This window comes from Cetorhinus maximus, chromosome 11 (assembly GCF_964194155.1).
Source record: "Cetorhinus maximus chromosome 11, sCetMax3.hap1.1, whole genome shotgun sequence".
In the NCBI taxonomy this organism is placed as follows: domain Eukaryota; kingdom Metazoa; phylum Chordata; class Chondrichthyes; order Lamniformes; family Cetorhinidae; genus Cetorhinus; species Cetorhinus maximus.
Window position 1 is genome coordinate 31135065 of NC_135889.1, and position 114495 is coordinate 31249559.

Genomic DNA, 114495 nt, shown 5'->3' on the forward strand with positions numbered 1-114495 from the left:
CTACGGAATGCCGCCGGGGGGGTGAAGGGAAGATGTGCTGGTGGTGGCATCATGCTGGAGTTGGCAGAAATAGCGGAGGATGATCCTTTGAATGCGGAGGCTGGTGGGGTGATAAGTGAGGACAAGGGGGACCCTATCATGTTTCTGGGAGGGAGGAGAAGGCGTGAGGGCGGATGCACGGGAGATGGGCTGGACACGGTCGAGGGCCCTGTCAACTACCGTGGGTGGAAAACCTTGGTTAAGGAAGAAGGAGGACATGTCAGAGGAACTGTTTTTGAAGGTAGCATCATCAGAACAGATGCGACGGAGGCGAAGGAACTGAGAGAATGGGATGGAGTCCTTACAGGAAGCGGGGTGTGAGGAGCTGTAGTCAAGGTAGCTGTGGGAGTCGGTAGGCTTGTAATGGATATTGGTGGACAGTCTATCACCAGAAATTGAGACAGAGAGGTCAAGGGAAGGGAAGTGTCAGAGATGGACCATGTGAAAATGATGGAGGGGTGGAGATTGGAAGCAAAATTAATAGATTTTTCCAGGTCCCAACGAGAGCATGAAGCAGCACCGAAGTAATCATTGATGTACCGGAGAAAGAGTTGTGGGAGGGGGCCGGAGTAGGACTGGAACAAGGAACGTTCCACATACCCCATAAAGAGACAGGCATAGCTGGGGCCCATGCGGGTACCCATAGCCACACCTTTTATTTGGAGGAAGTGAGAGGAGTTAAAGGAGAAATTGTTCAGTGTGAGAACAAGTTCAGCCAGACGGAGGAGAGTAGTGGTGGATGGGGAAAAACCCAACCACTGCACTAGTTGCTCCTTGTTCATGTCTTGTTAAGCAAAATGCTGATGGCTTGGCAACAAATGGATAGATAATATAAATTTAGGACCAAATAAGTTTTTATTTACACAAGGGACTAGGTCAGCACAACCAAGAAAAAATACAAAGAATCATTGTAGTTACACGATACATCAGATATGGATTTTTTTAATGCAATCAACAACTGCAAAACAACAAAATCTATACAGCATTCCTGCAGAACTTCTTTCAACAAGTGCAACCATAAGACCTGAAGGACCTTGAGGAGGAAAAAGTATGAGTAAAAAAAAAGCTGCTATTAATCTTGCAAAATTAAGGCAAAATACATTTGCACTGGAGATGTACCTTAACTGCACCTCGGTGGCAAATGCTGTCCAACGAATTATGAAACTCTCCAAATTACGGAGATGGCTAATTGCCACAAGTGAAATTTATAAGGACAAGCAACATTCATATTTTGAGCAAAAGGCCTCAGCATTTTGGAATAGGTGCTTACTAAAGCAATGGAATCTGCAACTACTGCTCATAATCTCATCCCACATCGTGGCTCAGAAAATTGCTAAAGCAAAATAAATCACATCGAATTACTGAGGAGCTGATAATGCCTTGTGTCATTGAAATTATAAGGAAAATGTTTGAAGAGCAGAAGGCCAAGGAACTGAAAAAAATACCAATGTCAGATGACTCTGTCAAATGACAGATTGATTTAATGTCAGAAGACATAGGCTTGCAATGCATTGATCGGCTGCACAGCAATGACTTTGCTATTCAATTTGATGAATCCATATAATTTTCAAAATATTCAATTTACTTCTCTATGTTAGGTATATGTGGTATAAAGAAATAAGAGATGACTTTCTGTTTTGCAAAGAGCTCAAAACAACAATACATTTAGTTCTTATATTCAAGGAAAAAAAACTGACTTTGACATAACAAAACCACTGCTTTTCAATGCTAAATTATAATGCTTATTTTCCATAACTCATGACAGAATAACTTGCTACACAAGTGGGTTATAAATTTATTTAGTGAGAATATTAAAGCTAAACTGCCACCCTCTGTCCCATCAAAACTATTAGGGAAGCTTATTGACATTTCATCAGATAACTCCCTCAGAACCAAGGTTGGTAAAATGCCCTTGGAGACTTTTTGGTGTGAATGCTCCGATGAATTCAGCTGTACTTTTTTTCTGCAGCACTGAAAGCGTTGGGCTCAAGTAGCACAACCTTCTTATACAAAGCTGAATTTTAAGCAATGACATCAATGGAAAGGTGGTGGTGAGCCAAGATAAACACTGACCATGACATGTATGTGCGCTGAATGAAGGTACCTCTATGTCTTGCCAGAATTTTTGCTCAGCACAGCAGCAATTTCACATTATTATGTGCTCAATTGTATAATCAATTTTCACACAGAAAAAACTACTGGTCACCAAGCATCCCTTGAATTTTTATAACAGACATACGAACAAGGAGCAGGAGGGCCCGCTCTGCCATTCAATAAGATCATGGCTGATCTGATCGTAACCACAAATTTGCAACCCACAAACCCCCAATAATCTATCATCTCCTTGCCCCCTTGCTTACCAAGAATCCATCCACCTCTGCCTTAAAAATATTCACTCTGCTTTCACCGCCTTTTCAGGAAGAGAGTTCCAAAGACTCACAACCCTTAAAAGAAAAAAAAATCACCTCATCTCTTTTATAAATGGGCGACCACTTATTTTTAAACAGTGACCCCGAGTTCTACATACTCCCACAAGAGGAAACATCCTCTCCATATCCACCCTGCCAAGACCCCTGAGGATCTTGTATGTTTCAATCGAGTTGAGTGGTGCGTCAGAAACAAAAAGGTTGAGAACCCCTGCTCTCCGAGATACAATGCCAAAATATAATGGGAGGCTATCTGCACGATACAACGGCGAGCGCTACCCACACACGTTCATACGTTATATTTAAAAGGAATAGATATTACGCAGGTACGGCCTATCCCGTTCATTCCTTTTCCTGTCAGGGGTGTTTGACATGTAACTTCTTCACAGTTAAACTATGGAGTACAAAATGCACTCCCAACAAAATCTGCCTCAGTAATAACAGAGCTTTCACTGCTTCTTGGGCTCAGAGCCGCGGGGACTAAGGCAAACAGGAAGCAAGCCCGGAGCTCGAGCTACCAACCACCACCCGACACTTTCCACCGACTCGCGACTCCATTCGATGTGGTGCCTCCCCATTGGACAGGGCATCTGGGATCCCGCCTGATTGGACGGTGCCGCAGTCACGTGATGAGACCGGTTTGGAACTGTCACTGCCCGATGAGAGCGGCTGCAGCGGAGAGGAGGTGAATTAATCTCTGCATCGACATTGCTTTCCACAGGTGAGGGATATCCCTAACCCAAGCTAGCGACTTTTCTGCGCTCGTTTTTGGTGCCGTGTCATTTGGAAACGATGTCATTTAAAGTAGCTCGAAACTTCAGGAGATGAACTGATTCCTTTGTGGCAGCAGGAGGAAGCATTGTTGTTGATGCCCAGAAGATTCCTTATTTTGCTGATGATTCATTCGGGTTCTTAAGTTAAACGACCTTCGGTGATTTGACCTTGACTTTTTTGCTGAATGTTGTGATTGAGTTCCTCTCTCTCGGTGTCCGGTTGGATCCCCAGTCAATGAATTTTAGTGTTTTCCGTCACTCCCGAGGGCTCACGTAGCATTGTAATACGAGGAGGAAGGGAATGTTTCATTGGTGCAAAGTGCAAGATCCGTGAAACGAGTGGCGACGGGAAAAGAGACGCCTGTATTGAAAATACTGTAATTGGACAAAGAATAATGTGGGTTTGTTTTCCCACACTATTAGCGTGATTGCTTTTGCACTTTTGTCCGTTGGCCTGCTACTTAGCTATTTAAGTAGAAACGCAAGGAATCAAGCATTCAGCCCTTCAAGCCATTGATTCAGATCATGACTAATTTTCTACCTGTCACATCATGCGCTCTCTCCCTTATCCCTTAATTCCTTTATTGCCCGAAAAGCTATCGATCTGTATCTTGAGTATACTCAATGTTTGAACATCCACAGCTCTGGTAGAGAATTCCAAAGATTCACAACCCTTTAAAGAAATTTCTCCTCACCACCATCCTAAATGGCTCCTGATACTGAGATTGTGACCCGAGTTCTAGATTCCCAGAAGTAGACTGGACAGAGCCCACCTCATGGCAGGGGAAATTGTAGGGGCTGCAAAAGGTGTAGGCAACTCCCTGGCTCTTCCTGTCTCATATTTCCTAATATCAGCTGATAATTCAGACAGCTTTTTTTTTTGCATGTGGCTTCAAGATGAACATGTCACAAATGACAGGATGCAGACTGCAGCAATGTAATAGATTAAATGGAAGATACTAAGGCAGATCTGCATTAAAATCATAAAAAGGTGTGAATGTTTAGTACTTTAATATGAAAGGTGTTCGGAAGTTGTAAAGCCAGCTTTTGGAGTTCAGAAGACTGAAAAACCAGTTCCAGGTGTAAATTCAACCATGCTAAATTCTTTGGCTTTATAATGAACTTAAACTGTTGAAATTTGAGATCTGATTTGTCAAGGATGATCTTAAAAGGGCAGCACAGCATCTAGATTAAGTGATTAACACAGATTTGTGTCCATGTATGCTGCTTTTAGTAGAAAAAATACTTTAAATGGACTCTTTTGTCATCAGTGGCTATTTTTTTCTGCAGAAACTAAAAAAGATGTCAAGCAAAAAGATCCAAGTTGGTTCTGTGGTGGAAATGAAAGGGGATGAGATGACCAGAGTTATATGGGAACTGATCAAAGAGAAGCTCCTCTTCCCCTATATGGAGATAGACCTACACAGGTTGTAACTTAAGGAATATTAAAAACATGTGGCTTTTATTAATTGAACTTTTTTTATTTGTTCTACAAAAAGAAGTGAATAAAATTTTATGTTGAACATAATATTTTCTATTCTCCCATATTTACATTTGGAACTTAATTAAAATTAACATTATAGTTGTATTTTTAATTAATTTTTTTCTGTTGCTATTTCATAAAACAAGGAATGCTGATTGGTACATGATTCACTGACTGAGCGAAGTACTTGAGTTAATGTATAGAACTAAAACTTGAAAAATTGCTGAATCACTGAGTTACTGAAAATTCTTACTGATGCAGTATTTTTCCAAAGGAGTTTTGAAAATAAAGGAGTTTTTCAATAAATGTTAAACTTTATCATGTTAACCTTTTTGAGCATGTTTTGAGTATTTTGAAGTGTTTTCAGAACTCCCTGAGTATGTGCAAGATAATATGAAGTACTGGATATATATACTTAAATAAAAGATTGTTTTCTTAATTTTCCTGAGAGAGGTGAATGCTGCTGAGTACTAGTTGCCTTGAAACTATTGACAAGCCTTTTTGTATGAGACATGCCAGATGGTATTTTCAGAAACTGTTACATTTGTTATTACAGCTGAGCCTCATTCTTACTGTCCCCCGATGTCCACATACAGCACACTTCTCATAGGGGTTACAGGAAAGGAACCAATAGTGGGTCATGGCTGATGAGTGTCTTTCCATAATTTTGCTACAATAAGGCTAATTGTGATGTCTGTTCCTTTCCACAACCATACCATACTGCCCTGGTTGACATTTGCTAACTCCATACAAACTAAAAATCAAACGTGAGTATTTCTAGCCCTGTGCCACATCAGTTGACCTGATAGGTGCATCAAATGATTAACTGATGAGTAGAAAGGTTTATAATTTCCCTACAAGTAAATGACTTCCATTAATCGGTAAACCTAGCCTGTGTTTCATACGAAAGTTTAACAAATATGTGTTAGTGATTCTTTGCAGTTGTTGGACTACATAAAAAAATTATAATGATGATGCACACTCACTTTGGAAATTCAGAAAATAAAATTGAAACAAAATAAAAAACGTCTCTTTTTATAATAGAAATTTGTCACCAGCATGTAGACTGTTGGTAATTTGAGTTTTTGGGATTACTGTGTACTTTTGAGAATTTATATTTAACCTACTGTCTCTTTGAACTGAATCACTAATGAAAATAAGAGGAGAGTAAAATTTGTAAGGTTGAACAGCTAGCCAGCTGGTTAAGATGGAATTAAATTAGGATCCTTGGTATGTGTTTATTCCGCTTGAATTTTTCAGCTCAGCTAAGGTAACAAGATATATAGTAGAAATATTTGTAATGTGCTATTTTGGTATATGTTTCTTTTACTTTGAGTGCTTATTGCCATAGTAAAGTACAGCGTGGAAAATAATGTTCTAATCTCAATTAATTTGACTTTTTGGGAAATCAGAAAATGATAAAAGATTATGTAACCCAGTGTTGCCTTTAAATGTTGTAGGAATTGTGGTTAGACAAATCTCTGGAAATTTGTTCTGTTTCTGCTCTTGAATCATGTTTGCTTTTTTTTGAATAGGGAGATGGAGGAATAGTATTTTCTGTGGAAGTTGGTGTATGGTATAAGTTCTTCTTTTGCTTGCAGGAAGAAAATGATTTGGAGTAATAGGTTTGGAGCATTAAGTTTTTTTACAATCTCTTTTTTTTATTTTAATATTTTTTGTTTTTTTATAAATTACTTTCATCCCACCATGTTGTCATTATTCTTTCAAGTAAAAAGAGAGGAAAGGCAAAGGGAGCATTCTCAATGTCAATTGCACTTTTCTTGTCAATTTTTTAAAATAAAGAATAAGATTGCCAATATTGGCTAATAATTTAGTGTTTTGATAACCTCTGGCTCACTCTGCAGGATGGTTTAAGCATGGATGACCATGGAACAGAATGGAGGCAGTGCAGAAGGTTACCATGGATGAATTGTAGCTCATTTGATTAGTGCTCCACCATCGAGCTAGAAGACTCAAAAGTTCAAGTCCTGCTTCAGGACTTGATGTCATGAAAATTCCTTCCATAGACTTGATAGTCAGCCTGTGAATTCTTCTACCACTTGCTCATTATCCCAAAGGGAAAAGCATGTGAAAATATGCAAAAGAAACAAGAAGGCTTCCATAACTTATATTGAGTTGGGATACAAGCAGAGGCCTGAAATGGCATATCTCTGTGGGAAGATGATAGCTCATGTCTCATTAGATAAGAGGTGCAGTCTCCATTTATATAAAAATAAGCAGATGAAAAGGTATTTTGTGTGTAGTGAGTAGGATAACCTGTGTCTGACAGTGGAAAAATAAAATGACTGTTCTTGATAGGAGAAAGCAAATGGGGCATATTTGAAGCTGAATGTGCAAGAAAGTGAAAACTGCAGAAACTGCTTTTGTGGTCTTACAGAGTGAATGGTCACTGGATGTTCAGAGGCAGCCTTGCAGGAGACTAGCAGAAGCTCAGTTAGTAAATTTCATACTTGTTCGAGGAAAGGAATAAATACTTTTACATGTAATGGCTGATTAACTAGAAGAAAAGTAAAGTAATGGGAATTTTAAAATAAACAGACTAAATTCCTGGTTTCAGGGGTTTTTTCCCTCCTGTTTCCACATACAAAAAATTCCTGGAAACGTTTTGCCCTATGGGAGTTTTTTTTAGCTGTGTAGTATAAACAAAACTAATATTTAAAATTAATTGATAATTTAATGTTGAAACATGGAAGTTGGTGAAGCATCTTCTCTGGAACATAATTGTGGATCGAAAATGAGAATTTCCCTTTAGATTTCCCTTTTAGTTTTAATTTTATGGATTAACTTCAAAACTCAGTCTGAACCAGAAACTGCAGTCACTTGAATGAACGCAGAAGTGCTTTTTCATAAATTCGTAACTGTCCTGAATGTGTTTTATTAAAGCAGTAATAATCTTTAATCCTGTGCACTTTTAAATAAGAAGCACAGAAAAATTATTTTGAAAAATGTTAACATCAATATCAAATATGTCTCAAACAGATTTTTTTAAAAAAGAGTCATGAATTAACTTTTTTTTTTCATTTAAGTTACGACTTGGGAATTGAGAACCGTGATGCTACAAATGATCAAGTGACCATCGATGCTGCTGAAGCTATTAAAAAATATAATGTAGGAATAAAATGTGCCACCATTACTCCTGATGAGAGCAGAGTGAAGGAATTCAAGCTAAAGAAAATGTGGAAATCTCCCAACGGGACCATCCGCAACATACTTGGTGGCACAGTATTTCGCGAAGCGATCATCTGTGAGAACATTCCTAGGCTGGTATCTGGCTGGATCAAGCCAATTATCATTGGACGTCATGCATATGGTGACCAAGTAAGATGAAATAACAATCTTGTTATAGTGCTTTTAAATTTCACTCTAAAAGAACTTTGTCCCAGTAAGTTATTTTGATAGTCTTTGATAAAGGAAAAATCTTTGAAGCTAATTTTGTATGTTTTTTAAGACCTTGTTGCCCTTAACTGCATATATATTCATTGTTACCTGGGTTAGTGTTTTGAACATTGTTAGCTGAAGAATGTGCAGCATTTGCTCCAGCATTTCCACCAAAGCCTTGTAACAAGCGATTGAAAACAGACCCAAAAGTTTTTTCTCTTCATTCATTTCCTTTTCTGGGATATCTACATTAAAATTTCTTCAAGGAGCCATTCAGCTTTCTAGTGGCCAGAAAGCATGATGGCCCTTACTTCTAGTGTCAATATGTTATGCAACAACATCAGGGTGTCACAAAAAGTACCTTTTGGGTTCTGAAGCTTTGACAGCAATACCATCTCATTAACTGACCTGGAACTAAAATTGTGATAACTGTCAATGACATTTTGGTAAAGTAATTGGAGTGTCAGTTTGATCGTAACCAAAATGGATCACGTTAATTTGAAAAACCTTGAATTTAACGTTTTTATTTCAAATATAGATGAGTACAGATATCATTCCTACACTGACATTAGCATGTTGCTGTAATTACTCACATTTATACTTGAACATAACTACTCAAATGTGAGTTTCCAATCTCCACTGTAAATAGGTCTGCTACCAGTAAACTTTTCTCTTTTTCTTTTTTGGCTTGGCAATAAATTTAACCTGGATAGGACATAGACCAGATCATACATGGAATAATGGATTTAATCCTAGTTTCTCGGTACAGGACACTTGTCTCCCTTGATTTGTATGGAGGAGGGGTTACTTACTTGTCCATGGAAATATGCCATTTTGATTCTTTGCTAGCTGGAGCTGCTGTGATAACCTAGGTTATGGGCACATTTCATATACCTTCATTGGTTAACCAAAAACACAATGCTTTGGGCCAGCATAGATGTAAATCTGGAGGTGACCAATATAAAACTCAATGCTTTTATTGCATTGGATACCTTCAAATTGACAACTGGGCTACTCTGAAACACTGTCTTATGGGTTAATCAATGAAACCATGATGGCAGCCAATATGATATTTTTCAAAAGGAAAGAAATTCTAATTTTCTCATGAAAAGGCTGATAAGACATATGTGTTAAAATATATTCCCATCTTAAATGAAAAGAGCAGAAAGGATGCTTCATATTGAAAGCACTCCTCATTCCCTTTCCCATCCTCACTTTCCATGTGTTGTCCTTTTTCTTTGTGTGTATGATCATTGTAATATTTCAGAAAATACAATATTTTGGATAACCCTTAATATACAACTTCCAATATCTCCTTTATAAATCATTTATAAGCATGTGCTTTCTTTGTACAAAAACAGAAATACCTGGAAAAACTCAGCAGGTCTGGCAGCATCGCCGGAGAAGAGCAAAGTTGACGTTTCGAGTCTTCATGGAAGGGTCATGAGGACTCAAAACGTCAACTTTGCTCTTCTCCGCCGATGCTGCCAGACCTGCTGAGTTTTTCCAGGTATTTCTGTTTTTGTTTTGGATTTCCAGCATCCGCAGTTTTTTTGTCTTTATCTCTGTGCTTTCTTTGTTTTTACTTTTGATGGCGTGGAATGGGTAACTGTCCCTTCCCCCTGTCCATGCTCAGGGAATAGGGATACTAGTGCAAAGATAGCAAAAATGGAAATACATTACCTGCCAAGTTTTACATTTATGAAAAATTCATTTGAAATGAAGAGCAAAATTCACCTGATGGTGCATTCTTATCTACCACTTGTATCTTTTGGTAAAGCATGGACTGGCACAATTTAATGGTAGTTTTAAACTTTGAGTTGCAGCAAACACTGATACTTACGCAGAATCTGCAAACAATGTTGCAACAGCATACATGTGATCCTGGTGTGCCAAAAGAATCATGAAAGCAAATGTGAACTTTGCTTTGCAAAGCAATTTTGTATATTGTGCAATCAAATTGGAGATGAGGAGGACAACAAGTCCAATGATTGATGTCAGTTTTATATAAATAGTGTGAATCCTAATCCTTATGCAAGCCTCATTTCAACAGATCTTACATATTATTTTAAATTATGCACAACTTTTAGTTTAATTGACATCTGATTATTACTTAGAAGAAATACTCATACTTAAAATGTTTTTCCCATTTTGATCTTTTTCACTGATTTTCCCAATAGGTTGCATCATCCTGTACTTCCCTTGTGCACTTTATTTTCTCTCTGTTTCCTTATTTCTCCATTGTGCCATTTTCCTTTTACTGGTTCTGCATCTTTTCTTCTCATACCTTTCTTGGCTCATTTCTTCCTCATTTGTTTTTCTTTTTCGTCATCCTCAGAGTATAATTTACTGTCCCTGAGGTAAGATTGGAGGTCATATTTGCATAAGCGACACTTAACATGCACAAGCCTCTGAAGGGTGTAATGCATAATGCAGCATGCCTGTGAGATCAGTATTGAGAGGCATTCTAGAAGGAAAAGACCAAATAAATTTATAAGTTCTTATCCAAACTTATAGTACAAAGATTGTGGACTGAATTTTGCAGCAAGGTCGGAGGTCCCACTGCTAGGACTGGAAGCAGCTCCACTGCTGCTTGGGTTGAGGAGGGCTAAAGACTGGAATTCTGTGATGGCTGGCAATTAACTCTGGGGGTAGAGGAGGCATCGCTGGAAGTAGTGACACCATATTTAAAAGGTTGCGAGCATTCACTGAGATTGATGCGACCAAAAAGAAGCCTTAGTGGAAGACCTGATAAAGAAGATCTATCAAAGAATGGCAGAGGGAAGATCCCAATGATGCATCCCTGCAGATTCTCCTCCAGGCTACTCAAGTGAGGTGGAAAGTCCTCTTTATCCAGGACGGGAGGAGGAGACCTGCCCACCAGACCAAGCAAGTCTGGATGGAGATTGCAGAGGAAGTCGGCAGCCGTGGGGTGATCACTTGAACCTGGCTGCAATGCCAGCTGCAGTGCCGCAAGAGGATTAATGACATCATGTGATCAGCCAAGGTGAGTGCACCACGCATTGCTTTCCTTAGGAGCTTACATGTAGCTATGCATTTGAGGGTGAGCTTATTAGAAAAGGAATGTCAACCGAGTTGTTGAAAGAGAGGCAGGCAGCCCAGTGCCATAGGCATACCAGCATCTCAACAGAGTTGACTCCTGCACTGCCGCTTCTGAGAAGCCATTTACAGGAGGCATTCCTGTGGCACCATCATGGACAGTCAGATAGCCAACAGCATAGGTGTTGTACATGCCTTCATTGGGTGACTAGCAATGGTGCTTACAGGAGACGACTGTTCACAAAGCTAAGGGAAGGGCTAAGACTTGTGGTGGTTTCCCTTACCTTACAAACCCGACCTCCATTGAAGAGGCAGCTTTGGAACCTGGAGGCCAGCAAGGGGGCTGTTCCATCCCTGATGGTGAGACAGGAGTGGAGACACAAGAGAGCGAGTGGCCGAATGGATGAGCACAAGAAAACCTATAGTGAACATGATGTATAGTGCCCATCTATCCACCACAGGTTGGATGCGCTCAACACTTGAGTATTCTGATGGATAGGCTATTAAGGAATGTGCCTTATCCTCGAATTAGTCTCTTTCACACAGGTCAAAGACGAGCACATGGCTCCAGAGAATGGGGGACAGCTGTCCACTTCTGAGAAGCAGGAGGAATCCTCAGAGGGTGCACTGTCACTTCACTTCCCTGCACCCTCTACCAGCGCAGATACTCATGTTGGTGGATATCGGCGTGAGTAGATATGGGATCATAATCTTGTGAATCCAGCATTGGCGTGCCCAGGTAGCTGATTGAGAATGTGACAGCTGAGGCCACCTACAATGTTGAGGAGTCTGGGAGGGCCCGGTGATGCACCGCCTCAGGCTGACGACTTGTCTCTGGAGTCGTCAGCAAGGTGGCAGATGCTGGAATACAGACAGATGAGGGAACATCTGGCGGAGCCTCCAGAGGCTATGCACACCCTGACACAGATGTTGGAAGAGTCCATCCAGGCTATCAGTATCACCATGTCTCTGGCATGCCTGCGCTTGGCTTCCTCCATCAAGAGATTGGCGCCCCTTATGGAGAACCATATCTAGCAAACCACCCAGTGGATGCGGGAGGTGCATGCAGACATGCGTGCCATTGACAACTCCATGAACTTCGTGCAGCAATGGCTGGGTAAGATGTGTGGCCTCACTGTCAGGTTCATGCACTCCTCAGGTGTACAGGGAGGTATAGCTGTGCCCTGAAAGGATAGAGGAATGGCTACCTGAAGCATCAGGGGGTACCTCTCAGGGTGTTCCTGGCTGGGAAAGTAACTCCTATCTGTGACATTAGCGCCTCATTTAGCTGCGATGAAAGATGAGGCACCTGCACTTCTGGAGAAGACCTTTGATCTGCCTGGGCCCTCCAGGCCTTTGGCAGCCAGAGGATGACTGTCCAGGTCATCGAAAACCAAGGGCAGCAAGGTCAGCAGCCTGTCTCCGTTGTTTCAGCTGGCAGTGCAGGGGTGGGGGGGTGCTCAATGTAGAAGAACACATTAGAGATTTAAGAAGAGCACTTAGCTACACCCTGGGTTCAAAGGTTAATATTTTGTTAAAGCATGCTGGTGTGCAAATTTTTTGATCGCGAATAAGTGTGTGATGTGGCAACTCAAGAGGTTTCCTTGCATTCCTTGCGGACTGCTGAGACATCAGGATAGGGTATAGGGGAGATGGCTGCATAGTGGCAATGTCACTGAACTAGTAATCCAGAAGCTCAGGCTAATCCTGTGGAGACCTTGGTTCAAATTCTACCAGGGCATTTGGTGGAATTTAAATTCAAATGATTAAACATAGGAGCATAGGAGCAGCAGTAGGCCATTCAGCCCCTCGAGTCTGCTCTGCCATTCAACTAGATCATGGCTGATCTTCTACCTTGCTGCCATCTTCCCGCATTATCCCCTTATCCCTTGATGTCATTGGTATCTAAAAATCTATCGATCTCTGCTTTGAATATACTCAATGATTGAATCTCCACAACCCTCCAGGGCAGAATTCCAAAGATTTACCATCCTCTGACTGAAGAAATTCCTCCTCATCTCGGCCCAAATGGCCTACCTCTTATTCTGAGGCTGTGTCGCCTGATTCTAGACCCCCCAACCAGGGGAAACATCCTTCCTGCATCTACCCTGTTGAGCCCTGTAAGAAATTTGTACATTTCAATTAAGTCACGTTTTGTTCTTCTAAACTCTAGAGAATACAGGCCTAGTCTCCTCGATCTATCCTCATAGGACAATCCTGCCATCCCAGGGATTAGTCTGGTGTACCTTCATTGCACTCGCTCTATGGCCAGTATATGCTTCCTTAGGTAAAGAGACCAAAACTGCACACGGTACTCCAGGTGTTGTCTCACCAATGCTCTGTACAACTGCAGTAAGACTTCCTTACTCCTATACTCAAATCCCCTTGCAATAAAGCCTAATATACCATTGCATTTGAAACATTTGAAATTGAAAGCTACTCTCAATAATGGTGACCATAAAACTATCATTGATTGTCATAAAAACCTACCTGGTTCACTTAATGCCCTTTAGGGAAGGAAATTTGCCATCCATACCTGGTCTGGCCTATCTGTGACTTTAGATCTACAGCAATGTGGTTGACACTTAACTGCCCTCTGAAGTGGCCCAGCAAGCCACTCAGTTCAAGGCAACTAGGCTTGGGCAACAAATGTTGGCCTTGCCAATGATACCAACATCCCATGAAAGAATAAAAATATACCCTGGCTCCACCATGGGGTCTGATGGGCAGGACCACACTGTGTGAGGTCAATGCATTTCTCATGCTGCAATCTAACATCTTATTGGATGTGAGTAAATGCCACTGTCAATGATGGAAGTGGCAACAGGGCTGCAGAGTGCTGAAGTTTTACTTAATTACAGAGAACTGTCATTCAGGATCATGTAAAATGTGCCTTGTGTCTTGAGCCTCCCCTGTGTCTATCTCATGGCACCTTCCCAAGGTTCCTGGGGTCTGCCTTCATCATCTTACTACATTTCATCATCATTGGGGGGGGCACTGCACGATATTCCCATTGTTCAAAGCCTCTCCCCTCAATAGTGCTAGGTTGTGCAGAACACACCATACCACCATGAAATGCGAGACCATTGCTAGGCAATAATTTTGGTCTCTGCCAGATTTATCTAGGCATCTGAACCACATCGTGATAGGCACTATGGCCTGTCATTGGTCACATGAGTTGCACAGGGAAGGTTTTGCACCTCTCCTCTGCAGCAGTTCTAGGATTCTTCACAGGTGTCACTAACCATATTTCCAATGGGGTAGCACTTATCACCCAGTATCCATCCTTGAAGGCGCACCGGGAGCCTGAGAAGTATGTGAATACCTTTAGTATATAAATGTTGTTTCTGCTTCCCAGAAACTGTGCACATACCTGCAGAAACCATTTCTGGTGGTCACAAACCAGTTGTTTGAGTCAGTGGAAGCCCCTGCAGCCTGGTCAGTGGGTGCTTTGATGGTGTTGATTATACCCTGCAAAGTTGCAGGGTGGGGCGGTGCAGAACAGACCGAATCCAGCGATGGCCTTAAACCCTCTAGCCCCCTAAGCTTGACTAGCCAGAATGGTATGGAAGTGCATATTTTGGCTGGCCCTCCTGAACATCGCATTGTAAACAGAGAGATCCCACATATGTCTCCATTACATCCCTGGAATGATCCTGAGGCATAAAAAAAATCAACATTGAAGTGACCTTCAGCGTCATTAACATTGTGTGGTCATTACTTTCCATGGGACTCCATTGTGGCACACAGTACTATGATAGCCCCTCTAGAGTCTTCGGTGAGACCATTGCTCTGACATTTGAAGGTAACTGAGCCTCAGTTGATATACTTTCTGTGATGGGTAACCTCTTCTTCTGCATTTCCCACAACTCCCCCACCCCCCACAAGGCTGGCACTCATGCTGACCCATTGGATGGCTTGCCCTGCTGCCTGTGGCTACAACTCTTTCCCTTTCTGATACCCCTCTTCACTGGAGATCTCAAAGCCTGATTGAAAGAGGTCCATGGCAGTTAGATGCACTTGGTCTCTAGGGCCTTTTACCCCCTGCTTTACCCACACAAGTGCCAGCTGTGAGATGGCATTCTGACAGTATGTCCCTGCAGTTCTGGGAACTTTTTCCCTTTTCTTGATTGACAATGCCAATGCCTACACTGTTCCGTCCTTGCAGCCAAGCCATGATAGGATTCATGATGGCTGTCGACTAGAGTCAGAACTGACCACCTGCTGGCTCACCGCCTCTTTATATCTGGCAAGATGCTGAAGCTCATTGGTTCCCATGCACACTTGAAAAAATTTGGAAACCCTGGTCAAATTGAAGGCAATTGCCTTGTGTAAGAGCACGAGGTCCTCCTGTCATGCTGGCCACCTTTCACAATATCCGGTTGCGACATGAAGATATTGGCGGAATTTTAACTGTGTTGCATCTTTTCCAATGGCGGAACCAGAAGTGTGTGCCGCGTATGCTCTCTCGCTTTTTGCATTTTCCTACACGATTCTAATTAAAATTTAAAGTGCCAGAGACGTGCAGGGGAGATGTGTAATCACGCAGCAGGGGAAGTTCTTCAATGGAGAAACCCGCCGCTAGCTGACAATGCAGCAGATACGGGCAGACTATAAAGAGCCTCCTGGTCAAACTGGGAGGCTCTTCATCATGGTTACAACTTTCCTGCCCTGCTCAATCTCCATTGACATAAGACCCATTGTGAGCACAGAAGTGGGACGGGTGTTTTTCAAATTTAAATTTTACTTGCAAATATTTCACATTACATTGGTTTCACTTTATTCATGTGTGCATCATCATTATTTGTTGAGACTAGCTTACTCAGAGAGCTAAATGTATTGGCACGCCTCAAGGTTGGCATGCGTTGATAGTTACATGGAGTTTAAGGGACATTTCTTTACTGTGGAAGAAATGATGCTGTGTTTTTGTATTTACATTTGATTGAATGTTCACTGTCGTACTCGCCACTCTGTAGCTGTGGATGTGGCTGAACTTGCAGCCTCAACTGGCCCTCCCTTCTATGCATTGTAAAGGACATTGTCCGAGATCATTCTCAGTGGGGATAACTGAAATGTTGTGGGTGAACCCAAAGCCCTGTAAGGACTCTGCCAGCTAACACCCTGAGGTGGACCCACATGTGGACAGCACTGACAGTGCCCTTCAGTTTTCTCATTTTCTTTCCTTGACTGACCGTTGCCATCACGCCAACCCCCCTCCACCATACCCAGGATGCCAGGCCCTTCTCACTTCACTCCTGCATGCCCCCAACCCCATGCCACAACAACCACCCACCCCAAACACCCCTAAACACTGACTCATCCTTGCTGTTCCCGAGCCTCTATGCAAGCTGCCATTCACCTGCTCCCCCCATTTGTGCCGCAGAGTTCACAAAGGAAAATCACTGACCTCAGACACAATTATACAAAGCCAACTGTTGCATGCCAACTTTAAATGAATGTGAAATGGGTGCTATGAGATTTTCTTCCGCCACTGACTTTAATATGAAGGTAGGACGTAATTACAAAAGATTTTAATATAATGAGTATTCATGGCATGCAAATGTATTACAAGTAGGAAACTGCCACGGGACGTTGTGAGATCCAATCTGCCACAAAGACGCTGCTGAGATAATCTCTAAATTTGAACTCTCTGTCAGGAAAGTGAAATTTCGGCTGCTGCCTAATATCCGTCAAGTTTTCCGGTTTTGCAGGCCCCATAAAATAACCCCCACACTGAGTTTCCATCCTGATTCCTTCCATAGTGATAACATAAGAACATAACAAACAGGAACAGGGGTATACTATTCGGCCCCTTGAGCCTGCTCTGCCATCCAATAAGATAATGGCTGATCTGCTTATGTTTTGAATTCCACATTCCCATCTACCACTGATAACCTTTGACTCCCTTGCCTAACAGGAATTTGTCTACCTCTGCCTCAAAAATATTCAATGACCCCACCTCCACTGCCTTCTGAGGCAGAGAGTTCCAAAGTCGCACAACCCTCAGAGAAAAAAATTCTCCTCATCTCTGTCCTGAAAGGGCTACCCCTAATTTTATAACAGTGCCCCCTAGTTCTGGACTCACCCACAAGAGGAAACATTCTTTCCATCTCCACCTTGTCAAGGCAGTTCAGGATCTTGTATACTTCAATCAAGTCACCCCTCAATCTTCTAGACTCCAGTGCAGACAAGTCCAGTCTGTCCAACCTTTCCTCATAAGACAATCCACTCATTCCAGATATCAATCTAGTAAACCTCTTCTGAACCGCCTCCAATGTATTTACATCCTTCTTTAAATAAGGAGACCAAAACTGCACACAGTATTCGAAGTATAGTCTCACCAATGCCCTGTATAACTGAAGCATAACATCCTTACTCATGTGTTCAATTCCTCTCGTAATAAAGGATAGCATTCTATTAACCTTCTTAATTACTTGCTGTACCTGCATACTAACTTTTTGTGACTCATATACACCTCATGTCCTCTTCACAACATACTTTCCTACCTATCTTTGTGTCATCTGCAAATTTAGCTACCATGCCTTCACTCCCCTTAACTAAGTCATGATGTAAATTGTAAGAAGTTGAGGCCCCAGCACAGACCCTTGTGGGACTCAACTTGTCACATCCTTGCCAATCTGAAAAAGACCTATTTATGCACACTCTCTCCTTTCTTCCAGCTAGCCAATCTTCTATCCCTGCTAATATGTTACCCCCTACACCACGTGCTTTTATTTTCCATAATAACCTTTGTGGCACCTTATCAAATGCCTTCTGGAAATCCAAGTACAGTACGCCTACAGGCTCCCCTTTATCCAACGTGCATGTTACTCCTTCAAAAAACTCCAATAAATCAGTTAAACATGATTTTCCTTTCTCAAAACCATGCTGACACTTCCCGATTGCCTTGAGCCTTGTGATATCCTGACCCCTTCTGCCTCCTAGCCTATTTCCAATATGCAGGGAAAATTTTGTCCAATATTTTAGTATTAGCCAATGTAGGCAGTGTGAATGTGTGAAATACAGTTCTGTACAGATCTGTATGTCCCGATTCCACTGGTTAGTCAAATATACCTTTTCAAGTTAATTTTTAAAATACCATTGACCTGCAGGTAAGTATTCCTATCATATCATAATCCTGTTTGAGGGAAATACTTATTGAGAAATGCCACAGACAAGAGAGATCAGAAGCAAACTGCTAGAACATGGGTTCACCCAAATCTCTTATGGTAACCAATTTTTGCTGCCTTGAGAAATGGACAGTGGAAATGTACAAAAGATAATAAATATACAGAATCTGGGGAATGCACACTTGAAGGGGAAACTGCAATTGCTTAGAAATTCACAAAACTGAACAGAACATGCACATTATAAAAACTGGCTGGGTGATGATATCGGGACGTGGCATTGACGTCATTAGTACAGATGAATTTGAAGAAGCTACTAGATACATTTCTGGAAGTGATTTATTCAAAAAGTAAGATTGAAAATGCTTCTCGTCTAGAAATCATGATGAATTAAGAAAGATAAACTTCTCCCCAATATTCTCTTTGAAACAATAAGGGTAACAAGGAACTATTAACTGAATACCTTCAACCCTATGTAGAGCATAATTGCTAATTTTCTAAACAGACTTGACATGATCTTTTCAGGGCTGAAAATCATACATATAGAATTGCAGTATGCAAACAAATATCAATATTTGTATCTGCAATCGTGAGGTCACTGGTCATCTTTCAATTGGAGAGTTATTGTAGTTGGAATCAGCGAAGAAAATGTTTTCTTTTATGTCAAAAGATGGGTCAACAATGAAGATTTAAAATCGTCTTTCAAAATATTAATAGTATGCACAATTGAATTAGGATTATAAATGCTCATTTGAGTTAGGGATGATTGGAGAACACTCTTTTTGTTACTCGTTGGTAATTTTCAATCTTGATATTAGATGTGAATACATTTACACTAAAATAACAAGTGCATGCATGACTATTAGGTGATGATGGAACTGCCTTCAGCTGTGATTGCCCTCTGAATCTAAGAAATAATGGTCACCTGGGTGAGACCCCAGATGATAACTGATCGTGGGGAACTGCACTCCAACAAGGAATTAATGTCTTCTTAAGGAAGGAAAATAAACAAATACAATAAATTGAAATATAGTGCTATTTTAACTGTATCGTTACTGCTTGTAAAGAGTTTAGCTAGTTTTCTAATCTGGGTTTTTTGGCTGATGAACTTTATCATTCTAGCTCTACTGGAACTAGATTTGGTAGGAAAAAGAGATGCAGAGTATTTTTTAAGTAGGGAGAGATTGGGAAATATTGATGTCTAAAGGGACCTGAGTGTTCTTGTTCATAAGTCACTGAAAGCTAACATGCAGGTTCAACAAGCAATTAGGAAGGCAAATCATATGTTAGCCTTTATTGCATGGGGATTTGAGTACAGGAGTAAAGAGGTCTTGCTGCAGTCATATAGAGCCTTGGTGAGACCACACCTGGAGTATTGTGTGCATTTTTAGTCTCCTTGCCTAAGGAAGGATATACTGGCCATTTGGGGGTGCAACAAATGTTCACCAGACTAATTCCAGGAATGGCAGGATTGTTCCATGAGGAAAGATTGAGGAGACTGTGCCTGTGTTCCCTAGAGTTTAGAAGAAGGAAAGGTGATCTCATTGAAGTCATAAAATTCTTATAGGGCTCGACAGGGTAGATGCAGGATGGATTTTTCCTCTGGTCGGGGGGTCTAGAATCAGGGGACACAGGTTCATAATAAGAGGTAGGCCATTTAGGACTGAGGTGAGGAGGAATTTCTTCAGTCAGAGGGTGGTAAATGTTTGGAATTATCTGCCTCAGAGGGTTGCGGAGGCTCAATCATTAAGCATGTTGAAAACAGAGGTCGGTAGATTTTTAGAAGCCAATAACATTAAGGGATACGGGGATAGTGCGGGAAGATAGCGTTGAGGTAGAAGATCAGCCATTATCTAGTTAAATGGCGGAGCAGGCTTGAGGGGCCGAATGGCCTACTGCTGCTCCTATGTTCATATGTTCCTATAGTTAAACATCCTACTGAATGTGGTTTGCAGAACTTAGGGCAGAATTTTACGACAGCGGGATTTTACGTTCCCGCTGTCATCAATGGGATTTATAACGGCCCACCGCATTTTATGGTCCCATCCCCGCCGAAACGGGGCCATAAAATTCTGCCCTTAAAGTTTAAACATTGATGTTTTTGGTTCAAATTTATTCATAAATATATTTTTTGTTCATAGTACAGAGCTACAGACTTTGTTGTACCTGGTCCTGGTACAGTTGAAATTAAATACATACCCGAGCATAGTGGTGAGCCTGTCACATATGCTGTTCATAATTTTACAGGTAAGGTTTGAAGATGCGTACTTTATGAAATCTGTACTTTTACATGTTCTGCTCTGTGCATGTGAAGCGATTCTTTAAGTTGAGTAGTTTGTGTTCAATTTCAAATTTGTAGTACTGTTAATGCTTGACTTGCAAATAAGATTGAGACACATTCAGTAACACTTTTTTACATACTGGCATCAAGCAGCTTACACTGACAACACTATTTCTTGTGCGCTGCGCAGTTTTGAAAGAAACAAAATAACAAAATTAATTTCCCTCCACCCCCCGCCCTCCTACCCCACCCAGGGGTAAACCTGGTCAGGATATATGTAGCAAGCAAGAAGAAAATGTACACAACTGAGAAGAACTCATGAAATAAAATAGGTTTATTGCTAAGTCACCAGTGTCCTGGAGGAATGGAAAGAAAATTCAACACTGCTTCATGATTATAAATTGGATTCATTTTTACACTTGTAAACAGAAAAGGAGTGGGATGAAAGAGGATGTAGAAATTGAAAGATTCTTTGGACAATAGATTTAAGATCCAAAAACAGTTATGATAAACATAAAATACTACTTTTGGTATATGCGGCTTTGTAAAAATGTTACTGAAGCTGCTTTCTGTTACAGATGGGGGAGGAGTTGCTTTGGGAATGTACAACACTGACTCCTCTATTAGGGACTTCGCTCATAGCTCCTTCCAGCAAGCTCTTGCTAAAGGTTGGCCATTATACATGAGCACAAAGAATACCATTCTGAAGAGATATGATGGACGATTCAAGGACATATTCCAGGAAATCTATGAAAAGTAACTTTTTTTGAAATAACCATTTCAGAAATGTTTTTCTTTCCCTCCCTGCCACAATCGCTTCTCTCCTATTTCATTATTTTACTTGCCTGCAAGGAACCTTACTGTTTGAAACTGCTTCAGTTGCAAAAGGGGATGGGCACTTTGGGCTGAGGCTTACTAGCTCATGTCATTCCTTGATTAGTGAACAAGAAACATGATCACTATGGCAGTGGTCCATAAAGAAACCTGTGGACCAAACTGGCTAGCCCACCAACTAAAGTAAGAAACACAGTGACAGGAGACAACATTTTGGTCCTAAAAAGAGGAGGGCAGTGTAAATTTAAACACTTGGAAAGTTTGACTTTATGGTACAGTTGTTGAGGTAAGAAGGCTAATTGTACATCTTTGTTTTAGGCCATGAAAACATTTTTCTCTAACCAAGAATTGCTTTCTCTTGCAGACAGTACAAAGCACAGTTTGAGGCTAAAGGAATCTGGTATGAGCACAGACTAATTGATGATATGGTAGCTCAAGCACTAAAATCTGAGGGAGGCTTCATTTGGGCCTGTAAGAATTACGATGGTGATGTGCAATCTGATTCAATTGCACAAGGTAATTTTGCTAGTAGCAACTACATTTATCTGTGTTAGGCTATGCTTGATAATATATAGTAAACAGCTAATTCTACTGATAAATTTGTAGATTATATTGTACAGCTTAACCTAACACTTATTTATCAGAATAACTTGCAAAATGCTTGGCAAATTCAGAAGTGTTCTTGCAATTCCAGACTTCCCATTTTTCAAACGAATCCAACAATTAAAGAAATAGATTGACAATTTTGTTGGAAAATTCAAGAATTATTCAGAAAAGATTTGCCTTCAGTTCTTGTCTTTACTCAGTTGCTTTATTTGATAGAAAGTTAGAAGCTGTTACTCCAGGCCATGTTCATAGCTAATTACTTGTGTACTGAAATATGTTTTTTTTTGATTTTGTATTTTATTAGAAGATATTTTTCTAATTGTGTGCAGGATATGGCTCACTGGGAATGATGACTAGCGTATTAATTTGTCCTGATGGTAAGACAGTAGAAGCGGAGGCAGCCCATGGTACTGTGACACGTCATTATCGTATGCACCAGCAGGGCAAGGAAACCTCAACCAATCCAATTGGTAAAATTATTTTGTTTTGCCTTCCTTATACAAATTCAATTACAAGTATGGCCATCCTATTTCATTGATATATGATAATGCAGAGTCTGCAATGTATTACATGGTAGCCTCAAAGTATATTGCCTTGAAACACATTCTGGATTACATTATTTGATATTAAACCTTAATAGAAACCCACACACTCTCAATTGTGCAAGTGCAGTAGTTTATTTGATAAGGTAAGTACTAAATGGAAGAAATCATAAGAGTTACAGCAATAATTCCAAATCATTTTGTCTTAATTGAAAGATAAGTTGTGCAAATTTGGTAATGTGATATTTAGGAGATGAATTTCCATGGGAGGTCTTCCACTCTATCCACTGTAACTTCACTGGAGGAGCTGCGAAAACCCTGAAAAAAAGTGTAAACTGACGTTCTTTAGCTGAGGTTGTGGTGGACTGGTATTAAGTTTTGTGGAAATTCAATCCTATAGGCTTTTAGAAGACATCGTAAGGAGTCTTGAAATTTACAACTAAAAGTTTTTGAATGTAATAAGCTGGGTATTTTGGTTATATAAGAGGAAACAAAGGTGGTGTTTAGTAGTTTAATTTGTTTTCAGGATGTGGCAAATGCTGAAAAGGGAGCATTTATTGCCCAACACAGTTGCCCTGGGGGCATGAATAGTTAATCACATAGTGTGGGAACGGAGTCCAAACCAGGTAGAGATGACAGATCTCTACCCTGAAAGGCATTAGTGAACTAGATGGATTACTAAAAATCCAGCATGTTTCACAGGTATTTTTTCCCTGGCAACAGCCTACACGTTAGCAGATTTATTGAATTCAGTTTGATAATTTTACCATGGTAGGATTTGAACTCAGTTGCTGGTTCTTTTAACAAAACCACTACACAGTTATATAGTCAGCAGAATGCTTCAGCCAAGTATTGGGACTTTACTCCTTAATTTCAAGATCATTATTTTGGAAGCATTTAACTTCGTAGGTGACACCAAGTTTTGTGAAAAGCACAATGTTTATAAAAAGGTGTAAAATACTCGAGATCTAAATTAATCCGTTACTAAGCAGATAAGTGAATTGCAAATTATTAATTTTAAGAACTGTAAGATAATAGAAATTTTCATGTTTAGAACCATAGAAATTTATAGAAGGAGGTCATTTGTGTGTGTTATCTTTGTTGGAACAGTCCAAAACTAATTTTCCTTGCCCTGCTTCAAATATATCTAGTATTTCCTTAGAAGCTTCAATGATCTGCCTTAACAATTTTCTGTAGCAAAGCATTCCTTGCTCTCAACACCCACTAAAGAATTTTCTCCTAACCCTTCTCATGCCTTTTGTGACTACTTTAAATAGATGACTCCCAAGAAATAGCTTTTCTTTAGTCACTCTATCAAAGCCCTGTATAGTTTTATGAACAATATACTATCATCTCACCTGCCTGTTGTCACTTCAGACTTCTGACCACTTCCACATCTCCCATACAACCCACAATTCCTTTAACTCAGCCATACTCCTCCTCCTCCCTTCAACTTCTTCACAAATTTCTCATTCCTTACTGCCTGAGCTAATTTTCAAATCCCAAATACTATGTATCATCAAAGCTGCTTACCTCATGTCATCTGCTTGTGTCACTAATTAATTCTCATTGCCACTGAAATCCTTATCCATCCATTTGACGCCCCTAGATTTGATTTCTTCAACATCTTCCTTGCTGATTTTCCATCCTCTCTACATTCAAGACTCATCTGCCTGTATACTGTCTTGCAGTGATTGCCCATCGCACTTATCTATGAATTACTCTGGAACCCCCTAAAATCATATGCTTCATTTCTCTCCAGCCTATAAAATAAGGGTCCACCTTTCCCATTGTAGCACAGCATCACTTGTTTTATTTTTCCTTCCATGATCTGTGAAATACCCAAGGATATTTTTCTGTACTTAATGTGTTGCGATAATAATGCAGTTTATAACACAGTCTGTTGAATCGTAATATTTAGTTAAAATGACTTTTCTTGCGCTATGTACCAGTGTTTTTTAATGCAATATTTTTCTTCCCACCCCATTGTTTTAAGCTTCCATCTTTGCCTGGTCTCGAGGACTATCCCATAGGGCAAAGCTGGATGGTAACTCTGCACTGCAGACGTTCTGTACCTTATTAGAAGAAGTTTGTATTGAAACTATTGAGTCTGGTTTCATGACTAAGGATTTGGCTGCATGTATCAAAGGTCTACCAAAGTAAGTATAAATACTGCTCGGGGCTAACATTCTCATTCAGTTTAAAGAATCCTATCTTTTTTTTCTTGTAAATCTATTACTTATTTTCTTGATGTGACAAAGTCTATTCTGGATTGTTAATTTTCAATCACAGTACACACATGGTTAACACTATCTGCTGAATCATAAATTGGAAGAAATATTCATTATGGTCTGATATGATAGCACTAATTTGTTCCACTGGGATAAAAGGTAGTTAAATATACTAAGTTAAAGACCCCCACTACCATTTTCTGTCCCAAGCAGTGTCCTTGATAATTGATGGAACAAGTGTTCCCATTGGTGGAAGAATCCTAAAATACTGTTTAACATAGTGGTACAAACAGATCAATGGGTTTCTCAGAAACAAACCTTTCCATTTAATTCAGATATTCTGTCATTGACATCTTGTGGAGGGGGATTTGGTTAGTAAATGTACTTGTTTCGAAGATTGTAGTCAGATTTGTGAGGAATCTATGATTGTGTCGACTGCTGTTGGGTAATTCTGTGGCATTTGTAGGACTACTTTTATTTTCCTGCATTCCATTCACTGGTCAATTTGAGGACACTAGGGTTTAAACCTAGTCTGAGGACTTTGGTATTCACTACCATGAAGTCTTACAATAGAAGAAATAAGGGACCTCGGAATGAGGGTTGGTCTTGTGTTTAAGAGTGGCACAGATGATATACTTTTGTTGCTTTTGACATTAAGATTAGCACTATAAGTATCTGTATTGAGTAATGTTCTTTTACTTGTTTTATTTTCAATAAATTTGTCTAGTGATTCATTACCAAAATCACAGTCTACTTATCATTATTCTTCCTGCTGTTGAAGTCTAAGGGATCATATGATGTATATATTTGTGAGGTTATGTTAAATTTGTATAGAACACTGGTTTGGCCTCAACTGGAGTATCATGTCCAATTCTGGGAGCCACACTTCAGAAAAGATGTGAAGGCATTATAGAGAGAGTACAGTAAAGATCCACAAATGGTTCCAATGATGAGGAATTTCAGTGACGTAGATAGATTGGAGCGATTAGGATTGTTTTCCTTGGTGAAAAGGTTGAGAGGAGGTTTGATAGAGGTATAAAAAATCATGAGAGATCTGGACAGAGTGGATAGTAAAAAACTGTTCCCATTGGCGCAAGAATCGAGAACAAGAGGGCATAGAGGTAAGGTAATTGGCAAAAGAAGCAATGGAGACATGAGGAAAAACTCTTTCACGCAGCAAGTTGTCGGGATCTGGGGTGCACTGCCCGAGTGTGGTAGAAGCAGGTTTAATGGAGATATTTAAAAGGGAACTGGATTATTATCTGAAAAGAAAAGACATGCAGGGCTACAGAGAAAAAGCAGGGTAGCAGCACTATGTAAATTGCTTCATTGGAGAGCCAGCACAGACACAAAGGGCCAAATAGCCTCCTCCTGTGCTGTAACCATTTATGATTCTGTAAATTGGAATACAGAGATGATGACATTTTCTTTGACTCCTGGTCATTGCTAGATTTACCTTGATATTGGGTCGGTAAAGGCATTCTGATTCGTGGGAGACCTGAGTTTAACTAATCAGAGTGATCAATGACACTGAACCTAAAAAAATAACCAGGATAAAACATTAACATTATGTAAACATAATCTGGGAAAGCATGAAGATGGCATAGTGCCAACTTAATTCATAAATAACTTGCTTTCCCATATCTTAAGAATTAATCCCTATACATTGTTCTGTGTCAAAATTTATCACTGGTTTAAAATGCACATGAACATTTGGTACAGTACAAACACTTAAAATAGTATAAATTAAATTGTAGTCAATTTTTAATTTAAAAATCAACTGATGTCTTTTTTCAGCATGTATTCCTATAATTCTTGACTGAAATTCACTAATTTTATTTTGTTTTTGAAGAGTGCAACGCTCTGATTATCTGAACACCTTCCAATTCATGGACAAGCTTGCAGAAAATCTAAAACTGAAGCTGGTATCATCACATAAACTTTAAAATTGGCTAAGCATGCATTGTAGAAGGTACACTACAATATTAAACATGGGCTGATGAATGCATTGAATGGTAGAATGTCTCTTTAAAAAAAATTGAGGGAGTCAAATCTAGCTGTTATATTGATAAAAGAGCAATTATCTGAATGTTAAAGTTGCATTGAGGGGCATCTCTATTTAATAGATGATAAAAGTTCAAACAACTATTGTTGAGTAATAGTATTGAGCAGTTTGAAAATTTGCTGCTGGCTTTGATCATTACTTTTTACAGATTTTGTTTTTCTGTGAGATTACTTAATTAAATAATCAAGTATAATGTTTACATAATGAATTTTCATTACTTATGATGGGATGGGGTGTATATATGTAACACAACCTGCCAGAGGCACCATGTCTTTTAATGTCTACACAGAACTTATAGAAATCTGAATTTCTTCAGGTATTAATGTAATGTGTCTTTTTTCAATCCATGTTCACTGTGTACTTCAATTTTAAAGATTTAAAGGGGAAAGAAAATCTGTGGGGAATACTTGGTTCAAAGCACTCCCACATTTTAGAGCACTAGCCTTGGGAGAATTATTTCATTGAAAAAAAAATTCTTTCTAGTCATTCATTGCTAAGCAACTCTAATGATCTGAGATCGGGAGTGTAACTCAAAGAATCAGTGAAGACCGAAGGGCATTCTGGTGCTATCAGATCCTGGAAAACCCTACTAGCAAATAAAAATGCCAATTTCCAAGACAGTAGCTTAGAATCTGAGGTCAGGTCAGTGAATTCTGGAATATCGCTGGGCTAATTTTTAAATGCACAGTCACCACTTTTGAACATAAGCTACTCTATTTGCTGTCAACAAAGTGGCCCAAAAAAATCTGTTACACTTCTGCCTGGAATCTCTGCAACAATTCTCACTCTTCTCTCAGTCCATCAATGGGAACCCAATGGAATTAGTACCCTGAATCCTCTTTGAATTGAATTAAAATTCTCTTCAGACTTAAGTATCTTATATAAAATAAGGGAATGCTTTGAACAAAATATAAACTTTTTTGCTGCATCAGGCTTTACTGCCACTTTGATGACTTGAGTGTATTTTCACATTTGCAACAGTTGTGAATAATTTTCCTTATGAAACTGCTAAAAGTAATTTACTAATGTTAATAGTTCTCTCTCATTAAAACATTTATTACCCAAATAAAATTTACTTAAAAACAACCTCCAACAGTGTAAATTTATTTAACAAAGTAAAACTGCTACTTGAAGACCTTACAAAGAAGGTATTTGTCACTTTGACATGTGAACAAAAATTTTATCAATCCCCTAAACTATGTTGTATTGAAAAGCTGTACTTCAGACAGCTTTTTATTAAACTTAAAATGCACTTAATTGGGGATTAACAATGGGATCAAGGACAAGAACAATACATTTCTTGATTAAAATTCATCCTCTAAATGAAGAAATTACATTTACATCCTGCAAATTCTTTTGAACTACATGTTACAGTTGTTGTGGTAGCTATGACAAACTGACCACAGGAGGCTCAGGTACAGATTACGATCGTTTGTTTGAGCAATTGCAAGGAGAAAGCCATCTCAAGCAGCTTGAGGTAGCACTCTACCAAATCATAAGTATACAGCTTATTTATACATTACTGATCATGTACAAGAACATTGTTCAGATTCCAATCTTGTCAACATATAGGTACACACATCCCCCTACACCCAGGCAGAGCTTTCTCCCCCAATCTAAGCTTGAACCATCTGGCCTTTCCTTATCTGTTGAAGAGCACACTTAATCTATATTATTTTCATCCTCTGCTTCCAGTCCGGTTCCCAAGGCCTTTCTGTTGTTTGCAGGCCCTAAGGCTGTACAAGGTTCATCCGGTAACCTTTAACTGTTAATGTGCTTGGTAGCACTGGCTGCCTGGAGATTTTAAGTAATTCATTCCCTTTTAATAAATACTTACTGTATTTCCCCTAAATGTGCTCGGTAGCACTGGCTGCCTGGAGATTTTAAGTAATTCATTCCCTTTTAATAAATGCCTACTGTATTTCCCCTAACAGTCCCCCCTTTTGGCCCTTGACCTAGCCCAAGATAGCCAACTACAGTGATACTGTCCGTCCCTTTACGTATCGCCACCTATTGATACTGGCCAGGTATCCAGCTTTCGATCGTGCGAGACAAGCAGTGATGATCCCCAACCTTGTTGACAGTATTGCCATGCCCACGAACGTCGACACCGCAATTAACATTCTGTGAACTTAAACAGATAACCTTCCCAGTCATCATCAGTCGGTTGTTGAGATTAGTTCTGTGAATGGAATCAGTTAAGAAAACGCTTCAGTTGTGACCAGTGCTTCCAGCACCCCTTTCCCCTAAAGTCCATGCACGCGCATGTATCTCTGGTCATGATTACTTCATATGGTCCCACCCACTTGGGTGCAAACCCCGTTCGTTCTGGGTTTATCTTAACCATCAACTTGATCCCCACCTGGGGGTCTGTTGTTGCCTTTTGGATTTATCTGTTTCCATGTCCTTAATCATCTATCGGTCCCTGACTTCCTTCCTTAACTCATGCAATTCTTACTCATTTCCCTCACATAGTCTCGCACCCTTCCCTTTTAGTGGTCCTACATCTCCCCCTCCTACTATGATTCCCTTGTGTAGCTGCATTGCTCTCCTTGTCATTAGTTCCAATGGGGTGAACCCGGTGGTCCTGCTTGGGGTAGCCCTAAGGTGCATCAGAATATTGGGCAATACTGTTGCCCAGCTGTTCCCTGTCTCTTGAAATGTTTTTTTTTAAAGTTCGGTTCATACTTTCCACCATCCCCGAGGTCTGTGGGTGGGAGGGAATGTGGAATTTCTGTTTAATCCTCATAAATTTACACACTTCTTTAATGGCTCTTCCTGCGAAATAAGTTCCCTGATCTGAATCCATCTGGGTAGGCACCCCCCCCACTCCTTCCAGTCTACTATCTCCTGCTGCTGTCCCACGTCGGACCTCAATTCCTTAAGCTGTCTACACAACTCTACAATGCACCTTCTTATCCTATCTTTCAATGGTTCAGTATCTTCAATTCCAGTGGTGGCTCTCTCTGGAAGCCTCTTAACTCTGCCTGTCATCAGGGTGTTAATCCTGTGGTCTGACTTTTTGTAGCTCGCAGGCACATTAATATAGTCAGTAATATACCTATTTAGCCTTTTTCCAGCTTTCCCTTTACCTGTATCCATCTTGTGGTAAATTGTTAAGTTTTATTTCTCCTTACCCTTCAATTGCCTCAACTACAGATTCCACATAGTTTTACCTCTAAGGTTTTTTTTCCCTGACCATGATTATCCTAAGATTCTCTTGAGGTCAGTTTCTCTATTGTCTTGATCATTTTAAATGTTTCCTTACTCTTTAGGCCATATTAACTATTCCATGTCAACGGGGATCTCTGTCTCTAGATATTTGCTTGCTTATCTCCACCTGTGCGGTTCCAATGTCTTAGTTGATGGTCAGATTATCAAATTCAGTTCCCTTAAAGCAGTTTGTATATTGTGTTCTCTTTCCCTAACTCTTTCTCCTATTTTCCTCATACATTTTACACATGCAACAGCGACCATATTATCTTGTTCAGGTTGTCTGGAGAGACTTTACAGTCCAATAAAGTATTCTCATAACAGTTTTAAAATAGAAATCAGGCATTGACATGTTTTGTTTCCTTATCTTCTCAAACAACATTTTATTGTCTCAAAAGTAACCCACTAAATTGTGTCTGACCCTTTTTTTTTTAGAATTATCCCTGATTCACTAACTCGGCCAAAAATTGGATTTCTGCCAAACTTTGTCAAGGTCTTGAGCTTAACTTTATATTTTGGGAACAGACTGACAATTACAAAAAGCTTGCAGCATTTGATTTAGTGTCAATTGTTGTCAAACCTTTTAAAAATAAAAATTCCCCTTTGAGAACTTTATCGGGATCCAAACTGCAATTTTTAAAACTTTGTAAGAACTGTAATTTACACTATCAAAATTAAACTACCTCTTTCTCATGTGTGTTAATTTGTATCAAGATTAAACGTCCCATATGTTTATCGACACATTCTTTATCTTGGCTAGCATCCTAGTTATTCAAAAGTAACCTTCTAAATTACACTGTACTTTACATCTCAAGGTTGTCCCAAATTCAAATAACAGTGCTGTTGGGATGCAGATTTCCTTTCATATTTAACTCATCTCTTCAAAAGAAACCCCTTTTTATCCATTGGAACCACCTAGACTGTGTGTTTACGTCTTTTGGTTTTCCTAGAATCCTTTTGAATTTCAGGTATTTTTTTTTCCCTCAGCATTTTAGAATATCAACTCGTATAAGCTAATGTAACTTGTATGTATCAATCCCAATCAGCTTGGAAGCTGGTGATACTAGTCTGCAAGGGGGTAGTACAAAGGTTGGTTCATCTCAAACAAAGGCAATCCCTTTTATCTTTACAATACCTTCAAATTGCGATTTTTGCCAGAAATCTCAACTTGAACCTTATACTCAAAACTTTGGAATGTTTGAGTATACGTTTCGTTTAATCTAATATGGAGCTTTCGATTCTAAAGTGCTGAACTACACACACAAATGACAATTTAGGGAAGAAAACACATTAAAGCTCACATACAAATGCTTCCTTGCATACAAACACCTATATAAAAGTATGTATTTATGTTCCTATAATATTGAACTTAATGACTTAAAACTCTCATACTCTAAATGAAACTTCAAGTAGCAGTGGGGGGAATAAAGGGATCTTGGAGGCTCTACCTATAGGGACAATTAAACTGACTGAAGCTCACATTTCTTCTGCTCCTGCCTGTCACTGCTCATTAATTCCCCTAGAGGTACCCCCTTCCTCTCTCTCTCTCTCTCGCTTTCTCTTCAGCACAAACAGCTCTTGTAACTTAGATCAATTCATTTTTTAAGTTACAAAAATTCAGTAGAAGACCTTTTGGGTCCCAATCATCTTTCCACATATTCCCATTCTCTGTTGTTCCGCTATGAACCTCGTGATGGAGTCCACAGCTCCCCAGTCGAGTTCCATAGCACTTTCCTGTTGGCATTCTGTTCTTGTATTCCCGTCTGTCTCTGTGCAGTTAGTTCGCGCAGCTCTGATAACTTAATTACTTGCGGTCTACTTGTTTTCTCCAGGGGTCTGGCCTCTGCGTGGCTTCAACTATGGTTCTGTTTCAAACCGTAGCCCACCAGCGCAGCTCTGCCTCCTCTCACGGTAGTGGTCCACCCTCCCTGCGCGGCTTCGGCTCCGCTAGCCCGCCAGCATGGCTCTGTCTTCTACCTCGGCACCTCCTGACTGAGTCCTCCTCCCGATTCTTTTGATACTCGACAGGACTGTTCTCGAGTAGGCTTACTGTGCTAACTACGGATGGTAAATTAAGTATATTCACCCACTTTGCAGAGCCGTCCCGAGGATCCGATCCGGGTATCTTGCCGACTACGCCAAATTGTTGTGGTATCCTGGACAAACGAACCACAGGAGGCTCAGGTACAGGTTATGATCGTTTATTTGAGCAGTTGCAAGGAGAGAGCCACCTCAAAGCAGCTTGAGGTAGAATTCTACCAAATCACAAGTGTACAGCTTATTTATACACTACTGATCACTTACAAGAACATTGTTCAGATTCCAATCTTGTCAACATATAGGTACACAAATCCCCCTACACCCAGGCAGAGCTTTCTCCTCCAATCTAAGCTGGAACCATCTGGCCTTTCCTTATCTTTGAAGAGCACACTTAATCTATATTATTTTCATCCTCTGTCTCCAGTCTGGCTCCCAAGGCCATTCTGTTGTTAGCAGGCCCTAAGGCTGCGCAAGGCTCATCTGGTAACATTTAACTGTTAATGTGCTTGGTAGCACTGGCTACCTGGAGATTTTAAGTAATTCATTCCCTTTCAATAAATTCTTACTGTATTTCCCCTAACACAGTCTTGCCAAAAATGGAAGTGATTGGGTTTGTTAAATTTATTTTTGTAAAGTCTTATGGGAAAAGCAATAGTGTTAGAAAAAAATAAAACTTAAGTTCCCAGGTCAACCAGCTACGATTATATACATTACTTGAAGCAATCTGCACAATTACAACACAAAAAAATACTAAATGGAAAAACTCAGCAGGTCTGACAGCATCTGTGGAGAGGAAGACAGCGTTAACGTTTTGAGTCCGTATGACTCTTCATCAGAACTTGTTATAGCTCCTTAAGCTATAACATCATGGAAGTCACCCAGTTGATCCTTTTCTTCCCCCCCTCCACAATATATATACTTACTTGCCTACTGTTGGTTCATTTTGATTCATTCTGCACATAATCCTGAAAATGATTTGAGGCAAGGTGACACACCGTCAAGAACCAAATCCAAACTATAGTACTATTTAATTATGTATAGTCAACTTGCAAGTTTTCAATGGCAATCATTAGAAATTTGTTCAAAGACTTGTAAAATGATCCAGCTACAAAGCAACAATGAAGAATGCAGTCCACCATCCATTTTGAAATTCATGGCTCAGCTATTACTTATCAATATTTCAAAGATACTAGACCTGTCAATTTCACTTAAGACTTTAACGTAAATATTCAGTATTACTTGAATGCAAATTCCAATATTAAATGAGACATTGAAGAATTATGGCATTCCGCTCGGTGGTATTGTGTCCATAAAAATCAATGCTTTCTGAAAAAATATTTTCAGCAATTAAGAGGATGTCCAAAATATGTTTTTAAACAAGTACAGATTTCACACTTCAGTTGAAATATAGACATAGAAAATAGGAGCAGGAGTAGGTCATTTGGCCCTTCGAGCCTGCTCCGCCATTCAAAGGGACCATGACTGATCCTCTATCTCAATGCTGTACTCTCATGCTCTCCCCATACCCCTTGATGCCTTTAGAGTCCAGAAATCTATTTCCTTCTTAAATATATTCAGTGACCTGGCCTCCACAGCCTTCTGTGGTAGATAATTCCATAGGTTCACCACCCTCTGAGTGAAGAGGTCTCTCCTCATCTCAGTCCTAAATGGTTTACCCCTGTTCTAGACCCCCCCAGCCAGAGGAAACATCATCCCTGCATCCAGTCTGTCCATGCCTGTCAGTATTTTATACGTTTCAATGAGATCCCCTCTCATTCTCCTAAACTCCAGTGAATACAGGCCTAGTTGGCCCAATCTCTCCTCATACGACAATCCTGCCATCCCAGGAACCTTCGCTGCACTCCCTCTATGGCAAGTATATCCTTTCTTAGGTAAGGAGACCAAAACTGCACACAATACTCCAGGTGTAGTCTTGCAAGGCACTGTACAGCTGCAGTAAGACATCCTTGCTCCTGTACTTAAGTCTTCTCACAATGAAGGCCAACATACCATTTGCTGCCTTATCTGCCTGCTGAACCTGCATGCTTGCTTTCAGTGATTGGTGTACAAAGACACCCAGGTCCCTTTGTACATCAACATTTCCCAATCTATCACCAAGTGAAATAATACTCTGCCATTCTGTTTTTCCTACCACTCTTATCCACATTGTACTGCATCTGTCATGTATTTGCCCACTCACTCAACCTGCCCAAATCATCTTGAAGCCTCTTAACACCCTCCTCATCGCTCACATTCCCACCAAATTTCATGTTGTCAGCAAACTTAGAAATATTACATTTGGTTCCCTCATCCAAATCATTGATATATATTGTGAATAGCTGGGGCCCAAGCACTGATCCCTGCGGTACCCCAGTAGTCACCACCTGCCACTCCAAAAAAGACCTGTTTATTCCTACTCTGTTTCTTGTCAGCTAACCAATTCTCAATCCATGCCAACATATTAGCCCCAATCCCATGTGCTTTAATTTTGCGCACTAACCTCTTATGTGGGACTTTATCAAAAGCTTTCTGAAAATCCAAATACACCACATCCACTGGTTCTCCCTTATCTATTCTGCTAGTTATGCTCTCAAAAAACTCCAGATTTGTCAAACATGATTTCCCTTTCATAAATACATGTTGACTTTGTCTAACCCCGTTGATACTTTCTAAGTGTCCTGTTATCTCATCCTTTATAATAGACTCTAGCATTTTCCCTACTACTGATAGTAGGCTAACCGGTTTGTAATTCCGTTTTCTCCCTCTTTAAAATAGTGGGGTTATATTTGCCACCCTCCAATCTGCCAGGACTGTTTTAGAATCTACAGGATTTTTGAAGATGACAACCAATGCACCCACTATTTCCTTGGCCACCCCCTTTAGTGCCCTAGGAAGTAGATTATCAGGCCCTGGGGATTTATCAGCTTTCAGTCCCATTAATTTCTCCAACACTATTGTTTTAGTAATACTAATTCACTTCAATTCCTCCTTCTCACTAGACCCTTGCTTCTCTAGTATTTCTGGGAAGTTATTTCTGTCTTCCTCCGTAAAGACAGAACTGAAGTAGTTGTTTAATTGCTCTGCCATTTCCTTGTTCTCTATTATAAATTGTCCTGTTTCAGACTGTAAGAGACCTACATTTGTCTTCACTAATCTTTTTCTTTTTACCTACTTACAGAGGCTTTTACAGTACACTTTTATGTTCCTTGCAAGTTTACACTCATAGTCTATTTTTCCCCTCTTAATCAATCTCGCTCTGCCTTTGCTGATTTCTAAACTGTTCCCAATCCTCAGGCTTGCTGTTTTTTCTAGCAACTTTATATGACTCCTCTTTGGATCTAATACTATCCTTAAATTCTTTCATTAGCTCTGTTTGGGCTGCTTTTCCTGTTGCGTTTTTGCACCAGAAAGGAATGTCTAACTGTTGCAATGCATACATTCGTTCCTTAAATATTAGCCATTGCCTATCCCCTGTCATGCCTTTTAATGAAGTTCCCCAATCTATCTTAGCCAACTCATGCCTCATACATTTGTAGTTTCCTTTATGATTTGAGACCCTAGTTTCAGATCAGACTACTTCACTTTCCATCCTAATGAAGAATTCTATCATGTTACGGTCACTATTCCCTAAAGGACCCCACAGAACAATATTAATTAACCCCTTGTTGCACAATACCAAATCTAGGAAGCCTGTTCCCTAGTGGGTTCCTTGACATACTAGTCTAAAAAACCATGTTGTACATACTCCAGGAGTTCATCCGCCACAGTATTATTAAATTAAATTAAAGTCACCCATGATTACTATAGCACCTTTGTTACATGCATCTCTAATTTCCTGTTTAACGCCGTCCCCCCCTTATCTTATCACTACTTTTGGAGGCCTATAGACAACACCCATTAATGTTTTCCATCCCTTGTTTCTTAGTTCCACCCAGACAGATTCTACATCTAGATTTTCTGAGACAATATCCTCTCTCAGTATCGCACTGATTTCATCCTTAACTAACAATGACACCCCACCTCCTTTTCCTTTTTGCCTATCTGTCCTAAATATTGAGTACCCTTGGATATTCAGTTCCTAGCCCTGGTCATCCCATAGCCATGTCTCTGTAATCGCAATCATATTGTACCCATTTACTCCTATTCACGCTGATAATTCATCTATCTTATTGCAAATGCTTTGAGCATTCAGATACAGTGCATTTAAACTTGTTTTTAACCTTTTTTTGTACTATGGCCCTATTTGCCATTAGCCCTTGTTTCCTCTGCCGAGGAATCACCGTTGTTGGCTGAAGGAAGAAGGTAGTCTAAACATACGCAGATTACTCAGTTTCTCAGGAGGCATCGTCAGCCAAACTGGGGAATTTTTCTTCAGTTTGTGCTCAATTGTTTGCAAAATTTGAAGAAAAGCTGGAAAACAAATTTTACAAGCTTTATTCAGCCAAGTTTATTAAATACTTGATTTAAAATGGGTGTGAGCAGGTGAGAATTTATAGACTGGTTGCATGGCAGTCACGGTATTTTCTCTTTACTTATTCTGATTTAAATTAATTTGCGAGAAGTTGGAAGCAAATAGAGCTTGTATTTTAATTTAGATTCTACACCAGTTATCGTTCCTCATCTTCAATGAAGTTCTTTTATACCCACAAATTAGTTGAATTTGAAAAGAAATCAGGAGAGCTCTTGCAACTCACTGGCAAAAATTTTAATTTTAGACTGACAGAAGTACTTGGATAGGTATTGGGAAACAGGAGTGACTTGGGAGGGGTGGGGGGGAAGTGGTGAGGCAAAGGGTTTTAATGTGAGCCAGAAGAGCACTCGTGCACATGTTGGCTCCATCAGATATGCAAGTTGTTTTTTTTAAGTGGTGGTCTACAGCAGTCCCAACAATAGTGAGGACAAAAGACTGAAGTAGACATTTTCAGCCGTTAGACTGCATAAATAACTGAATGTGTTGCCATTTTTGAAAGCTGATAAATTCTTAATTTCTAGGTGCAATTTGCATCAAAACTCATCATGAGCAAAGTTTGTTTACAAATTATTTCATTCAGTCCCATTATAGTGCATGGAAATAAAAATATTATGGAAAAATAGAAAGTAGGGGGTGGGCAAATTATTTACTGTGATGTATGAAAAGTTAAGCAGTTTTCAAAGCAATAATATTCTAATCAAATGAAGGTAGTTAAGAATTTCAATTACAACAGTAATGACTTGTAATTCAAAAAATTCCTTTTAGATGAATGTTTCATAACTTTCTTATACATTGGTGTGAAACAGATCTTATGAACATAATATTGTTGTGGTGATTCAATGTATTTCCTCTAAGAATGATACAGCCATAAGAGTTTATTCAGTTTCAACTATCGCTTCACAAAACAGAAAAGCACAAAAAAAAGTATATGCTTAAAAAAATCACCACAATGAATTAAATTATATAAACTGAGTAAAGATCAATTAACAATTTTAAATAAACTGAGAGAATACACAAGTATCTAAAATAAGTGGAATTTCTCCAGTTGATACTAAATTTAAATTTATTGCATATCTGGTATGGCACTTTTAAATAAATAAGGCAGAATTGCAAAGGCATTGTAGAAATTTTTAGCTATATGGTTCCTCCTGTTCCAAAATATTTAACAATTCATAGACACCTTGTCTCTAGTTGAGTCATCCTGCCAATTGGAAATTAGGCAATAGTGCAATGGAAATGGTGGGGACTAATTAATCTCCCATTGCTGTTGTCACTATGGCAGCCACAATATTCCCTGGTTTCATTGCAAGGCAGCCAGAGCTGTTTAACAAGGCCTTGTTAATAAGTAAATCATGATCCTATAACATTTCCAGGATCTGGTTTGCATTAAGGGACAATACTGACTGGAACATGTGCCCAGTACCATCTGATGATGCAACTGAATAGCAGCCTAAATGATGAGTTTTACTGAGAATCTGGAAGTACCTAGCAGGCATGCTCCTCCAGGCCCACCAAACCAGTATGGGCCACTGCTAGGTTTTCAACCACACATCCCTCCCATTGGACCAAACACTTAACCTCCTTCATAGCAAGAGACTCCCTGATATTGCAGCTTATATTGTCAGAACTGAAAAACCACCTGCCCCAACATGCATATTTGCAGTCTGCAGCCTAATGCTCATAATGCTGGCCTTCAAAATAGACCAGGCCTCCCCCAGGACAATCTAGCAGCCATTGGCCATGTTCTGCTGCTCAGTTGCTTCCTGGATCCAATAGTTATCCTGACTAAGATGACACTTTCTGAATAGATTCATTTATAGTGTCCATGGACTTTATACTGCAATTGTATATTAATTGGTAGTTTTGAAATTAGCATTTTTACTTTGGTTTTTAAATACTTCCACCATGAAAATGACAACTCAATTTGTTCTATTGTCATTTAGATATAGATCAAACCCATGATGCATCTCTAAGATTCTCACTGGGATACAGAATTACAGACAATTTTAGATATTTTCTTGGAATAACTGAAAAGCTCTCCTGTGCCAAGTTATATAATCTACATGAACAATAACAATATCACATATGTCAATTTGAGAAATGACAAAAATACAGGAAGAAATAAGTGCTGCTTTTCTTGATCTGAAATTTTAGTTGGAAATTGAACTTATGAAATAAAGTCAGCTAAGTTTCCTTTTCCCACAGGTTTATTTGTGTATGTTTTGAACACTGCATCTTTTCTTTTTCTTTCCACTTTTAAATACAGGTGAACGCAGAAACCTTGAGTCTGTGAACTCATCCCCTCGACGCAGCTTTCTGCAAAATAAAAAATGAATTTTGCACATTAGTACATTACTGTCATGAGTTATTTTAGCATTAATAAGGATGTATTCGCATATGAAATTTCCTTTTTTTAAAAACTGTCCTGCAAAATTCAGAGGAATTACAAATCATTGATCCATTGAGCAAACCATTGACAATATAATACACCATAATCAAAAGGTAAAATGCTGAAGTTGCACTGACTGGGAGAAGACAGCCATTTATACCTAAGACCAAGTGATGCAACAGAAACTGAACTGTGTAGAATTAAATGTTACATTGGATCCCTACCCCAAAAGGATGCCATGACAATGCTATGATGCATCTCTAATTTTATGGTCAGAGCACTATACTAAACTGCACACTTCTGACTTCCTCTCTCTATTCCTTATTTCTGTTGCCGAATCAATGTAATAGCATTTTGCCCTGGCCAACCTTCCTTTCCTTAACTTACACCAAAAAAAAATGGATTAACTAGTCATTCTTCTCATTGCTGTTTGTGAGGTCTTGCTGTGTACAAATGGCTGCTACATTTGTGTATATATAGTTGTCACTGTGCCTTAAAGTAACTCACTGTTTGTGAAGTTCAAAATATTTGAGATATGACTTGCACAGACTCCCTGCCACAGTTAATTTAAATTACTCTTCAAATTCCTCTATTTCATACACAGCATCTTTGAAACCTGTAGCAGAACCTTCTTCCACCTTATTTTCCAAAATGGCCTTCCCAGATGGAACCACTTCACGTAACCTTCAAGAATTCATTTTTCAAATCAATTAAAAGAAAAAGTTGTATAGTGAATATATCCCAAAGCACTTTACCGCTAATTAAGAAGTTTTGACATGTAGTCACTGTTGTAAGGTAGGAAACATTTTGGGCAGAGTAAAGATTTCATTAACAGCAATGTTATAAGGAGCAGGTAACTTTTTAAAAGTGGTATTTGGGTTGAAGGTTAAAACGTTGGCCAAGACACTGGGAGAACTACCTGCTTTTCTTAGGATAGTGCCATGGAATCTCATGCAATTGAGATGGCAGAGGGGCCTCAGGTCAATTCAAAAAAATGGCACCTGCAACAGAGCAGCACTCCTCAATTCTGCACTCGAGCATCAAGTCCGGAGTATGTGCTATCTCGAGTGGTGCTTGAATCAACAAATTTCTGGCTCTGGGGCATAAATTTCTACCATTCTTTTCAACTCCCAGTTCCATTCCTTTATTTTCTTTCCTCTCCTATCTCAAAAGGGAAACCTATGAATGCTTTCTGTGTTAATGATTCTATTTTAATATAAATAGTTTCCAGTATTGCAGATTCATGTGGAACCTAGAAAGAAATAAAAACAAAAAACTACTGCAGATGCTGGAAATCCAAAACAAAAACAGAATTACCTGGAAAAACTCAGCAGGTCTGGCAGCATCGGCGGAGAAGAAAAAAGTTGACGTTTCGAGTCCTCATGACCCTTCAACAGAAAGGATCATGAGGACACGAAACGTCAACTCTTTTCTTCTCCGCCGATGCTGCCAGACCTGCTGAGTTTTTCCAGGTAATTTCTAGAAAGAAGTGTTGCCTGTACATCTTCAAACTTTGAAAAGGTGTCTTCCAAATTGATATTGGCAAGATCACACATTTGGATTCCATGAGAATTGAGAGAGAGAAAAATTTTCACTGATTTCTGCAGATAAGCCACCCACCATTTGTACATTTTATGAGGCAGATTTCATGATCTTGCTACAGCATTATTTGAAAGCCTGGCACTACTGTCCCATCTGGTGGTAGATATGTGCTAAATATATTGCATCATTTTTGATGCACACATGCTTTAATTTTTTTCTGAAATTATACTCAGGAGGGAACTCATACATTTGTTTATCAAAGGACTAATCCCTATTCAATGCATCCTATCTGATAGTGTAAATTCTTGACTGTTTCTAGAAACCTTCTTACAATTGGCTGTATTGGTCTTAACAGGAACATTTTTTAAATGATTAGTTAAAGGTCTCTGGGCTTAGCACAGAAAATATAAAGTTGAACCCAGCTATTCATTTTCTTAATTCCATCTCCCTTGCTTCTAAAACATTTATTCGATATTCATTAATGTACATATACTGTATGCTTCCATGGTCTTACACAACTTATTCCACAGTCAATGTTCCAGAAAAAAGTCATTTTGCCCATGATGTCTAAGTATTTTTCTCCAAACAAGACAGTCTTGGACATTCCCCATACATTTTTATTTTATTTCTTCTTTCTCAAACAACTGTCCACTTCCCTTTTAAAAGTCTATCACTATTTGGAGAAAAATATTTATCCTGACTTTTTATTTCTTAAATTCTTAATTGTAGATGTCTGATTACACGAGAGATCTAAAACCTTCTGATCTGAATGCATTTTCCCCGTCACCTGCTTTAATACCACCTGCAAAAAATAAATTTTGCTTATAATAACCCAATCCAATATATTTAATCCAAAAGATTTCTCCCATCCCATGTCATTCTTACTTCAATGGTCTTATCAACTAACACCACACTAGATGATGCCAATGTGGAAAGTTTACATGAAATATTGGCTTTTTCTCTATCAAAATAATTGCAGACTTGTGAAGGTTCTGTTCTCCAATGGTGCTTACATTTTCAGACAATACTAAAAATGCTAGATGAAATGAAATGTTTGTTAAGTAAAATGGCAATCCATTTTAGTTTAAAAAGTATGAGGTATATTTTGAAGGGGGAAGGCTGCATGATGTGTAACAGCAAAGATTTGGGCTTCAAAAGACATAAGGAACATCTCATGTGAAAAAGGTCATAATAAAAAACCCAAAGGAAGGATCTGGCTTTTATAGTATGAGATATGGAATATAAATTGCAGATGTTATTACAAATTTATATGAAACTAGTAAGATCACAGTTAAACGATTGTGCAATTTTGAGCCTCCCACCATTGGAAAGATGTTGAGGCAAGAGAGTGTGCATAGATTCACTTGGATGTACAAGGAAACAGCATAATTTTCATTAGAACAGACAAAATTGCAGGGTAGAGCTGTTTAAAATTATGAAAGGATGAGGTAGAGTGGATAGAAATAGACTTTTCCAGTAACTGAGGGGTCATGGATACAAGATTAAACAAAAGTTCAGAGCAGAAGGAAAAGAGGACTTTTTGTTTACACATAGTCTGTAAAATGCGCTTTTTTCAACCAGAGTTGAAATCTCAATGTAAAAGGATCTGAGAGATTTACAAAGACATTCCCCAAGTTTGGGCGATGAAACAATCTTTAATCTGAATTTGATCCAATACGCTATTTGAAAGAATTTGACTTTTGAAATTGCAAAAATGATTAACAAAATTAATTCACATACCTGTGGAGTGGCGGCTCTTTGTAATTTAATACTGCAGTAGTTTGCCGTTTGCCACGTAAACTGAGAAGCCCTTGTTTTCCTTCAGTGAGTTGTGACTGATGATCGAGTTTGTTAGGAATTACATTTGTCACATCTTTTAGGACTTGACATTCTTTCTTCTCTGAAAGAAATGGGAAAGAAAATCTCATTTTATGATCGCAACACAAAGGTCTATACAAATAATAAGTGTTAATGATGCAACCTAGTATAGAGAAAGAGGTTACTCACCATCACATGTAGTAGCATTTCGAATATATGCAATGGGAAATTACCTGTTATTTTACTGCAAGACAGTGTAAAGGGACAATATAAAATCCTGAAGGACATAAGCCCTTCAAGGCTATTGGCATGACATCACCCATGTGTGCACAACCACAATGCTAAATGGGTTAGATTTCGAACAGATCTAGCAACTCAAAACTGGGCATCCATAAGAGGCTGTGGGCCATCAGCAGCAGAAGACTTGTATACAACCAAAATTTGTAACCTCATGGTCCAGCATAACCCCACTCTATCATTGCCATCAAGCTGGGGGAATCAACCCCTGTTCAATGAAGATTGAAGGGGGGCATGCTCGGAGTAGCACCAGGCATATCTAAAAATGAAAGGTCAACTTGGTGAAGCTTCAACACAGGACTACTTGCATACCAAACAGCAAAAGCACTTGCGACAGGCATAAGTGATCCTGCAGCCAATGGATCAGATATAAGCTCTGCAGTCCCTATCCAGTCGTGAATATGGTGGACAATTAAACAACTCACTGGAGGAGGCGGCGGCTCCACAAACATCAGGGCAAAAGACAAGGCTGAAGCAATTGCAACAATCTTCAGTCAGATGTGCCAAGTGGATGATCCATCTCAGGCTCGTCCTGAGGTCCCCAGCACCACAAATGTCAGCCTTCAGCCAATTCAATTCACTCCAAGCGCCATCAAGAAATGACTGAAGGCATTGGATATTGCAAAGTATTGGCCCTGACAACATTCCAGCAATAGTATTGAAGACTTGTGCTCCAGAACTAGCTGAGTTCTTAGCCAAGCTGTTCCAGTGCAGCTACAACATTGGCATCTACCCAGCAATGTGGAAAATTGCCCCTACATCCTGTCCACAAAAAGCAAGAAAATTCCAACCCAACCAATTACCACCCCATCGGTCTACTCTCTATTATCAGCAAAATGATGGAAGGGGTCGTTGACAATGCTATCAAGCAGCACTTACTCAGCAATAACCTGCTCACTGACACTCAGTTTGGGTTCTGCTCCTGACTTCGTTACAGCCTTATCCAAACATGGACAAAAGAGGTAAGGTGAGAGTGAATGCCCTCAACAACAAGGCAGCATTTGACCGAATCAAGGAGCCCAAGCAAAACTGGAGTCAAAGGGAATCACTTCACTGGGTAGAGTCATGCCTAGCACAAAGGAAGATGGTTGTGGTTGTTAGAGGTCAATCATCTCACTCCCAGGACGTCACTGCAGGAGTTGCTCAGGGCAGTGTCCTATGCCCAACCAACCTTCAGTTGCTTCATCAATAACCTTGCCTCCATCATAAGGTCAGAAGTGGGGATGCTTGTTGATTGCAAAATATTCAACACCATTCGCAACTTCTCAGACACTGAAGCAGCACATGTCCATTTGCAGCAAGACCTGGACAAGATTCAGGCTTGGGATTATAAGACGCAAGTAACATTCATGCCACACAAGTGCCAGGCAACGACCATCTCCAACAAAAGAGAATCTAACCATCTACCCTTGACATTCAATGACATTACCATCACTGAATTCCCCATTATCAACATCCTGGGGGTTACCATTGACCAGAAGCTGAACTGGACCAGCCATAAAAATACTATGGCTACAAGAACAGGTCAGAGGCTGGGAATTTTGCACAGAGTAACATCTGCTGACTCCCCAGAGCCAGTCCACCATTTACAAGGCACAAGTCAGGAGTGTGATGGAATACTCTCCTCTTGCCTGGATAAGCACAGCTCCAACAACACTCAGGAAGCTCGACACCATCCAGGATAAAGCAGCCTGCTTGATTAGCACCACATCCACAAACATTCACTCCCTCCATCACCGGCGTAGTGGCAGCAATTTGTACCATTTGCAAGATGCACTTGCACCATCTTACCAAGGTTCCTTTCACAGCACATTCCAAACTCACGACCTCTAGTACCTGGAAGGACAAAGGCAGCAGATGCATGGGAATATCACCAGTTGCAGTTTCCCCTCCAAGCCACACACCATCCTGACTTGAAACTATATCGCTGTTCCTTTGCTGTCGCTGGGTCAAAACCCTGGAACTCGCTCCCTAAAACACTGTGGGTGTACCTACAACACATGGACTGCAACAGTTCAAGAATTTGGCTCACCATCAACTTCTCAAGGACAATTACGGATGGGCAATAAAAATGCTGGTCTAGCCAACAATGCCCAAATCCTGTGATAGAATATTTAAAAAATCTTCCCTCCAAAAGGTAAAGAGCATTGCTAACTAATTCCACAACATGACTCTACTGGGGCAGGTTCAACATCTAACACTTTATGGGAAAGAAAAATGATTTGTTGGCAGACCAGTGGAACAGGAAGCGGAGTTGTTTGTGTAAAGAGAACAGAAAGCTGATACGTGGCAGCAATGCCAAGACTGGTCACAGCGCCATGGCAGTATAAACTGCCAACAAGGCAAGTGAGCTTGCTCTATAGTTACTAGGGCAGAGAAAAGGAATTCATTGGAAAAATATTAAGGCAGTAATTGTCTTAAGATTGTAAAAGCACTTGGCCCAATTTCATGTACTCAAAATTAACATATTAAACAGTAATTCATAATTCATTAGATTAGTTGATAGCTCCATTCACATGCAATGTCATGCAGGAGAAGACCAAAATTAATGTAGCCTTAGTTTAGAGATTAATGACTGAAAAAAAATGAATTGACAAGTGTATGGCCCTCAAAACCTCAAGCTACAGTATGAGTCAGATATTTCTGAAAATGTAAAAATGTTATTTCAAACTAGATGAGGGAGTAGTGACATTGTTGAAAATAGACAACTTAAGTATACATCAGTGCCAGAGTAATAGATGAAAAACAAGCATCAAGTGCAAAGTTTGAAGAAAGAATCTGAAATTTGGCTGCAGCCTTTCTTCCCTGAATTAGGAGCATAGTTCGTCAGAAGACTGTTCTTCCTATCCTGCAGGCTATGTGAATCAAATTAAACTTGATTGATGCCAAGACAGCGCATATCAGCACCAGCTTATTAATGATCAGTTTAATTTTGGTGACAAAACAACTACAGAGTCCTGTGGTTGAATAAATTTGCAATTATGCTGAAGGAAATTATCTGAGCTTCTGAAATAATATTCCTGCCACATGGATTAGTGTGGAACATTGGTCCAACTGAAGAGTTTTGTTCAACAATCCAGATACCACTCTACCTGACATAATTATTTCTCACAATTTTGAGGTGGAAGATTTGGAATCTAGTCTCTTTTATTGAATTTAGAGCTTGTTTCACAGTTCTGAAAATTGCTCAATATTGCAAACAGGGATCTTGGAAGATAATCAAAGGACAAGATCTGCTACAATGGGTATACATCTTGAAACCACAGCTAGTCTTAACTACAGCTCAAAGAGTCAACTGAAACTGATCTGTCCAAGTTGGGCCTTGATGTACCAGAACTGTGAATAAAATGGAGGATGCCTGTTTTGCCCCTTGTAACTGCAGCAGAATTCTCAGAAAACAGCACTTTTTTTAAATACACAAGTCTTGTAATTGTTAAGTTAATTATGGAGAAAATAGTACTTTTTAGTCTAAAAAAAGGTGTTTTGGCACAAAGTAGCATTGTAGATAGAAGTAGAAAATGACAAGGCTATGGGTAAAGTGAATGGATAAAATTGTGATAAATGGATTTCACTGCAGGTAAAAGTGAGATCATTCGCTTCAGACCAAAAGAAGTGCAGATTTTTTTCACCCAGAGGATGGTTGGAGTCCAGAGTGAACTTGCTGAGAGGGTGGTGGGGCAGGTTCGATCTAGGTATTCAAAAGGGAATTGGATTGTTATCTGAAAAGAGAGAATGTGCAAGGTTACTGGGATAAGGCAGGGGTCTGGGACTAGGTAGAATGCTCTTTCGGAGAGAGTCATTGAAGACTCTATGGGCCGAATGGCCTTCTTCTACACTGTAAAGATTCTGAGACTTTAGAACAGTTCTGGGCATCATACATTAGGGAGGCTATATTATCCTTCGAAGAAGCACAGCATAGATCTATAAATGAGAGAAGCTCATGGACTTCTTTGTCACCGAGACTGATATAATACAATCAGCTGTGTCTGCTGGGCTACCATCACCCCCCCCAACTTCCTCCATCAGCCCACCTAGCCAAACTTCCTTAAATGCTCCTCCTCACCTTAACCCCAGACTTGCATACTTCTCTAATTTCTCACCTATCTAACCTCATGCCCTGTCTGAGCTCACTCTGTCCATGAGACCCACCTCCTGTTCCCTTGATCTTATTCCCACGAGATTGCTGATCACCCAACTTCCCCTCCTGGCCCCCATGTTAGCCAGTACTGTAAACAGTTCTCTCTCTTCAGGGGTTGTCCTTCCTTTAAATCTGCTGTCATCAGTCTCTCCTCAAAAAAAACACCCTTGACTCCTCCATCTTTGCAAACTACTGTCCCATTTCTAACCTCCTTTTCTTCTGCAAATCCTTGAATGTTTTGGCATTTCCCAAATTCATTCCTGTTTTTCCTGGAACTCCATGTTTTAATCACTCCAGTCTGCCTCTGCCACTATACTGTACTGAAACTGCTCTGTTCAAAGTCGTAAATGACATCCTGTGTGACTGTGAGAAAAGTAGACTATCACTCCCTGTTCTCCTCAGCCTTTCTGAAGCCTTTGACATGGCTGACCACACCATTCTCCTCCAACGCCTCTCCACTGTCATCCAGCTGAGTGGGATTGCTCTCCCGTAGTTCCATTCTTATCTATCTAATCGTAGCCAGAGAATCAAGTGCAATGGCTTCTCTTCCTGTTCCTGCACTGTTACCTCTGATGTCTCCCAAGGATCTATACTTGGTTCCCACCTATTTCTCTTTTACATGCTGCCCCTTGGCAACATCATAAGTTAGCTTTCACACGTATGTTGACAACACCCAGCTCTGCCTCACCACCACCCCTCTCGACTCCTCCACTGTTGCTAAATTATCAGGCTGCTTATCTAACATCCAGTACTGGATAAGCAGAAATTTCCTCCAATTAAATATTGGTAAGACTGAAGCACTGCTCTGTGTCCCCGCTCCAACTCCATTCCCTTACGACCAACTCCATTTCTCCCTCTTCGACCAAACTCCATTTCTCTCCCAGGCAAGAGTCTGAGATTAAGCCAGTCTGTTCGTGACCTTGCTCATCTGCTGCTGAAGCTCTCATCCATGCTTTTATTACCTCTAAACTTCATTTTTCCAATGCACCCCTGGCTGGACTCCCACATTCTATCCTCCCTAAACTGGAGGTCATCCAAAACACTGCTGCTCGTGTCTTAACTCGCAGCAAGTCCTGTTTTCCTATCGTCCCTGTGCTCGTTGACCTACATCGGCTCTTGGTTAAGCAACATCTTGATTCTAAAATTCTCATCCTTGCTTTCAAATCCCTTCATGGACGCGCCCCTCCCTATCTCTGTAACTCCTCCAACAATCTGTGCTCCTCTAATTCCAGTCTCTTGTACGTTCCCAATAAAAAATACTCTACCATTGATGGCTGCACCTTCAGCTGCCTAGGCCCAATCTCTGGAATTCCCTCCATATACTTCTCCGCCTCTCTACCTCAATTTCCTCATTTAAGGTTCTTGAGCTTTTGATCATTTGATGTGGCTCAGTGTCATACCTTTTTATAATGCCTCCTTGAAGCACCTTGGGGGTCTTCCATTGCATTAAAGGCACAATATAAATATAAGTTATTGTTATTGTTGTAAAATGATGTGGACGCCAAGGGTTAAGTTAAGAGGAGAGATTACACAAACTAGGGTTGTACTCCCAGGAATTCAGAAGGCTATATTTTGATATGATTATTAAGTTTGAGATATTAAAGGGGTACATATAAGGTAGATAGAGAGAAACTATTTCTGCTGGTTGGGAGTCCAAGAGCATAGTGTAAATATTAGAGCCAGATCTTTCAGGAGTGACATTAGGAAACACTTCTACACACAAAAAGGTGGTACAAGTTCGGAACTCTTCCAGAAAAAGCAACCGATGCTAGCTCAATTGTTAATTTTAGAACAGTGATTGATGAGCTTTTGTCCAAAGGTATTAAACGATATGGGGAAAAGGCTGATATATGGAGAAAAGTCACAGATCGGCCATAATCCCACTGAATGGTGAACAAGCAGAATATGCTAATGTCCTTTTCCTATATTCCTAATTACATCCCCCCAACCAGAAGTGTATTTCAAGCTGAGACAATGTTTACAATACAGAATTTTGTCAAAAGTGAATTAAATATATTTTTGCTAATAATATATTCTTATACTTCTTCATTCCTTTCAAGGTCCTCAAAGCTCACTACCACAGAATAAGTTTTGTAATTTGATCTTTTTAATACCTAACAGTTTTGTTAATGATCATCTCTGCAAACAATGGCTATGCTGACTGCATCAAATTTCCTTCTTTTTTCTTAAAAACTGCATTTTGCAGATCCTTTCTTCTTTGTAAGAATTCAAGTGGACTACATCACAATTTGCCCTTCATTACTTTGTGGTCCTTTCCATTTGCAAAACTGTCTAAACACCAAGCATTCATGAAAACCAAATTTTACTTCTGAGAATATAATCTGGTTCCTCTCATTTTTCTGTGCCAGATGTGCTTGGTACCATCAATCTTATAACTTCCCTCTTATGCTATTGAATTAATGTTAAATGATGAATATTTTTCCCCAGTTTCAGCACTTACTTTTTAAAAAATTCGATCATGGGATGTGGGCATCGCCGGTTAGGCCAGAATTTATTGCCCGTCCCTAATTGCCCAGAGAAAGTGGTGGTGAGCTGCCTTCTTGAACTGCTGCAGTCCATGTGGTATAGGTGCATCCACAGGGCTGTTAGGTAAGGAGTTCCAGGATTTTGACCCAGCAACAGTGAAGGAATGGTAATATATTTCCAAGTTTGGATGGTGAATGGCTTGGAAGGGAATTTCTAAGTGGTGGCGTTCCCATGTGTCTGCTGCCCTTGTTCCTTCTAGATGGTAGTGCTCGTGGTTTTGGAAGGTGCTGTCTAAGGAGGCTTGGCGAGTTCCTGGAGTGCACCTCTTGGATGGTACACACTGCTGCTACTATGCATCAGTGGTGAAGGGAGTGAATGTTTGTAGATGGAGTGCCAATCATTGGGATGCTTTGTCCTCAATGGTGTCCAGCTTCTTGAGTGTTGTTGGAGCTGCACTCATTCAGGCGAGTGGAGAGTAATCCACCACAGTCCTGACTTGTGCCTTGTAGATAGAGGACAGGCTTTGGGGAGTCAGGAGGCGAGTTACTGGCTGCAGGATTCCTAGCCTCTGATCTGCTCTTGTAGCCACAGTATATATATATATATATATATAATATATGTATATGGCTGGTCCAATTCAGTTTCTGGTCAATGGTAACCCCTAGGATGTTGATAGTGGGGGATTCAGCGATGGTTATGCCATTGAGTGTCATGGGTCGATGGTTAGATTCTCTCATGTTGGAGATGGTCATCGCCTGGCACTTACGTGGCACAAATGTTACCTGCCACTTATCACCCCAAGTCCAGGTCTTGCTGCATTTGGGCATGGTCTGCTTCAATATCTGAGGAGTAATGAATGGTGTTGAACATTGTTCGCTGATGATTGCACATCCCTACTTCTAATCTTATGATGGAGGGAAGGTGATTAATGAAGCAGCTGATGATGGTTGGGCCTAGGACACTGAGGAACTGTTGCAGTGATGTCCTGGAACTAAGATAATTGACCTCCAACAGCCACAACCATCTTCCTTTGCGTTAGATATGACTCCAACCAGCGGAGAGTTTTCTCCCCGATTCCCATTGCTCCAGTTTTGCTAGGGCTCCCGGATGCCACACTTGGTCAAATGCTGCCCTTGATGTCAAGGGCAGTGACTCACCTCACCACTGGAGTTCAGCTCTTTTGTCCACGTTTGAACCAAGACTGTAATGGAGTCAGGAGCTGAGTGGCCCTGGTGGAATCCAAATTGAACGTGAGTGAGCAATTTATTGCTAAGCAAGTGCCGCTTGATAGCAGTGTTGATGACCCCTTCCATCACTTTACTGACGATCGAGTGTAGGCTGCTGGGGTGGTAACTGGCTAGGTTAGATTTGTCCTGCTTTTTGTGAACAGGACATACCTGGGGAATTTTCCACATTGTCGGGTAGATGCCAGTGTTGTAGCTGTACTGAAACAGCTTGGCTAGGGATGCGGCAAGTTCTGGAGCACAGTGTCCAGTACTATTGCCGGAATATTTTCAGGGCACATAGCCTTTGCAGTATCCAATGCCTTCAGCGATTTCTTAATATCATGTGGAGTGAATCGAATTGGCTGAAGATTATTGCAAATGCTTCAGCCTTATCTTTTGCACTGATGTGCTGGGTTCCTCCAGTGAGTTGTTTAATTGTCCACCACCATTCACGACTGGATGTGGCAGGATTGCAGAGCTTAGTTCTGATTTGTTGGTTGTGGAATTGCTTAGCTCTGTCACTTGCTGCTAATGCTGCTTGGTTGTAGCTTCACCAGGTTGACACCTCATTTTTAGGTATGCCTGATGCTGCTCCTGACATGCTCTCTTGCATTCTTCATTGAACCAGGGTTGATCCCCTGGCTTGGTGGTAATGGTAGAGCAGGGTATGCCAGGACATGAGGTTACATAGTGTGGCTGAGTACAGTTCTCTGCTGCTGATGGCCCACAGTGCCTCATTGTTGCTGAGTCTTGAGCTGTTAGATCTTTTCAAAATCTATCCCATTTCGTAGTACAGCAGTAGTGCCACACAACACAATGGAGGATATCCTCAATGTGTGAAGACGGGACTTTGTCTCCACAAGGACTGTGTGGTGGTCACTCCTACCAATACTGTCATGGACAGATGCAGCTGCGACAGGTAGGCTGGTGAGGATCAGGTCAAGTATTTTTTTCCCTCTTTTTTGTAGTGTTTAAATCGCCATCTTTAATTTAATTAGAACAAAACACCTTTAACTGCACCCTCCACATTCAGTGTCAACTTGCTGATTCTGTGACTTTATTATTTGATCTGTGCTCTTGAAATAATTTTCTGTTTCTCTGAACTTGAAGCTTTGCCCCTTCTATAAAGTGTGGTTCCTTATGCAGTGCATTCTGAAGTGCTTCTTCTGTATTGAAGCCAACCCAACAGAATCCTCTATGAAATCCAGTCTCTGTTATATGGAAGACAACATTTCTTGGTTCCCTCACCACCTGCCGCAGACCCAGTCTAACAGCTATGTCCTTTAGGAGACAGCCAGCTTGGTCTTTAGTGGTGCTATCGAGCCACTCTTGGTGAAGGACATTGAAGTTCCCCGCCCAAAGTACGTTCGGCACTCTCAATGCTTCCTCCAAGTTGTGTTCAACATGGAGGAGTACTGATTGATCAGCTGAGGTGGAGGGGGGAAGGTGCAGTATGTGGTAATCAGGAGGTTTCCTTGCCCATGTTTGACTATCTCCTCATAGAATTATCCTGCCACCACAGTCATATTTTCCATGCATATAGCTGAATTATGTTAACAATTAACTACTTGGTTTCCAATTTAGATTTTGTGTGCCTCCATGAGTATTCTTCAATTTGATTGCTAAAGACACTTTCTTGCCCTGTTCACACATGTCCCAAGATCCCCTGGACAGGGCATTGTGCTGAATTGGCTCTCTAATTACTCTAAGTTGCCATGTGAATGCCCATGAGAAGTGTGAGGCTTGCTTCAGTAATGAACAGCAAGCAGTGTTCCTTTGCTGCTGACCATAAAATCCACACCAATCTAAATATGGCACTAGTGTACTGTACAATACAATGGGAATGCTGCATTGTTACAAATGTAATCTTTCAGAAGAGACATTGTCTGACTATTCAGGAGGTAAGTGTAAATTTTCCAGAGCGCATTTACCTTTGGGCATAATTCCCAATGATCACTGCATTGAGGCAACTTGGTGGGTGGAGACCCAGGAAAATTTCCCTAAAAAGGTTCCACAGACTTTGATGAGTGGAGTTCTTTCAACGTCAAAGTCCAGAGAAACCACCTCCCGCTCATTACCTCTTTTCACTATTCCCCCCACCAAATTCCTCCATTCTCTTATGCGTGCACCATGCCTCCTTTTAAGCATATCAATGTTATTCTGCTTCAATCACTCCATGTAGCTTGCAAGATCAATATGCTCATCACCATGTTAAGAAATCTCTCATTTATTCATTTGATTGTTTAATGGCCACAATATATTTAAGTGGAAACACTTTCCCACATCCATCTATCAAGCCCCTTCATAATTTTAAACACCATAAGATCTCATCTTAGATCTCTTCCAGAGAAAAGAGTGCCAACTCATTGTTGCCGCACTCACTTATAGAAGTCATTGCAAAGTGCCATTCGCTTATACTATGTTAAGTGCGCATCAGTTAATTGTTTGACCAAAGATAAAGGCATACCTTGACCCTTTGAACATCCCGCAGTTGAAAGATCCACTTCAATATCATCCGCTATGGACAGCTGCAGGACAGATTCATTGGAGCCATTTATGCAGGTTTTCCTACAAAGTTTGCTTCCTTTTTCTGAAATAGGCATCCAATCACTCTTTAAAACTTTGTGGGTGTTCTGTTCACACTCTATATGTTCTTTCTTGACTTTATGCTGCAATGCTTTTCTCACTGGCAGAATTGACTGAGATGGGCCTTTTTCAATATTTTTGCAAACTACTGTTGTTCTATTCAATCTCTTTATGTTGCTATAGTTTTCTGGAGAAATATTTGCATTTTGGATGCAGCTTTTCTTGTTCCTCCTCTCTAAACAATTGAAGTGCTGATTTACATCCATTAGATACTGTTCTTTACCTTGATTTTCCACAATTAGATTAGGTGAACTTTCAACAATCATTGGTATTTTGTTTGTCACAAATGTCCTTTGGTCAGCTATTTCCTTTATATAATCTTGTGGTGTGTCAGAAGTTCCACTGCTCCCTTCTGTACTGGGAAAATGTTCAGCTATGATATACTGCTCTTCATCTTTCTCCTCTTTAATTACTTTAGAGAAACTTTCTTTAGCACTCTTAGGTTGTTTACATACCACAAATGTTCTTCTGTCAGCCTTGCGCTTATCGTTGCTAATGTCTTTTTCTAAGGCATTAGATTTTTTATTGTCCTCTTCCAGATTACCCAGACATTCACCTATTACCATTTCTTGTTGCTCTCTACATTTCTCCCACTTGGATGATTTTTTGTGTCTTTTAGGCACTACAATCATCTTTTGGTTATCTTCACTATTTGCATTGCCAACTTCTAGGTTACCTAAAAACTCAGCCATCTCCACTTCATGTTGTTCTCTACCTTTCTGCCATATTACTGAATTTGGTGAACATTCTTTAACAGCCTTGCGTTGTTTAGACACTAGAAATGTCCTTCGGCTAGTCTTACCTTTATTACCAGTATTTTCTTCTGAAGCATTACAGGTCCTGCAACCCTCTTCTAAACTGTCTGAATATGCATCTGTGGCCACTGCACTCTGCTTTCTAAGTTTCTTCTGTCCAATTGATTTAGATGAGTTATCTTTAATGTTCGTATGCTCTTCTGTCAGCACAAATATCCTTCGGCTAGCTCTGCCTTTATTACCAATATTTTCTTCTGAAGCGTTACAGATCCCAGAACCTTCTTCTAAACTATCTGGATATTCATCTGTGACCATTACACTTTTCTTTCTAAGTTTCTCCTGCCCAACTGATTTTGATGAATTATCTTTAATGCTCTTGTGCTCTTCTGTCACCATAAATGTCCTTCGGCTAGTGTTCTTGTTATTTAAATTCCCATAATCTCTTATACCTGGATGTTCAGCCATCTCCACTTCATGTTCTGCCCTTTTCAGTATAACTGGATTAGATGTACTTTCTTTAACGTTGCGGCAATTTTTCTTCACAATAAATACCCCTAGGCCAATTTTTTCTTTTACATTACAAAGCTGTTCTCGAAAAGCATTTGAAATTCCACTGCTTTCTTCCACATTATTTAGATGTTCATTTAACTCCATTTCATGATGATCTCCACTGGCTCCTGGTATAATTAAACTGGATGAGCTTTCCTTAATGCTCTTATGAACTCGACATGTCTTTTTCTCAACTGTTTCCTCGATATTAAGAATGTTTTCTTTTGCAGCACTTACAACCTGACTATACTCCTCCTGACTGTTTGGGTGCATACTCTCTTTATGCACCAGCCAATCATTCAGTCCATTGTTTGGAATACCAATATTGGGTTCTTCATGATTATTTATAAAGCCTTGGTCAAAGACAGAAAATTCCTCAGAATATTTTCTTTGTTTCTTTTCACGCACCAGAGAATCAATGTTGCAATTCCTTTTAACACTGTTGGAATTCTTTCCCTTTGTCCGTTTTACTTTTCGCAGTGTCTCCACATTCTTTGACGATGTTTCAACTTCCAACTTATCTCCTTCAGCCTTTTTCATTCTGCCCTTTGTGGATTTTGTTGTAACAGTAACAATTTCTACTGCTTCACTAGTAGTTAGATCCATTTCTGCATCAAAGATAGTCACTTCAGGTTTCCGTGGCTCATCTGACTGTTCTTCAGTGAATAGATCTGTACTGCACTTTTTAAAATCAGAAAGTTGTGAAGTGTACCTTACTGGAGTAATTCTAACTTGTGGCACAACCAAACTTGTCCTGTTAAACTCGGAGGTCTCACTGGTTTTAGAATTTCTCGAGCAAGATTCTCTTGCCAAGTTCTTCTCCATTAATTCCAGAGACATTTTAGAACTTCGAGAGCATGAATCTTTCTTTCTTAAGGTAATATTTTGACTTGCAAACATGGTTTCGCTCAACTGAGTTTCAGGCATTTGTTCAGTAAATGATATTTGTGGAATATGAACACCATTCATTATAGATGTTCTGGAATTCTGAGGGAGCCTGGTATGATTTGAAACACGATCTGAAATACATAAAAAAAGTTCATTTTTTTAAAAAAAGGGCAAGAAACAATCATTTTCTACCTAACTGCACACTGATACACAGCAAAACTAAATGCGGTACTTTATGCACTCCCATTTGGACAGTTTGGAGGCCAGGAGGGCACTCAATTGGGCAGGATGATGACGGGGGGGGCGGGGGGGAAGACTTAGGGGCCTTATCCTACCTCTGCTGGTATTAAACTGGTGCCAGATGGGCCTGTTGCACCTGGAGAGCACACTAAGCAAACTTGGGTGGGTTGCTTGTGATGTCCTGAAGGGTGGTGGGGCCGGGGGGGGTCCTTCAATCGAAGGCATTCAATGCCTGATTGAGGGGCCTGGCATCAGGAAGAGGGGATCCACTGAGAGCCAACCCTTGCTCTGCCCCTCACCCCACCCACACACCCTCCAGCGATCCACCATCACTTACCTCTGGTCTGTGTTGCATCGGTGGGTGCATTTCCCACAGCAGTCATTGTCTCCTTGGTGGCGCTACTGAGCACAAGAGCTGCCAGCTTCCGATTCTCCAGCAGCGCTCAGCAGGTAGGACTTCCCATTGCCAGTGTCCTGATCCCTTGGAAGGCCCGCCAGTGGATTATTAATTGCTGATTGGCTCATAATTTGGCAGGCCTTTCCCAAAGGAGGCAATGTGAGTCTCTCGCCAGATCTGCACCCGGTGGCGAAGACACCCATCCCCCTCCATAAAATCTCCCCATAGGACTCCAATTGTCAATGGAGCTGGAAAAATGAAAATTCACCACCTAGTAACTTCTACTTTCCTCAATATTTTCTAATCAAACTGAACTTGCAACATCACTGAACTCTGTTAATAAAAAAAAAAATGCCTGAAGCTGTAAATTATAGTGTCAGTTGTGTCTCAGTTGACTCATCTCTGTTAGAAGGTTGTCCACTTTCAAGATTTGAGCCCAGTAAAAGAACCCAAGCCTACATCCAGTGCAGCACTGAGGGAGTGCTGCACTTTCGGAGGTGCTGACTTTCGGATGAGAGGTTAAGAGAGCATACAGGTCCTCGATTTAAGTGGGTTTACAAGATCCCATAGCACCATGAGCGGAATGGTGGAATTACCCCCAGTATCCAGGCCAATATTTCTCTCTCAATCAATGTTACTAAAAGCAGGTTATCTAATCATTACCACCAGTAGTGCTTGTGGGAGCTTGCCATGTGCAAATTAACAGCTGCATTTCCTACATTACAACAGTGAAATCAAGAGTACTTTATTTTGGGATGTCCTGAGGTCATAAAGAGTGCTAAGTAAATGCAACTTTTATTTCAACAACAACTTGCATCTTTTTAGCACCTCTGTAATGTAGAAAACGCTGCAAAACACCTCACGGAGCCGTAATCAGAAAGAAATGGCCACGCTACCAAAGGAGGAGAGATCAGGAGGGCTGACCAATGCATTGGTCAAACTCATGAGTTTTAAGTAGGGCTTTAAAAACACAGAGTAAGAAAACCTTGGTCAGAGATTTCCAGAGCTTAGGTCACAAGTAGCTGGCGTCATGGTTGCCAATGGTAGAAAGAAGGGGGAAACAGACAACTGGTCAGAATTGGAGGATTCAAGTTTGGGGAAGATTGTAAAGCTGGGGCAGGTTAGATGTAGGAAGGGATGGAGTCATGATGGAGTTTAAAAATAAAGATGAGAATCTAAAAATTGATAGCACAGTGAGGACAGGGGAAACAGGAGCCATTGTAGGTCAGCAAGGACAAGGGCCATAGGTGATTCAGCCTTGCTGTGGGATAGTAAATGGTCAGCAGAGTTTTGCATGAGTTAAACTTTACTGATAGTAGCACACAGGAGACTGGACAGGGGAGCATCAGAATAGTCAAGTCTGAAGGTCACAAGGCATGTTTGAGGGTCTCAGCAGCAGATGGGCTGAGGTATGGGGCCAAGGACAATATCACAGAGATGGAAATAACTGGTATTTATAATGAAAGGAACATGAGAGAAATTTAGCTTGGGATTGGAGAGGACACAAGGGAGGCAGATGGAATTTGTGAAGAGGGTGCACAGTATGTGGTGGAGGGCTAAAGACAATGGCTTCACTTCAACGTTTAATTGCTTAATGTTTAAGTAATTGCAGTTGATCCAAGACTGGATGTTTGACAAGCAGTCTGATAGCACGGATACAACGGAGATGGTCAGGCAAGGTGATAGAGAGCTACATGCCTAACAGAGTCGCAAACGCCCACGACGTAGATGAGGAAGAGAAGGGGGCCAGGGATAGATTGTTGGAGGATTCTGGAGGTCATAGTGTGGAGATAGGAGGAGTAGACATTGCCGAAGATTTTATTCATGTAGGATGTGACATAACTAACGACGTGCACAATAGTTCAAAACTATGTATTTTAATATATTTGAAACTCCTTAAATACAAAGTACAAATCTGGAATTATCCTCAGTGTTACAAAAATGGAATTATCTTCTGTTATAGAAACTCACATCTTTGATTCATTATTGTTGGCAAATGTATACCTGAAAGGTTTTAGTTGTTGGATTCCTTCATCTTAACAGCACCAGCTCTATCCTCAATTTAGTACAACAAATGTACTGTATTCCAGTGAATAGGTGCAAAATATAAAGCATTACAAATCTGATCTATCCGAACCATGTTAAAAATAAATGCAAACCAACTTCTCACATTTGTTACATCTTTCATACTCAAGAAACTTCAAAAATTTTCCTATCAATGCAGTGAAAAATTATTGGGATTGTTCACATTTTCTTGGAGATATAAAGTCTCCTCATTCTAGCTTAAGGAACAGAACAACACACTTCCTCAGATGTGGCTGCATTTATTCAAAGCTCCTGCAAACAATTTCTAAGGAAAATATGGTGGCTGTTTTGGTCCAGTAGATATATGAGTAGCTTTCCCAAGGGACATTATAGGAGAGGGTTGATTCAGGCTCTCTATTCTCAGCCTGTTGAGTTTCTCATCCAAATCAGGTACCCTGGAGAAGATCCAATTTAAGGCCAAAACAGAAAGCTGGATAGGTGAAAACTAGTCAGTCATCCCTGAAAAACTCCCTCAGTAATGAGTGACGATTTGTTGGATCAAATACCTCTCAATTTATTTACCATTACTGTAATTACTCAAGTTCTAGTTTGGTGTTAATGTTGCTTAAAATATACATAGACTATGTGTGTAGTAAGTGATTGTCAGCAGGAGTATTTAGACAGAAAAGATTTCTTTATTAACTATACTTGCCTTGACTAGGTTGTCCAACCTCAATTTGCTCTCTAATATTTGGGTCATTGATCGAAGCATTCTCATGGAAATTCACAGCAAAGGCTTGACATATAGGTCCACCAATTGAAGATGTAGAATCCTCTACAGGAATTGCTACAGCTCGTTTCAAGGAATCAATCTTATCATCCTGGATGCTGTTGGCTTGATATCTTTCTTCAATTCTAAACTTATATGGGACTCCTGATGGTAATCTCGTGTTTCTGTAATCAAAATAGGCATTCAGTTGGTCAATTTATTTCATTAAGCAAGTTTTATTTTTCTTTTGCTTTGCTTTTCACTGTACATCCCAAGAAAGAGCATGGTTCTTACCAATCAACTTAATAGTTTTACACAATACTTGGTCTTTTCCAACTTTCCAACAACTTATCAGGAAGGATTTTTCTAACTGGAGATCAGTTTTCATAATTGAAAAGGGATTGGTCCATGTAACAACTTTTAAGATGACTTCAATTGAATTTTTGTTCAGATTAGCACAAAAGTTATCTACTATTGACCATAGTGCCTCAGGAGATTTGCTGACTGTGGCTAGGTGCTTCACTAAGAGAAAAACTGGGCTGCCACCCAGAGCCAATTAAGACAGCAGCCAAAACTTGGAGACCATTTGGGTGCCTGCCCTCTAAGCTGAGGGATGGTGTAGGACAAGAGATAAAGAAATCAATGAGTTGGATAAAAAAAAATTGCAACTCATTTCACAAGAAGCAATCTTCTCGTCAGAATTTCTACAGAATTGGATTAGTATACTTGAACTATTTCCATCAGTTAATAAAATTTTATTTAATTCCACTGTAGTTGAATCTCATAAACTAACTCCGCCCCTGGGTTTAGTAGTAGTAAAAGTTCATGCAATGTGTCAATTAATTATTCATTTTTTTTCCTTTAAACTTTGAATCAACAACTTTATTGATTACTTACAAGTTAGAGCTGGAATCTTCACTTGCACTTTTACTTCTTTGGAACAACATACCACTCCATTGATGTTCTTGAAACTATAGTGAAAGAAGTAAATACCTCAATGGGGAGAATACAAATAAATGCACTAAATGGTTAGTCTAATTTTCATTACTTTGATCAAAATATTATGTAAAAAGTATCTTAGAAAATCAATAAAAAAGTTACCAATCAGTCCAACATTTTTCTTAAAGGGGGTAGGAATGTGGAGAAAGGAGAGCAGGAATGACTCAACACCCCACCATGAAGCACAACTTCACTTCATGTGATCGCCACTCATTGCGTACTTGCATGTCACATACACCAAATTGGGGGCTTAATTACCACTGCAGAAGATTACGGCAAAATACAACACAACGTTAATAAGCTGATAGAATGATATGCAATTGGAAAATGAATTTCAATAAGTGTGAGATGGTGCATTTTGGTAGGAAGGATAAGGAGGCCATATACCCCTTGAAAAATACATTAGAGGAGCAAATGGACCAGGAGTACAGATACAAAAATCAAAGTAGTGATGCAGATTAAAAAAAGCAAAAAACACTGGGTCCATTTCCAGAGGGAAAGAATTGAAAAGCATAGAATTTACGTTAAATTTATATAGAATGTTGATTAGGCTGCCTTTAAGTACTGTGCACAATTCTGGTCTCCATATTATAACAAGGATATGGAGGAGCTAGAGATGATGCAAGAAAAAAAAAATCAGAACTGAAAGGTTACACTTGCCAGGGAAGACTGAACAGGCAAGAGCATTTTTATCCAGGAGAGTCTCAAAGGTTGACCTGATAGAAGCCTTTACAAGTATAAGAAGTTTTTTTTTTATAAAGGTAGATGTAAAGAAGATATTTCCACTGGTGGGGAAAGCAAGATCAGGGACGCAAATATAAGAGTCAGGGGGAAGATCCTGTGGTGCTGTGGGTAGCGTCCCTACCTCTGGGCCAGAAGAAGGTGCGTTCATAACATAACCAAATATGTTGATTATCAGCCTGTAATCCTTCCAATATGCCTGATGGCAGGCAGTAAGAGCCGGGCAGTTTTCTGGTGAGCCATACTGCAGAAGGCAATGGCAAACCACTGCAGTACTTTGCCAAGCAAAATCATGGACCAATCCAAAGGAAGTCCATGGTCGCCAACACCCACTTAGGGCATGGTACCTGAAGGAGGAGAAATTTCTTTACCCAGAATATGGAACACTATCACTTGGAATGGAATGGTTCAGGCAAATAGTGCAGAAGCATATAAGGGAAAGCTAGATAAACATTGGGGTGGGGGAAATAGATTATACTGATAAGATTACATGAGAGGGTGGAAAGAGGATTATCTAGAACTTACACATCAGCATGGACCAGATGAGCCTACTTCAGTGCATTTTCTGTGTAATACAAAGGGAAGTTGCCTCTACTTTGCCTGTAAACTTGATACTTACCATATAACAGCAGTTTTTGGCATCAGCATGAATCTTTTCCATTTTCAATATCAGCCATTTTTGTGCCCAGACTTTTAGCCAATTAAATCCTAAATTACACTAAACCGTAAGCAGTTTTATAGTGTGTACATATTCACAGTAAAAACAAACACGTTAAATGTTCAGTTGTCAAAACTCAAAAAACCATTACTGGGCACAGAACAAGGGACTGTTATGCGGTCACAGGCTTCACAGCAAAAAAGAATTGCTGGAAATGGAGGCTATGGTCTCCCAATAACCACCTTTTGTACTGGCTACTCTCCAAATAGCTTCAAAATAGATTGACAGAAGTCTAGGTGTAGCCCACTCACTTTTCCATAGGCAAGAGCACAGAAACATAGAACATAAGAAGGTCATTGCACCACTCCATCTATTCCAACATTCAGTGAGATCACGGGTAATCTACAAATTCCACATACCTGCCTTTACCAACCTCAGATTTAAAATTAAAATTGATCTAGCATCAGCTACCACTTGCAGAAGACAGTTCCAAACTTTGACTACCCTTTGTGTAGAATAGTTTTCTATTTTTACTCAATGAAAGTGGCTCTAATTATTAGAACATGTCTCCTAGTCTAGATTTCCCAACCAGAATAGTTTCACCCTGTCTATTCTATCAGTTTCCCTGAACATAGAGAATGATCAAATCACACATTAACTGCCTAAATTCCAGGAAATATAACAATAACTTGTGCAATTTTTTTTGTCTTTTAACCTTTGGATTCAGTTATCATTCTGGTAAATATACAAGCGAGAGCATAAGTAGACCAGCAGAGAAGATAAAAGAGCAGCACTGCAGCACCAAGAGTGAGAGCACACCAAGAACAGTGTGGGGATAAAAGAGCAGCAGCACAACAGCACCAAGAGGGAGAACACAGCAAGGAAGATAAAAGAGCAGTGGCAGAGTGGCACAGAGCTAGAGCACAGTGAGACCAACAGGAGAATATAAGAGTAGAGGCAGCATAACCAAGAGGGAGATCAGAGAGAGAACATCAGGAAGATAGGAGTGGCAGCAGCAAGAGCAAGGACACAGTGAGACCAGCAGGAGGATTAAGCAGCTAAGGGCCAACTGATCGCGTTTAAAAAAATCAAAATGTGCAACTCTCTAAACTAGGGGATTCATTCAAATTGGAAGCTGGGAAATTAAAAAATTCAATCAGGGTAAGTATAACAGCAAGTGAATTATTAAGAGTACAAGCACAGAGCAGGTCTAAAGGTATTAATAAGGTACTAACTAGATTGCAAAAGATAGGAAAGCTTTTTTTTTAAGATCATGGATGGAGATATCAGACTTGTTGCTTTAAACTTCAGGACAATTGCGGGACCATGTGTTTACAAAGCATTTCCAGCTGATTCAGCTCCAGCTCAAGATTTACAAGTTTGAGGAGCACCTGGAGTCACTGTGGAGCAGCAGGGAGGATGTGTGTTTCCTGGGTCATGATTCAGGAAGTGGCCATGTCACAGGCTGTGTGTTCAGGATAGTCGATGGGTGACCATTTGGCAAGAGTAGGAAAAGGCTGGCAGTACAGGATTCTCTGGAGTGTATGCCACTTTCAAACAAGTACTCAGCATTGGAGACTGCTGGGAGTGATGACTCCTTGAAGGAGTGCAGTACAGACTATGGCGCTAATGGGCAAGGGACTACACATGAAGGAACAGCAAAGAGTAGAAATGTAGTCATTACAGGAGATTTCATAGCCAGGGGGCAGATAATCATTTCTGTCACCATCATCACAAGTCCAACATCATGATGTTGTTTACCCTGGCATCAGGGAGACAACACATCGAGAGGTTGCAGAATATTCTGCAGGGATAAGGAAGTGAAACAGAAGCTGTGGTAAATGCCAGTGCCAACAACAGAGGGGACAGACTTTGAGGTCCTTTGGTCAGATTTTCAGGAGTTAGGAAGTTAAAAAATAGGACCTCAAAGGTCAAATCTTCAGATTACCCTCAGTGCCGCTCACTAGCTAGAATAGAAATAGGAAGATAGAGAGGATCAATGTGTGGCTTGAGGTATGTTGCACGAGGGAGGGTTTCAGATTCTTGTGGCACTGGGACCAATTCTAAGACAGAAGACACCTATTCAAAAGGAACAGGGTACACCACAACAGGATTGGGAGGTTCACAAGTGTGGTTGAGGAGGATTTAAACTAAATCGGCAGGAGGATGGGCACCTGCATATTGGGGTAGAAAAGAAGAATAAGGTGCATAAAGTGTTGGACATTACTAGAGAAGGAAATAGTATTATTAGCTAGCAGCAGACTAAGAAATACTATGGGAAAATAGAAAGGCAGATTTACAATGCATGTATGTAAATGCACAAAGTGTGGTGAATATGGTCGGCGAGCTGCAAGCACAAATAACCAAACCTACTGATACTAGACAATATAGGCACAGTTCTAAAGAATGTGAGGGACACAGGGTGCATGTGCATAATCTTTGAAGGTGGCAGAGCATATGGAGAGGGAATGGCTTCATAAATAGAGATATTGGGTACAAAAACACAGCGTTGCGTCAAACAATACAAAACTATGCTAAGCAGAACTGAGAGCACTTCTTTACCCAAAGAAGGATATATTAGCCTTGGAGTGAGTCAGTGAGTCATTTACGGCACAGTAACCACACTTTAGGAAGGATCTGAGATCCTTGACAGGGTATAGAGGTAAACTTTATGCAACAATTTTTTTATTCATTCACACGATGCAGGTTTCGCTGGCTGAGCCAGCATTTATTGCCCATCCCTAGTTACCCTTGAGAAAGTGGTGATGAGCTATGTTCTTGAACCGCTGCAGTCCGTGTGGTGTTGGTACACCCACAGTGCTGTTGGTATCCCCACAATGCTGTTATGAAGGGCGTTCCAGGACTTTGACCCAGCGACAGTGAAGGAACGGCGATATATTTCCAAGTCAGGATGGCGAGTGATTTGGAGGGAAACTTCCAGGTGGTGGTATTTCTACTTATCCGTTGCCCTTGTCCTTCTGGATGGTAGTGGTTGTGGGTTTGGAAGGTGCTGTCTAAGGAGCCTTGGTGAATTCTTGCAGTGCATCTTGTAGATGGTACACACTGTTGCAACTGTGCATTGGTGGTGGTGGGAGTGAATGTCTGTGTATGGGGTGCCAATCAAGCAGGCTGCTTTGTCCTGGACAGTCAAGCTTCTTGAGGGAGCTGCACTCATCCAGGCAAGTGGGGAGTATTCCATCACACTCCTGATTTGTGCCTTGTACATGGTGGAGTCTTTGGGCAGTCAGGAGATGAGTTACTGTCTGCTGAATTCCCAGCCTCTGACCTGCTCTAGTAGCCACAGTATTTTTATGGCTGGTCCAGTTCAGTTTCTCATCTTGATTGCACCTTTGTTTGCTGGTCTTGCCTACTAGGGAGCAGAACCAGTTTATACCACTAAGGGCTTAGCTTGCCAAAAAAAAAAGCCATGGGTGACTAGCGGTGACAACATGAAAATAAAAGAAAAAGCAAAAATTAGCAATGATTGTGGTGAATGAGAGGGATACAAAGAACACCAAAGCATAACATATCAGATGGCGAGCAATGCTTCAGATACGCGGATACACAGCAACTTGGACGTTTCCGCACAGGCTGAGCACAAGTTTGCCCTTTAAGTTGCCGTGAGTATGCTACCGCATAAGAATTTAAAGCGTCCACACACTTAAATGAAAAAGCCACACACAACAAAAAAAAAATTAGACGGAATGTTCATGGTTAAAAAAGGATATGGAAAGAAACTTGCAAGCTATAATAAAATTAACACAATTTTTGCAATTATCTTAGGAAGAAGTGGGTACTCAGAATAATGTGGGCCCTTTTGAAAACTGGTAATTGTGATATTGTCGGTGAAAATAAGGAAGTGGCTGACACTTTGAAGTCAGAAGCGTGAAGTGATACATTTTGGTAGGAAGAACGGGGAGAGGCATTGTAAAATAAAGGGTACAATTCTAAAGGGGATGCAGGAGCAGACAGACTTGTGGGTGTTTAAATACAAATCATTGAAGGTGGCAGGGCAGGTTGAGAGAGATTTAATAAAGCATATGGGATCCTGGGCTTTATCAAAAGCAAGGGCATGAGTACAAAATGAAGGAAGTTATGATAAACCTGTATAAAACACTGGTTCAGGCTGAACTGGAGTATTCCATCCAGGTCTGGACAGCACACTATAGGAAAGGTGTGAGGCATTAGAGAGGATACGGAAAAGATTCATGAGAATGGTTCCAAGGATGAAGAACTTCAGTTACGTAGATAGATTGGAGAAGCTGGGACTATTCTCCATGGAGAAGAGAGAATTGAGAGGAGATGTGATGGAGGTGCTCAAAATAATGAGTAATCTAGACAGTAGATGTGGAAGAATCGAGAACCAGAGGACACTGATTTAGGCAATTGGAAAAAGAAGCAATGGTAACTTGGGGAAGAACTTATTTTCACAGTGAGTCATTAGGATCTGGAATGCACTGCCTGAGATGTGGTGGAGGCAGATTCAATCAGCGCTTTCAAAGGGAATTGAATAATTAGCTGAAGAGGCAAAATTTGCAGGGCTACGAGGAAAAGGCGGGGGAGGAGGACTAGGTGAGTTGCTCTTGTAGAGAGCTGGCATGGACACGACAAGCTGAATGGCAACCTCCTGTACTGTGTAAGCATTCTATGATTCTATGTTGAATAATTATATTGTGTCAGTGTTTGCAGTAGAGGAAGAGAGCCACATGTCAGACATCCCCAGGAAAGTAATATTGAATTGGGGCAGAAGCTCACCAAAATTACTAATAAACAAATAACCAGTGAAAAAAGCAAAGGTACAAGGAGTGACAAATTCCCAGGACTAAATAGACTATATCCCAGGGTTTTAAAGGAAGATAGGGAGAAGATTGCAAATGCCTGTTCCTTTAGATTGAAAAATCACTTCTTCATTTAAAAAAGGGAGGGAAACCGAAGTATTGTAAAGCAGTTACTAACATCTATTGGGACTATAGTTAAGGATAGAGTGACTGAGCACCTTAAATTTTAGGCTGGTCAGCAAGCATTAACAAGGATTGCTAATGGGCATCCATGAGGCACTGAATGCCATCATCAGCAGCAGCACTGTATTTAACCACAATCTGTAATCTCATGGCCTGGCAAATCCCTCACTCAACCTTTACCAAAGACAGGAGACCAACCTGGTCTAATGACTGCAGAAGAGTGTGTCAAAAGCAGCACCATAAGAACACAAGAACTAGGAGTAGGAATAGGCCATTTGATAAGATCATGGCTGATCTGACCGTGGTCTCAACTCCACTTTCTTGTCTGTCCCACATAACCCTTGACTCCCTTGTTGATCAAAAATCTAATTCAGCCTTGAAAATATTCAATGACCCAGCCTCCACTGCTCTCTGGGGAAGAGAACTCCACAGACTATGAACTTCTGAGAGAAAAAATTATTCTTTATCTGTTTTAAATGGGAAACCCCTATTTTTAAGTGGTGTCCCCACATTCTAGACTCCCCCACAAGGGGCATTATCCTCTTGGCATCCACCTTGTCAAGTCCCCTCAGGAGCTATGTTCCAATATGATCACCTCTCATTCTTCTAAACTCCAACAGGTATCGGTCCAACTTCCTGAAACCTTCCTCATAAGATAAACCCCTTCATCCCAGGAATTAGACAAGTGAATCTTTCTGCACTGCTTCTAATGCATTTATATCCTTTCTTAAAGAAGGAGACCAAAATTGTACATAGTACTCCAAATGCGGTCTCACACCAAGTCCCCACTTTCCCATTTTTATACTCGATTCCCCTTGCAATAAACACCAACATTCCATTTGCCTTCCTAATCACTTGATGCACCCACATACCAACTGTTTGTGATTCACGTGCCAGGACACCCAGCTCACTCTGTAGAGGAGAGATCTGCAATATCTCTCAATTTAAATAATATACTTTTCTATTCTTCCTGACAAAGTAGACAAGTTCACATTTTTCCACATTATGCTCCATCTGCCAATTGTTTGCCCACTCAACTTATCTAAATCCCTTTGTAGAGTCTTTATGACCCCTCGCACGAGGTATACCTATGCCAGGTGGACTGCAGCAGTTCAAGAAAGTGACTCACCATCAACTTCTCAAAGGCAATTACAGATGAGCAACAAATGCTGGTCTTACCCATGATGCTCACATCCCATGAAAGAATAAAAAAATTCTTCTTTTCAAGTACATATCCTATTCTCTTACTAAAGTTTCTACTGAATTTGCTTCCACTACATTTTGAGTTAGTGTAGTCCGGATCATCATAACTCACTGAATAAATGTTTTTCACCTCTGCTCCGCTCTTTTCTCCAATTTCTTAACTTCACTTCTGCATTAAATAATAACTGGCCATTCTTTCATTATTGTAATATTTTAGATTTCAGTAAAAATATTCGGCTGCTGTATCCATTGTTTGTTGCAGTTCTGGATTCTATTAAAACATACAACAGTTTGTAACAAAACTGAATAAAGACAAATCCTTACATCACATTCGCAGGTATTGATGGCAGTTGACAAGTAATCAGTAGCATCTGAGAAGCAGCTTTTTATCTTCATCAAGAAACCTTCCAAGGTCGAAAGTTTAGCATTCTGTTTCTCAAAAAATACAAATTCAGATATCATTTGACAGAATTCAAGTGCATATTAAACCCATACTCAAAGCTTAGACTCAGATTACATTTACACAAAACACTCACTGCCTTAAAACCTAACCCTTTGACCATACTTTCAGTCCTAGTCTCTCCCTCCCAATTTCTGGTGTGTCTACCCACTTTTGCCTTGAGTTTGTATTGTGGAATGACTTTCTATGCTTGTACAAAAAGTCGATGGACTTAAGGAAACTACATTCTGACTCCAATTTATGAGCCAAAAGAAATAAACCACAATATTATCTAAATGAAAAAAGGAAATCCAGATGGATCCCAAAAACTGCTTAATTAGAATGCCCCTGTCAACAAACTTATTTAATTCGGCAATCAGTAATTTGCCCTTATTACCTGAGTAGTTAATCTTTGCTGGAGCATAACTATGTCATAATTTTGAGTACATATTTCTTTTTGAAGAATTACTTTTTCCTGTTCAGCCATTCTGTATTTTTTCTTCTCTTCAGCAAGAGCTAATGCCAAAGCTTTATTGTTATTTTTAAGTGAGATCTTCATCATTGATGAGTTGTCTGAAAGAGAAAAATATTTGCATTGGACCAAGTGCAGAACGTGGTTTAGAAATTGAGATACTTACTTCCAGTGTCCGAATTGCTCACTTTAGTACCAGCTGTTTAACCGCTGTTTGCAAGAAGGCAATGTGGTGAATTCAGAACAATTAAAAGTTGGAAACATTGCAGAACTGATTTGAAATGTGCTGTGTCCAATCTACCCTAACAGTAAATCTTCCCACATAGCACATCTCTTGCAGCAATTCAATTCTTTTAAGTCTGTTATAATTTGCTTCTCCACAGTTTGCTGAAATTGGAGAAAATGGAACACAAGGTTGGGAGACAGTCACACGGGGATAACCAATCACAATTAGTGGACAGCTCAACACATATAGTGTTTAACTGATAAAATGATTCTTTAGTTAAATAGGACTTTTGTCTAAATTATATTAGTAGTGCCTCCTTCCACTTGTGGGGCTGCTTTCAGAGTTCCATACTTATTGGTTTACTAAAATAGGTATGAGAAGAATGACCTAATTAGCTGTAGGAAAATGTCTGCTTAGTAACATTTGACTAGGTTAAATTGGGGGACAATCACAATAATTTTTTTTTAACCACAGATTGGAGGTTTATTATGGTTATTCTAATCAAGCTATCGTGGTCTGTCACATATGCTGTCAAAACCTGTATTGAAAACTTTTAGTTTGATCTTCCAAAGAATGAGTGTGGGAAGCAGGAGGGACAGTGATGAGAGAGAGACTGTGGCAGGGAGAGAAAGGAACAGCAGGATAGTGAAGGGAACACAATATTGTAGAGGGTTGGGGCAGGTTAGGGGAGAAGCATTGTGGCTGGAGAGGAGGTAGGATGGGAGAAGCTGCTGCAGGCCACATTTTTTTCTGCAATCCCAATCCATTACAAATCTGTAACCACTGATGGCCCCTTTCCCCATCATGCCATACCACTCTCAACACCCGAACTGAAATAAAAGAAAAAGGCAGAGAGAAAGAGAAAAAAAGGAGTTATGGGGTGCAAGGTAGTAAAGGGACGACAGATCTGTGAGACAGATTGTTGAGCAGTAACAAAGAGAGAGTGACAGGTAAAATGTTAACCAGTTTCTCTTGCTTGCTGTTTGCCATGCCACAGAAAAATCAACAATATTCAATATCTAATATTTGTGTACTTTCCTTCATCTTTTTCCATGAGAATTTTCTAGCTCCATATTTACACTGAATTGTAAACTGGTGATGCTCAAATTAATCCCTCCCACCAGTTGAAGTCCTGGCAGAAAGGTGTAAATATGTGACAATTTCCACTGTAAAAATCTGAATATGGAAATTTATTTTAACATGCATAAAAATAGTTGGCTACAGTACTACAGTTGGGCCCCATGGTTTTAAGTGAAAAATGCGGCCACCCTCCCTCTCTGGTACTAACTGAAATGTTGTGAACAACTAGGAGGATAGTAACAGACAAGACTTCAGGAGAACAGGCTGGTGACATGGGCAGACATAGGTTAGCTGAAAGTTAACATGTGAAATTTAATACAGTGTACAGTGATTCATTTTGGTAGATAAATTGAGGAAAGGCAATATAAACTAAACAATTTTAAAGCAGAGTGTAGGAGCAGAGAGACAAGGAGGTGTATGTACAGGAGTGTTTAGAAAGTGGCAGGAGAAGTTAGTTTTAAAAAGCATATGGAATCATTTGCTTTATAAATCAAGGGATAGAACAGGGAAGTTATGCTAAACCTTAACGAAGCAGGTAAGATACTTCAAGCTTCATAAACCAAGAAAGGCACATTGACAAATCAGGAAACCGCATCAAGGCCTTGCTATGAAGCACTGTGCGAATGGAAGCACTGTATGAATGTCTGCACTCAGATTCTTGAAATCTTGGGCTCTTGGACTATTCAGTCATGAAAATAAATTCCTAGTCATGGAGTTATGTGTGGGAGAGAAACAAAAAAAAAAGGGGAATATTTTCAGTCAGAAGATGGTGAATCTTTGGAATTGTCTACCCAAGAGGGCTGTGGAAGCTCAATCATTGAGCATGTTCAAGACAGAAATTGATAGGTTTCTGGAGACCAATGACATCAAGGGATATGGAAATAGTGTGGGAAAGTAACACTGAGGTAGATGATTAGCCATGATCTAATCGAATGGTGAAGCAGGCTCAATGGACCAAATGGCCTACTCCTGTTCCTATGTTTATAAAATAATGGTTGGGGCCAACTGTCATATTGTGGCCAATTCTGGGAACCACATTTTAGGAAGTACGTCAATGCTTTACAAAGGGTGTAGACCAGGTTTACTAGAATTATCAGAGATGACAGACTTCAGTTATCTAGACAGACTAGAGTAACTGAGGTTGGTTGTTTTCCCTAGAAGAGATACGATTTAAGGGGAAATCTGATAATATTCAAAATCATGAAGGGTTTTTGAAGAGTAAAGCAGGAGAAACTGCTTCCAGTGGAGAAAGATCAATAACCAGGGTGCACATATTTAAGGTAACAGGCAAAAGAGGCAGAAATTACACAAGGGAAAAATTAGCAAGCTATTGCAATCTGGAATGCATTGCCCAAAAGGATGGTGGGAAGCAGATTGAAAAATTTTCAAAAAGGAATTGGATAAATATTTGAAGAGGAAAGCTTTGCAGGGGTAATGGACAGTTCTTTCAAAGAGCTGGCACAGACCTAATCCTGCTCTGCATTATTCTATAATCTATGTTGAACATCACTTGGAGGAAGCACTGAGGGTAGCAAGGGCACAGAACATACTCTCTAACGGAGGACTGCAACGTCACAATGAGTGGTTTGGTAATGCCTCCATTGACCAAGTTAGCCAAACCCTGAAGGACATAGTTGCCAGGTTGGGTTTGTGGGAGTAGGCAAGAGAACCAACACAAGGAAATAAAATACTTAAGCCGATCTTCATAAATCTACCTGTCAGTGTTTCATTTGTCCATGACAGTTTTGATGGGAATAACCACTTTGGATAGGGACCAGACTTCACACTGAGGCTAACAAATAGTTAAGAGGTCCAACAGCTTAAAACTGGGCATCCATGAATCACTGTGGGCCAATCGCAGCAGCAAAACTGTATTCCACCACATCAGTCCAGTGTATCACTTACTCTCCCATTACAATCTCCTGAGGTTCCTATCATCATAGATGTCAGTCTTCAGCCAATTCAATTCATTCCATGTGCAGTCAAGAAATGGCTGAAAGCATTGAACACAGCAAAGACTATCATTTCTGGCAACATCCTAGCTGTAGCGCTGAAGACTTGTGCTCCAGAACTAGTCATGCCTCCAGCCAAGCTGTTACAGTATGGTTACAGCATTGACATCTACGCAGCAATGTGGGGGCCCAGGCATTTCCTATCCAAAGCAGCCAACCCTATCAACCCACTCAATCGGCTGCAAAGTGCTGGAAGGAGTGTCAATTGTGCTATCCATCAACATTGACTCACCAAAAACCCACTCACTGATGCTCAATTTTATCATGGACAAAAGGGCTGAATTTCAGAGACAAGAGTGACTATCCATGGCATCTGGGCCACGGTCAACTGAATATAGCACCACAAAGACTTCATCAAAACGAAGCAAATGTGGACCAGGGCAAACTCTCAGAGGTTAGAGTCTTTCCCAGCACAAAGGAAGACTATTACATTTGGTGGAAACGAAACATCTCAGCACATAACACTTCAGCTTCAACTCAGCAGACAGCCTGAGTTCCCGTTGATTTAAAAAAGTATATTGGCTATCGGCTGTCTGGCAGGAGGCAGAGAGTGGGGATAAGGGGGTCCTTCTCAGGATGGCGGCCAGTGACTAGTGGAGTTCCGCAGGGGTCAGTGTTGGGACCACAACATTTCACTTTATACATTAATGATCTAGATGAAGGAACTGAGGGCATCCTGGCTAAGTTTGCAAATGATACAAAGATAGGTGGAGGGACAGGTAGTATTGAGGAGGCGGGGAGGCTGCAGAAGGATTTGGACAGGTTAGGAGAATGGGCAAAGAAGTGGCAGATGGAATACAACGTGGGGAAGTGTGAGGTCATGCACTTTGGTAGGAAGAATAGAGGCATGGACTATTTTCTAAGTGGGGAGAGAATTCAGAAATCTGGAGTGCAAAGGGACTTGGGAGTCCTAGTCCAGGATTCTCTTAAGGTTAAATTGCAGGTTGAGTCAGTAGTTAGGAAGGCAAATGCAATGTTGGCATTTATTTCGAGAGGACTTGAATATAAAAGCAGGGATGTGCTGCTGAGGCTTTATAAGGCTCTGGTCAGACCACATTTAGAATATTGTGAGCAATTTTGGACCCCGTATCTCAGGAAGGATGTGCTGGCCCTGGAGAGGGTCCAGAGGGGATTCACGAGAATGATCCCAGGAATGAAAGGCTTAACATATGAGGAACGTTTGAGGACTCTGGGTCTATACTCGATGGAGTTTAGAAGGATGAGGGGGGATCTGATTGAAACTTACAGAATACTGAAAGGCCTGGATAGAGTGGACGTGGGGAAGATGTTTCCATTAGTAGGAGAGACTAGGACCCGAGGGCACAGCCTCAGAGTAAAGGGAAGACCTTTTAGAACAGAGATGAGGAGAAACTTCTTTAGCCAGAGAGTGGTGAGTCTAAGGGGATCAAAGATTACGGGGAGAATGCGGGAGAATGGGGTTGAGAAACTTATCAGTCATGATTGAATGGCGGAGCAGACTCGATGGGCCGAATGGCCTAATTTCTGCTCCGATGTCTTATGGTCTTATATTTTGAATCTCTATTCTCAGTTGTTTTCAGGTTAAAGGTAAATAGGGGAAATATTTTACAGATTGATAATCTAAAGACCATTAGGGAATTTAAAAACAAATTGAAAAATTAATTAAATAAAATAGAGATGCAGAGCCAGGCGATCTGTTTTAGCTGCATGATGTGGGAGCTGGTGGACCCCATTGTGGTTCCTAGTGGCCACATCTGTAGCAAATGTTGGTTGCTCGAAGAACTCCGGCTCAGAGTTGATGAGCTGGAGTCTGAGCTTTGGACACTGTGACATATCAGGGAGGGAGAGAGTTACCTGGACGCTGTGTTTCAGGAGACAGTCACACCCCTTAGATTAACTACCTTAAACTCGGCCAGTGGTCAGGGACAGGAGGGTGTGACTATGAGTGAGGCAGGTAGCGGGGTCCAGGAAGTAGCACTGCAGGAGCCTCAGCCCTTGCCTTTATCCAACAGGTTTGAGATTCTTGCTCCCTGTGTGGATGAGAGCGGGGACTGTAGAGGGGATGAGTAAACTGACCATAGCACCGTGGTACAGGGAGCCATTCAAGTGGGGGGAGAAAAAAGAAATGTTGTTGTAATCGGGGATAGTATAGTTAGGGGAATAGATACTGTTCTCTGTAGCCAGGATCGAGAGTCCTGAAGGATGTGTTGCCGATCTGGTGCCAGGGTTAAGGATATCTCATATCTCATCTGGGCTGCAAAGGAACTTGGAGTGGGAGAGGAAAGATCCAGTTGTCGTGGTCCATGTAGGTACCAATGATATAGGTAGAATGAGGAAAGAGATTCAGCTGAGGGAATACGAGCAACTAGGGGCTAAATTAAAAAGCAGAACCAAAAAGGTAATAATCTCCGGATTATTACCTGAGCCACGAGCTAATTGGCACAGGGTCAATAAGATCAAAGAGGTAAATGAGGCTCAAAGATTGGTGTGGGAGAAATGGGTTCGAATTCATGGGACATTGGCATCAGTACTGGGAAAAGAGGGAGCTATTCCATTCGGACAGGCTCCACTTGAATGATGCTGGGACCAGTGTCCTGGCGAAATGCATAACTAGAGTTGGAGATTGGGTTTTAAACTAAATAGTGGGAGGGAGGGTTCAGTTGCACGGAAATATAAAAAATCAAAGTCTAAGGAGAGGGTAAGAGTGCAGGTTAGTGACGAGGTCGATTGTTACCAAAATGTGAAAGGAAGGGACAGAGTGTGTGAACATCATATCACGCCAAAGAATCATATAACAGTAGGGAAAATTGACAATAGGGCAACTTAAAGGTTTTGTATCTGAATGCGCGTAGCATTTGGAATAAAACTAATGAGTTAACAGCGCATATAGAGATAAATAGGTATGATTCTGTGGCGATTACTGAGACGTGGTTACAGGGAGAACAGGTTTGGGTGTTGAATATCCAAGGGTACTCAGTGTTTCGGAAGGATAGGCAGGAAGGAAAAGGAGGTGGTGTAGCTTTGTTAGTAAAGGAAGAGATCAGTGCTATAGTGAGGAATGATATAGGCACTGGAGAGCAAGACGTAGAGTCAGTCTGGGTAGAAATAAGAAATAGCAAGGGAAAGAAGTCCCTGGTGAGAGTAATCTATAGGTCCCCAAACAGTAGTTCAGCAGTAAGATACAGTATAAACCAGGAAATACTGGGAGCATGTAAGAAGGGCACGGCAATAATCATGAGTGATTTTAATATGCATATAGATTGGACTAATCAAATTGGCAAGGGTAGCCTCGAGGGAGAGTGCATTGAGTGGATTAGAGATTGTTTCTTGGATCAATATGTCATGGAACCAACCAGGGAGCAGGCTATTCTGGATTTGGTTTTGTGTAATTAGATGGGATTAATTAATGATCTCATAGTAAAGGATCCTCTAGAGAAGAGTGATCATAGCATGCTAGAATTTCAAGTTCAGTTTGAGAGTGAGAAACTTGAGTCCCACACTAGTGTTCTGGAGTTAAACAAAGGTAACTCTATATAGGCATGAGGGCAGATTTGGTCCTAGTGGACAGGGCAGGAAGACTACAAGGTAGGACAGTTGATGGACAGTGGCAGATATTTAAGGAGATATTCAATTCCTCCCAAGTAAAATATATTCCAAAGAGGAAGAAAAATGGCAAGAGGGGGAAAAAAGCATCCATGGCTAAGCAAGGAAGTTAAAAGATAACATAAAGGCAAAAGCTAAGGCATACCAAATTGCAAAGGTCAGTGGCAGGCTGGAAGATTGGGGAACTTTTAAAGATCAACAAAGGGTTACTAAAAAAAATAATAAAAAGAGCAAAGGGTAAATTATGAAAGAAAACTACCGCAAAATGTAAAAACTGGTGGCAACAGCTTCTACAAGTATATAAAAGGAAAGAGAGTAGCTAAAGTGAATGTTGGTCCCTTGGAGGACGAGACTGGGGAGTTAATAGTGGGGAGCGCAGAAATGCTTAATCAATATTTTGCCTCAGTTTTCACGGTGCAGGACACTAGTACCACCCCAATAGTAACAGGTAGTGCAGAAGGTATAGAGAAGGAGGAACTTAGAGCAATCACCATCACTAGAGAAAAAACACTGAGGAAACCATTGGGATTAAAGGGTGACAAGTCCACAGAACCCGATGGCCTACATCCCAGGGTCTTAAACGAAGTGGCAGCAGAGATAGTGGATGCATTGGTTATATTCCAAAATTCTCTGGATTCTGGAAAGGTTACAGTGGATTGGAAAAAGAGTAATATAACACCCTTATTCAAAAAGGGCGGGGGGTGGGGGGAGGCAGAAAGCAGGAAATTATAGACCAGTTAGTTTAATGTCTGTTGTTGGGAAATTGTTGGAATCCATTATTAAGCAAGTAGTAATGGGGCATTTGGAAAGTCAAAATGCAATCCATCAGAGTCAGCATGGTTTTATGAAGAGTAAATAGAGTTTGACTAATTTGCTAGGCGTCTTTGAAGATGTGACAAGCAAAGCGGATAATGGGGATCCTGTAGATGTAGTATATCTGGACTTCCAGGAGACCTTTGATAAAGTGCCGCACAAAAGATTAATACACAAGATAAGATCACACGGAGTTAGAGTCGGGATAAATGGGTCATTTTCTGGATGGCAAGCTGTAATTAGTGGGGTGCCACAGGGTTCAGTCCTTGGGCCCCAACTATTTGCAATCTATATTAATAACTTGGATTCAGAGATAGAAAGTACTATAGCTAAATTTGCAGATTACACCAAAATAGGTGGGAAAGTAAGTTGCAATGAAGAAATAAGAAATTTACAAATGGATATGGACAGGTTAGGTGAATGGGCCAACATTTGGCAGACAGAGTTTAACGTGGATAAGTGAGGGGTTATCCACTTTGGTCGGAAGAATAAAAAGGCGACTTATTATTTAAATGGAGAGAAACTTCAGAATGCTTCAGTGCAGAGAGATCTGGGTGTCCTCATGCATGAATCGCTGAAAGCTAGTATGCAGGTACAGCAGGCAAGAGAGGCAAATGGAATTTTGGCATTTATTGCTAAAGGAATAGAGTATAAAAATAGGGAAGTGTTGTTGCAACTGTACAAGGCATTGGTGAGACCGCACCTGGAGTACTGTACACAGTTTTGGTCCACTTACTTGAGGAAGGATGTAGTTGCATTGGAGGTGGTTCAGAGGAGGCTCACTAGATTGATTCCAGAGATGCGGGGCTTGGCTTATGAAGAGAGATCGAGCAGTTTAGGCCTATACTCGCTGGAGTTTAGAAGGAGGAGAGGAGATCTAATTGAGGTATATAAGATGCTAATGGGGATAGACAAAGTAAATGTGTAGTGGATGCTTCCCCTTGTGGGGCATTCTAGAACGAGAGGCCATAGTCTAAGGCTAAGGGGTGGTAGGTTTAAATCAGAGATGAGGAATTACTTTTTTCAAAGGGTCGTGAATCTGTGGAATTCACTACCTCAGAGTGCAGTGGATGCCGGGACGCTGAATAAATTTAAGGAGGAGATAGGCAGATTTTTAATTAGTAATTAAAATTAGTAAGGTTATGGGGAAAGGGCGGGAAATTGGAGTTGAGGCTGAAATGAGATCAGCCATGATTGCGTTGAATGGCAGGGCAGGCTCAAGGGGCTGAATTGCCTACTCCTGCTCCTAGTTCTTACGTTCTTATGAGAGTAATGAAAGCAGGGCAAACCAATCTCCAACCTTCAAAAGAGAAGGTCTAGTAAAAAAAAACCAGCAGGACCAAGCCCTGGCTGCGTTCACTACAGCAAACCATGGTATGTGCAGAGAACCACAGCGAACATTACAGCACAGCATGTTGTCTATGGTCATGAAAGTTGTAAGTCTCTGCAAACACAACACAGGGTGCAGAGACCTATCAGGATTTTGTATTCAAGGGCAAGATGGCCCCTAGTGTTTCCAAGGAACGCGAAAAGGAGATTTGCATTCTCCGAGATACTTACAGACATTGCTAGTGGGGAAAATTTAAAATTTCTCCACACAGGAGCAGAACAATTTTCAATGTACTAGTCAAAGGACTCACAGGAGAATGTATTGAGGTACCATCAGTAAAAATTCACTTAAACAGTGAGCTTGTTACGGGGCTAGTAATAGTGGGTGTAATCTCAAGCTTACCCATGCAAGGGTTCAACTTTTTACTGGGGAATGACCTGGCAGGTTGGAGGGTGTTGCCCAAAAAATTCATGGACAGTCAAGAAGGGCTGCAGAGACTGGAGAAAAACAGAATTCTGCAGGGGTTCAGAAAGCTGGAAAAGGTTCAGATGTCCTGCAGGGGGCAATGGAACCCATGAGGGTGGAAGTGGCTCAGGAGAAGGCACTTGAAAGAGGCCGAAACCAGGCCGCAAAATTAAAAGACGTCAAGGAATGACCCGTGAGATGTAGAAAAGATGAAGGGAGCGACCCTGAAATTAGGTTAGCAGATTCTTTCATCTCAGAGTTAAGCAGGGACCAGCGAAGTCCCAAAGCAGGCAAACATAGTGAGGGAGACACCTCATCCAGTTGAAGAGTCGTTAGGCAGGGCTGCAGAAACTAGCCAGCCACCTGTTAGCAGAGTTGTCCCAAAGAATATGGGACAGGTTGGGGACCAACACATCCCCACAGTAACTGAAACTGGGGAACTCCTCCCAGGGGTCCAAAACAAATGTATCCCACTCCATTGCCATAGAAGTTTAAATCTTCAGTGAACTGCCACCTGAATTAACAAGCTCCTGGATTTTGGATACAAGCAAGCAAGGGTTAACAGCTTTACAGCACCTTTCTCCAGACAGGCAACTTAATTTGCATATTAAAAGCCTTTGAGTGCAAGAAAACCTTATGAAACTTGACCAATCTCCAGGAACTAGCATGAATTCTAAACCTTCCTAAAATGCTAACTTCTGCAGTTGCATGGGAAGGTGCACGGCACTGGTAAGGTGCAACACCTGCCCCTTTACTTCCCCTCTCCTCACCATCCAAGGGCCCAAACACCCCTTTCAAGTGAAGCAGCATTTCACTTGCACTTCTCTCAATTTAGTCTACTGCATTCGTTGCTCCCAATGCAGTTTCCTCTACATTGGAGAGACCAAACGCAGACTGGGTGACCGCTTTGCAGAACACCTTCGGTCTGTCCGCAAGCATGACCCAGACCTCCCTGTCGCTTGCCATTTCAACACTCCACCCTGCTCTCATGCCCACATGTCCGTCCTTGGCCTGCTGCATTGTTCCAGTGAAGCTCAACGCAAACTGGAGGAACAGCACCTCATCTTCCGACTAGACACTTTACAGCCTTCTGTACTGAATATTCAGTTCAACAATTTTAGATCATGAACTCTCTCCTCCGTCCTCACCCCATTTCTGATCCCCCCACCACCTTTTCCCCCAATAATTTATATAGATTTTTCTTTTCCCACCTATTTCCATTATTTTTAAATGTATTTCCATCCATTGTTTTATCTCTACCTTTTAGCCTATTTCAATACCATCCCTTTACCCCACCCCCACTAGGGCTGTCTGTACCTTGCTTGTCCTGCTTTCTACCCTCAGTTAGCACATTCCTTAGATAATATCACCACCTTCAACACCTCTTTGCCCTTTTGTCAATGACATCTTTTGGCTATCTCTACCTATCACTGGCCCTCTATCCAGCTCTACCTGTCCCACCCTCCCCCGACCCCCTTAAACCAGCTTATATTTCACCTCAACAAAAACAGAATTACCTGGAAAAACTCAGCAGGTCTGGCAGCATCGGCTTTCACCTCTCTTCTATTTTTACTTAGTTCTGTTGAAGAGTCATACGGACTTGAAACGTTAACTGTGTTCCTCTCCGCAGATGCTGCCAGACCTGCTGAGTTCTTCCAGGTATTTTTATTTTTGTTTTGGATTTCCAGCATCCGCAGTTTTTTGCTTTTATCTAAAAATAGCTGCTGGTCTGCTGTAAAGTGACTAGGCAGCTAAAAGTGCCATAACTGCAGAACAGAAATAAGGAAACTTCTCTCATCCCTGTAAACCTGATTCCACCCAAGCTCACCGGTTAAGGCAACCTGCGACAAGTCAATATTGGAAGCCAAAACAACTAGAGACAACTCTACAACCTCAAGACCTTCGTTTCAGACAATGCAACATCTCAACTTCAAACATATTCGGCCTCCACCGAACAATAGAGAGTCTGAACTTATCGAATTTTTATAAGTATCACTTTTATCTTCCTCTGTAACTAATCTTTGTGTATGTATTAGTGACTATTTTTTTTTCAGTAGCTTCCAGAAAAACAGTATAGAATAACCTAACTTCTTCCTTTTTAAGTCTCAAGGCTTCGCTGCTGGGTTATTTTTCTACTGAATTACTCACTCTAAAGGTAAAAAATACACACACATACATACAGACACATTGCTCATGGGAGTCGCCTTTTAAAGCGTCCGTGACAGTGACCCTTACTTACATTTTACTCTGTTTTATTTACATAATGCAAAGCTGAAATTACAATTTTACTAATTTGGCTACTTAAGACTTACTATATTTCTTAAATCAGAATTTTTAATTTGAATGCAAACATTAATAGATTGTTGCACAAATGGGTTGAGCAAGGTCAGGTTGAAGACAAGGTCTGCACGATTTGCAGAAACTAGAAAAGTCGAGGAAAGTAGAACACTTACTGAGAATCTTGGTCTTAATCTTAGAGATCAGAGATGCATTGTATTTTGTCTTTTTTAAAATACTATTCCGCCGTTCCTTCATTTTGCCAGAGAAGTCTAAATGGCTGGTGGATACAGTTGCATTCATCACTTCACTTTCCATAATTTAAACGCTGCCACTTTGTACACCTTAAAAAAAATACACCACTTTCATTGAATGTAACCCCACACTCAAAACAATAAACAATCAAATGGTACAAAGAAATGCAAAAACTCACCCATTAAAATTACAAATATGACAATTCTACTTGTTCATATAATTACATAGGATATAAAGCATAATCAATATCAGTGTTTACGCTCCACTCACCCACCTCTCATCCTTCCTGGCACAATGATGGTGGTGCAAAGTCCCACCAATTGAAATCACAGCTAGCTATCTGAAAGAAGGGCAGGTTTTCACGGGAAATAATGTTAGAAGTGATTTCAAACAACTTATAGAAAGGAACATAGGAACAGGGAGGAGGCCATTTATCTCCTGTAGCTTCTTCCACCATTAAATGAGATCATGGCCGTTCTGTGACCTAGCTTCATATACCTACCGTTGCTTAATGTACCTTAATACATTAGGTTAACAAAAGTCTATCAATTTCAGATTTGAAATTAACAAGTGATCAAGTAATTTCCATTTGCAGAAATGAGTTCCAAACTTCTTACCACCTTTTGCCTGTTGGCGTTTTCTAATCCTCTAGATACAAGGCCAGCCTTTTTGATTATATTTCATATTTATTCATTAAATTTAAAGATCTATGTCCATTGACAGCACCCCCCACTCCCCCCGCAGTCTCTTTGAACCTCCACTGTTTCTAGCCTCTAGAGTTTATCCATTCTAACCTCTTTAGGTTCAAGTGGATGACCCCACATTTCCCTTCATTGAATCCATTTGTCACGGTTTTGCTCACTTAATCTATCAATATCTTTGTAAGTTTATGCTTCCATCTACACTGCTTAAAATGCTGCCTTTGTGGCATCAGCAAACTTGGATATGGGGCTTTCTACCCCATAAATTGCAGTAAATACAGTGAGTAGTTGAGGTCCCAACACAGATCCTTGAGAGACACCTCTAAGGATGTAGTCAGATCCCACCAATTAGATTTCTGACAAATTATCCTTATACTGTCTTCTATCATTCAGTTATTTTTTAAACAATAATTTGCCTTTAATTCATGGGCTTCAACTTTAGCTAACAGTCTCTTATAAGACACTTCATCAAATGCCTTCTGGAAGTCTATAGAAATAACAACCACCAACATTTGTGTCCACTAGTTTGGTTACCTTTTCAAAAAATTCAATCAAGTATAACATACCCTTTAAAAATTTCTTTGAAGAACATACCCTTAAAAAATTCTTTGAAGAACCTATTGACAATAACCCTTGATCACTTCCCATTAGTGTGTCAGGGACTTAGAGGGGTTTTGTGGTTCGCCTACCTTTGCAATACCTTTTCAATTCCTCTATGTTTTCTGGGGCTAACAGTTTCTTATACAGCTTTCATGTCCTTCTTGTAGGTGCCAACTGGCCAATAGAAGCCAGCAGTCAGAGAAGAACACCAACTTAACATCGGTGGACCTGACTAAGAATACTCAGGACACAAACAGAAGTCCAATCTAGAAAAAACAGGCCTGTCCGGCCTTGGTCAGGTGTATCTGCATGGTGTTCCATCTGCAGGGCTGCTGAAGACAGCATGCAGCATGGGGTCTTTTGCCATTTCCATCAGGAATCTGGTGGTGTCCAGTTTTCTTTCAGCCCTCCCAGGTCAATCAGCTACATCTCTATGCAGTTAAAGTCACTATCTAAAATGACCGGCCATGACATTGCCAGCAGTAGAGAGTGACAGTCAGCTGCTGGTTGTTTTGAGCCGGGGCATTTACTTGGATTAACTGGAGCAGAGAGTTCTTGCATGTTACATCTGCTACGAACTGCCTGCCATCTCCCTAACTTTGTGGATGGTGATGTTGCCTCCCTGCAGAATACCCAGGCCAGAGGAGTGGGTATCAGTTCCTTCTGACCAGATCGATGGCTCATGGGGTCACCATCACAACCACTGCCTGTAGGTACTGAGGTGCAGTATTCTGCACTTCTGCAGGAGGTCAGCTTTGACCCTGGCAAAGTACCTGTTGTGGTGCTACTCAAATAAACTACCAGGAGACCCAGGCATAGGTTCCCATTGTTTATTCAAGTGTAGGCTCGAGATGATGCAATCAACTTAATGCACCATTAGTTTTTCATCATTCTTGTCCAAATGAAACTCTTTTGAGTTATCAACAGTCACAGATTGCAACTCTTTTTTTTCGAGTACAATCACAGTTCTTGGTTTCCGGGAGTGGGACATGAACCCACAACCCTCTGATTCAAAGGCGAGGGTGCTATGAACTGAGCCACAGCTGACACCTCCTTAGTGTAGGCAGGGAGAGCCCGCCTTAGGCAGTCTAACATAGCATTCTAAAAAGCCACAAGTGTTCACTCCTTATATACACCTTTAGTCACATACAGATACCATTACTCAATTCTAATGGTCAGTTTACAATCACATGCTAAACAGGTTTCCCCAGCTTTAGTTACTTATTTCCCATGTGTACATATCCCCGGCATTGTTCTCATCCATGCAAGGCCTCCCATAGTTTGTTGATTGAAACAAGGAGGCAGCCTAGCCTGCACAATTACTCACTCCCTGGCCTTATCCTCTGCTCTAGTAACTGGTTTGTCTCATTCTTTATCCTGTCCAGAGTTCATCTGCTAATCTTCAGTTCTGCTCTCTTCTGCTTACATTTTATTTGTACTAAAAGACACTTCTGACTAAAATCGTTTAACCCTTCCAGTACCCCAAGGTCGAAACATGTTGATGCAGACAATCGTTAGACCATTAAACTCTGTTGCTTACCAGACTCATCATGTGATAGTCCCAGCCCTTGGGTATGTTCCTGCATACCCATAGTGTGCACCGTTTCACCGTTGTTGGGTTGAGAAAGTGTGCTGTTCTGCCCTGATGGGGTTGTTCTGCATGGTTGGCATTGGGGAGGGTCATGGAAGAAGGGAGGTTTGGGCTGTACTCCATTGGTGCTGTCTTTCCACTCTGTTCCCCTTTGAGGGCTTTGATGCTTCCAGCTTCCTGAAGCTGGGGTGTGCTGGGCGTGACTGCACTCTGTGCTTTGGGTGCAGCTTCAAATCCACAGCATTCAAAGGGAATTGAATAAAGAATGCATGCACCTCCTTCATTATTTTTCATTGCTACCCTACCAGTGTTACACACCCCCTAGTTTGGAGCTCAGGTGTTGATTGCACCATCATTTGAAGTTCTCACAGGTCAGAGGAGAAAGAAAACAACCATGGGACAGCTTCAGCACCAACAGAGTGAAAGACCAATGCCACGATTTGAACCCCCCCCTCACAAAATAAAATAAATCCAAAGAATCACAACTCGCACTTGTCCAAAGACATTCATCATGGTCTCTCCCCTGTCAGCTTGTTTATCCTTTCCTAAGACATAATCTCATTTTTGGTATCATCCTAGTAAATTTTTTTTTGCAATATTTCCAGTGCCTCTATAAACCTTTTATAATATGGTGACCAGGCAGCACACAGTACTCCAAGTATGGTCTAATCAAAATTCCACGGAGGTTTACTACAACTTCTCCACTTTTTAATTCTCTTCCTCGGGAGATAAACCCTGGTGCTTGGTTTGCTTTTTTTCATTAATGACCTTATTGACCTACATCACTACATTTGGTGAATTTGGTGTACTTATGTTCCCAGGTAGAAAATAGCATCTTTAAATATTCCTTCTGAAATGTTTAATCCACCACTCTACAGACACCTGCCCTACCAAACCCAGCCTTAAGAAAGGAGGGAGAGAGAAAACAGGGAGCTTTAGGTCTGTTGGCCTAATATCAGTGGTAGGTAAAATGCTAAAATCTATTATTAGGGACCCACCAATAGGGCACTTAGAAAATCATAATGATTAAACAGGTTTACAAAAGGAAAATCATGTTTGACAAATATATTGTAAAGCTTTTTGATGATGCAACTAGTAGAATGGTTAAGGGCAGCCAGTATATTTGGATTTTCAAAAGACATTCAATAATATGCCACACAAGAGATTATTATGCAAAATTAGGGGGCTCATGGGATATGGGGTAATATATTAGCATGAATTGGTCAATGGACAGTAGGAATAAATAGGACTTTCGGGTTGGCAGGCTTTAACCAGCATGGTACAGTGCTGCAAAGTTCAGTGCTTGGGCTTCAGCTATTTACGATCTATATTAATGATACACATGGCTGAAACATAATGTATCCAAGTTTGCTGATGATACAATGTTAGTGGGAAAGTAAGTGGTGAACATACAAACATACGAATTAAGAGGGGTAAGCCACTTGGCTCCTCGAGCCTGGTGCACCATTCAGTCAGCTCATGGGCTGATTTGATTGTAGCTTCAACTCCGCATTCCAACCTACCCCTGATAACCTTTCACCCCCATTGTTAATCAAGAATCTATCTAGCTCTGCCTTAAAAATATTCAAAGACTCTGCTTCCACTGCCTTTTGAGGAAGAGAGTTCCAAAGACTCCTCAGAAAAACTTCTCATCTCTGCCTTAAACGGACAACCCCTTATTTTTAAACAGTGACCCTAGGTCTAGATTCTCCCAAAAGAGGAAACATCCTCTCCACATCCACCCTGTCAAGTCCCCTCAGGATCTAATAAGTTTCAATCAGGTCGCCTTTGACTCTTCTAAACTCCACTGGATACAAGCCTAGCCTGTCCAACCTTTCCTCATAAGGCCAACCCTCCCATTCCAGGTATTAGTTTAGTAAACTTTCTCTGAACTGCTTCCAACGCATTTACATCCTTCCTTAAATGAGACCAATACTGTACACAGTATTCCAGATGTGGTCTCACCAATGCCCTGTATAACTGATGCATAACCTCTTTAACTTTTGTATTCAATTCCCATCGCAATAAACAATAACATCCTACTAGCTTTCCTAATTATCTGCTGTACCTGCAGAGCTCTGCAATCTCTCACCATTTAGATAATAAACTTCTTTAAAAAAAATGTTTCTGCCAAAATGGACAATTTCACACTTTCCCACATTATACTCCATTTTGCCAGATCTTATCATCAACAAATTTAGCAACCATAGCTTCGGTCCCTTCATCCAAGTCATTTATATGAATTGTAAATGTTGAGGCCCCAGCACTGATCCCTGTGACATCTTGCTAACCAGAAAATGACCTATTTTATTTTCCTCAATAACTGATGTGGCACCTTATCAAATGCATTCTAGAAATCTAAGTACAGTAATCCACCGGATTCTCCTTTATCCACAACACATGTGGTTCCTACAAAGAACGTCAATAAATTGGTTAAACATTATTTCCCTCACAAAACCATGTTGACTCTGCCTGATTACCTTGAATTTATCTAAATGCCCTATAACGTCTTTAATAACAGCTAACATTTTCCCTATGACAGATTTTAAGTTAACTAGCCTGTAGTTTCCTGCTTTCTGCCTCCCTCCCTTTTTTGAATAAAGGATTACATTTGCTATTTTCCAATCTAATGGAACCCTCCCCAAATCAAGGGAATTTTGGAAAATTAAAACCTATGCATCAGCTATCTTACTAGCCACTTCTTTCAAGACCCTAGGATGAAATCCATAGGACCGGAGACTTGTCTGCCCAACAATTTTCTCAGTACTACTTCCCTGGCAATTGTAATTCTCTTGCTTCCATTCCCTGATTTACAGCAATTTTTGGGATGCTATTTGTATCCTCTATAGTAAAGACTGATGCAAAATACCCATTCAAGTCATCTGCGATCTCCTTATTTTCCATTATTAATTCCCCAGACTCACTTTCTATAGGACCAACACTCACTTTATTAACTCTTTTATTTTTCAATGTCTACAGAAACTCATAATATCTGCATTCTCTCGTACTCTTAATTTTTCCTTCCTTATTAATTTTTTAGTCATTCTTTGATACCATCTTTTGCTTTTTTGGTTAACCACGTATGGTGGATCCGCCCCTTGGAATTTTGCTTTCTTGTTGGAATGTATCTATTCTGTATATTGTGAAATATCTCTTTAAATGTCTGCCACAGCATCTCTATTGACCTATCCCTTCACCCCATTTGCCAGTTCACTTTAGCTAGCTCAGCTTTCATGCCCTCATAACTGCTCTTATTTAAGTTTAAAACATTAGTCTTGGACCCACTCTTCTCTCCCTCAAACTGAATGTAAAATTCAATCATATTATGGTTGCTGTTACCTAAAGGCACCTTCACAATGAGGTCAATACTTAATCCTATCCCATTGCACAAAACCAGGTCTAGTATAGCCTGCTCTCTGGTTGGCTCCAGAACACGTTATTCTAAGAAACTATCCCGAAAACATTCTATGAACTTCTCATCTAGGCTACCATTGCCATCTGATTTTTCCAGTCAATATGTAGATTAAAATCCCCCATGATTATCGCCATGCCTTTCTGACAAGCTCCTATTATTTCTTCCTTTATACCCTATCCTACCATGTGGGTACCATTAGGGGGCCTGTACACCATTCCCACAATTGATTTCTTGCCTTTATCATTTCTCATCTCTACTCAAACTGCTTTGACATCCTGATTTCCTGAACTTAGGTATTTCCCTCTATTGTGCTAATACCACCATTAATTAACAGAGCCACCCCACCACTTTTTCCCAGCTTCCTGTCCTTCCTAAAGATGCAAAGAGGCTGTAGGTGATATTGTGAAGTTATCCACTTTAACAAAAAAAAACAAGCAGAATATTTTTTTGAATGGCAAGAGACTGGGAAATGTCTTCATTCAGGGGGTCCTATGTGTTTTTGCCAATGAATCACAACATTAGCATGCCATTACAGCAAGCAATTAGGAAGCAAATAGTACATTAACTTTTGTTACAAAAGGGATTGGAATAATAGAATAAAAATATCGTCGTACAATTATGCGGGTGAGGCCACACCCGCAACAGCTTTGGTTTCTGGTTACTTGCCTGAGAGGGAGTGCCATAGAAGTTCACTAGGCTGGTTCCTGGGATGAGGGAATTGTCCTACTTGGAGCGATTGAGTAAACTCAGCATATATTCCTTGGAGTTAAAAAGCACGAGGTGTGATCTAATTGAAACGTATAAAATTCTTATGGAGCTTGATTATGAAAAAATGTTCCCCTAGCTGGAGAACATAGGATCACTGTCTCAGAATAAGGGTTGAGATCAGAAGAAATTTCTTCACTTAAAGGGGTTGTGAACCTTTGAAATTCTCTATCTCAGAGAGCTGTGGATGCTCATTCATTGAGCATCCTCAAGACAGAAATCAATAGATTTTTGAGTATAAAGGGTTAATATGGGGACAGTACAGGAAAGTGGAATTATAGTTCAACCATGACCTTAATAGTTGCTGGAGCAGGCTAGAGGGGCCAAATGGCCGACTACTGTTCCTTTTCTGTTCCTCTGTTCAATCCACTCCCATGAGCCAATTCCTCCACTCAATCTAACGGCACAGACCAGTTCCCTCACAACTGGCCATTACAGCAGATTCTTACCACTAAAGTTTAATCACAGACCAACCTAAAGAGTGATATTTACCTTTGCAAACACGAAGATTGAATGCTCTCACACACGCCAAGACTCGCCTTGTTCAGAGCCTGTTTTTCCCTTTGCCCCCTCTCTTCCGATTCTCCCCTCTCTCGCCTTCTTCTCTCTCTTGTCCCCTACCCCCGCTTTGTCTCCCTTCCCCACTAACGCTCTCTCCCAGCTCTTCTCTTTCCCCAGCTCAATTTCGCTTTTTCTCTCCGCCACCGGTTGGAATTTTCCGCCGCGCGGCACAAAACCAAAATTAAAAAAAACAATTGCTCTGATTGGCGGAGCACAGCGCACGCGCAAGCGGCTGCGTGGAGAGGACATTTTTCATTGGTTCATCCAAAAGCGGAGGCGAGGCCCGGAAGGCGGCCGGCCCGCCGTTTCTATTGGAGAAATGTGGCATTGGGGGGGGGGATGATGGCTGAGAACAAACACTTTCGATTGGCTACATTTCACGTGGTCAGGCCATCGTGTGTCGGTGCGGTCACGTGGCTGACTCATAAAGCGTCATGAGCAGCTGAGCATGCGTACTCGATATATAGTCCAGTGGCCGGTGAATGGGCAAATTTTGCTTTTAACTTTTCTGTTGGCGGATGGAGTTCGGAATATGCGGTTCCGGCGAGTTTATTCTGAACTCCATCCACCTCCTGCAGATTACATTGTCCGGGTGTCCGCAGGCTTGACCCACGTAACCATAGCCTTGAAAGCGAACTGTTTCCATGTGTATTCTGTAGTTGTTGGGGAAGTGAGGTGGTTTCCTATGTAGTTGGCTGGTAGCTAATGGGACTCTCGGGAGGTGTCAGCTGTGGCTCAGTTCATAGCACCCTCGCCTTTGAGTCAGAAGGTTGTGGGTTCATGTCCCACTCCCGGAAAGAAAAAAGAACTGACACTTCTCTGGACGATGGTGTAATATTCAATCTCTCGATCTAATGATCATGTGTTCAAGTCCTATATTGGGTAATGCAGATATTCTTCGAATATTTTCAAATTTCTTTTTTGTGGATTTGTACCAAAAAGTACCCTTAAACTAAATATTACAATCTATTCTCAGTTCATTGGATGTTGGAAATCGCATTTCCTTAAGCTTCCTGGTTAGATATCTTCTTCATTTACTCATCGGAAGCATGTTTTACAGGGGAAACAGTTGATAAACAATACACGGACTAGATACAGTAGCTTGCTCCTGGTGAAGGACTGAACAGACCGATGAATGGGTAACGAACTTTTGTCTCTGCCAAGCCAACGCTGATAGTCTGTATCTGCGTATGTGCAGGAAGTGCTTCCCCCTAGCGTTGTGGCACAAATAAACAGCCTTCTGTAAATTGCAGTCGTGTTTATATTTGCAGTATGCTTTAACCTCTTTGGATTATTGCTCAGTTTATTTTGAGTGACTAATAAGGAGAGGTATCAGGAGCATAGGACTTAAGAGCAGGAGTAGGCCACTTGGCCTTTTGAGCCTGCTACGTCATTCACTAAGATAATGGGTGACCTGATTGTAGTCTCAATTCCACTTCCTTGTCTGAACCCCCCATAACCCTTCACTCCCTTGTCTATCAAAATTATATCTAACTCAGTCTTGAATAAATTCGATGACCCAGCCTCCAACTGATTTCTGGGGAAGAGAATTCCATAGACTAGTGATCCTCTGAGGGAAAAAAAATTCTTCTCATCTCTGTCTTAAAAGGGTGATCGCTTTTAAACTGTGCCCTAGCTCTAGTCTTCCCTACGAGAGGAAATATGTTGCTGGTATCCAGCCTATCAAGTCCTGTGAGGATCTTATGTGAGCAGAATTTTACGGCCCTGTTGCGGCGGGGGCAGGGCCATAAAATGAGCCAGCCATTCAAAAGCTCATTGACTTCAGCCAGATTGTAAAATCCCGCTGGTGTAAAATCCACCCTATATGTTTCAGTAAGATCACCTCTCGTTCTTCTAAACTCAATGGGTATAGGCCTAACCTGCTCAACTTTTCTTTATCCCAGGAATAAGTCGAGTGAAACCTCTGAACAGCTAACACAATTATATTATTTTTTAAATAAGGAGACCAATACTGTACATCATATGTGGCCTCAGAAAGGCCCTGTACAGCTGTAGTAAAATTTTGCCACTTTTATATTCCATTCCCTTTGCAATAAACATTAACATTCCATTTGCCTTCCTAATTGCTTGCTGCACCTGCATACTAACCGTTTATGATTTATGTACCAGGACACCCAGATCCCTCTGTACTACTGAATTCTGCAATCTTTCTCCTTTTAATTAGTATACTGTTTTGCTATTCTTGACAAAGTGGATAAGTTCACATTTTCCCACATTATACTCCATCTGCCAATTTTTTGCCCACCCACCTAACCTATCTATAGCCCTTTTGGTATTGGTGAGCATTTGAGAAACAGTGAGTCTTGAAACTGGGCAGTCAGAAGAGGGTTTTATGAGCTGTCACACTCAGCAAGGGTGCTGTTGAGTGAAAAGCGTAGATAGACTTGGGATAAACTAGGGCACCTGGTTAGTGGGTACCAGACATGAATGTTTAAAAACAAACTAGATGGAACAGAAAGATGAAGTAAGTGGTGTATGGATGTGTCAAGTTGTACCAAGGCACCAGTTATTAAAAATTTTTTTGTGGGATGTGGGCATTGCTGGTGAGGCCAGTATTAGTTGTCCATCCATAATCATCTTTGGGAAGGTGGTGGTGCGCTGCTTTTTTGAACCACAGGAGTCTGGTGTAGGTACACCCAGTTTGTTATTAGTTGGGGGTGGGGTGTGGTGGGGGTGGGGGGGCGGTGGAAGTTCCAGGGTTTTGACCCAGTGACTGTGAAGGAATGGCAATATCGTTCCAAGTCAAGATGGGTATGTGGCTTGGAGGGGAACCTACAGTTAGTGGTGTTCCCATGTATCTGCTGCCCTTGTTCTTCGGGGTGCAATAGGTCAGGGGTTTTGAACTTGCTGTCAAAGGAGGCTTGGCGAGTTGCTGCAGCGCATCTTGTAGATGATACACATTGCTCCCACTGAGTGAATGTTTAAGGTGGTTGATGGGGTGCCAATCAAGTGGGCTGTTCTTTCCTGGATTGCGTTGAGCCTCTTGAGTATTGTTGGAGCTACAGTCATCCAGACAGGCGGAGAGTATTCCATCACAATAATAACTTGTGCTTTTTAGATGGTGGACAAGCTCTGGGGAGTCAGGAGGTGTTTCTCAGTTAGAATTCCCAGCCTCTGATCTGCTCTTGTAGTCACAGTACTTATATGGCTAGTCCAGTTCAGTTTCTGGTCAATGGTAACCCCTGGGATGTTGATAGTGGGGGATTCAGCTTTGGTAATGCCATTGATTGTCAAGGGGAGTGGTTAGATTCTCTCTTGGGAGTGGTCATTGCCTGGCACTTGTGTGGCGTGTATGTCTCTTGCCACTTTTCAGCCCACGCCTGGATATTGTCCAGGTCTTGCCACATTTGGACATGGATTGCTTCAGTGTTTGAGGAGTCTCAAAGAATGCTGAACATTGTGCAATCATCAGCGAACATCTCTACTTTTGATCCTATGATGGAGAGAAGATCATTGATGAAGCAGATGAAGATGGTTGGGCCTAGGACATTACCCTGAGGAACTCCTGCAGTGATATCCTAGGACTGAGATGATTGGCCTCCAACGACCACAGCCATCTTCCTTCATGATAGGTATGACTCCAACCAGTATAGAATTTCCCCCGATACCCATAAACTTCAGTTTTCCTAGGGCTCCTTGCTGCCATATTTTGTCAAATGTACCTTGATGTTAAGGGCAGTCTCCCTCACCTCATGTTTGGACCAAGTCTGTAGTGACGGTAGGAGCTGAGTATCTGGAAGAACCCTAATTGAGTATCAGTGTGCAGGCTATTACTCTATAAGTGCCAACTGATAGTACTGTTGGCGAATCCTTCCATCCCTTTACTGATGATCAAGAGTAGACTGATGGGGCGGTTGTTGGCTGGATTAAGGTTGCCCTTTTTGTGGACAGCTTTTCCCTGGGCCACTTTCCACATTGTTGGGTAGATGCCATTGTGTAGTTGTACTGGAACAGCTTGGCTAGGGGCACAACTAGTTCTGGAGCACAAATCTTTAGTACTACTGCCAGGATGTTGTCCATGCAACATCTGCTTTACCAGTGCCTTCAGCCATTTCTTGATAATGTGGAGTGAATCAAATTGGCTGAAGACTGGCATCTGTGATGTTGGGGAGCTCAGGAGGAGGCTGAGATGAATCATCCACACAGTATTTCTGGTTGTAGATGGTTGCAAATGCTTCAGCCTAGTCTTTTGCACTGATGCGCTGGATTCCCCCATCAATGAGGATAGAGATACTTTTGCAACCTTCTCCCTTTTGTAGTTTATTTGCCTATCACCATTCAAGATTGGATGTGGCAGGACTGCAAAGCTTTGATCTGATCTATTGGTTTTGGGATTGCATAGCTCTCTCTATTACATGCTGCTTCTGCTGTTTGGCATGCAGATAATCCTGTGTTGTAGCTTCACCAGGTTGGCACCTCATTTTTAGAAATGCTGGTGCTATTTGTGCTATTCTCACCTGGACTCCTCAATTGAACCAGGGTTGATCTCTTGGCTTTGATGGTAATGGGAGAGTGAAGAATGTGCTGGGCCTTGAGATTACACATTGTGGTTGAATACAATTCTGCTGCTGCTGATGGTCCACAGCACTTCAGTTAAAGTAAGAGATTGTCTAGTCTTGATTCTAACTCCACATGTAAGGAGCAATGTGAATTGTCATAAATGGCTTGGAAATCAAATTAGAATCTGTATTTTTAAAATTCTTAATGACCTGCTGTGATTTTTGGTACTACTGACTGCATCTGTAAACCATTCTTGGAAAATTTTAGATTTCATAGAGTATACAGCAAAGGAACTGGCTATTCAGCCCAAGTGATCCATAAAGGTGTTTGTGCTAAACACGAGCTTCCTCCTTCTCAGATATTTGGCATTGTTTTACTTTGCATTTTACCCACAATTCAATGGGAATGGGATGAATATAACTTTGTAGTTAATTCAGTTCAGTTTCAGTCTCCTCCAGAAAAGCCAAGCTGCTTTTCTTTTTCCATTTATTGAAAACTAAAATAGTCAGATTTTAAAATAAAGAGTGAAGCGCTAGAGCCTATATTGCTTGATCCTCCTCTTCATGGTACGAAGAATGGTGAAAGACAGATTTCCAACATTTGCAGTATTTTGCTTTTGTAAAGGATTGGAAGTCCTTATAAAATGTCACCCTTCACATGACACTGACTGATGTGAAGGGAGATTAGTTTTGAGACTTCAGAATTCCATGATGAATGATATGACATTGGTATAGAGACCAGGAGAGGTGAAAATTCAATGCTTGAGAAGGGAACTGGGTAAGATTCTCTATTACTGATTGTTATCTAAAGTAAAAGAGTCATCTGGAAATTACACGTTATTGAATAAATATGAATTGCATCATTATTAATTCAATACTAATGTCTAGGCTGTTTTTTATGTACACTATGAAGTTATAAATGTAACTTGTTTAACCATTTTACAAATAGAATTGGTGTCAATATTACAAAGAACAAAAAAGTACAGCACAGGAACAGGCCCTTCGGCCCTCCAAGCCTGCACCGATCATATTGCCTGTCAAACTAAAACATTTTGCACTTCCGGGGTCCGTATCCCTCTATTCCCATCCTATTCATGTATTTGTAAAGCTGTCTCTTAAACACCACTATCGTACCTGCTTCCACCACCTCCTCTGGCAGCAAATTCCAGACACTCACTACCCTTTGCGTAAAAAACTTGCCCCGCACATCTCCTCTAAAGTTTTCTTCTCTCACCTTAAATCTATGTCCCCTAGTAATTGACTCTTCCACCCTGGGAAAAAGCTTCTGACTATCTACTCTGTCTATGCCACTCATAATTTTGTAAACTTCTATCAAGTTGCTCCTCAATCTCCGTCGCTCTAGTGAGAACAATCCGAGTTTCTCCAACCTCTCCTCATAGCTAATAACCTCCAGATCAGGCAGCATCCTGGTAAACCTCCTCTGCACCCTCTCCAACGCCTCCATATCCTTCTAGTAATGTGGCGACCAGAATTGCTCACAATATTCCAAGTGTGGCCTAACCAAGGTTCCTTACAGCTGCAGCATGACTTCCCAGCTTTTATACTCAATACCCCTGCCGATTATTCTATTCAGCACAAATTAATTATACTTACAGAAAACGGAGTCAGTGTTAGCTATGTTCTATCAAGGCACTTGAGAATCCTACAAACATTTGGTCAAAATGCCTGGAAGCTACCCTATATTTATAACATAAATGTCCCTTACTTGTCATTTATTTGAAGGTAACTTGGCAAACTAATTAATTGGAAGTACAATGCCATGAGAGACGTGTATGTAATTTAAGACCAGGAGAATCAAGCCCAGGGCACCTGTTGCCATTTGTGTTTACGCCAAGGTCTCCTAGCAACAGGAAAAGTACTTTGGTCTGTTGGATTGAGTTCAGAAACCAGAGTATTGTCTTTCAGCTGCAAAGAAATTGCAGACACACTGAAGAAGGCATCCTCTTAATATTTATTCTGCAAACACTTTCTGATATCAGTGACTCTAAATTACATTTTTAGAAGTCTAGAGTATATTGCATTTAAATTTTTAGAGATAGAACTGCTGTAGTCCTGGTACAGTTCTTTATTTAAGGGACATATTATTCAGGTAATGTGCACATATTTTCAAGAATTTAATTTTTAGGAGAGCAGCTTCCATGAATGAAAAAAATTGAAATTGGCTTGTTTGTAAACCAAGTTGTTCTAAGCTTCATAGTGTTATCTGTAAGTAAAGAAACCTGAACGTCATTGCAGAGGATGAACTAATGAATACCGTCTTTGGTCTTCGTACCCAAAGTGATTTTTGAAGAACAGGAATGGCGCTGAAAGTGGAAAAAAGCCGTATAAAGAAAGAAATTGAAAAATTATTGTACGTATCAGACGGTAATTTTCCTCTTTAAATGTTGTGTTTTATGTGTGTGCTTAAACAGCAACTTAAGGAAATTAGAGAAAAAAACTTTAAATTTGAAGGTTAACCAGAATGGTCAATCACTTCTATTTTTCAAGTCTTGCCTAAATGTGTTGGCTGGGGTATGATGCCACAGATGCTGCAACCCTCTGGTGCTTAATACAAGTGGATAATCTTCCTATGTGAGGTCTGACATGATTGCCAACAGATTATTCGACCATTGTGGGTGTTAAAGCTGAACTTACTCTTGCTGTGAGCCAACATCTTTATTACGCATACTTTCTGCCAGAGGCCACTGATAACAACCAGGGTGGGGCCTTTGAATGATTGTAGACACATTGAAGAAGGCATCCTCTTAGTATTTATTTTGTAAGCACTTTCTGATATCAATGACTCTAAATTACATTTTTAGAAGTCGAGAGCATGTTGCATTTTAATATTTAGGGATAGAACTGCTGTAGTCCTGGAACAGTTCTTTGTTTAAGAGGCATACTATTCAGGAAATGTATGATTATTACATGTAATTTCTCATCTCTAGGGCAGAGACCTTGAGGTCAATTATGGTCCCACAGTTGTCACCTAATGCAGCATAGACCAAGAATCAAACCAAAAATTTTTTTGTCTGTATTACTTACAGTTACATAGGCCAGTGAAGCTCAATCATCTTTTATAGGTCAGAAACTGTACTTTTAATAAGAACATCAGAGTTGTTATGGTCAGCTGTTGTACTTCTCTAATGTAACCAGCATCTGTTTCTGTACAAAGGAAAAATTATATTGGCACCAGACTTCGTGAAAACAGCTTTGATCCCAAGGGAAAAATGGAGTCAACATACTTCAATGATTTGGTAAAGCTATTAACAATATTGATAATTACTAATAACTAGTTAATCTGAAAAAAAATTGTTATGAATATTCCTTTGTCAGGAATTCGCAAAATGCAACCTGCTTGAAATGCTTTATAGACTGAGTAAGAATGCAGGAATCAATAGCCAGGCAATAATATTTATGAAATATACCAAAGTGATCCTTACCCCCTTCACCTTAACTTCTTGTCAAGGAACTACATGGGGTGTACCAGTCAGTATATGCTTGGAGTTAATGATGCATCATGGCTTGCTGAATTGTCAACCAGTTCTGATTGTATTAGCATTTACACTAGCAACAGAATACTGAGTGAATGAATTGCGTCTCATCAATTATTAAAGGAGACAACAAAGTCAATAGCTAACAATCCTTTATTAACCTTGAAATCATAGTTAGCAACACTTAAAATTGGTAGAGAGGGTTAACTGATGAACCAAATAACAGATTTCAGTTATATCACAGTAATTCAGCATTAACTGCTTGCTGAGATTCATATAATTGGTGAAGGTAATGTGGGATTAGGCCCCTTGGATATTGAGAAGCTAACAGTACATTTCGCTGTCAGTTTCTCAAATAGATTTGTGTCTTTGTGCTCGTTGTCAGTCACATGTCCAGCACCATTAACTATCACATTCTTTTTAGTTGGCGTGGGTGAACTTGTTGCCTAGTTTTCCTCTGGGATGATGATGGCAACTTTCTGAGATGTCAGAAATAAACCTTAGTCTTCAATGCTGACTCCTCCTGGAGCATCTTCTCATGAATAAATTCACCTTCTGCACTGGTGCCTTTCTTTGAACCAGCTGTCTTAAATCTTGCCTCTGAATCCATGGAAACTTGCACTTCAAAAGTGGTACTCTTTTACCTACCTGCATCTGGTTGGTAGACCTGTATAATCTTAATTTCTGTAAACTTTCTTTTGTCCTATTGCAAATGCACTTTCTAATTATAGAGACACCCTTCTACATATAACTAGTTAAAGAATCCTAATAACTTTTATCACAGACACTGGGAATTACTAATTGATCCTGAACTAAATTAAAGACTAAGTACTGTAATATCTAAAACAATATATATGTGTGTGTATCTACAAAGCTAAGGACAAAGGGCTGGATTTTCATCACTGAAGTGGGAAGCGGGAAAATTACTGGCTCAATCTTCTCACTTTGGGAGAAAGTGCCCGCTAATGGGGGGATCTCCATTGCCTGTGGGCATGTGTGAGCTAGAGTCGGGCCAATCGACCTAAGAAAGAGTTCAGAGGCAGCCACAGGGGCTGCCAGGTGCCAAGGCAAGCTGTTTAAAAGGGCCACCTTTGGCCCAGTTAAAATAGGATTCGGGGGTATGCGGGGCCAATGAGGTCAAGGGGCATGGGTTGGCATTGGGGTATGAGGGGTGGGTAGAGGGGCTTGGGTTGGCATGGACGTTGCATTAGGAATGTGAATTCTCCTATACCTGTGCACTCGACCTGGGAGTGAATACCTGGACCTGTGTGAGTGTGTGTGAGTCTGTGTGAGTGAGTGAGTATGTGGGTGATTGAGTCTGTGTGAATGAGTGAGTGAGTGTGTGAGCCTGTGTGAGAGCGACAACCCTGAGACTGGCATACACATATACACCATTCCCCTCCTCCTCCCCCCTCCCCAAAATCCTATTCACAAACCAGACTGGGAGAGGAGAAAAACCCAGGCTGAAAGGCAACCTGTTTCCAAACCCCACTTCCGTATGAATTCTGTCGAGGTCCGCTCAGAGTGTGTGCCACCAGAGGTGATCTCAAGGTCAGTGTTAGTTAAACCCAACTCCTTAGCTCGGCCCTGGTCCCCACCCGTTCCTTAGTGACCAGGATTTGGGGCATAGTCTATCTCTCTCTCTAGCTGTGCTTCCTAAGCAAATAGGCAAAAAAGATTTTGTTGATTAGTTCTGTTACTTGGCATTTTTAATGATCATTTTTATTAATTACTTTTTAAAAATTATCAATTTATTGCTTTGACATTTTCACAGGATCACAGAATTGTTACGGTGCAGGAGGCAGCCATTCAGCCCATCGTGCCTGCATTGGCTCTCCAAATGAGCAATTACCTCTCAGTGCCATTCTCCTGCCTTTTCCCCATAACCCTGCACTTTGTTTCTATTTTGAATAATCACCTAATGCCCTCTTGAATGCCTCGATTGAACCTGCCTGCACCATACTTCAAGGCAGTGCATTCCAGACCCAAACCACTTGCTGTGTGAAAAGTTTTTCTCACATCGCATTTGTTTCTTTTGCAAATCAATTTAAATCTGTGCTCTCTCATTCTCAATCCTTTTACGAGCAGGAACAGTTTCTCCCTATCTATTCTGTACATCCACCTCATGATCTTGAACACCTCTATCAAATCTCCTCTTAACCGTCTCCTCTCCAAGGAGAACAGCTCCAACTTCTTCAATGTGTCTTCATTACTCAAGTTTCTCATCCCTGGAACCATTTTTGTAAACCTCTTCTACACTCTCTCCAAAGTGTCCAATTCCTTCCTGAAGTGTGGTGCCCAGAACTGTACACCATACTCGAGCTGAGGTCTAACTCGTGTCCTATACAAGTTCAGAATAACCTCCCTGCTCTTGTACTCTATGCCCCTATTAATAAAGTCTAGGATACTGTATGCTTTATTAACTGCTCCCTCCACCTGTCCTGCCACCTTTAATGACTTAAGCACAAATACACCCAGGTCCCTATGCTCCTGCACATCCTTTAGAGTTGTACCTCTTATTTTATAGTGTCTCCCCATGTTCTTCTTACCAAAATGAATCACCTCACACTTCCCTGCATTGAACTTCATCTGCCACCTGTCTGTCCACTCCACCAACTTGCCTATGACCTTTTGAAGTTCTACACTGTCTTTCTCACAGTTTACAATGCTTCCAAGTTTTGTATCATCTGCAAATTTTGAAATTGTCCCCTACACACCAAGATATAGATCATTAATATATATCAGGGAAAGCAAGGGCCCAATACCAACTTCTAGGGAACTCCACTACAAATCGTCCAGCAGCCTGAAAAATATCCATTAACTATTACTCGCTGTTTCCTATTACTCAGCTAATTTTGTGTCCACGTTGCTACTGTCCCGTTTATTCCATGAACTCACAAGTCTGTTCTCACAAGTCTGTTGTGCAGCACTGTTGAATGCCTTGAATAAAGTCCATGTACACCACATCAACAGCATTACCCTCATCAACCTTTTCTGTTACGTCTTCAAAAAACTCCAGCAAAATAGTTAAACATGATTTTACCTTAAGAAACCCATGCTGGCTCATCCTAATCAACCCACATTTTTCCATGTGACTATTAATTCTATCCCGATTTTTAAAAAATTCACGTTTAATGTTGTGCCAAACCTTATTGTTCTGAAATGTGCTCATCAGCCCCTTGAATGAGAAAAAAATTGAAATGTGGCCCCTTACACAAAAAGGTTGGACAACCCTGCTTTAAAGGCACTCCTGAAAATAAGACAGCTGGGAATGGGGTTGGGATTCCTGGAATTGGGACCTGCCCGCCATATTTTAAAGGTTTCCTGAATCATCCCGATTCGGTGGATGCCTGCTGATTCCTTTGATAACCTCAATGGAGCACTGATATCCAGAGATGTCAGATTGCTTGTTTCTACCCTAGCTTCTTGTGTCTGTCTTAGCAAAGGGCTGCAGACTGACCCAGATAACGTAGGATACCTTATTATCACATTAAAATGAAAGCAAAATACTGCGGATACTGGAGATCTGAAATAAAAACAAAAAGTGGTGGGAAAACTCAGCAGGTCTGGCAGCATCTGTGGGGAGTGAAACAGAGTTAATGTTTCGAGCCCAATATGACTCTTCAATAGAACTAAAGAGAGGCAAAAACATGATCTGTTTTATGCTGTTGAAAATTGGGAGGGTCAGGAATAGGTTCGAGGGTGGGGGGGATTAAGTTACAAAAATGTAATGGAACAAAAGGCAAAGAGAGTGGGAATGAAAGTAGTAAAGGAAAAAAGCAATGATCCAGAGTAGGTGTTAATAACAGAATAAAGGCCAGTGGTGTCTGAAAGCAGAACATGATACAGTCTGTTACTAAGGGAGAAAAATACAAAATGGAGGACAGACAACATGCTGCTGTTGTCTGATGTACTGACCTCTACCTTGCAGTGGCTGAGTGTGAACCCTCAGACATTTCTTCCTACCGTACCCTCAACCATGACCCCACCACCAAGCATCAAGCCATTGTTTCCAGGACCATCACTGACTTCATCTTCTCTGGAGATCTTCCCTTCACAGCCTCCAACCTCATCGTCCCTCAAACCCATGCAGCCTGCTTCTACTCCTTCCCAAAATCCACAAACAGGACTGTACAGGTAGACCCATCTGTTCCTGCCCCACTGAGCTTATTTCTTCCAATCTTGTCTCCATTTTTTCTTCCCTTGGCCAGTCTCTTCTCACCTACATTTGAAATTCTTCTGACACCTTACATTATTTCAACAATTTCCAGTTTCCTGGACCTAACTCCTCTTCACTATGAACATCCAATCCCTCTACATATCCATTCCCCACCAGGACAGCCTGAAGGCTCTCCGCTTCTTCCTTGAATGGAGGCCCGAATAGTCCCCATCCACCGCCAATCTCCTCTGCCTGGCTGAACTTGTTCTCTCATTGAACAATTTCTCCTTGAACTTGTCTCAATTCCTCCAAATAAAAGTGGCGGCTATGGGTACCTGCATGGGCCCCAGTTATGCCTGTCTTTTGTGAGGTATGTGGAACATTTCTTGTTCCAGTCCTACTCTGGCTCTTTCCCACAACTCTTTTCTGACACATCAATGACTGAATCGTGCTACTTCCTGCTCTTGTCCTGAATTGGAAAACTTAATCAATTTTGCTTCCAATTTCCACCCCTCTCTCACCTTCACATGGTCCATCTCCGGCTCTTTCCTTCCCTCCCTTGACTTCTCTGCCCCTATTTCTGGGGATAAACGGTCTACTAAATTCCATTACAAGCCCACTTACTCCCACAGCTACCTCGACTATACCTTCTCACACCCTGCTTCCTGGAAGGACTCCATTCCATTCTCTTCATTTCTCCATCTCCATCGCATCTGTTCTGATGATGTTGCCCTCCACAACAGCACTTCTGACATGTCTTCCTTTTTCCTCAATGAGGACTCCCCCCCACTGACGTTGACAGGGCCCTCAACCATGTCCGACCCATTTCCCGCACTCCTGCCCTCACCCCTTCCACTCCCAGAACTATGGTAGGGTTCCCCTTGTCCTCACTTCCCACTCCACCAGCCTCTGAATTCAAAGGATTATCCTCCGTCATTTCCGCCAACTCTAGCATGATGCCACCATCAATCACATTTTTCCCTCTCATCCCCTTCAGCATTCCCTTCTCACATTTTTCCCTCTTGTCCCCATCAGCATTCTGAAGGGACACCCTGATCCACTCCTCTTTCACCCCCAGCACCTCATCCCCTTCCCACAGCACCTTCCCATGCAATCACAGGAGGCATAACACCTTCCCCTTTACCCCCTCCCTCCTCACCAAGGCCCCAAACATACCTTCCAGGTGAAGCAGTGATATACTTGTACTTCTTTCAACTTCATTTACTGTATTCACTGCTTACAATGTGGTCTCCTCTACATTGCGGAGACCAAACACAGACTGGGTGACTGCTTTGCAGAACACCTCTGTTCAGTCCACAAACATGACCCTGACCTCCGGTTGCTTGCTATTTCAATTCACCACTTTGCTCTGGTGCTCACATTTTTGTCCTTGGCCTGATGCAATGTTCCAGTGAAGTCCAATGCAAGCTTGAGGAACAATACCTCATCTTCTGATTAGGCACTTTACAGCCTTCTGGACTCAACATGGTGTTCAACAACTTCAGGCTATGAGTTCTGTCCTCCAATTTGTATTTGTTCCCCTAGTGCCAGTCTGTATCTTGTTCTCATGTTTTTCATTCAGGCAGCACTGATCTTTATTCTCTATTAACACCTACTCTGGACCAATGATTTATTCCTTTTCAACTACCATTCCCACACTCTTTGCCTCTTGATCCAGGAGATCTAGTAATTGAATCTCCCCTGCCCATGAACCTATCCATCAGAGCCAGCATGGTTTTATGAAGAGTAAATCATGTTTGACTAATTTGCTAGAGTTCTTTGAAGATGTGACAAGCAAAGTGGATAATGGGGATCCTGTAAATGTAGTATATCTGGACTTCCAGAAGGCCTTTGATAAGGTGCCACACAAAAGATTAATACACAAGATAAGATCACACGGAGTTAGGGGTGATATATTAGCTTGGATAGAGGATTGGCTAACCAACAGAAAGCAGAGAGTCAAGATAAATGGGTCTTTTTCTGGATGGCAAGCTGTAACTAGTGGGGTGCCACAGGGTTCGATCCTTGAGCCCCAACTATTTACAATCTATATTAATGACTTGAATTCAGGGATAGAAGGTACTATAGCTAAATTTGCAAATGACACCAAAATAGGTGGGAAAGTAGCCTGCAATGAAGAAATAAAAAATTTACAAATGGATATGGACAGGTTAGGTGAATGGGCCAAAATTTGGCAGATGGAGTTTAACGTGGATAAGTGTGAGGTTATCCATTTTGGTCAGAAGAATAAAAAGGCGACTTATTATTTAAATGGAGAGAAACTTCAGAATGCTTCAGTGCAGAGGGATCTGGGTGTCCTCGTGCATGAATCACTGAAAGCTAATATGCAGGTACAGCAGGCAATAAGGAAGGCAAATGGAATTTTGGCATTTATTGCTAAAGGAATAGAGTATAAAAATAGGGAAGTGTTGTTGCAACTGTACAAGGCATTGGTGAGACCGCACCTGGAATACTGTGCACAGTTTTGGTCCCCTTACTTGAGGAGGGATGTGGTTGCACTGGAGGCAGTTCAGAGGAGGTTCACTAGATTGAGTCCAGAAATGCGGGGCTTTTCTTATGAGGAGAGATTGAACAGTTTAGGCCTATACTTGCTAGAGTTTAGAAGGATGAGAGGAGATCTAATTGAGGTATATAAGATGCTAATGGGGATAGACAAAGTAGATGTGGAGCAGATGTTTCCCCTTGTGGGGCATTGTAGAATGAGAGGCCATAGTTTTAGGCTAAGGGGTGGCAGATTTAAATCAGAGATGAAGAGGAATTACTTTTCTCAAAGGGTCATGAATCTGAGTGCAGTGGATGCTGGGGCGCTGAATAAATTTAAGGAGGAGATAGATTTTTAATTAGTAATGGGTTGAAAGGTTATGGGGAGAGGTGGGAAATTGGAGTTGAGACCGAAATGAGATCAGCCATGATCATAATGAATGGCGGGGTAGGCTCGAGGGGCTGAATTGCCTACTCCTGCTCCTAGTTCTTATGTTCTTATCCCTGATCTTCCCTTTTAGCTCCACCTGACCCTCCCCCTTTTTCAACATCGTAAAACCAATCACACCCTGCCTGTCTTCAGCTTCAAGGAAGAGTCATATTGGTCTCGAAACATTAACTCTGTCTCTTTCTGCACAGATGTTGCCAGACCTGCTAAGTTTTTCCAGCACTTTTTGTTTTTATTGTACCTCAATATTAACCTTAACAAGCTATTTCTGGACCTGTGGTCTTGATAATTTGTCTTTTATCAGAGGCAAGTATTTTTAAAATTTGTATGAGCTTTATTAACATTAGACTTTCCTTTTCTAACATTCACTATCAGCACAGAATTCCTAACTGTGGAACAGTTATTAGCATTAAATTCTATCCTGATAATTCATCCCATTAAACCCTTTTCTTTAAGCCCTTTATATCTATACCCAGTTAATTTTACTCTTACCTTCCAATATACAATTTCTTTCTTGTCTCAAGGTAATTTTCTATCATTGTAATCTCCCCAATGTAGTCATTTGTTTTTCTTTCATACAGACATACATAGAATTATATAGAATTCCCAGAATAGAAACAAGACATTTGGCAGAGGTACTCCATTGCTGATGTTAATGCTCCATGCAAGCCTTCTCCCACATTGCTTCATTTAACTTTACAAGTGGATTGAAACATATTTCCTCTGGTCTAAATATGAGTTGCACTGTCATTATAGTAGGTCTATGAACATATTAGCAGTCTAGCTGCAAGGCTTGGAATTTGGATTTACTTCGTTCCCCTCTCATGGATGTTGCTTATCACTTGTTTTTTTTACAAATAGCACAAAATTACTATTAGCTAATCTCTTTCACTGTCTTCCTCATTACCCAGGTAACTAGATAGAATTTTTTTCTTTTTGGTAGTATTCATCAATGTGAGGGTTGCTGAAACTTTGGATACCTAATTATCAGCATTTTGCATTCAGCAGATTCGGATACAGCACAGGTCCAAGGCAGGGTAAAGTTTCCTCCATTTTGTCCAACAACATTTTGGGCTGAATTTTGCTATCGGCGAGCAGGGGGCGGGACCTGTTTGCCAACGCGTAAAATGATGCGTGATGACATCAGGGGGAACAACCCCCCATGTCATCCCGCCCCATTTAAATTTTCAGGAAGGTGGGGGCACAGCCGAATCAGCTGTGCACCTGCCGACCTGTGAATGGCCAGTTGAGGCCATTGGCAGGATCATTTACAATTAAAGGACCTGCCCGTCCAACCTTAAGGTTGGCAGCCAGGCCAGGTGCCCCGGCGGCAAATAGAAAAAACATGAAACCTCATCCACCGGCGGGTTGAAGTTTCATGTAGGGGTTTAAAGAGTTTAGTAAAGTTTTAGTGTAATTTATGAACATGTCCCATTTCATATGACATTGTCATATGGGGGGACATGTTAAGGATTTTCTTTTTCTATTTTTAATGTTTTTAAAAGTGTCAGCGATTTCCCTGAGGCTGCACTTAGCCTCAGGGAGATGTGCGCTCTTTCATGCACATGTGCGAAAGAGCGCACTCTCGCTTTTGGGGAATCCCCCGCTGCCCGCACAGGGAACGCATAGCACTTCCGGCCAGACTGGGTGGGCCTTAATTGGCCCACCCACGTAAAATGGCAGTGGGGCCCGCATCTCTTGCGGGGATTAGCTCCCCGCCCGCCAGCGATTGAGTCGGGCCTGCCTGCCCAGCAGGCAGAAAATTCTGCCCATTAGCTACATGTCAGAACACCATTTAGTTCTGCCTGGAAACTATTGTTAAACTATTGTAAGCTATCACAAAAAGCTACTGAAATTAAAATTTAGAAAATGTGCAATTTTTTCCCCTCCTTTCTTGAGGGCAGTAAACCATTCAAGAGTATAGTTCCATGAGCTGTCAAATTTTGTCCAAGTGGTAGGTTTCACCTACATAAATAGTAATTGTTAGCAGTTATTTAACCATGGGTGCCTGATCCTGTCCAAACCCCATGTCTACACAAGGTAGCGAGCAGGAGATAAGCCATGATTGTTTTCACCTCTCTATAACAGGTACAATGAAGCTAATCACAGTTTAATTCCAAAAACAAATACCCATTGTAATGTTACACAGATAATTAACTCCTTGTGACAGAGTCAATAAAACTCATCAAAATCTCCACTACTAATCAGTTGTGTAGCATGTAATTCAATGTGTAATCTCAAAGAAAGGTAGACCACAGTTGCTGACAAAAATGAATGCAATAATTAGGAAAAAGAATTCATACCATATATGTTGCATTTACAGGAAGCAACTTATGGTAGTTGGAAACAGTAAAAGCAAAATGTGAACTGGTCACTAATTTGAGTTATAGTAATGTCAACCACACTGCTATAAAGTAGAATGGCTTCACGCAAACAGAAGCCTTCATTCTCCATTCAGTAATCACTTTTCTTGACCTGATTAGCCACAAAAAGCCACAAAATCTTGTCAATTCTCTCTACTAGCAGTCTGACTATTAATTCTGGTCCATTCAGGTTCTATCTCAACTTTAGCTTCTCACATGGAGAATTCCATCACTGTCCAAGAATTCCATACCAATCTCGAGTCAAAAGCATTGTCAATAACAATCTTCTCATCATACCACTATCACCCAAAATAGATTATACCTTCTGAAGTGGTTTGTAACTTATATAAGAGCATATGTTGGAAAATGGGAGCTCAAAATGAATAACACTTCTGTTAATCACAACATGAGTGCTACCGGTGAGAGCGAATTATATTGGCTGTTACATCGGCTTACTTTTCATAATGCACATAGTTTGTTGTGATTATACAATATATGTTTCAATTTCTTAGGTTTTAATTATTTTTAAATCTTATTTATAAAATCTTTCACGTAGACTCAGAGATCTATAGTGGCGGCAACATTTATCCAGCGCCGGAGTTCTACATCAGTACTGAGGGTGAAAAAAATGCATAAAACATGTTAAAATGCCAGCTGTTTTACAGTCTTTTTTTATGAGCATGGTTGCACTCAAACGCTTACCGAATAAAGAAGAGCTTGGCCAAGTGCTAATAGTCCTGTTTCACAGTTAAATGACTCTCCCAAGAGAAATTGCTCTAATGTGCCCAATTACAGCAAGCAGTTTATAAACACAATGCAAAGATAATTCTATTGAATAGATTAAACAATATTAAAATAACCTTGCAATCTTTATTACATAGGCACATTATGATTTGGCGATCAATGTTGCTTTGCTTTGGCTAAATGAAGAGGAAGATCAGGAAGTTCTTGAAAATGAGAAAGTGTGAGTACTACCTGTCACAGGTAAAGGACTGGTCAGTAAATTATATTTTACAACAAGCCAGGCCACGTTTTACCATTCAAAGTAAATGTCACAGTTACATTGTTTAAACAAGCAAGTTTCATATTTTCCTTAGTTGAAAAAAAGGACCTATCCATTTTGAAGGGACAAGAGTTCTCAGATCAGAATGCAACACAGAACAAATAATCTGTGAGTACTGCCTGAAAGCAGTGCACCACTCTGCTAAAATTACCATTTGGAGAAGGTTATGGCCCCAAAACAGTTCCTGTTAGAACTGGCAAAGATGTGTTGTTTGGAATTATTTTTAATTGTTAGGTATTTTAAAATTCTTTTCATGCGATGTGGGCATCACTGGCTAGGCCAGCATTTATTGCCAATCCCCAGTTGCCCTTGGGAAGATAGTGGTGAGCTGTCTTCTTGAACGGCTGCAGTCCATGTGGTGTAGGTACACTCAGCATACTGTTAGGGAGGGAGTTTGAGGATTTTGACCAGCGACAGTGAAGAAACAGCAATACAGTTTCAAGTCAGGATGGTGTGTGGCTTGGAGGGGATCTTGCAGGTGGTGGCGTTCCCATGCATCTGTTGCCCTTGTCCTTCTAGGTGGTAGAGGTGGCATGCTTGGAAGGTACTATCAAAGGAGCCTTGGTGAGTTGCTGCATTGCATCTTGTAGATGGTACACACTGCTGCCAGTGTGCGACAGTGGTAGGGGGAGTGGATGTTGAAGGTGGTAGATGGGATGTCAATCAAGTGGGCTGCTTTGTCCTGGTTGGTGACAATCTTTTTGAGTGTTGTTGGAGCTGCACCCATCCAGGCATGTGGAGAGTATTCCATCACACTCCTGACTTGTGCCTAGTAGATGGTGGACAGGCTTTGGGAAGTCAGGAGGTGAGTTACTCTCTGCAGAATTCCCAGCCCTGACCTGCTTTTGTAGCTGCAATATTAATATGGCTGGTCCAGTTCAGTTTCTGGTCAATGGTAACTCCCAGGGTTTTGATAGTGGGGAATTTAGCAATGGTAATTTCATTGAATGTCAAGGGGACAATGGTTGGATTCTCTCTTATTGGAGATGGCCATTGCCTAGCACTTGTGTGGCATGAATGTTACTTGCCATTTATCAGCCCAAGCCTGAATGTAGTCCAGGTCATGCGGCTTATGGGCACAGGGTGCTTCCGTATCTGAGGAGTTGTGAATGGTGCTGAACATTGTGCAATCAGAAGCGAATGTCCCACTTCTGACCTTACCATGGAAGGAAGGCCATTGATGAAGCAGCTGAAGATGGTTGGGCCTAGGACCTAGGTTCCCTGAGGAACTCCTGCAGTGATGTCCTGGATCTGAGATGATTGACCTTGAACAACCACAACCATCTTTCTTTGTGCTAGGTATGACTCCAACCACTCAACAGTTTTCCTCTTGATTAGCCACAATTTTCATTGTAATGAAAACAATTCTGGGATCTAAGTTGTTTTATCATGCAGTTTAGTCAGCTGATGAAATGTGTTAATCCTGAAATGTGTTAACAGTAGATTATTGTATTTTCTACATAAATGGTGCTGTAAATAGTGTATCATCCAGACAAAAGCATTGAGAAGAATTTATTAAGATGCCTTTTATGCACTAATTGATATGTCAGCACAAATTTAATCTGAATATGAAAACTAGTTTAATTGTAATTTATCTAATGCAGGTGACATGCTCTCCAATTTTCATTCCTTATTTCACTCCTCAGCATTTCTCTTTTTCAGCGAATAAACTCTGTATATAGAGAACTGAAGTGGTAAAGTTGTTTCAGCACACTCCACAGTGCAGTATATTATGCTATTCTGAAACACCTGGTATGTTTCTAAACTGAGCCTAACTCCACCTGCATGTTTCTAGGTTAATTTCAAGTCATGCTGGCTCCAAGTACCCAAATGAAATGGAAAGAGAAGCAATTATCCTCTCTTCTTTTGCTGGAATTCTAATGGCAAGTCAACTTTTCATTTAGTGAATGGATGTATAATATTTTTTATTGTGATGAGTCTGAAAACTACATTTACATATATGAAACAAAAGCAGTTTAAGGAATTGCTCTATTGTAGTGATGTCAGTCATCCAACTCCATCATCATCTATGGATCTAAAACAAAATCTGTTTGTTAAGGATCATATACTTTATGCTCATGTTTGCCTCTTCTTCCCCTAGGGGTTTATTTTTAAAAAGTACAAAATAAAAAGAAGTGTAAGTTTTATCACCAGTTCAGAAACCCATTCTAAATAGAGCATTAGCATGGCTGTCATCATGGAAACACAGTATTCCCACATCCCACAAGACTGAGGGAGATTAACTTCAGAAGTGCATGAGATGGGGGAGGGTGGATACCCTGTCTAGGATGAGTTGGAAAGGAGATAGGATGGCCAAAAAATAGCAGCTGATCAGCATGGCTAGGTCCCGTCTTGGTTTTCAGCACCAGCCATTTTGTGCGGCCCGAACGGCAAACCAGAGCTGTGTCTATCATAGCTTCAGTTAAACTCATTGAGCCGGCAATAGAAGGCCTCAAATTAGATACCACACAATTTTCCAAGAGGTGGCTAGGAATTGGGAGCCCTCAGCAATCACACCCAGTGAGTGGAGGCATGGACAGTAATGAAGGCAATCAGCAGGTGAGGAAAGCCTTTGAAGGTATATTTGATTTTTTTGAACTGGCAGAACAGCCTCACTATGTGTACTGAAAAGTTGCAGGAGTTCATCAAGGGAGTGTGGAGAGGCAGGGTTGAGGTCCCTGTCACCTCGGGCTAGGAATACAACTGGCATTGACTAGGCACTGGGGCACTGAACCAGGCTGCTTCACCTGGGAAATAGGAGGGGTGCAGCTGGAATATGTGCACCATCACACCTAAAGGCCAACGAAGCATCGCAATGACAGTATGCGCAGGGTCCCTGAGCACCAGGAGCTCGCAGCCAGAGAACCAGTACCATGGAGGAGAAGGAGAGATTGTTCAGAGCACAGGATCTGCTGGAACAGGCAAAGCTATCTGGACTTGTCAGAAAGTCAGTGCCAGAGAAGACTGCGAGTCACCAGTGAGGTGGTCACGATATCCATACCCTTGTCAATGAGAAGCTCATACCTTACCCCATTTATAACCAGGCCCTGTCAGTAGCAGTCAAGGTAACTGTGGACTTGAACTTCTGCACCTCTGGATCATTTCAGGTCTCAGTCGCAAATCTCTGTGACATTTCACATGCAGCTGTAAATAGCTGCATCATCTTGGTCAAAGATGCCTGCTTTGCCCGGTCTGGAGACTACATCAAATTCCCCTCCGATGGAACTTCTGGGAGCACTTGGATTTGCTGCAATTGCCAGGTTCCCACAAGCCCGTGGCATCATTGACTGCTTTCATGTAGCCATCAGGGCACCCAGTGACAGGCCGGAGAGATTCATCAACAGGAAGCCTTACAACTCTATGAATATGCAGCTGGTGTATACCGACAATAAAAACTTCCTGCATGTCTGTGCATGCTTTCTTGGGAAGCTGACGCAATGCATATATTCTCTGCCAGTCAAGCCTTCTGCTGCTCTTCCATTCCACCCCCCCAAATGTCTGTGAATGGATTCCAGGGTACAAGGGCTACCCTCTGAGGCACTGGCTCCTCACCCCTGTACATGCACCACAAACTGTACCCCAAAGATGTTACAGTGACAGCCAGATGCTGATAAGAACCCTCATTAAACAGTCCATCGGCCTGCTCAAGTTGTGCTTTCATTGTCTGAACTGTTCGGGAGGGAGCTGCCCTGGGAGCCCTCAACATTGACTCCAGATCCCATGAAGTCTCATGGCATCAGGTCAAACATGGGCAAGGAAACCTCCTGCTGATTACCATGTACTGCCCTCCCTCAGCTGATGAATCAGTACTCCTCCATGTTGAACACCACTTGGAGGAAGCACTGAGGGTGGCAAGGGTGCAGAATGAACTCTGGGTGAGAGACTTCAATGTCCATCACCAAGAGTGGCTCGATAGCACCATTACCAACCGAGCTGGCCATGTCCTAAAGGACATAGCTGCTAGACTGGGTTTGTGACAGGTGGTGAGGGAACCAACAAGAGGAAAAAACATACTTGACCTCATCCTCACCAACCTATCTGCTGCGGATGCATCTGTCCATGACAGTATCGGGAAGAGTGATCACTGCACAGTCGCTGTAGAGATGAAGTCTCAGCTTCACATTGAGGATACCCTCCATCATGTTGTGTGGCACTACCACCATGATAAATGGGATAGATTTTAAACAGATTAGCCATCAGCAGCAGCAGAATTGTACCTGAACACAATCTGTAACCTCATGGCCTGGCATATGCCCCACTCTACCATTACCATCAAGCCAGGGGATCAACCCTGGTTCAATAAAAAGTGCAGGAGCGCATGCCAGGAGCAGCAGCAGGCATACTTAAAAATGAGGTGTTAACCTGGTGAAGCTATAACACAGGACTACTTGTGTGCCAAACAGCATAAGTAGCAAGTGATAGAAAGAGCTAAACGATCCCACTATCAACGGATCAGATCTAAGCTCTGCAGTCCTGCACATCCAGTCATGAATGGTAGTGGACAATTAACAACTCACTGGAGGGGGAGGCTCCACAAACACCCCCATTCTCAATAATGGAGGAGCCTAGCACATCAGTGCAAAAGATAAGGCCGAAGCATTTGCTACAATCTTCAGCCAAAAGTGCCAAGTGGATCTTGGCCTCCTCCTCCGGACCCCAGCATCACAGATGCCAGTCTTTCAGCCAATTCGATTTACTCCACGTGATACCAAGAACAGTTGAAGGCACTAGATACTGCAAAGGCTGTGGGCCCTGACATTATTCCGGCAATAGTACTGAAAAGCTGTGCTCCAGAACTTGCCGCGCCCCTAGCCAAGTTGTTCCAGTACAGCTACAAAGCTGGCATCGACCCGGCTATGTGGAAAATTGCCCAGGTATGTTCTGTACACAAAAAGCAGGACAAATCCAACCCAGCCAGTTACCGCCCCATCAGCCTACTCTTGATCATCAGTAAAGTAATGGAAGGGGTCATCAACAGTGCTATCAAGCGGCACTTGCTTAGCAATAACCTGCTCACTGACATCTAGTTTGTGTTCCGCCAGGGCCACTCAGCTCCTGACCTCATTATAGCCTTGGTTCAAACATGGACAAAAGAGCTGAATACCCAAAGTGAAATGAGAGTGACTGCCCTTGACATCAAGGTAGCATTTGACAGAGTGTGGCATCAAAGAGCCCTAGCAAAACTGGAGTCAATGGGAATCAGGGGGAAAACTCTCTGCTGGTTGGAGTCATACCTAGCACAAAGAAAGATGGTTGTGGTTGTTGGAGGTCAGTCATCTCAGCTCCAGGGCATCACTGCAGGAGTTCCTCAAGGTAGTGTCCTAGGCCCAACCATCTTCAGCTTTTTCATCAATGACCTTCCTGCCATCATAAGGTCAGAGGTGAGGATGTTCGCTGATGATTGCACAATATTCAGCATCGTTTGTGACTCCTCAGATACTGAAGCAGTCCATGTCCAAATGCAGCAAAACCTGGACAATATCCAGTGTGGGCTGACAAGTGGCAAGTGACATTCGCACCACACAAGTGTCAGGCAATGACCATCTCCAACAAGAAAGAATCCAACCATTGCCCCTTGATGTTTAATGGCATTACCATCACTGAATCCCCCACTATCAACATCCTGGGGGTTACCATTGATCAGAAACTGAACTTGACTAGCCATATAAATAAGGTGGCTACATGAGCAGGTCAGAGGCTAGGAATAGTGTGACGGGTAACCCACGTCCTGACTCCCCAAAGCCTGTCCGCCATCTACAAGGCACAAGTCAGGAGTGTGATGGAATACTCCCCACTTGCCTGGATGAGTGCAGCTCCCACAACACTCAAGAAGCTTGACACCATCCAGGGCAAAGCAGCCCGCTTGATTGGCACCCCATCCACAAACATTCACTCTCTCCATCATCGATACACAGTAGCAGCAGTGTGCACCGTCTACAAGATGCACTGCAGGAATTTACCAAGGCTCCTTCAACAGCACCTCCCAAATCCATGACCACTACCATCTAGAAGGACAAGGGCAGCTGATAGATGGGAACACCAGCACCCAGAAGTTCCCCTCCAAGTCACTCACTTTCCTGACTTGGAAATATATCGCCGTTCCTTCACTGTCGCTGGGTCAAATACCTGCAACTCCCTTCCTAACAGCACCGAGGGGGCACCCACACCATGTGAACAGAAGGCAGCTCACCACCACCTTCTTAAGGGCAACTAGGGATCGGCAATAAATGCTGGCCCAGCCAGCCATGCCCACATTCCATGAATGAATAAAAAAAAATGTGAGGGGCTGGTGAGTTCTGGGTTCCTTGTAAGTGATGGGTGGCTCGTGTGACAGCATTTCACTTGCACTTCTCTCAATTTAGTCTACTGCATTCGTTGCTCCCAATGCGGTTTCCTCTACACTGGAGAGACCAAACGCAGATTGGGTGACCGCTTTGCAGAACACCTTCGGTCTGTCCGCAAGCATGTCCCAGACCTCCCTGTCGCTTGCCATTTCAACACTCCACCCTGCTCTCATGCCCACATGTCCGTCCTTGGCCTGCTGCATTGTTCCAGTGAAGCTCAATGCAAACTGGAGGAACAGCACCTCATCTTCCGACTAGGCACTTTACAGCCTTCCGGACTGAATATTGAATTCAACAATTTTAGATCATGAACTGTCTCCTCCATCCCCACCCCCTTTCTGATTCCCCCCCTTTTTTTCCCAATAATTTATACAGATTTTTCTTTTCCCACCTACTGCCATTATTTTTAAGTGTATTTCCATCCATTGTTTTATCTCTACCTTTTAGCCTTTTTTGATTCCTTCCCCCCACCCCACCCCCACTAGGGCTATCTGTACCTTGCTCGTCCTGCTTTCTACCCTTAATTATCACATTCCTTAGATAATATCACCACCTTCAACACCTCTTTGACCTTTTGTCTGTGACATCTTTTGCTTACCTCCACCTATCACTGGCCCTCTATCCAGCTCTACCTGTCCCACCCTCCCCCCCCCCCCCCCCCCCCCCCCCCACTTAAACCAGATTATATTTCACCTCTCTTCTATTTTTACTTCATTCTGTTGAAGGGTCATTCGGACTTGAAACGCTAACTGTGCTCCTCTCCGCAGATGCTGCCAGACCTGCTGAGTTTTTCCAGGTATTTTTGTTTTTGTTTTGGATTTCCAGCATCCACAGTTTTTTGCTTTTATCTTTGGGTCATTAATATACTTGTGAGGGACTCTGAAGCAACAGAAGAATGGCTCCAAGGAGTCTGCAATGGTTTGACTAATTCATAAGGGTTCCATTATGCTAGGAAGAATGAAGGTCAGTACTCACACTTTGAGCTGCAGCCAACACTTCTCAGCAAACTTGATGTCTTCCAGCACCAAGTGCAACCGACTTCACGATTTTCAGAAAGGATGGAGGGGCCTTTCATCAGACCCGTTATGGATTCAGCCTGCCTCCATTTCCAGGTTGTGTCTGCTGAAGTGGGTGGTAGACCCGGCTCCAGGCTAATTAAGGGTACTGCACAAATGCGCTTCATGGCAGACCAGAGAAGGAGGTGGGAACACAACATGGGCTCAGTGCCATGTCCTAAAACCCCTCCAATGTGGAAATCTGACCCTGGGAAGAAGGTACATGCAAACAGATTCTGTGATTCCACAATACCACTATGAACACTTCCTAGACTATCACTGAAATCTCCCAAATTCTACCCTAAAATAATACTGACCTATCAACTCTTAGAAAAGAAACCTACAGTCTAACTGGAATCAGTCCAGAGACAGCAGGATCATTGCTCAGTAACAGCGGTCGAACCCAAACCCTGAAGGGGTGAGCAGTGATTATAATCTGAAATTGTTGACCTCAATGTTGAGTCCAGAAGGCTATAAAATGCTTAATCGAAAGATGAGATGCTGTTCCATGTGCTTGTGTTCAGGTTTATTGGAACACTGCAGTAGGCTGAGGATAGAGATGTCAGTGTTTGAGCAAGATGGAGAATTTAAATGACAGGCCACCGGAAGCTCAGGGTCATCCTTGTGGAATAAATAGTGGTGTTC

At 41.2% G+C, this 114495-nt stretch overlaps 3 protein-coding genes across 6 annotated transcripts; 2 read left to right on the forward strand and 1 right to left on the reverse strand.

Moving 5' to 3' along the window:
- Window positions 1-3334: 3334 nt before the first annotated feature.
- On the forward strand, window positions 3335-27952 carry idh1 (isocitrate dehydrogenase (NADP(+)) 1). Of its 2 annotated transcripts, XM_078551731.1 has the most exons (9): window positions 3335-3436; window positions 4541-4665; window positions 7769-8060; window positions 20449-20554; window positions 21167-21344; window positions 21787-21938; window positions 22358-22498; window positions 24567-24729; window positions 26654-27952. In XM_078551731.1, exons 2-9 carry the CDS (start codon window positions 4541-4543, stop codon window positions 26745-26747), a joined length of 1251 nt encoding a protein of 416 aa, XP_078407857.1. In that variant the 5' UTR covers window positions 3335-3436; the 3' UTR covers window positions 26748-27952. The 2 variants fall into 2 exon arrangements, with proteins under 2 accessions (XP_078407857.1, XP_078407856.1); XM_078551730.1 differs by lacking the exon at window positions 3335-3436 and having other exon boundaries at window positions 4532-4665.
- A 9499-nt stretch (window positions 27953-37451) lies between these two features.
- On the reverse strand, window positions 37452-88103 carry LOC144686471 (uncharacterized). The gene is made up of 9 exons (XM_078551728.1): window positions 87834-88103; window positions 80191-80358; window positions 68155-68330; window positions 67643-67747; window positions 59654-59727; window positions 58700-58941; window positions 52955-55456; window positions 42262-42421; window positions 37452-38906 (listed from the first exon to the last, which is right to left on the reverse strand). The coding sequence occupies exons 2-9, from the start codon at window positions 80330-80332 to the stop codon at window positions 38798-38800; spliced, it is 3510 nt and encodes a 1169-aa protein (XP_078407854.1). The 5' UTR covers window positions 80333-80358; window positions 87834-88103; the 3' UTR covers window positions 37452-38797.
- A 223-nt stretch (window positions 88104-88326) lies between these two features.
- Window positions 88327-108532, forward strand: c9h2orf80 (chromosome 9 C2orf80 homolog). 3 transcript variants are annotated; one of them, XM_078551733.1, is made up of 7 exons: window positions 88327-88380; window positions 92332-92521; window positions 93048-93200; window positions 94722-94793; window positions 95598-95679; window positions 106270-106352; window positions 108247-108532. In XM_078551733.1, the coding sequence occupies exons 4-7, from the start codon at window positions 94741-94743 to the stop codon at window positions 108353-108355; spliced, it is 327 nt and encodes a 108-aa protein (XP_078407859.1). In that variant the 5' UTR covers window positions 88327-88380; window positions 92332-92521; window positions 93048-93200; window positions 94722-94740; the 3' UTR covers window positions 108356-108532. The 3 variants fall into 3 exon arrangements, with proteins under 3 accessions (XP_078407859.1, XP_078407858.1, XP_078407860.1); XM_078551732.1 differs by lacking the exon at window positions 93048-93200; XM_078551734.1 differs by lacking the exons at window positions 92332-92521; window positions 93048-93200 and having other exon boundaries at window positions 88333-88580; window positions 94734-94793.
- Window positions 108533-114495: the final 5963 nt, after the last annotated feature.

Coding starts and splice junctions, on each gene's coding strand:
- c9h2orf80 (XM_078551733.1), top strand. CDS start 94,741: ATGGCGCTGAAAGTGGAAAAAAGCCGTATAAAGAAAGAAATTGAAAAA. Junction 94,794..95,597: donor AAAGAAATTGAAAAATTATT/GTACGTATCAGA, acceptor TTCTGTACAAAG/GAAAAATTATATTGGCACCA. Junction 106,353..108,246: donor GTTCTTGAAAATGAGAAAGT/GTGAGTACTACC, acceptor GCATGTTTCTAG/GTTAATTTCAAGTCATGCTG.
- LOC144686471 (XM_078551728.1), bottom strand. CDS start 80,332: ATGGAAAGTGAAGTGATGAATGCAACTGTATCCACCAGCCATTTAGAC. Junction 59,728..67,642: donor TCAATACCTGCGAATGTGAT/GTAAGGATTTGT, acceptor CTTTCACTATAG/TTTCAAGAACATCAATGGAG. Junction 38,907..42,261: donor AAAGAGCCGCCACTCCACAG/GTATGTGAATTA, acceptor TTTATTTTGCAG/AAAGCTGCGTCGAGGGGATG.
- idh1 (XM_078551731.1), top strand. CDS start 4,541: ATGTCAAGCAAAAAGATCCAAGTTGGTTCTGTGGTGGAAATGAAAGGG. Junction 21,939..22,357: donor ATCTGATTCAATTGCACAAG/GTAATTTTGCTA, acceptor AATTGTGTGCAG/GATATGGCTCACTGGGAATG. Junction 24,730..26,653: donor TGTATCAAAGGTCTACCAAA/GTAAGTATAAAT, acceptor TTGTTTTTGAAG/AGTGCAACGCTCTGATTATC.